The 125889-nt window shown below is 33.5% G+C and overlaps 9 protein-coding genes, 1 long non-coding RNA gene, 1 other non-coding gene and 1 pseudogene across 13 annotated transcripts; 9 read left to right on the forward strand and 3 right to left on the reverse strand.

Moving 5' to 3' along the window:
• The first annotated feature begins 762 nt into the window (after positions 1–762).
• LOC21403517 (xyloglucan endotransglucosylase/hydrolase protein 31) lies at positions 763–3293 on the forward strand. The gene is made up of 4 exons (XM_024175703.1): positions 763–1103; positions 1323–1423; positions 1574–1791; positions 2616–3293. Exons 1-4 carry the CDS (start codon positions 902–904, stop codon positions 2974–2976), a joined length of 882 nt encoding a protein of 293 aa, XP_024031471.1. The 5' UTR covers positions 763–901; the 3' UTR covers positions 2977–3293.
• Positions 3294–10528: 7235 nt separating this feature from the next.
• On the forward strand, positions 10529–10615 carry TRNAY-GUA. Its single transcript is given in 2 exon segments — positions 10529–10565; positions 10580–10615. It is a non-coding gene; the product is annotated as a tRNA-Tyr (tRNA).
• Positions 10616–13426: 2811 nt separating this feature from the next.
• LOC21403519 (probable glucuronoxylan glucuronosyltransferase IRX7) lies at positions 13427–16001 on the reverse strand. The gene is made up of 4 exons (XM_010113535.2): positions 15283–16001; positions 14813–15183; positions 14469–14719; positions 13427–14351 (listed from the first exon to the last, which is right to left on the reverse strand). Exons 1-4 carry the CDS (start codon positions 15608–15610, stop codon positions 13886–13888), a joined length of 1416 nt encoding a protein of 471 aa, XP_010111837.1. The 5' UTR covers positions 15611–16001; the 3' UTR covers positions 13427–13885.
• A 9089-nt stretch (positions 16002–25090) lies between these two features.
• On the forward strand, positions 25091–42259 carry LOC112094542. The gene is made up of 3 exons (XR_002903590.1): positions 25091–25625; positions 26203–26275; positions 41660–42259. It is a non-coding gene; the product is annotated as an uncharacterized LOC112094542 (long non-coding RNA).
• Positions 42260–50695: 8436 nt separating this feature from the next.
• LOC21403521 (protein NUCLEAR FUSION DEFECTIVE 4) lies at positions 50696–52616 on the forward strand. Its single transcript, XM_010113537.2, has one exon. It carries the CDS (start codon positions 50848–50850, stop codon positions 52567–52569), a length of 1722 nt encoding a protein of 573 aa, XP_010111839.1. The 5' UTR covers positions 50696–50847; the 3' UTR covers positions 52570–52616.
• Positions 52617–54598: 1982 nt separating this feature from the next.
• Positions 54599–57023, forward strand: LOC21403522 (protein disulfide isomerase-like 1-6). Of its 2 annotated transcripts, none has more exons than XM_024175710.1 (6): positions 54599–54935; positions 55023–55274; positions 55728–55849; positions 56349–56429; positions 56519–56608; positions 56709–57023. In XM_024175710.1, the coding sequence occupies exons 3-6, from the start codon at positions 55802–55804 to the stop codon at positions 56889–56891; spliced, it is 402 nt and encodes a 133-aa protein (XP_024031478.1). In that variant the 5' UTR covers positions 54599–54935; positions 55023–55274; positions 55728–55801; the 3' UTR covers positions 56892–57023. The 2 variants fall into 2 exon arrangements, with proteins under 2 accessions (XP_024031478.1, XP_024031479.1); XM_024175711.1 differs by having other exon boundaries at positions 55145–55274.
• A 5138-nt stretch (positions 57024–62161) lies between these two features.
• Positions 62162–67230, forward strand: LOC21403523. Its single transcript, XM_024175686.1, has 13 exons — positions 62162–62175; positions 62587–62784; positions 63032–63203; positions 63288–63350; positions 63484–63586; positions 63795–63899; positions 63989–64065; positions 64166–64265; positions 64584–64656; positions 65172–65363; positions 65850–65970; positions 66562–66783; positions 66869–67230. The coding sequence occupies exons 1-13, from the start codon at positions 62162–62164 to the stop codon at positions 66923–66925; spliced, it is 1497 nt and encodes a 498-aa protein (XP_024031454.1). The 3' UTR covers positions 66926–67230.
• Positions 67231–68591: 1361 nt separating this feature from the next.
• LOC21403524 (SHUGOSHIN 1) lies at positions 68592–71173 on the forward strand. The gene is made up of 9 exons (XM_024175709.1): positions 68592–69094; positions 69185–69222; positions 69419–69527; positions 69623–69646; positions 69751–69819; positions 70213–70251; positions 70342–70426; positions 70610–70667; positions 70760–71173. Exons 1-9 carry the CDS (start codon positions 68948–68950, stop codon positions 71028–71030), a joined length of 840 nt encoding a protein of 279 aa, XP_024031477.1. The 5' UTR covers positions 68592–68947; the 3' UTR covers positions 71031–71173.
• A 13436-nt stretch (positions 71174–84609) lies between these two features.
• Positions 84610–85904, forward strand: LOC21403525 (probable basic-leucine zipper transcription factor R). Its single transcript, XM_010113541.2, has 2 exons — positions 84610–84749; positions 84891–85904. Exons 1-2 carry the CDS (start codon positions 84690–84692, stop codon positions 85650–85652), a joined length of 822 nt encoding a protein of 273 aa, XP_010111843.1. The 5' UTR covers positions 84610–84689; the 3' UTR covers positions 85653–85904.
• A 4311-nt stretch (positions 85905–90215) lies between these two features.
• LOC21403526 (DNA ligase 1) lies at positions 90216–98366 on the reverse strand. 2 transcript variants are annotated; one of them, XM_010113542.2, is made up of 17 exons: positions 97395–98366; positions 96865–96981; positions 96134–96235; positions 95941–96057; positions 95478–95708; positions 95310–95404; positions 94967–95054; positions 93755–93886; positions 93304–93416; positions 92883–92984; positions 92727–92788; positions 92475–92546; positions 92304–92377; positions 92136–92192; positions 91421–91498; positions 91197–91274; positions 90216–90554 (listed from the first exon to the last, which is right to left on the reverse strand). In XM_010113542.2, the coding sequence occupies exons 1-17, from the start codon at positions 98172–98174 to the stop codon at positions 90486–90488; spliced, it is 2367 nt and encodes a 788-aa protein (XP_010111844.2). In that variant the 5' UTR covers positions 98175–98366; the 3' UTR covers positions 90216–90485. The 2 variants fall into 2 exon arrangements, with proteins under 2 accessions (XP_010111844.2, XP_024031443.1); XM_024175675.1 differs by lacking the exon at positions 93755–93886.
• Positions 98367–108755: 10389 nt separating this feature from the next.
• On the forward strand, positions 108756–112355 carry LOC21403527 (protein UPSTREAM OF FLC). The gene is made up of 6 exons (XM_010113543.2): positions 108756–109428; positions 109546–109615; positions 109748–109863; positions 109975–110857; positions 111550–111846; positions 111951–112355. The coding sequence occupies exons 1-6, from the start codon at positions 109239–109241 to the stop codon at positions 112021–112023; spliced, it is 1629 nt and encodes a 542-aa protein (XP_010111845.2). The 5' UTR covers positions 108756–109238; the 3' UTR covers positions 112024–112355.
• Positions 112356–118657: 6302 nt separating this feature from the next.
• Positions 118658–121490, reverse strand: LOC21403528 (annotated as a pseudogene).
• Between the last annotated feature and the right edge of the window lie 4399 nt (positions 121491–125889).

Genomic DNA, 125889 nt, shown 5'->3' on the forward strand with positions numbered 1-125889 from the left:
ACTATTCTCTGAAACAAATCTCTTAGAGGACGTATCAGTGTCAACAAATATATTTTAGACTTCAAGCTAACTACGCCCTTAGCTACCACATTAAATGAAAGAAGAACTCACCATAACATGAAACAAATAATCATGCCTAAAATTACATAACTATTTTGCGGAATCACGTCCAAATAAAGCATGATACAACTTACATGTTAATCTCTCCACTTCACTTCTCCAAAAATAGACGAGTTAATTCCCCCACGTTTCTCCCTCTTATACCAAAGCTTTAAAGATTCATCTTCTAATTGGAAAGCACAACTGATTATTGGACCCAAAAAATGTATACGTAAATCGTCAAATAATGGCCTTTAACCATTTTGGTGACATGGATCATGCAGGTGGTGCACAACTCAACACGCCATGAAGGAAACTATGGGAAAGATACCCCCTTAACGTCTCAATTGATCCAAAATCTTCGTTCACCTTTGCTTTTCCAACCGAACAAAACTCATAACTAACAAAAATTTTAATTTTTTAATATGTTTTTGGTGATTTTTTATTTTCTTTCTCATCTACACAAGCTTTCTCAAATTGGGTTTGAAACCGAAAATGCAAAACCCAAAAACTCGAGCCAAAATTTCCTCCACATTATCCGTGATGGGTTAAACTTTTGTCTCCTTGTATAACTCCCCTATGCCTTTCAACCAACTTCTCACCTTACTTGTGCTGTGGGTCCAATGACCTTCTCTATTTATATCCAACCATTGTAGCCATTTCTCTTCAGTCACAAAAGAGAAGGGGGAAAAAAATATATATATATATCCTAATACAATTCTCTGTTTCTCCCCTGCATTGAAGCAGAGTAACTCTGTTTTCTTGAACCAAACAACGCCCTCCAAATCCACTTTTTATCTTCATGGCTCGTCTTATTTCACTACTCTTATTCTTTCTCATGATTTTTTCAACAAGTGCACAGGGTCCTCCACCATCTCCCGGGTACAACCCGAGCTCGGAAGTAAACTCCATTGGCTTTGATCAGGGCTTTAGGAACCTCTGGGGTTCTAAGCATCAAAGTGTTGACCAAGGCCAATTGACCATCTGGCTTGATAATAGCTCAGGTCTCCTCAGTTCATCATCTTACATGTCACTTTAACTTCTTTTTTTTTTTCCTCCCCTTTTCGCGGCCAAAAAAAATGAATAAACTTGCCGGGTTTTGAGCTCTCGATCTTTTCTATATACTGATTTTTCAACATCAAAAAACACTTTCAGTGGAGTGTTTATTGCACTAATTATTATAATTCATATTTCTTATGAACTGCATTATTTTTACTAAACAGGAAGCGGGTTCAAGTCACAGAAACCGTATCGTTCCGGATACTTTGGTACTGCTGTAAAACTTCAACCCGGTTACACTGCAGGAGTTATCACTTCTTTCTATGTAAGGGTTTCATGAGTTTATACGTCGTTTTCAACACTACTTTTTTTCTCTTTCAATTATTAAAGTTTTTTAACCTATAGTTTATTAAAGTTTTAACCTATGGTTTTTTCTTTTTTCACTTGTTGGTATAATATATATGGGAATTGACAGCTTTCTAACAACGAAGACCATCCTGGGAACCACGATGAGATTGATATTGAGTTTCTAGGGACAACCCCAGACAAGCCATATACTTTGCAGACCAACGTTTATGTCAGAGGAAGTGGAAGTGTAAACATCATCGGGAGAGAGATGAGGTTTCATCTCTGGTTTGATCCGACCCAAGATTTCCATAACTATGCCATAATATGGAATCCCACTGAAATCATGTGAGTAAATTAGCACTACAACAAGATAACATGTTAGTTTCGGAGTCTTACGTGTGCAACGGTTAAAAACTGCATGTTATGTCTTATTCTAATACGTGTATACTGTCTGATATTTTTTAATGACTCCGCATCTTGAAGAAAATATCTTCTAAAATTTAAAGTTGAATTCTTCTTTTTTAACTCTTTCTAAGGCCACACCTAAATAATTGCCAATCATTATGGTCCCCACATGAAATATATTATTTAGTGTTAATTTCCCTAGTACCCCTAAACTTTAGGGTTATTCTCACTTTATCCTCTAACTTTGAAAACTCTCACTTTATCCACTGAATTTTGAGTTTCTCCCATTTAAGTCATTTTGTAAGAATTTCTATTAAAATTAAAGAATAAAAATATGAGGTAAGTGTGGCCATATGGTTTTTACATGTTTATTTTTAACAAAAAATCAAATAGAAAGACAACGTGAATGCATTACTCTCTTTTATTTTATTTATTTTTAATAGAAATTACAACATAATGGATTAAGTGAAAACAATTCAAAATTAAAAGAGCAAGTGAGAGTTTTTATAGATAAAAAGCACGGTGAGAATAACCCTATAGCTCATGAGGCACTAGTGATAATAATCCTATTATTTAAACATTTGCAAGCTCTTCTACTTTCTATTCTTAAAAAAAATTATCAATTTTAATTTATAGGTTTGAACAAAAATTTAATTTTTTTTAAATATTGTAATAAAAAAGTTTGAGTTGCTTTAAACCCGTGAAACAAGAGGATCTTAGCTCATATTTAGATACTATTATATGAATGAAATATATGTACACAGATTCTTCGTAGATGATGTGCCTGTAAGAAGGTATCTAAGAAAGAGCGATGCCACATTCCCTATGCGACCAATGTGGGTCTACGGGTCGATATGGGATGCATCATCATGGGCCACGGAGGATGGAAAATACAAGGCTGATTACAAATTCCAACCCTTCATCGGTAGATATAAAAATTTCAAGCTGGCCGGGTGCACGTCGGATGAGCCCGCCTCCTGTCACCCACCCTCAGCCTCACCGTCCCAATCCACCGGCCTGAGCCCACAACAGGAGTCGGCCATGGATTGGGTTCAGAGGAACTACTTGGTCTATGACTACTGCCATGACCCCAAGAGAGACCACACACACACACCAGAGTGCTAGGGTATTGGTTTGGTCATGTGGTCTAAAGTCTGTCTTGTTTATTTTTGTAATTTGTAATTTCTTTTTCGAGGGTTAAAAGAAAAAAAAAAGTTCAAGTGTGGAACAATTGGATTTGGAAGGTGGGCCTTGTGATGGGTCCCGCTTGGTAAAAATTGTTGCAAGGTCAGTTGAGCGTCCGAGGCCCCCCCATATCTGATTTTCAAGTCATCAACTTCGGCTTTATGTATTTGTCGTTGTGACCTTGTTTTTGTTTGTTATTGTTGAAAATACCATACCCAATATATTTTGTGATGCCCAAAAGAAAGAAAGATAATAAAAATGGGTTTGATTACTTTTGGCTTTTAATTGGTTTTCATTTTGACTTTATGCAAAGAGTATAAAAATACCTGTGAAGCTTAATTGGGTTTGGATTCTTTTTCCCCCTCTCTAGGAAAGAGGATTTGGATTTATATAAGGACAAATTATTTTTATTCCCTCTAAGAGTTTGAACAAAATGTCCTCTAAATTTTAAAAGTAATAAGTTTTTCTCCTGAACAATTCAGCGTTAGCACGCATCTCTCTTTTCTGCCCCTTCAATTACATTTTGAACGTTAAGTGTCACGTGAAAGTCGTTGAGGCATTTAATTTTTATTATATTCTAAATTGACGATTTTGCCCATATAGATTGGTCAAACTCACCTAATCAGAAACATATTAACCCTCACTCTCTTTCCTCTCCCTTTCTCGTGCACGACCACCAAGCTCCGGCAAGTATTCCGGCGTCCATTTTTGACACCTCCAGGCTCATCGGAAAGCTCTTGTCGAGCCGAGTCTAGATTGGTGTCTTGCGGCTACCAACTCCGCCGGATGAAGGCACACTTTCCAGTCAAAGTTTTGAAAAACCCAAAACTTCCAATGGCTATAACTTTTCCGCCCGACCTCTGATCAGAGTGATTCCGATCTCTATGAACTCAGAGTGATGAGACGAACAAGACCCACCCGAAGTTTGTCGTCGATTCCCGCCGAAAAAGCTTCACTGCAACCGCCCTCCACGGCCGCCACACCTCCTCTCAGAAAATTGCAGTCCCGGCGGTGGTGAAGTGCACCGCCCCCATCATTTCACTCAGAATAGATGAGTCAATCCCGACCAGTGGCTACCACCATCCTCACCGATTTGCAGGAATTCAAAGTCGCCGCCGCCGCTCGCCGTGGAGGAGTTTGGTTCCGTCAATTTTGGCCGCCGTTTCTCATGTCGTTGGTGTCAAAACACTCAAAAGTAAGTGGGTAACAAAAGTCTCAACTCAATTTCTCCGATCTGTTGCTCAAAAACCGAGAACCAAGTCACTAGAAACTGAGAACCAAGTCGCCGAAAACCGAGAACCAAGTTGGGAAATTCGAATGAATTTTGCCATATTTCTAACTCAACACAGTAAATTACTTTTTTGCCCTTAAAATGAGAGTCACGTGTCATCCACGTGGCACTTAACGTTCAAAATTTAACCGAATGGGTAAAAAAGAGGGACTCGTGCTAACGGTGAGTTGTTCAGGAAGAAAATTTATTACTTTTAAAGTTTATGGGGCATTTTGTTCAAACACTTTAGTCTAGAGAGAATAAATGTAATTTGTCATCTATATAACTTACACGTGAACTATATTTATGTCTGTGAACTTGGACCGCAATGTTTTCTGTTCCACCTGTGAAGTATTCACATAATATTCCTTCGTCGATCACAAGACGTCTAACTAGAGGACAAAGTGAACATCAATTGCCATGGCCCAAACGAGCCTCTAAAACATAAGCAACTTCCAAGCCATAATTCTCTTTATAGGAGTTTGATATATCTAGACACTAGTGCCCTACTATTTGAATAAGAATCAAGTGTAGAATACCTTTTTGGCGTAAAACGAAAGTGTAACAAAAAGGTCTACTTCTAAATTCTAATTGATATTTTTCGTACTTCTTTGAGATATGAAAAAAGATCATGGAGTTTCACACAAAATGTCTAAAATTCAGCATATGCTTTCTCGAATTCTTCCTCTTTTAAACCAAGCATGCATGACGCATGCGAGTAAGAGTAAGACAGAAAATTATCTTACAATGTCTAGGTGTTGAAAAAATATCAAATTAATCGTAGTAGAATAAGAGGAAACATGTATGTTGTATTTTCCCTTTCATTGCTATTGTCATCGATGGATATAACAGCTTTTTGTTATTGTTTTTTTTCCAATTCCATAATCTGTTATGGGTTCGTGGAAAATTTTGACGATTCGGTTTCACTGACCGACAACGTCAATTACCATTTTGGGTAGTTATTTCTATCGGTTTTGATTTTTTTGAACGGTATCATTCGGTTGCTTGTCTGTGATCGGTTTATTTGAGCAGCCCTAGCTCTAATCAGGCAATCAACAGTGACATGATTTTGTCCTAAATCAGTAATAACTAATTAAGGGCACGACAAGACTATGTGTAAATATCAATAATCAATGTTGTCAAAATAATTTAAAAATAATAATCTCAAAATAATTAATAACAAGATTGATCAGGAATGAACTCAATTATGACCATGTGAAAATCACCATTGGATACTCAGGGATGTTTGTTTTATATATTCGTCCATGATTCTGAATTATGATTCATAATTTTTTACAATGTTTTCTCTCACAAAAAATACACGTAAAATAAAAATGATTCTAAATCATGATTCTAAATACATAAACCAAACGTCCTCTCAGAAATTGGAACCACCAATGGAAGGTATAATTTGGTCACAAATAAACATATTACATTGATTCATTATCCATCAATGCACGAATAAGCTGTTCGTGATTACTGGTTTGATTTGATCATAAAAACATTTGATTTGATCATAAAAGCATCTTATACGAACTATGTTCTGTGCTTTAGGATATTATAAAAGAATACTAATTATAAAATGTGGAGCATTTATGACAACTGTTCATGAAAATAATTCAGATATAGAAAAATTAGTCGGCTAGGATTATCACGAATATGTCGACGAAAAAGACAATATAAATGAATACAATCAAACAAACAATCAATCATTTATCAAAGGAAAAATTGTTAGGATTAAAACTTTTTATGGCGCTAATAAAAAAGTTTTTAAAAGACAACGTTAGTTTTATTACTTTCTTTCACATCATTCTACATATAACAAGTCACTGCTATAGTTATCATGGTTAATAATAAAATACATTGTTAGGATTGTTGACAATTATTATAATTATTAAAAGAATCGGACTTGACAGAGGAAAAAAAAAAAAGCAGAGCTAATATTATTTTTGAAATACTTTTTTTAGTAATATAGAAAAAAACCCTATTATTTTTAGGCTAATAATGGAATTCGTGGCAAGTAATTAAATCAATAAACAAAATGTCCTGCAACATCATATTGCTTACTCCTAATATAGTATTTGATTGAAAAAAGACATTAGTTACGTAAGGACCTCATACACTAATTCACCTTAGAACGTCAATAGAACAAAGATTACAATTTCATTAGTCAATATGGTGATTATAAGATGCTTACTATATATATATATATACATCTCACAATTATTATTACTTTTTTTTTTGAAATGTGGCATCTCATAATTATAAGCATAACGTCATAACAACTAACAAATCACATCAGATAATACCCTTTTGCAACTAGCAAAGCTTAAAATCTCGCGTTCGATTGAGTAAACGCGTACTAATAATATTGTTTTACGTCTAGCTTCATCATGTCTTCCAAATGGTTCACCAACAGCCCATTTGTTTTCCCTGTGAACACGGATCATTTATTATCAGATAACCATGGACGACGTTTGTTGCTTATTCTCATACCCAAGGAACGTAATAATTTTTTCTGTGTCATTTTTCTTTTTTTTTTTTGTGCCATTTGATGTCACATTAATATGGAAACACACAATACGATAAGGCGATTACGTACTTTATGACTATATGGTCTCTATATTTCAATATATCGTCATATAGTAAAAAGTATACATTATGGCTGTAAATCGGCCGGGTTGGACCGGATTAGCCTAAAAGTTTAAGCTGAACCGATCTTTTGGGGTTGATAAAAGTCTGGGCCGAATTATCTCACCAGGCTCACGTATCCAAATTGATTCGGCTTGCTCGGGTTCGGCTCGGGGTGTCGGGTTAAATTAAAGATTGCTGAAAGTATGTGTTGTCTTCTTCATGTCATTGTCATATAAGCTGGAAACTGACTCATAATCCAAAACCTTCGATGAAAACTCAGCTGACCAATAGCAGAAAATGATCAAAGATTTAACAATGAGAGGTGAAAGAAAAAATGAGGTATGAAGCGAGTTAGGATGACAGGTTGGTATAGTGAGAGATAGGGAGAAGATAAAAAACAAAAGAAAGAGAGAGTGAAAAAGACGAAGGGGCGGTTGTTTTCAGACTAGGGTTTGAAGGTTTTTTTAATTGTATTATTGTTTTAATGGAGAGCATTAGTTGTTGATGCTTGATGACGCGTAATGGAAAATAGGAATCTTAACTTTTGAGGTGGCAAGATTGAATTGACACCTAACTTTTGTAATAATAACATTAGTCCACATGTTAATGTTCCAGTCGTACTCTTCTTTTTTCCTCAAAAAGGACGGATGATGCCTTGAATATATGTGTTTTTAAAGCCAAATGAATATAATATTTCAAAATTTTATTAGAAGAAGTCCTCTTCTGTCTTTGTATTCGGCCGGATTGGGGTCATCGGGATTTAAAAATGTCAAGCCGCTGGCCAAGCAGAGAGCTTCAGGTAAGCATTTTTTAAGGCCGAAAAAATTAAAACTCAACTCAAAACTGACATTTTCAGAGTTTTTCGGGGCGGCTCGACCGGGTTTGTCGGGTATTCGAGGATTTATTACACCCCTAATATACATGTTATCCAATGTGATGAAGGCCTAACTCGCGTGGTTGTGCTTGTACCTAAAAAACTGAGAAGATCTTCTTTTAACCTCTTAACATAAACAAAGGAATATATACATCCAAACGCAAATAAATTAATTCAAAGTTGATATGTACCATACTCTCTTCTCGTAAGATGATATACACTAACTAACAGCCCGCTCAGTGCTACATCATAGACACATTGAAAAGGTAAATAATTGCAACAATATAAAATGACAGCAATGGAATGCCAATCCTCAGGCTTTATTTGTAACATCTCTATTCCTTGGTAATCAAACTCCAAAGATCTATGAACTAGCTCATGTTTGATTAACCATTACTTAGAAAAAGTGAGTCGTCGATTTTGTCACTTTTTTTTGTCACTTTCTGCATTCACTATTTGACATATTGACTCTAATATCTCATTTTTTATTTGAATAATAATATATCATGTTAATAAATTACATTCAAATAGTAAATATAAAAAGTGATAAATAAAATGAAAATAGTAGGAAATATGTCAATATGAAAAGTTTAAGAAAGTATATAGACCAATTTTTAGTTATAGAAATTAATAGGCCATAACTTGTCAAGTTATGATCCATAACCAGATAAATTATGGACAAACTTGTCAAGTTATAGTTCATAATCAGATAAGTTATGGACAAACTTGTCAAGTTATGATTCATAACCAGATAAGTTATGGACAATAACTTGTCAAGTTATGGTTCATAACCAAACAAGTTATGGACGAAAACAGTAATTTGGCCTATTTATTAACTTATGTAAACTATTAGCCTATTAATTTTAATTCATCTCAAGTCTTGACTTATTTCTCTCTTTCTCCCTAAATAAAATGATAGAAAAAGTGACGCTACGATTGGTTTTTATACGGCCCATGTACGCTTCACTTTCTAGGACCAAAGATACATATTGGTTTGTCAGGCTTTCGTTTCTCAATTACCGCTAGTTTTCGCTGTTTGCGCTTACAGGATCTGCTTAAACAAATTAGAGGTCCAACACCAAGATCAACATATTAGGCCCAATCTCCATTTGGGTACGCGTTTAGAAGAGGTCATATAGAATAGAAGCACATTTTTAGCACAATGACCTCTTCTAATTCTTCCCGATTCCGAACTACTAATTTAATCAAAAGATGTTTCTCTATATCGGGAACTTCTTAAAGGTAAGAATATCGTTTTGATATTAGTGGAATGCTTTATCTCAAGCATTTCATGGAATATGAGCGTAGTGAGAAAAAGAATGCATACTAGATTAATTAAGTTCTGATTGTTTTATCCCACCGTCTGATATTGTTTCTTAAGGATACAAAACCACATAATGTGAATTATGTTAAAAATTAGATGCCCTAATTCTACATTATTGAAAGCAATAAAATCACAAAAAGAAGAAATCTATAAAAAAAAAAAAAATGGTGAAAAATAAATTTATAAAAAAAGGTCGATCTACAAAATTATCAAGACACAATTAACTCCACAACTTGACAAATCAGATAAGAAATCTTAGCAAACTAACCGTGAAGGCATGCAAACCAATCTCAACGAAGGGTTATGACGATTAAGCGGGTTCTACTTTTCTTTAAATGCCTCACAATATGACACAGAATATAATCTGTTTAAGATATGAAAGACCTTTTTAAGATTTTGTTCTTAATTTCAAACTAATTAGGATGCTTTATTTTTCTAACCAGTCTCAAGCGAATCTAACCTGATTATTAATGTTGTTAATTATTCCGTTGACACTTTTTATATGTTAAAACGCAAAAGTTGAAAAGGCTAACAATATATATAGGCAGGAAAACCAAAGTTAATTATTAATAGTTCGCTTTTTATTAAGTTGGGGAGGAATCAATATTGTAAGTTTGCTCATATATGCAAATAAACTATAGCCCTTAACGTTTGGGGGAAATAGTTTTGGAAGTAATTTTGTAAAGAATTAACCATTTAGGAAGAATACAGGAATCTAACGACAGTACGCCAGCGTGATAAGTTAGCAAGACTCCAAGATCTATTTTCATTTATAAAAATGTCTTTAGCAAAGCTAAAAGCTGGGTAAAAGTGCCAAAGCAATGGAAGAATAAGTTATTTCTTCTTCGGTTCGCTAATTCGAGTTAAGATATTATGTTGTATACGAGTTTTTTACTATAGTAAAAAAGTTAAATGTGACTGTTTCTAAAAGCTTTTTACTGTAACAAAACTCGAATCAGCGAAAAGAATGAGACCTATTTTTCTTCTTTCTAATATAAAAAATATGGCAAGAGTATAAATTATAAGGAGTTCACGTTGGGAGAGTAATTCAAAAACAGTCTGGTGCTTCTAAATTAAAAGAAATTGGAATTCTCATTTCAAAGAATATATGTGTTGGTTTCTTTCTTCTTTCATTGAGGTGGGGAAATTCAAACTTAAAACGTAAACAATAAAAGATGGGAACGTAGATTTACCAGAAAACTTGTGATTACCACGTCGTATGCTAAAAATGATTTCGAGTTAAAACACACAATAATATATAGAATATCCTCTTCACAAAACGACAATTTACGGAGTACCACAATAGAGCGATAAATTTGTTCAAAGAATAGAGGTCGTCATGCAATTAGTAATAAGGTATTAATATTAATTTTCTGTGAAACTATCGTATCCGACCTTAGCTCAGTTGGTAGAGCGGAGGACTGTAGTTGCTAAGCAGGTAATCCTTAGGTCGCTGGTTCGAATCCGGCAGGTCGGAAAATTTTTTTCACTTATTTTTTATGTTTTCCTTTTAATTTTACATAAGCTCTCTCTCTCCCTCTCCCGTTAAATAGGAACCTACTATCTTATTTCTCTTTTGACATTCTTGTATTCATCTAATTTTATTTGAAAAATGACCATTTCTTGTCATTTGAGAATGACCTGGGCTTTTAGATGCACATAAACTAATTATGTGTATATACGACTTCTAATGGAGTTTTCCTTGCCAAAAAACAAAAAATTGTGAAGGCGGATTTTTCTTTCAAATTCCCTCAACTTATGTATTTTCTGCTTATAGATGGATAAAACAATATTAAAAAAAAAAAAACCAAGAATAGACGTTTTTGGCACACCAGTTTTGACCTACAACAACATTCTCGTCGTGCTAATTCAAGGGGTAAAAACACTCACAAACACATTAGATATTGTTTAGGAGATAATGGGGCATAAAACAAATATTTGACCAGCATAAAAAAAGAAGATTCATCTTGCCTGTAGTCTAAAGAAATTCCATAATTAGGTATTTTACCAAATTCCTATTTACATTCCCTTCTTTCCACGAAATACGACAACTATATCTAGAATAAGATAATTCTTTGTCAAGGTCTAAAAAACTACTCTAGAGGTAGGATAGACAACTTTAAAATGCGATTTTCATTCAATTTTATTAAATCATTACAACTTTAATTTAATCTAAATGATTTTACTTTGATCTCATAACTAAAATCTATTTAATTTGATATAATAATAAGAAACTGTATTTACTTATAAAGTTTGGAAGCTTTTTTGATAGACTAATAAAATGAAATACTGATAATTTTTTTAAATTTGTATTAAACAATGTCTGTTTTATATATATTTTTTAATTTAATGTGATTTTAATTAAATATTATGGTTAAAAATTAATACTATATATAAGATTGTCTGACTAAAAAACTCTCAGTAGACTCTCTTACTGAAGAAACTCTCATAAAATTTTTCTATCTTAGTGCTGAATTCTCTATTGAATAAATATGCAACCTCAAACTTATAGAGAGACGGTGATCATTTCCATTTCCATAACGAAAAATCAAGAATCATTAGGCAAGTAGGCTACTAGCCATCCGCACATGGACAAGCAATATAGCCACGCAAGTCAACAATTCAATTTTCATAATACAATGACATAACTCTAATTATAATTGATTTTTTGTCTTCTTATTTTTGGTCAAGATCTTGATTGGAAACTTCCATCACCTGTGAAACTCCAAATAATGTTTTATCGGAAAAAAAAAAAAGAAAATTAGAGCTTATTACACTGATACTCTTATATTTTACTAAAATAATAGATACCCCTTAATCGAAACTAATCAGATTAACACTTCTCGACTTTTCATCAAAATTATACAGACACTCTCTTTATTAGTTGACCGTGAATTGATTGTCAATTTTAACCATTAGATTTTTTAAAATGTCAAAGATGTCCCTCTATTTATCAGAAAATATTTATAAGTTGTACATAATATTTGAAAGATGTTTTTACTCTTATTTAGCATCAAAAAATGTGTTTATTTAATTTTTACACACTTATAACCATAATTATTACTCCAATAAAAAGATATATATTTTTTATTTTTTTTCCTAAAAATCCTTTATTTTAATAACGTTCTCCATCCACTAAACTAGCATATTAAATTAAAAACCATTTGATACAAAATATTAAATGCATTAATATTTTTTAACATATTTTTACGTTAACTCTTTAAAAATATTACAACAGAAAAATAAAATAAAAAGGAATCAAAGCAAATTTAATGTAGAGATAATTTTGACATTTTTCACTAAAAGTTAACAAAATTTAAATAGATTTATTACTATTATTAGATTCGATCAAGGAGTGTTATTGTAATTTTAAAGTGCGTTTGGTAGATGGACCGAGAATTATGATTATGGATCCTAGTTCAGAATCAGTATTTATTTACAGTGATTCTGAATCAGTGTTTAGTTTGGACGATTCTAAATCATGATTCAAAATCTGATGTGATATTTTAAACTAACTCAAATCATGATTTTAAAACACCCACCTCTTATTTTAAAATCATGATTTAAACCTAAAATTATAATTTATAATTTTAATTCTAATATCATAATTAAAATTACCTTAATTTAAATTTTCATACTAAACAAATCCTTTAAAATAATTCATGATTCTAGTTCTAAAATAATTTCATACCACAATAAAAAAAAAAAACACCAAAAAAAGGATGATCAAGAAATAGTGCTGTTAGTGTGAGCTTAGGACAATTCTCATATCCGTGACCGCTGACACCCTACCACCGACCCCAATTTTATATTTATTTGAAACATACATAAAGCTATGAGCACCTCTCTGACACACCGCGGCTGGCATCTTGCCTCTATTAATACCTGTCTTACTGTCTTGTCCCCTCTCTCTGACATCTTCTATGTCCCACTTCCCCATTCCCCCTAATCTCTTTTCATCCAAAAAGTCTCAGCTTTTCCAAACTGCTAAACTAATCACCCCACACCGTTTAGTTCGTTAAGTGCGAATTTTTTATTTTTATTATAATAAAAAATTAAATATAATTATTTTTTGAAAAAATGTTATTATAACAAAATTTAAGTTTTAAACTAAAACATGTCAATTATAATTCTGCCCCTTTTCCAAAATTGCCTTTTCATTAGAACTATCACAGGGAAAAAAAGAAAAAAAAAAAAAAAAAACTTTATTTTCGTACTAGTCCATTCAACAAGGGATTATTTTGTATGACAAATTTATTAGCCGGTTCAAAAAAAATACATATGTATGTACAATAACGTTGACGGGTTATTATATACTTGTTTATCTTATACACGAACCGGCTATTGTACACTCCGCAGGAACCCATTATTTTCTCCTCTTTTTTTTTTTTTTTTTTTTTCCCAAAGGCCAAAACTGTTCTCCCACACATAGTGCTGTTATGTACCTATGTATGATTATATTCGTCACAAAGACACCGAAAAAGCATCCAACCACAGAATGCCGACTCAGCATAGGGCTCACATGTCAATGCCAAAATCCCGAAACCTCTTTAAATGGCTGCTCCCCCGGTCCCACCAGTCCCCGCTATAAAAATTCTGTCTCTGACGTAGACGAGAAGTCCAAGAAAACCCAGCTGTCCTCCACTACAGTTTGCATGCAAACAAACAAGAAACCCATCCTCGCCGTTCAAAGCACCTCATTGGCTGCAATGTAGAACCCACTAAAGACAACCTACGTGGCGGATACTCATTGGCTGGAAGCCATCGAGCGGCGGTAGGATCGGTCCAGCTTGTTGGCTAGAGCTGAAAGGACCTGCCATGTGGCGTCCCCTTGTTCGATCTGATTGTTAAAAAGTAGGGCCCGCCTAACGGTGGGGTCCATGAGGTTCTTTTGTATGGCAGTGAGATTGGTCGACGCCACGTGTTCCATAATCATTCCCAACTTTCCAACGTCCCTTTCCGCCACCGTTAGGGATATCTCCGCCCACCGCACCGCCTCCGGGAAGGGCAACCGGATGTCGTCCGCGATTATGACCGGCACGCACCCCAAAACCACGGACTCCACCAGCCTCGGGCTCCACGGAGCCCACCCAAGCGGGCACAAACAGAACACTGACCGTACAATCTCTGACTGGTAACCGGCAAACCTATGCCTTTGCAGGTAAAACCTCCCGTCTCCGCCGTATTTCCTCCATATCGCCGTCCTCACCCGCCTAAAGGGGTAGCAAACACAAATACGAAAATAATCAGGGGCTTTTCAGCAAATCATTAATAAAATAAAATAAAAAAGATTTTGATTAAGAATGAGATAAAAATAATGATTTACTTACTTGCTGTAAAACCGGCCACTAACATTCTTCGGGTGGACCTCCATTTTCCCACGGAAGAAGGCAAAAATGTCTCGCCCGCCGTTCGCCGGAGCTCTCTGCAGCGTTGTACGTACGCTCTCCGGCGACACGTACGGCGGTATCACAACATTCTCAACGTCTTGACATGGGTGTTTGCCTTTGACCCCGAACGTCTGCAATATTATTGACTTCTTCAAAAACCCCGGTATTCCATCCGCAATCGCCACGTTCTCCTACAAAAGCAAGGAAAAATAACAGAACAGAAAATTTTAAGAAACGTTAAAAAGCCATGAATGAATTAAATGAAAATCTGTAGTTGTGCGAACCATGGTGTGGAAGCAAGCGCCGAAGTCGTGAGAAGCGACGAAGACGTGGTCGGAGCCGAGGGTGCGGTTCCAGAAAGGGTATTCGGAGGAGATGAGGTTGACGGCGGAGGATAACAGAGAGCGGGCGTGGCCGATGGCGGGGAAGCCATTGACGGTGCTGAAGTTGCAGGAGACGTAGATGGGGACGAAGAATAAGTCGGCCTCGTAAGGGTCAAACGTCCGTACGTCGCTGGTCAACAGGGCTCTGTGTATGGCCACCTCCGACGCGAACAAGTGGTTGCTACACCTCTCGTTGTTGAGCCAGTCCGTGTTGTATTTGGGTGGCAAATCGTATACGTATATCTTCAAGTCTTTTAACGACGACAACAACCCTGTAAACCAGAAAAAAAAGCAAAAAAGAAACGGTCAAAGAAAAAAAGAAGAAAAAAAGAAGAAAAAAATTAAGCAGGAAAGGAAGAAACTTGTATGACCTTGTTGATCGTGGGTTTGTTGGAGAATATGGGATTGAGAATCGGAGCCGGTGAATTCAATGAGTGCGCGAGAAGAGGCGGAAACGACACGCGTTTTGGAAAGAAAGGTGGGATTTTTGTTGTCGTTGGTGTTGGTGTTTGTGGTGGTGGTGATGAGATAGGGGCTGAAGAAGTAAAGAGTCAAAGAAAGCCAAAGAAGCCATTTGTAGTATCTGAAAAAGCAAGACTTTTCATGGGGTCTTCCATGCTTGTGCTGCAAAAGCTTCATCCTCACATAGAAACCCCTGTTCTTTTGGGTCCTTTTTATCTGCTGCTGTGGCGGCTCCATTACAACCGTCTCTTCATCTCATTTAAACCCAACAAAGATTGAATCTTTATCCAACAATACTAGGGAGAAATTAAAGATAAAATAAATTTTTCTGGTTTTGAAGTATTACAGTAGTTGAGGAAGGCCTTTCGGTTTTTGGTAAGGGAAGAAGTGGAAACGAAGGAACAGTGATTGGATTATGAGATATGTGCGGTGTTTGTTGGCGTTTCGTTTTTGCAACAAAATATTGAAAAAAAAAACTCTAATACAAGAAAAATGAATGAAGATCAGCAATTTGGAGTTGGACCAATATTTTGTTTAATTAAATATATCTGACCATCTTGGCAAACGGGTATGGTTAAGTTTTGGTTCATTTACGGTGGAATATAGAATTTAAAAAGAAGAAGAAGAAAAAAAAAAAGAATATAATTTTTCAAATTGAAGTACAGTTTGGAGAGAGAGAGGAGAGAGATGGATTTTCAGGGTGTCACGTGATGATGGAGCAGTATGGACCGCGGCTAAGGTCTCGGTTCCTATGCTTCTCTTGATCCTTGTTGGCGTCTTTTGAGAATTTCTGACCAAATTAGATGACGAAATTACCCTTACTGATTTGGTCCATGTGAGTCATTTTGGAAGTCCATTTCCGTAAAATGGCTGTACTTAATCTCGTAATTTCCGATAAGCTGGTTGTTAAAACACCTTTTCCAAGATTGTCTCATCTCTTTGTTGCGACATTTGTATAGCAAAGCAGTGAAAGACAGCTGCGGATTCAGCGGATGATATTGACCGTAGATTTTGTTTGATGCACGGTCCAGATCTTTCAAATGTAGAGGTTGGCTTTAAATACTCATATTTGATTTTGATGGAGATGGAAAATTGGTGATTCCATTTACATGTTCACTGGAATTTAACAAAGTGGGGATAAGATATTAAATTCTGAAAAGTCGAACAACATAGCACATGACATGACCATAGAGTAAAAAGGAAAAAAAAATTAGAAAATAATTGTACAATGTACACTCATAAAGGCCCTTTTAATGCACGTCAATAATGCTGAGTAAAGTTTTTTGGTGAATAATGTGAATAGTTACAAATCCTAGGAAAAAAGCAAGAGACCGCAAGTGTGCAAAGATTTCTTCAATTTTATTTCAAGTGGTTTTGTCTTAGTAATGGCTTTGTTGAAAAAATCAACTCTCTCTATTATCATCTGAATTATCTTCATCAAATTAATAGTTTCAATATTATATGAGCCAATAAGTGACACATGTTTAGTTCTCGATATCATCTAAGTCATAAATTTGAGTTCGTCCACCTCTAGAATCACATGCCAAACAATATAAATAGTAATAATAATAATAATAAGCTTTATACATCGATCCTAGTCTACATTTCAAAACATTAACAGCTTGTAGGCCTCATTCATTTTGTCGATTCGAGTTTAGAATTCGAATTTTGCTACAGTAAAAAGTTCTCATAAACAGTCACATCTAACTTTTTTGCCACAGTAAAAAGCTCTCACACAAAATCACATCTCAACTCGAATCAGCGAAGTGAACGGACGTGAGTTTAACTTGAGTTGAACTTATAACTTGAGTTTATGTTTGGTTGTATACATTTGAGTTATGGTTTGAGATACGAATCTTTTTGAGTTTGTGTTTGAGTGAGTCAAAACTTGAATTTGTATTTATATAGTATTTTAATAAAAACTCAATGCTGATGAAAAATTTTAATAGGGTATATGGGTCGGGTTTTATTCGTCTTTTCGTTGTCAACGCATAGAAAAAAAAACATCTCAGTCAGAATTAAAACGAAAAAATTATAGCATTTTTAAGAATAGAAAAAATATTGTTCATTAATTTGAGTTCGAGTTTCTGAACTCGAGTTGAAGAGAAAACTTGAACTCTAGTTTTAGTTCTAAACTCGAGTTTGAACTCGAATTTAAACTCGAATTTAAACTTAAAAGAACATGAACTCGAATAAAGTTGTAACTCGAGTTATCTTTTTTGAGTTTTTCATTCAAAAGAACGAGCCCTAAATTTCGTCAAAATTACATAAAAATGCAAAATTAGCAGAATTTGATGTAAAATTCTCAAAAAAAATAAAAATTGATCCTGAACATATCTTGATTTTTTTTTAATCACACAAAATTAGTTTGTATTGAACTATTTGAATGATTTTAGGATTCAGTAAAAATAGCTTGCTTAATATAGAGATGGCACCAAAAGGATAAAGCTAAATTAGTCGCCCATTAATGGCCAAGCATGTAATGTAATCCAAAAGTGAGCAAATCTGATATCGTTGCGATTATAATCACAAACAAAAAATGTAAAAATGAAAAAGGTAAGTCCGATTATAATATCGCACCAAGTGGTAATTGATAGAGCTATGCAGACCATACAAATATTCCCCCCTAGCCACGACTAGAAAACTGATAATGAGAGAGAGAGAGAGAGAGAGAGAGAATACCTTGGCAATTGACCGTGTAGACTTATAAAGTCTCGTACACGGCAAGATTTTGTTTGGTTTTGTGTAGCATCAAACAGGGTAATGATAACAAACGGATTAGAATTTTCTTTCTGCTTTCGGTTTTAATTATCTATGTTTGGTAGTTACACTAAGGAAGCTAAAATATAATAATAAAACACAACTTGATTTGTTCATTAACCATTAATTTTTATATTTACGATGTGAAAACACTAATCACACTCACCCACTATCAAAATGAATTAAAATCTTTATCCAAGCTATATAATAATAATATACAACTAAATGCTTACTCATCCAAACAGTGTTACAATCCTGTTTAGTAATAGTTAGTTTTTGTCCTTTCAAAAAAAAAAAAGTTTTTGTTATTTCTTTTGGAGTGATTAGGTCGAAAACCTAACTTACTTAAACATTTTTGCATTGGACGATTAATTGTTATTAATATTAGTTATACAAAAAGGTAGGGTCAAAACTCAAAAGAGCTAGTGAGTGGTCCATATCTAAATGCAGGATAGTAAAATTAAAGAGATATTTAGTTCATGAATTAAAATCACGTGATTATAATTATTTTTAATTTACGTGTATTTTTTATAAAAAAAATACTGTAATAAATTATAATTTAAATCATAATTTGAATTCTCAAATTAAATATCTCCTGAAAGTCAATTGTGGGGTCGAGTATTTGCACCAAATAAGACGTCATTAGAAGAATATTAATGTGGACGATGTAATCCAATAAGCATTTTATTTATGATTATATCATTTGATTTTTTTGGTTACTTGTGTGGGCAGCTAACCAGCCAACTATGGTATAATCGAGTCTCTTTTTCACGCGTCTCTATCATTCAACATTTCTGCGTCATTAGAACATACGTGTGGTTTGAGCATTGGGTCTGCTCGGTGGAGTTTAGCAAATAATTATTAAAAAAACAAAAAAAAGGTGAAAATTACACTTTCCTATTAATATAAGATTTTTTTTTCTTTGTTTGTTTTTTTCTTTCTACAATCATATTTATTATTAATTAGGTTTGGGTGAGTGATTATCTGTTTTTCTACCTTTATTAACGAAGCAAGGGCTGGCTGAAATATATCTAACAAGTGGAGCATATTTAATTAGCAAAAATTAGTATTTTTTAACACATGATTATATTTTAAGATTTAGAGTTTCAATTTTTTTAAACAAATTATTACTATATTTTGACTATATGGTTAATCCTTTCGGGTGTCTTGTTTACAATATGAAGTTGATACATTGCTATCAACTGTGCCGTAGTGGATATTTCTGGACAAAACTAGGCAAGTAATGACGTAAATGTTACTAAATTACACACAGGACAAAAATTATTTTGTAAGAAGTTCTATAAGCGACTATATGTTTTAATTTCTCTTATAACTTGTTTGATCTGATATATATATATATATATTTTTGTGTGTGAAGGGATTTGATCTGATATTATAAATTATACACGAATCACAACTCAACCATTTTATTAAAAAATCTAAAAATTTTAAAAATCACGTTGAGATTTTTTTTTTAATAAAAAAAGAGAACTATTTTTTTCCCCTAGAAAAAAAAAAAAAACAGAGCGAGCTTGGGCAGAGTCTTTCCCATCAAAGATCTCTATGCAATGATTCTCTTTTGGTCATGATCATTTCCAACTTTTCAATTGAGAGGCAAGCTTTCCTAATGGTTAGGGTGCTGTCCCTGAGGTGGATACTTGAAATTGAATCTGAACTTAAGCCAAAAGGTGAATTCAATAATTTTTGTGGCCCACACTTTACTTTTCAAACACTTCATTATAATTTAGATTTATCTCAAAAATAATTTTTGAAATTTACCTCGCATCATATATTTGTAGTTCCTGATACTTGGAAGCATTTTAAGCTGAAATCAATTTATCTTAGTGTGGTAACATTGTCCTTTTTGTTACACATGTATTACTATCTACACGGAATAAATCATGTGCTACTAATGTGACTTTTCAATGACTAAAATAGACATTTTTATGACATTAAGAGCGGGATTAACTAGTTGAAGAAAGGGTTTTGTATGATGTTTATATTTTGTTCTTGGTATATTTCGTCTGACTTTTTCTCTTATGATATGTTATAATGTTTGATAGGTCTTAAAAAGCATTTGCAATCCACTTCGACAATTCAACCAGCTTTACACACACGACTTCTATGTTGTTTTCCTCATTTTTTAAGAAATAATGGCCGTGTTTAGAATTGATTTCATTTTTATTTTTCACATTTTTTGAGAAATAAAAAATAAAAACGTTTTTAAAACTGCGTTTAGTGCAATAAAGACAAAAAAAAGAAATGAAAATGATTTGTTGGTTTAGTATAAAATAAGAGAGAAATGAAAAACGTCTTTAAGTCGTTTTTCATTTTTTGTTTTCGTTTCTTCTCTCTCGAGTAGAGAGAAATAGATAGAGATATTAATGAGTTTTTTTATACCGAAAACAATCTCTTGATAAAATTACCAAACGTATTTTCAAAACTAATTTGTGTATAAGATTGAAAACGTTTTCATTTTTATAAAAAAAACAAAATCATTTTGGAACGAGTTCCAAATCCGTCCAATCAGTTAACAAAAAGACTAATTTTATCAACACCAAGATAAATAAGGGTGTCAATTTTTATGTAATTTAGGCTTTGTGGATCATAGTGGGATTTAGTGTAAAATTAGACATTTATTTGCTCTTATAGTTTTTCTTGATTTTATAGATTGATCTCTCACAATACGCTGTGAGATTTTGGTTGGACAAAGTCAGTTATAGTTTGATCATGGGTTAAATAATGAAACTATGCTTGAAGTTGGATTTGGGTATGATTACTGCATGGGTCGCCTATCTGGTCATAATTATGCACTAATGATACTTTTATCTGCAAGATATTTGAATAGATGAAAAGTCCTTTGCATTTATCCATAGCTACAATTAAAAGTAACAAACTCATTCAAGTTTTGGTGTGTTACTCCAATCCATTTTAATTTAACTGTGGTTCAGGTTGTTTTATGAATTTAAGATCTTAAACGTTTTCTTTATGAGAATAAAAAAAAAAATTTAAACGTTAACATATGAAGAAGATGAGATTAGTAATTTCTTTAATGACATTTTGTTTTATGATATAAGAAAATATCATATATCGATAAGGCACAATTTTAAATTGCTTAATCATGTCATATAAAATTAAAAAAGTATTACAATTCATACAAAAAAAAAGTATTACAGTTTAACAAAACTCGATAAAAATATGATAATTTTAAAAATATTCTCCCTTTTTTTCTTTCATATCATATTACATAATTTTCACGATCATTTTCTCTCTTACCAAACACATATTTAAGGTCGAATTTGATGATCGGTGAAATAAAAGGGAAGGAGCAAAATGTCCATCTCCAAAAGTTGTTACAAGACGAGAATGAGACCCATCTGCCCATACTGTCCCATCTCCCTCCCAAACAACAAATATCCTTCAAAATGATTAGGAAAAGGGCTTTTTCACAAATGTGACCATCTTTTTGTATGGCTTTGACACATAAAGGGGCATGGGTCATTAATGGAGTGAGGGTACCAATAATATATTGTGGTTTTGGGATACCTCACTCGTTATACGTTACTCAGAAAGACACAAACCGCCACAAATGATTGATACAAAGATTAGAGAAAAGTTGTTGCCTGGTCTTCTTTCACACTTTGGACTGTATTGCATTCTTCCTCGCCAATGAAACTTCTTCAATACTTTCAATAGAGATATGTACCGTTTATAATTGTTTCTTAACAGGTTAGATTTTATACATTTTTTTTTCTTTCATTTTCTGTTGAATTAATAGGGTAAACAAAAAATTTTATTGTTGTAATAATAGTCTTTAATCGTAAATTTCTATCAAATTTTATTAAAATTATAGGTCTTGTTCATTTCACCGATTCAAATTTTGCTACAGTAAAAAGTTCTCATAAACATTCATATCTAACTTTTTTACTACAGTAAAAGGCTCCCACATAAAATCACATTTCAACTCGAATTAGTGAACTAAACGGGCCGGTAATATCCTTTTGCATTTGACGAGTCCTTATATAATCTTATAATCCAAAACTTCCCAATACCAACGAGTACCTTTTTGTTGAAATTTGAATCAACTGTATTTAGTATCATGAAATTTGTGTGTATTATTGTGTTGCAAACCTAGTGTAGAAACGAAGTAAGGAATAGAGGTGGTTGCATCTGGTTAGTGTTACAAGCGCATTGTGACAACGATCGTAGCTTACCTTTAAAGACAAGCGAAAAGAGATAAACACACCAAAATCAAATTTAGGATGAATAATTACTTTATGAGAAACAATTTATTTGTTGAATTATTACTTTATTTAATGTAACAAGATCACGTGTTTCTAACATTAATTTCATTAATGCATTAAAAAACATTAATTTCATTAATGCATTAAAAAACATTAATTTCATTAATTTTGATTAAATTTAATTATATATTTGATCCTGATATTATTTTCACGTGATATGGAGACTAAAGTAGAGAATAATATAAAGTATGCTTTTAGAGACCCCAACATTTATTGCCGTTTGTCCTATGCTTTTATGTCAACATGCATTATGCATATTTTCTTATTTGAGATAAAATCATTTTGATACAATATATTATTAGTATTATGTGTTTTTAATAATATTAAATAGGTACCTCAAGTTTCAAAAAACATTTTTAAGTATCCTAAGGTCATTTTTTAAGACAAAAAATGTCTAAAGTGCTATTATATTAAATGAATCAAAATTTAATTTTTAAAAATATTTTTAAAACATTTTTTGACGGATAAAAATATATTTTTAAGATAAATATTTATTGGCCCAGACAAGGTTCGATAACAGGTTGCGTCGCTAGGTCGGGCAACGAGGATGGGGGAGTGGATGAACAGGGGCGGTAAGCAAGAGCCATGGCGGGTGGTGGGGTTGTTTCCTCAATCCCAGATTTTGATTTTTAGCAAACCAGATCTTATTATTATTATTTTTTAAGGACAAATCTGATGTTAGTTTAAATGCTCAAAATAATATTTATCTTAAAAAAATATTTTTACTACTCAAAAAATGTTTTAAAACTATTTTTAAAATTTTTTTAAGTTAAAATTTAACTAATTTAATAGAAGAGTAATCTAGACATTTTATGTCTCAAAAAAACGACTTTAGAGTATTAAAAAGATATTTTTTTTTAAACTTGAAGGTACCTATTTAATATTATTAAAGATACATGTTACTAAATGTATATTTTGTTATAATACAGAGTATCAAAATAATTTTATTTATTCTTATTTTCTTCCTACATAATTCACAAAGCAGGGTGACCCATTCATTTGCTTTTCCAACGAAAAAGGCAATGGATTAATAAAGTAAGAAGTTGTTTGGTTGGAGGATTTGTGTCCTGATTTGAATCATGGTTCATGATTCGCTACAGTGTTTTCTCTCACAAAAAATACACGTAAATCAAAAATAATTTTAATCTCATGATTCTAATCCATAAACCAAACGTCTCCTAAATGTGACCAATAGTTATGACCCTATTATAGTTATTCCTTGGTGCTATCGCCACCTACACTAGAACCACAAGTTCAAACCTGATTTTATTTTGGGTTTGAATCCAATCATCTTAAGCCAAACGTAGACAGCTTTAAGACCAGCAACTGAGTGGTGCTAGCTTCAATTCTAATCCAAAATTTTGCTGATTAACACATACGTATCGAACTGTCACTTTTGCATTGACAGATGCACATAATAATCTGTTAAATACCTGCTAATAAAAGAATAATTCACGCTTCAAGTTAATTAGTACATTAAAATTAAGATTAAGAATGGTGAGCCCATTTGATTGGATGATTCGTTATCTGATTCGAATCATAGTTCATAGTTCGCTATAATATTTTCTCTAAAAAAAACACACGTAAATTGAAAATAGTTTTAATCTATGAACCAAATGGGCTATAACATTACTTAATTAAAAAAAGAAGTATGGAACAGATAGGTCCGTTTGCAATGTTTATATGGATTACATTGATTATTCATTTGCCACATAAGCATTGAACAATCCGGATCATATTCAGCCATCAAAATTGTAGTCACAGAGCATCCACACTTTATTTCTATATTAACATTGTTGTGGGATATGTGCCCTGCCGAGAGGTCATACTCATGCCCCAAAAGAAGACTTTGAACTGGAAAGGTTGAGACATTTTTGGGGCCACTGGTCCTACAAGGTAGAAATACGAGCTGTATAAGCACATGCAAGTCAGAGAAGGCATATGCTGAATTATTGGCGAAAGGTTCCAAAACAAAACGCCCATTTGACATTAGAAACAAAGTTTGAGCCTTGTTCCCGTGTTTTCTTGTATACACGTGACAGGGTACGGATTGGGTTGGAATTTCACTACAACTCATCATATTTCGCTATATTTTAGCTTATTTTTTATTTTTTTTTTCCTGTGCAAGTTATAAAAAATGAGAATTTCTTTAATAGGTCAGTCTTACTGATAGTGTTAGTTTCTGACCGTTAACTCAGGTTAAATCACATCAGATTAAAAAAAACAGAACATGTAATTTTTAATACAGATCTAACAGTTGAAAATAAAGAACCACTGATAATTTATTTTATATGATCTTACTAGTAAAGTTCCATACAAAAATTTACAGATAATTTACACACGCATGCATCCATTATTTATTGTACTGTATTTTTTCCAATTGTGGCGGACTATGAATTTGAATTTGAACGGGGTTGAAGCGTCTCATAGAACCCAACTTTAAGAGGGCAAGCTTGCTCATGCAGACCCAAACGGCCCAATTATTGAGAGACTTACAGATAGATTCTCTCTCTCTTGAGTTATCTTCTGGGCTGTTTGTTTCATTAACTCAGCCCAGTTCAGCCCATTCCAAACATCCCCCTTTTTTGACCGTTGTTGTGTCTATCACTCACAGTTGAGATTCTTCCTTCTTCCTCCATAAATCCCCCTCAACGCTCCCTCTTCTTGAAAGCTTCACCCAAATCGAAAAACCCTAGACCTAATGGCTCGGCTCAACGCTTCCTCTGATTCAAATTGACCCCAAATTAAAAACCCTAGCGTGAAGAGATCAGAGTTCGCTGCCATCAATTGTCCGATTCTTGCTTCTTTTTTACCGTAGCGTCCATCACTGCAACAGTAGAGATTCTCGCCTTTGGTCTCCATAAATCCCCCCCTTAACGCTCTTGTTTTTGCAAGCCTTTCCTTATGTGTCTTGAGTTTCTCTTGTGTGGGAAATTTTGTTCTCTGTTTTTTGGTCTTTAGGCTATTTTCACCTCTTTGATATTTGAACTTTTTTCCCACGGCTGCAAAGCGTCCTCGACTTGCCCAAATTTTGCGTCGTTGTAGTGGTCCAGTCCAATCGTCGAGTTCGGTTCAAGAGCACAAATATTTGTCGTTGCCGCCGCGGTGATCTCAGGTCGGTAAATGCAACTCAGTCAGGTTGTCTTCTCAAAGAATCCACCTGCTCATCGACGGGCTCGAACACAACGGTAAGCTTCTATTACCCCATTACTTTTGACATATGATATGTGGTTGTATTCTTGGATGAATGGTGGTTGTGAATGTGGATGCGTGGCTGTCGTTTTCGAATACTGGGTGACCGTCTTAGTTGTCATTTTAGATTTCCTCCGTGTGTGCATGCTGTCGTTTTTGAGTAAGCCTCTGTTTGCATGTTGTCGTTTTTGGAATACTAATTTTTGTTCTTGAGTAACGGACTTTTGGACCCTCTTATTTTGTAGTTGTTGTCGTCGTTTGCTTAATAATCTTTCTCCATGTACTGATATGTTGTTGCCTTGTTGGTTGTATTTTATTTTTTTATTTTTTTGATAGACGTTAAGCTAATCTATAACTGATACTACAATTTGATCTGAGTATCGGGCTTTGGCTGTGATGAAACAAAAAAAAAAAAAGCCGAAAGACACATTTGTTGTCGTGTTATACTTGTTATGTGGTACTTTATGTTTGCCGATTTACTCCCTGATGTATAGCACATGCTAATATTTTTTGATATGTTGGTTTTTGCTCTCGTTTTTTACCCCCTCTAATGATTGCTTGCTGTCGTTTTAGAATCTCTTAGCATCGAATTAGAGCCTGGGAAGTGACCATGTCGTGTTCGAAGGTGATATCTAGATTCTTGCAGGTTAATCTTATCTTTGATGCTTGGCTTTTGTTTCTGTTTTGTCTTTTTTTTTTCTTGGATAGTTTGTGTTTTTCTTTTATTTGTTTATTTGTTTATTTTGTTTTTTGTTTTGTTTTGGACACACACAACCAAGCAAAGCAAGCCAAGCAGCAGGAAGAACCTAATTACATAAATAAAACCAGACACGTCCCAGCCTTTCATGCAAACAGATAAAAATTAGATGAAAATACCAGAAAACGCTGAACAGAAACAACAGAAGGAGACAAAACACGACAACAAATTAACGTGCGAATCCGACAAGGAAGATTGTCGGTTCATATTTTGCAGGAAAAAATTGAACCCCTAGTCTCTTCTTTGGCTTTGCGCTTAATTTACGTAAATGTGGTGTTTTCATATAAGTTACAAAACACCACGTTATGGCTTTGATTTAAAGGCTTTTAGCCACTCCAAAAAATGAAACAGATATTTCAAACAAATATCTTTCTCTTTAGTAGAATTTGGCATAGATTTAGCGACTTAAAACAACAAATTGTACCTCATATCAACATTAGTTGTTGTCTTGTACTAGGTGCCTCAACTAGTAAAAAGAATGTATAGTTAAATAAGTGGTTAAATAAGTGAGTAACGAATGTTTCGAAATGTAATTGATTAACTTTTTTTAATAATCACAACCGATCACCAATATATCTTTGTTGATATGCTTTTATAATAATCATAACAAATCACAACTATATCTTTCAAGGGTTTGATGAAGTGGTTTTTTTCTTAGTTAACATAACATAAGGGCTAGTCAACCCAATGTGTTAAATTCAAAACTGACCATATATGTGATATTTTAAAACCCAAACCCATTTTAACTCGCCCTACGAACAAGTCATCTTGTGTAGAGGTGTCAATTGGGCTGGGCTGTCCATGGACGGCCCGGCCTAGCCGCTACAGTGCGGGGTTCGGTACGGCCCGGCCTTGTACTGTTAGGGGTTGGGTCGGCCTGACACGTCTACTGGGTTAGGGCTGGGCCTCATTTTTTTGGCCCGCGGCCCAGGCACATGATGGGCCCAACGGTCGAAAATGGCTAGTTCGAGACCCGGCCCGTGATGTGCCCAACGGTTAAATCCGACCCTCATGCTCCAAAACCTTTATAAAAGCCTTATCTCTCTCACAACATTTTCAACTCTTCTACATCACTCTCAACTCCTTTCACTCTCATATTCTCTCTCTGATTCTTCGCTTTTTCTCTCGATTCTTAATTTTCTCTTATTTTTTTCATTTACAAATTTCAATCAAATTGAAGACATCTCAAAAAAAAGTACTCTACTCATTATTTTTATATAATATTTTATTATTTAATGTTTATTTTACATTGTTTATTGTTTGTAAATATTTTTGTTAACATTAATTTTTATTATTTTTTATAAAAAATGGCGGAATCAAATTTTCTTGTTTTTCTTGATTTTGGAGATCAACCATTTTATGAGGATGAAATTTTGATGTACAATTCCAACCCAACTGATGTGGATAATGTTCCGATTGATAATTAATCGGTGCACAACGAGGATATAGGAGAACGTGCAAGGAGAGAAATACCACACACAACTCCTACATGACAACATTACACAGAGGAGCTACGATCAAATTCAAAAACATGTCTACCATTGTAAAAAATACTATTTCAACATATAAGGTGGGGGTGCAGGCCATCCCAATAGACATTGGAAAGCATGTCTACCATTATACCAAGATAGTGTGGACTCCCGCCAACAAACACTTTCACTCACAAATTAAGGTTTATAAAATTTTTCATATGCACAACGTGCTGGTAAGCCACTAGCTAAATTTTTAGCTAGTGTCGGATTACCATTGTTTTTTGCAGATGAAGCATTTTAAGAATTTATTCAGACTGCATTTTGTCTACAATTTAAAAGAGTTAATAGAAACACAACTAGAGTTGATTGCATGAATATTTTTTATGCAATGAGAGAATCACTTGTTGATAATTTTAAGTCTTTTAATGCTATAGTCTCTTGCACATCTGATCTTTGGGAGAGTTGTAATAAAACTGGTTATTTAGGCTTCACGGTTCATTATGTTGACGGAGATTGGGTTTTTTTGCAAAAGCGAATTATTGGTTTTCGTTTATGTTCTTTTTCACATAATGCAAATGCTATTTTTTCTTCTATTATGAAAATTTTTAATTTTTATGGCATTGAAGATAAACTTTTAACCATTACTTTTGATAATGTATTAGCAAACAGAATTACTATTAACATGTTTAAAGTAAATTTGAAATCACCTTTTGGTAGAGAATTTTTCATCAACATTATGCATGTCATATTATAAACTTAGTAGTCCAAGATGGTATTAAAATTATATCCCATAATCTAACTAAAATTAGAAAGGTGTTATCCTTTCATCTCTATTTTGGGACTCGGCTTCTAGAAATAGTCATATGAGGTCAAAAAAGTTTCCAACAGATGTTAGATGATTATCTTTCATAATCATGGGTATGAAAAATGAAAGAAGTGGCCTCATCTAGAAGTTTCCAACAGATGTTAGATGATTATCTTTCATAATCACTTACGAAATTTTAATCGAGACGCATCTCAAATCTTATGGTTTTATCTCGATGCCTTTGATTGCGCTATATGTGATGCGCACATTATGGGATCGCAACTTATGGTTTGCGTTCAAATGTTGATGGTTATTATATCGACAATCTTATGGTTTGCACTATTATGGTTTATGTCATATGCCTATGGTTCTATGAAAGTGTAACCACATTAAGACCTTACGTGCTTGCGACTTGCACCATACTCTTAATGGTTTTCGGCCACGACAAATAGTTTAAGTCCCGTGGGGCAAACAGACGCCATCAAATGGCTTTCTTTGTCTAGACGACTTATAGCTTATCAAGTAGGCACACACGGCTTACGACAACACCTTTTGGTTATTATTACGGATGTTTGGGAATTCTTAATGGCTTGGTGGCCCTATATAAAAAAAAGAAGAATATCCCATTCTATTGGAACATGAAAGGGTAAAGCTCTAAAGAGATGCTCAACACTCGACAAGATCGCGAGAGAAAAGGAAGAAAGATGAAGGGAATAATCTGGTTTGTCACTTCCTCTTGAGGGGATGGGTTGTTTAGAGGAACAACCCTTCCAACTCTCTCTCAATTCCAAGACTGCAACGGATTTTTGAACGGTTCATTCCTATGAGACTAATAACAAACCATACTCAGGAAGGATAGGAGACAGATTACCTCAGTGGCTAGTACCTCCTTTCTGGGAGGAGTGACGATAGGGGAAACGATCGTCTTCCTTACTTTGGGGCTGCAGCAATCCATACTAGGCTAAATACCCTTTGAAATTCTGTGATTATGCGTAATTAAAAAAAAAGTGAAGGGGAAGAGATATGAGAAAAGGAATTACTTGGATATTGGAGGACTCTTCTCCAAGAGAGGAGCTGGCGGGGGTGGCCACTCCTTCATTGCCCACTTGATCTTGGGGATGCTTTAAAAAAGAGGGGAACAGGAAAGGAAGACAAAAGAAACATCTTTTTTTTAAAGCCGAGTAGAAGATCCTGAACGTTAAATTTTTTTTTGAAGCGACAAAAGGACAGCCCAAAACGGAGTGTACTTGGTCGCTTTGCGCATACATGGCCGGGGTAGAAATTGATTTATTAACAGCCCACTTCATGCACAAAAAAAAGAAAAAATAGAGACGATGGAAATGTGTGTATATAACGTACTTAGGAGGCCGCCTTGTTGTTTTGAGGGACGAGCCCGTCAAGAACGGTGGCATTGTCATTTTCTTCAGAATCGCAGCCACCTCCCTTAAGGCCGCCTCTTGAGGTGTCAATGGCCGCTGAGAGGCAGACTTTTACGGATCGACTTCGAAGCCTCAGTCGAAAGTCTTTGTAAGGATCCTTGGGTGGCGTTGAACAAGCTCTCTTCGATCCTGCAGGAGAAAGCGCATCTGCAAGCTTTCGCTTACCCCAACCAGCAGCATGATCGATAATGACAGAGATCCTGCCGGACGTGGGGGCGCTAGTTGACTTTCTAGTGTTGACCGTAGGAACTTCTCCCACAGCAATGGGTCCCTGCCAAAAGAAAAGCAAGGTAGAGCAACCAAATATGCATGTGTTCACTATATACAAAAAAAGAAAGAGAAAAGAGGCTCGCAAGAATTATGACAAACATCGAAAATACAAGACAAAAATGTAAATAAAAAGGTAGAAACGTGGGCAAGACATACCATCGCAGCTGCACCCGTGCAAGAAAGAACCTAACCGGAGGAGGAAGCATCGGTGTCATTCTGTCCACGCGCGTCGTTCGTTGTTCTGGAGCCTGCATCTTGGGCCTTAGCCCTCGAAGTAATGCGGGAGCTCTTACGGCTCAGCGGCATGATCACAACAGTGGGCCTCTTCGTGGGGGGGCCAGACCGAACCTTCGTTGACCATGAAAAAGGAGGTACAATAGGAGGCTTCCACACGCTCTCTTGCACCAGGGAGGAAACTCGCCTACTAGTTGTCCTATTCTTATCAACAATGACCCAGTAAGGAGCATTGTTCCTTATCTCGTATGTCCTAACACATGAATGAGTATAAGGTATGAGCCGCTCAGGCATGACGTCCAATCTCGAAGGAGGATGCTCTAGGTGCCGAGGACCACTGTCAGCTGCGGTAAGGAGTTGGTACACGACATGAAGCCAATATTCAGAGAAAGATATGGTGCTGGTGGCGAGATATCACGCTCTCGACATGACAAGATTACCTTCCCCTAATTAGAGTTGTCAAATGGGCCGGGGCCGTCCATGGACGGCTCGGCCCAGCACATAACTGTGCCAGATTCAGCGCGGCCTGATACGGTTCTGTTACGGGCCCTCCCGACTTGGCACATTTGATGGGCTAGGACTGGGCCATGGCTTCTCAGCCGGCGGCCCAAGCCCGTGAAGGCCCGCGGCCTGGCCTAAGGCCAATTCGGCCCAAGCCTGGATTCGACCCGGCCCAGGCTCGCGAAACGGCCCACCAAAAAGCCTTCTAGCCTGTTCGGATTGTGACCATTAGGCCTGCGAAGGGCCCAACGTTCACAATCCGAAAAAACCCTAAAAATCTCCTATAAATACCCATTAATCTCACACAACAATTCATTTTCAACTTCTCATCTCACTCTCATTTTATTTCTCATATTGTGTCTTTGATTTTGATTCTAAATTTTTTTCTCGCGATCACTCATTTTCTTGTTCTTCATTTACAAAGTTTAAGTTCAATCAATTTTTAAAAAAATGACCGCATCAAACTTCCATAATTTCACAGCTCTTCTTGAGGTTGGTGATGAACCATTTTTCGAATTTGAAATAACGCGTCCTAACCTCACCCCTACTAAACTGAAAAATGCCCCGGTTGATATTGCTTATGTGCACAATGAGAAAGTTGGAGAATGCAGCACAGGAAGTAGACCGTGAACTTCTCCTGCATGACAGCATTTTATAGAACTTCTCCTGCATGACAGCATTTTATAGAGGAGTCTCGACCAAATCTAAAAGCATGTGAAATTAAAATTCGTGCGGTATGTAAGTATTGTAAAAAATACTTTTTTAATGAAAATGGTGGGGGTACTGGTCATCTGGATAGACATTGGAAAGCATGTCTACTGTTGCACCAAGGTGGGAGTGTGGATTCCGGCCAACAAACACTATTACTCATATCACAAGGGTTGTAAACTTTTACATACGATGCACAACGTGCTCGTGAGGCACTAGTTAAATTTCTAGCTAGTGCCGAATTACCTCTTTCTTTTGCAGATGATGTGTCGTTCTAAGAATTCATACTGACGGTCTTCTGCTCGTAACTTAAACAAGTAAGTAGAAACACAACTCGTTCTGATTGCATGAAAGTATTTTATTCAAAGAGACAATCTCTAATTGATAATTTTAAGACTTTTAATGCTATTGTATCTTGTACTTCTGATCTATGAGGGATGCAATAAAACTTGATATTTATGCATTATGGCGCATTATGTTGATGATGAATGTGTTTTACAAAAGAGAATAATAAGTTTTTGTTTATATCCATATCCTTATAACGCATCAGTTATTTTTGGTACAATAATGAAAATTTTTGAGTTTTATGAGATGAAAGATAAAGTTTTAACTATTATTTTTAATAATGCGTTAATTAACACGGCTGCACTTAATATGTTTAAATGTAGTTTGACACCATCATTTGGTGGGAAAATTTTTCATCAATGGTGTGCGTGTCACATAATCAATTTAGTAGTTCAGGCAGGAATTGAATATATTTTAACTAATCTAACAAATATTAGAGAATTTCTATCCTTCATATTTAGTTTTAGAGCTCGGCTCTAAGAATTCAAACAATATTACAGGAACAGTCAGATGCGCCCTAAAAAGCTCTTAATTGACGTGAGACATAGATGAAATTCCACCTATGTAATGTTGAAGGTTGCACCCTCGTATTTGCAGCTCATCACAATGTATGTAAACTGTAAGAACGATCAACTTTTAATTTTCGATACAGATTGACAAATTGGTGAGTATTTTTTTAAATTTCTAAAAATTTTCTACAATGCTACTGAATTACTTTCTGAAGTTTAATATTATACTGCACATTTAGTTTTACATTAACTATTTAATATTTCATAAATATTTTCTTATTATAGAGATATTAAACTTTTTAAAAATATAATTAAACTAATGGAAACTAAATTTAAAAGTTATTGGTCAAATTGTCTTATGTTATATGTATTAGCAACCATTTTAGATCCTAGGTGCGGAGTAGATGAGACTTAATCTTTGATGATTGCTACATCAGAAAATTTAGGTATTAATATGCAACTAACTATTACTAACGCTAGGAAAATGTTAGAAAATGTATTTGGTTTGTATGAAGCAAAATACAACACATGTAAAAAATAACGAGGAATTTTGACGTCAAAATACATCACATGTCAAAAAGTTATTTCACCCCGAACTGGTAATTGACGTCGAAGTTCCCTGTTCTTTTTAACATGTGTTGTATTTTACTTCATACAAACAAAATAACTTTTCTAACATTTTCCTAGCGTCAGTAATAGTTAGTTGCATATTAATACATAAATTTTCTGCTGTAGCAGTTATCAAAGATTCAGTCCTATCTACTCCACACCTAAAATCTAAAATGGTTGTTAATGCATATAACATAAGACAACTTGACCAATAACTTTTAAATTTAGTTTCCATTAACTTAACTATGTTTTCAAAAGAGTTCAGTATCCCTATAATAAGAAAATGTTTCCGAAATATTAAATAGTTAATGTAAAACTAAATGTGCAGTAGGATAATAAACTGTGGAAAGTAATTCAGTAGCATTGTAGAAAATTTTTAGAAATTTGAAAAAAATACTCACCAATCTGTCAATCTGTATCGAAAATTAAAAGTTGATGGTTGTTACTGTTTACATACGTTGTGATGAGTTGTGAATACGGGAGTGCCGCCTTCAACATTAAATAGGTGTAATTCCACATATATCTCACGTCAGTTCGAAACTTTCTTGTGTGCATCTAACTGTTCCTGCAATATTGTTTGAATTCTTGGAGCTGAGCTCCAGAACTAGATATGAATGATAAAGATTCACTAATATTTGTTAGATTAGCTGAAATATATTCAATTCCTACCTGAACTACTAAATTGATTATGTGACACGCACACCGTTGATGAAAAATTATCCTCCCCAAATGCTGGTTTCAAACTACGTTTAAACATGTTAATTGCAACTGTGTTAGCTGATGCATTATCAAAAGTAATAGTTAAAATTTTATTTTCTATCCTATAAAATCTAAAAATTTCCATTATTGTACAAAAAATTACCGATGTATTATGAGGATATGGACATAAATGAAAACCTATTATTCTCTTTTGTAAAACTCATTCATCATCAATATAATGCGTCGTGACGCATAAATATTCAGTTTTATTGCACACATCCCATATATTAGAATTACAAGATACAATAGCATTAAAAGTCTTAAAATTATCAACTAGAGATTGTCTCATTGCATAAAATACTTTCATGCAATCAGATCGAGTTGTGTTTCTACTTACCCATTTAAATTGCATGCAGAAGGAAGAGTATGAATTCTTCGAACAACCCATAATCTGTAAAAGAAAGGGGTAATTCGACACTAGTTAGAAATTTAGCTAGTGCCTCACGAGCACGTTGTGCATCGTATGTAAAATTTTGTAACCCTTGCGATGTGAGTGATAGTGTTTGTTGGCGGGAGTCCATACTCCCACCTTGGTGCAACGCTAGACATGGTTTTCAATGTCTATTTAGATGACCAGTACCCCCACCATTTTTATTAAAAAAATATTTTTTTACAATACTTACATACCGCATGAATTTCTATTTTACCTGTTTTTAGATTTGGTCGGGACTCTTTTGTAAAATACTGTCATGCAGGAGAAGTTCGCGGTCTTTTTCTCTTGTTGCATTCTCCAACTTCTTCGTTGTGCACTGAAATCAGGGAAGTTTGATGCGACTATTTTTTGAAAATTGATTGAACTTAAACTTTGTAAATGAAAGAACAAGAAAATGAGTGATCGCGAGAAAAAAAAACTTAAAATCAAAATAAAAAAGACAAGATAAAGGATAGAATGAGAGTGAGATGAGAAGTTGAGAGTGAGTTATTGTGTGAGATTTAACGTTGGATTACGGGGAATTTTGTGGATTTTTTTTTTCAGATTGTGACCGTTGGGCCTTTCGCGCCAACAAACGGGCTGGAGGGCTTTTTGGTGGGGCGTTTCGCGGGCCTAAGCTGGGCCGAATAAGGACCGAATCCGGGATTGGGCCGAACTGGGCTTAGGCCGGGCCGTGGGCCTTCATGGGCTAGGGTCTGGCTTGGTTTGCGGCCTGAGAAGCCGCGGCCCAGCCCTAGCCCATCGAACGTGTCAGGCCGGGAAAACCCGTAACAGTACCGTATCGGGCCGTGCCGAATCTGGCACTGTTACGGGCTGGGCCGTGCCGTCAATGCAGTCTCATTAGGGGAAGGCAATTTAGTCATGCCGAGAGCGCGATTGTGACGACCTTAACCTTTGATCATCATCTTATGCTCATACTTAATATTACTTAACCTATACTACTTATTAGTTATAACCTCTTAAAAATTCATGCCAATTTTTTTTTCATTTTTACGTCTAAATGCTGTAGCATTTAGCTAGCATTCTTTTTTCAGCCATTCGTAAAATGCTGTATGCTAGCATTCTGTTTTCAGCAATTCGTAAAATGTTGTAGCATTTAGCCAATATTCTTTTACATTAATCATACCTTATGACTAGAGGTTGCTATGCATAGTCTCACTGTCTCGTAAACTCAACTTTCATTACATAAGTCATCTATATTAATAAAATACTTACTTTTTACACAAAATACATGATGCATCCACAACTCACTTGCAGGTATAGTGAAGAAATGAAAGGGAAAATTTGAAATCTCACCTTGCAGAGTGAAGAACAAGCTTCGGTGATGCTGTTCATCGATAATTCTGTCGATTTCCGCTTAAATCTCGTTTTTCTTCACTTTGGAATTTTTTCTCCTCTCTTTCTCTCTTGGCTGATGCTCTCTGTTCTTATCCATGAGAAATGACCATTTCTCACGTAATATACCTTTAATGAACCGACCAATACATAAAGTAAAAGTTCAAAAATGTAATTTTGACTTTTTTAAGGACCTTTTTATAAAATTTCACAAAATATCTCAAAAATATCTTTCATTTTCTTCTCCTCCAAGTTTGGCCGGTCACTTTAGATGCCACATGGCTCAATCTCAGCCCTTCATCAAGTTTTTTACTTTTAATCTCTACAATTGATCATTTAATAATTATCTTATTTTGGTTCAGTTTAATTCATATCCGGTCCGTGTTTTTCGGACAGATGGTCAACTTAGTCAACCTGACCATTCTTGACTAACTTTTCAAGGGCGTCTTTTTGGTCGACTCTTGGTCAACAAATTTTGACTTGGTCAACTCAAATTAGTCGAAACCTCAATTTTCTCGGTTCGGCCTTCCGAACCCCTTTTTCGTTCTAATTGTTTCTAAAACCCTATAATTGAAGTCTTTCAATTCGTTTTCATTTCTTAAACTTATTATTTATGTGTTTACCCACTTGTGGGCTCAACACAACATTCCACACTTCTTTCTTAAATACAGTCTGAAAACATGTAACTGCATCGTAGTTCAGAGATTTCTGAACTTTAACTTATAACTTGCTATTCCATACTTATTTCAACAAATACTTATCATAAAAGTATTTATATTAATGATACAAAGGATTCTAGATAATATTATCCTATACAATAATTCTGATAAATTTCTCGGTCATGACAATCACCCCTCTTTAAATATTTGTCCTAAAAAATCATAACAAATGAGGGTACTTCATTCTCATCTCATCTTCACGTTCCCATGTTGCTTCTTCCACTTTTTGATTCCTCTACAGTATCTTTACAACTAGAATACTTCGATTCCGAAGACGTTTATCTTCTCGTACAAGTATTTGCACCGGTTGTTCCTCATAAGTCATGTCCTCGTGAATCTGAATCGGTTCATGTTCTATAACATGGGATGGATCGTGTATATACTTCTTTAACATCGAGACGTGGAATACATCATGTACCGCAGTTAATTCTGGCGGTAAAGCTAATCGATAGGCTACTTCCTTATTCGTTTGATAATTTAGAAATGTCCTATATACCTTGGGCTCAATTTGTCTTTCTTGCCAAAACGCATAACACCTTTCATGGGTGCGATCTTTAAGAAGACTGAATCCTCTTCACTAAACTCTAAGGGTTTTCTACGCTTATTAGCATAACTTTTTTGACGATCCTGTGTTGTCTTCATTCTTTAATGGAGTTTCTGGATAGATTCAACCACCTCCTGAATGAATTCTATCTTATGCAATTGCTTCTCCCTGGTTTCATACCAATGAATGGGAGATCTGCACTTTTTTCCATACAAAGCTTCATATGGTGGCATACCGATTGAAGCTTGATAACTATTATTATACGAGAATTCAATCAATGATAGTTTCTTATTCCATGCTCCTTTAAAATTCATCACACATGCTCTAAGCATATCTTCTAAAGTTTGGATGGTACATTCCGATTGTCCATCAGTCTGAGGATGAAAAGTTGTGCTAAATCTTAATTCTGAGCCTATGGCTTCTTGTACACTCTGTCAAAACATTGAGGTAAAGCGGCTATCTCGATCTGAGACAATGGATAAAGGTATTCTATGCAGTCTAACTATGTTGGTGACGTAGAACTCTGCTAACTTTTTTTATGGTATATGTCACTTTTATGGGTACAAAATGGGCAGATTTAGTCAATCTATCAACAATTATCCATATTGCATCATAACATTCACTTGTTTTGAGTAGTCCCACCACAAAATCTATGGTTATATGTTCCCATTTTCATTCTGAAACATCTAAAGGTTGTAGCTCTCCAGCTTGACGTTTGTGCTCTGCTTTAATCTTTTGACATGTTAAACAACGACTAACATAGTCCACGATGTCATTTTTCATGTATCTCCACCAAAAGTATTATTTTAGATCTTGATACATCTTAGTCGTTCCTGGACGTATCGAATAAGGGGTATTATGAGCTTAAAAAAGAATGACTCTTAAGATTTTCAGCTTTTGGAACACAAATTTTTCCTCGAAATGTGAGTATTCCCTTATCAGAGACTTTGAATTCTGTCTCTTTTCCTTTTTCAGCTTCTTTCCAATACTCTTCAAGAGTAGAATCTTGACGTTAAGCTGCTACCATCTTGTCAAAAATAGATGGTTGTATCCGCAGACTGGCTAATTTGCCCGTAATTAGCTCCAATCCTAATGAATGAATATCATTTTGTAAGGGTGTTGAAAATCTATCCAATGACATATGACTTAATTCAGTAGTCTTACGACTTAAAGCATCAGGTACCCTATTGGCTTTGCCAGAGTGATAAAGGATTTCACAATCATAATTCTTTACTAACTCTAACCATCTGTGTTGCCTCATATTAAGTTTTTTCTGAGTGAAGAAATACTTGAGGCTTTTATGATCAGTGAAAATCTGACATTGTGCATCATATAAATAATGCATCCATATCTTTAAAGCAAAAACTACTGCTGCTAATTCAAGATTATAAGTAGGATAATTTCTCTCATGAGTTTTCAATTGTCTAGACGCAGACGCAATTACCTTTCAATTTTGCATCAGTACCGCTCTCATCCCTAGTTTGGAAGCATCACTGTATACGTCAAAGTTTTCTCCGTCCTTTGGGATAGTAATGATTGGTGTAGTAGTTAGCTTTCGTTTCAATTCTTGAAAACTTTCCTCACACTTCTCAGTCCATTCATACTTATTTTCTTTTCGCGTGAGGGTAGTGAGTGGTGCAACTAGTTTTGTAAAACTCTCTACAAATCTCCTGTAATATCCGGCCAAACTTAAGAAACTACGAATCTCTGTTACGTTTCTCGATGCGGCCCAATTACTAACTGCTTCAATCTTTGTTGGATCCACCGAGATTTTGACTTTCAAGACTACATGTCCCAAGAAATGAACTTCATTGAGCCAAAATTCGCACTTGGAGAATTTAGCATATAGCTGATGTCTTTTCAGCGTTTGAAGAGTAATTCTCTAGTGCTCTTCATGTTCCTTATAATTCTTTGAATAAATTAGTATGTCGTAGATAAAAACGATAAAAAATTTATCCAAGTATTCCTTGAAAACACGATTCATCAAATCTATAAAAGCTGTTGGGACATTAGTTAGTCCAAACGGCATTACAAGAAACTCGTAGTGTCTATAACGCGTTCTGAAAGCCGTCTTTGGTATATCTTGTTCCTTAATCCTTAATTGGTGGTATTCAGATCGAAAATCAATCTTTGAGAATATTGCTGTCCCTTTGAGTTAGTCGAATAAGTCATCGATCATGGGCAGAGGATATTTATTCTTTATCGTGACCTTATTGAGTTCACGATAGTCAATACACATCCTTAATGTGCCATCTTTCTTCTTTACAAACAATACAGGGGCTCCCCAAGGCGAATAACTTGGTCGGATAAATCCGTTGTCCATTAATTCTTGCAGTTGCATTTTTAACTCCTTAAGTTCTGCTGGAGCCATTCTATAAGGAGCCTTAGAAATCGGTGCGTTCCTGGTAAAAGTTCGATTTCAAACGAAATCTTACGTTCTGGTGGCAATTATGGTAATTCTTCGGCACATCTTTTGGTTGCCACTTATCAGTTTTAGTCGTGTCCATAATATGTACTAAATATCCTTCGCAACCACTAGTAAGTAATTTCCTTGCTTCCATTGCGTTAATTACTCATCTGGGGGTACACTTAGAGCGATCAACGTACTCAAAAGTTTCTTACCCATCAGGTCAGAAAATCACCTTCCCATTACGACAATCGATAGTAGATCGGGATTATTGTATAAGATAGTATTCTCTAGAATCTTTTGTATTATTTATATAAATATTTTTATAATAAATATTTGTTGATATAAGTATGGAATAGCAAGCTATAAGCTAAAGTTTAGAAATTTCTGAACTACGATGCAGTTACCGGTTTTCAGACTGTATTTAAGAAAGAAGTATGGAATGTTGTGTTAAGCCCACAAGTGGGTAAACACATGAATAATAAGTTTAAGAAATGAAAAAGAATTGAAAGACATCAATTCTAGGGTTTTAGAAACAATCACAATGAAAAACGGGTTTGGAAGGCCGAACCGAGAAAATTGGGGTTTCAACTGATTTGAGTTGACCGAGTCAAAATTTGTTGATCAAGAGTCTACCAAAAAGTCACCCTCGAAAAGTTAGTCAAGAATGGTCAAGGTTGACTAAGTTGACCATCTGTCTGAAAAACGCATATAAAACGCGTACTGGATAGGAATTAAACTGAACCAAAATAGGATAATTATTAAATGATCAATGGTTGAGATTAAAAGTGAAAAATTAGATGAAGGGCTGAGATTGAGCCATGTGGCATCTAAGGTGGCCGGCCAAACTTGGAGGAGAGGAAAATGAAAGATATTTTTGGGATATTTTGTCAAATTTTGCAAAAAGGTCATTGGAAAAGTCAAAATTACATTTTTGGACTTTTGCTTTATGTATTGGTCGGTTCATTAAAGGTATATTACGTGAGAAATAGTCATTTCTCATGGATAAGAACATAGAGCATCAGCCAAGAGAGAAAGAGAGGAAAAAAAATTTCAAAGTGAAGAAAAACGAGATGTAAGCGAAAATTGACGGAATTATCGAGGAACAGCATCACCAAAGCTTGTTCTTCACTCTCTAAGGTGAGATTTCAAATTTTCCCTCTCATTTCTTCACTATGGCTGCAAGTGGGTTGTGGATGCATCACGTGTTTTGTGTAAAAAATAAATAGTATTTTATGAATATAGATGACTTATGTAACGAAAGTTGAGTTTAGGAGACAGTGAGGCTATGCATAACAACCTCTAGTCACAAGGTATGATTGCTAGTTAAATGCCACAACATTTTACGAATGGCTGAAAAGAGAATGCTAGCTAAATGCTACAACATTTTACGAATGGTTGAAAACAGAATGCTAGCTAAATGCTACAACATTTAGACGTAAGAATGAAAAAAAAAATTAGCCTGAATTTTTAAGAGGTTGTAACTAGTAAGTAGTAGAGGTTAAGTAATATTAACTATGATGATCAAAGGTTAGGGTCGTCACAGCGATATCTCGCCACCTGCACCACATCCTTCTCTGAATATTGGCTTCATGTCGTGTACCGACTCTTTGCTGCAGCTGATAGTGGTTCTCGGCCCCTGGAACGTCCTTCTCTGAGATTGGACGCTATGCCTGAGCGGCTCAGACTCTATACTAATTCATGTGTTAGAACATATGCGATAAGTAACGATGCTCCTTACTGGGTTATTGTTGATGGGAAGAGGGCACACCCGATGGAAGAGTGTGCGGAAGCTCGCTGTTGTGCCTCCTTTTTCATGGTCAACGAAGGTTCGGTCGGGGCTCACCACGAGGAGGCCCATGTTGTGGTCTTGCCGCCGAGTCGTAAGAGCTCCCGCATTGCTTCGACGACTAAGGGCGAAGATATAGGCTCCATAATAACATACGACGCGCTTGGGCAGAATGGCACCGATGCTTCCTCCTTCGGTCGGGTTCTTTATTGCACGGGTGCAGTTGCGAAGGTATGTCTCGCCTGTGTTTCTACCTTTTTTTTTTTTTTTTCATTTTTACCTTGTCATTTTGATGTTTGCCATAATTTTCACAAGTCTCTTTTCTTTGTTTTCTTTTGTATATATATGTGAACACGAGCATATTTGGTTGCTCTGTTTTTCTTTTCTTTTGGCAGGGACCCATTGCTTTGGGAGAAGCTCCTGCGGTCGACACTGGAAAGTCAACTAGCGCCCCCTTGTTCGGCCGGATCTTTGTCATTATCGATCATGCTGCTGGTTGAGGTAAACAGAAGCCTGCGAATGCGCTTTCTCCTGCGGGATCAAAGAGCGCTTGTTCAACACCACCCAAGGGTCCTCAAAAAAGACTTTCGACTGAGGCTCTGAAGCCAATCCGTAAAAATCTCCGCCTCGCAGCAGCCATTGACACCTCAAGAAGCGGCTTTAAGGTTGGTGGCTGCGATTCTAAAAAAAATGATAGCGATGCCATCGTTCCTGACGGGCTCGTCCCTCAAAACAACATGGCGGCCTCCTCGGTACATGTATAGACTCACATTTCCATCGATTTGGTCGAGTGTTGGGCATCCCTTTAGGGCTCTACCCTTCCATGTTCTAGTGGAATGAAATCTTCTTTTTTCTTTTTTTTCGTATAGTGGGCCACCAAGCCGTTGAGAATTTCCAAACATCCGTGAGAATTTTTAAACATCCGTAATAATAACCATAGGGTGTTGCCGTAGGCCGTGTGTATCTATTTGATAGGCCATAAGCCGTCCATTTTCCCCACAGGGCTTAAACTATTTGTTGTGGCCGAAAACCATTAAGTTTATAATAATATGACATGCACAGCGTTGATGAAAAAATCTCCACCAAAATGTGGTTTCAAATATGCTTTGAACATGTTGATAACAGTTGTGTTTGTTGATGTATTATCAAAAGTAATAGTTAAAATTTTATCTTCGATGCCATAAACCTTAAAAATTTCCATAATAGTAAAAAAAATAGCATTTGCATTATGTGGAAAAGGACATAAACGAAAACTAATAATTCACTTTTACAAAACCTAATCCCCGTCAACATAATGACTCATGACGCATAAATATCCAGTTTTACTACAACCCTCCCAAAGATCAGATGTGCAAGAGACTGTAGCATTAAAAGACTTAAAATTATTAACAAGTGATTCTCTTATTACATAAAAAATTTTCATGCAATCAGCTCTAGTTGTGTTTCTATTAATCGTTTTAAATTGTGAACAAAATGCAGTCTGAATAAATTCTTCAAATGCTTCATCATCTGTAAAAAAAAACAATAATAATTCGACACTAGCTAAAAATTTAGCTAGTGCCTCACGAGCACGTTGTGCATCATATGAAAAATTATGTAAACCTTGATTTGTGAGTAGTGGTGGAACTTCGGGCGGTGGGCCTGCCCGAAGTTCAAAAATTTTCGGGCTCGGTAGGCAGGCACCATTCGCCGCCCGCCCACCCTAATTTTGAGCTTGGGCTCGGGCAGCCTGAGAAAAACTTCCCGGCAGCCCGCCGCCAGTGGGGGAACTGTGATCGTCGGCCGCCGTTTTTTTTTTTTTTGAATTTTCCACCGTAACTCGAAGCCCGACCCGTTGTCTGAATTTTGCCCGAAAACCCAAAAAAACGGCTTGTTATTTAAAGTTTTGCCCGACCTGACGCGATTTGAACGTACTTTTTGACCGTTAGCCTGAATTTTGCCCGAATTTTGAATGCAACAGCTACATTTCACGAAGTTACTTTAAAGTTTAGTGGAACATATTACCCAACGTCACCATTAGCGTTAGGAGAACTTTTAAGAATTGCTATTTTATTTAGTGAGTTTAGGACACACGAGGTTTTAGGAGTTTCTGTCGCTTCTATGGAAATGAAGTTTAAAAAATATTGGGCTAAATTACCAGTGTTGTATGGTTTCAGTGTTATTTTTTATCCTAGATTAAAATTAGAAGGTTTAGAAAGTGGATTAGAAAACTTTGGTGACTTTTTAGATATCGACTGTTCTGACTAATTTTCTATTATAAAGGGAAAAATATTATCTCTCTATAGCTCTTATCAAAGTAGGTTTAGAAACTCAACTCGTGTAGAACAACCGCAACAACGAGACGACAATCCGCATTCATTCTTGAATATTTTCGGGTTAAAGAAGAAGACGATGACGACGACTGAAGGTTAAGAAGAATCTAGGAGTGGATCTTCATCAAGAGGTGACGACAACAACGGCGGCTTCAACGAGTTAATGGCGTACATGAGTGAGGGCTTAGTAATCGACAATAGTGAAATGTTTGATTTGGTTCAGTGGTCGAGGGCACGCGTATTAACTTGGCCGATCCTAACTCGACTGGCGATGGATACTTTTTCGATCCCAGTCTCCATTGTTTCAACCGAACAAGCCTTCAGTACAACCGGCCGAATACTTGAAGAATGTAGAAACGCATTGCAACAAGACATTGTTAAAGATTTGGTGTGCATTAAGGATTGGGATCGTTCCGACCAACGCTTACACGATACAAGTTCACTGGCAAGTCACGAATGGATCGATGAATTTGATAGATTAACTTTTAGTTTTGAAGATGATCCTTCAGCTTCAAATTAAATTCTATTATTGTAATTTGTAAATATTTATTTACTTTGTACAGTCTTATTGTAATCTTGTATAGACTTTGTAAGTTCGTCAAATTTGTAATTCGTCTCAGACTGATTGCACTCTTTTTTCCTTACCAAGTTTTTATCACAATTGGATTTTTCTTGGTAAGGTTTTTAACGAGGCAATCATGAATTACAAATTTAAAAATTAATAAATAAATAATTTTTTTATATAGTTCGTGTTCATTTCAAATTTCAAAATTACAATCTCCCTTATAATTTTTACAATAAATAACTTAAAAATCATTTATATACATACCATATACAATTAATAAACAAAATTATATAATATATATATATATAATAGTATATGAATATATAAAACCATGGTCTTCCTCAGGTCGGGACAGGCAGCCTGAAAATTCAGGCTCGGGCGGGCCCAATCATCGGGTAAAAATGTAGAATTTTCAGTGGTCGCGGGCAGGCGTCCAAAGTTTCAGCACTATTTGTGAGTGACAGTATTTGTTGCGGGATTTCACACTTCCACTTTGGTGTAATGGTAGACATGCTTTCCAATGTCTACCGAGATAGCCTATACCCCCACCTTTTATGTTGGAAAAGTGTTATTTGCAATATTTACAAACCGCACTCATTTCAATTTCACTTGTTTTTGGATTTGGTCGTAGCTCCTCTGTGTAATGTTGCCATGCAGGAGCTGTGCGCAGTATTTTTTTCCCTTGCACGTTCTCCTATATCGTCGTTATGCACCGATTGGTTATCAACCGGAACATTATCCGCATCAGTGGGGTTGGAGTTGTGCATCAAAATTTCATCCTTAAAATGATTGATCTCCAAAGTCAGAAAATTTTGATTCCGCCATTTTCTGTAAAAAAAACAAAAATTAATGTTAACAAAAATATTTATAAATAATAAACCATGTAAATAAACATTAAATAATAAAATATTATACAAAAATAATGAGTAGAGTACCCTTTTTTTGGGTTGTCTTCAATTTAATTGAAATTTGTAAATGAAAGAGATAAGAGAAAGTTAGGAATCAAGAGAGAAAGCTAAGACTCCGAGAGAGAATATGAGAGATAGAGTTATGAGAGTGAGAGGAGTTGAGAGTTGAGAGTGATGTAGAAGAGTTGAGAATGTTGTGAGAGAGATAGGGCTTTTATAAGGGTTTTGGAGCATGAGGGTCGGATTTTACTGTTGGGCACGTCACGGGTTGGGCCTCGGACTAGCCGTTTTCGACCGTTGGGTCCGTCACGTGCCTGGGCCGTGTCTAGGCCTTCAAATGGGCCAGGACCGTGCCTGAGCCGCGGACTAAGAAAATGAGGCCCAGTCCTAACCCGGTAGACATGTCGGGCCGTACCAAACCCTGCACAGCAGTGGGCTGGGCCCAACCCAATTGACACCTCTAGGGCCATTGCATGAACTCTTTTCGTGGGCTGGTTTTGAACTCCTGATATATCATCGGCCATTTTGCGTGCTCATGAATCATGATAGATAATCTTAAGAAAAATTGAACACAAATTGTTTATAGTTTATACAACCCCACTTTCAAAATCGTCTAATTTTTCGTAATATTATAGTTATGTATATTTTTCAAAAGATCAATTGTACTTCTGGTATCGATTTATCATTTCAATACATTAGGATATGTGATCATTCTTTTAAAGTTGTAATTTTGTGATAATGATCACATTTGCATATTGTACACAAGCATTACCAACATTTTCAAATTTTTATTTTTATTATCGCAATGTTGTGATCTTAAATATGTACGTACTCATTGATTGTTATTGTTTATGGTGGTAAACATTATCATAAACTTGCAATCTTCATAATAATAACCATACATGTACCTATATTTTGCACAAACATTAAAGTGCTTTTCAAATTTTGAATCTTATTTCATTATCATAAAGCTGGATCTTTATGCTCCTGTTTTTAACAGTAGCGCTGTCATTATATGTAAATAAGCTAATTTTTTCCACGTGAGTAGTATATTTGAATGGGAACTCTCTAAAAATGATGTTATTCTATCTAACTCATCAACACCTTTATGTCATTAAGTTAATTAGAAGGGAATTGTACCCAGTTAAGTAGCTTGCAAGATTTTTCCATTTATGGGATCACTTTAAAAGCAACATTATCCGCTGAATAAAAGAACAAAGAAAATATTAGACACATAAAATAATCTTTACTATTCATGATTAAATATAGCAAAAAAAAATCAAAATCTTTTATAAGTAACACAAATTACAATACTATGCGATCACGTAATTATGATAGTTTTAAAACACTCGAGGGAAAACTTCTTGTTTCAAACAGTAACTCTTTCTTTTTCTTTTTTTTTTTGGTAACAATGCATTTTGATAACAACAAGAAGAACAAAACCATCAGAATACAGGAGGCAGCAAAAGGGCAAAGGCCGAAAGACAGCAGACAACAGACTAACAAAGAGCAGAGAAGTGAAAAGGGAAAGCAGAAAATACCAACCCAGGGCCCAGACCAACTAGCATCAAATAAAGCCCAATGAGACAAGTATGAGCAGTAGATGACCTTCGAACCCAAACAAAACAGAAAGCCCAAACAAAACAGAAAGGCCCGGAAAACTCTCGAGGCCCGTCACCCGTGCGACTGTACACACTCATTTCGGAATCGGGTGGAGAGAGAGAGAGAGGAAGAATGTACACACTTTTGTAGAACCATGTAGATATACAACACGAAATGTTGTTCGTAAATCATTATAGCGCCATGTGTAAATGTTACGTGAACCTCTTTTGAGAGAGGAAAATCATGACACGAAATGATTGGAAAGTGATTGGGAATAAAAAATCTAATTCACATTTATTTTGTTAAAAAGTATCATCGAGTCCTTTGAGTTTTGTTCAATGTTATTAAAGCGAGAACGACAATAGTAATATCTTTTTAGTAAGAGAAATTTTTCTTTGAAATGATTAGTAAGAGAATTTTGTGGCAGGCATAAAAGAAAATGCTCCATTGATATTATGACAATTTAAAATTGTAAGGTTCTACAAAGAAAAAAGTGAAATGTTCAGAAAGGATGGTTTAAGTTTACAAATTCTATTTGTTCTTTACATGCATTCAAACATTCCGAAACATATACTTTCCTAATATATTTGAATCCAATCGTATTAACCTTATCATGTCCAAAAGTAGTATCACTCGTCTTTGTTATTTTTTTTTTCTTAAAAACAATATTATTGATATCATTTCGTCTCCGTCAACTCATCTTTATTATTATTTTTTTCTCAAAAAAAAAAAATTATTAGTGTCATCTCGTCCCTATCAACTCATCTTTGTTAGTACTTTTTAAGAGCTTGTATGCCCACTAAGGCATCTTCTCCGGACCTGCTCCCATTATTTCTCATGTGACTGCACCACTTTTAATAAGAATTATATACCCGACCATGGCACATATATATTTAGGGTTCTAAAGCACGTCTTTCAACCTTGGCGGGCGGCACATAACGCAATATTTGTCTGCTCGTGCTCATAGTGCTACACAATTTCAACTGGCTTTTCCATTTCAAGCTAGGAAATATTTCCAATAGTATATTTGGTGGACCAGTTTGGTAGATTTTGATCATAAACGGAAAATCATAACCATAAATATATGAACGCGGAGAGCCTTTTGGGGGCCTTTAAGTGAAGAATGACAATGCAAATGATCATTGCAATATGGTGGTGGTAATGATTAAGCCTCCTTATATGCTGTTGTAGCAGAAAACTCCTTCGGTGGAAACTGCTTTCCAAGAGCTCCAAACGTGGGTGTGGACCGACACGAATGGCTATTGATTATCCCATGTCCTGAACCGTTGGATATTGAGATCGTTTTGGACCCTACTTCGATTCAACGGTTTTTTCTCGATTTGGGATACCATGATGGAGACGAGAGAGATTCCTATACTGATATGGATCGAATTGCGGTATGTAGCATTAGCAGTGAATACGATGTGTCCAAAAATAAGTCATAGTAAGCTGCTGTCTACTTGGTTTGAGTTTCGTCAAAAGTTGGTTAATTTTTCTATCATAGAAATATCCTATAGATAATCATAAGAATGCTTTCTAACCAAAATATATAGTTATATACATCCTATATAACATCTTTTATTTGCTAATTAATTCTACATTGGTTAGTTGAAAGTAAGAGTTTTTTTGGTCGACACTTTTTAAGTCAAGGTGATGAATACTATAAGAACTTTCCTTAATTTTTTTTTTCTGTTTTTTTTTTTTTTTTACTAATTTGATATGTATTTTCGCGTTTCTTAATTCAATATTTGGTGGTATAATTGATCGGCTTCATGCCATAGGAAGACTTGCTATTATCGAGGTGCAAGTGGGAGCACGATATGTGTTGTTTATATCTCTGTTGCAAAGAGTCCCTCTAACTACTGATAATGTTCTTTATCTGTTCTCTCTCTCTGTCGAAAGTTCTCAATTTTTCTGTACTTAATTGCTGAAGATTGACTCCAGGGAATCATATATAAACAGATTTTGATGGTATCAACACATGGATAGACACAAATACATGACTCTAATTAGGCCCACTTCCACAGTCGAATCAACACTATATTAATACTAAATTGAAAGGCATATAACTTAAACTCCGTTTATTTCATCGATTCGAGTTTAGAATTCGAATCTTGTTACAACAAAAAGCTCTAAAAAATAGTCACATTTAACTTTTTTACTACAATAAAAAAACTCTCATATAAAGTCATATCTTAACTCAAGTTAAAAACTCGAATCAACGAACTAAACGGCCTTAAAAAAACTCCATTTTAAACTGGCCCATTTGATTGCAAATTTCACGGTTCCAATTATGATTTTGTGGGCAAAAGGGGTCCATTCCTCTTATATCTCTCTGCATTACATAATGTGGAATGCCCACTGCCAAGGAGCCAGCCGTTAGTATTCTGCTTGGACAAGTTAATTAACAAATGAACCATGTGTTTTAGAAACGAATTTCTTTCTTCCCTTGACTTCAATAGCAAAAAGACAAAAGATGTTGAGTAGAAAGAAATTAGTCTTTGGACTCACTGAAATAGAACCTTAAAAAAAGAAAAGAAGAAAAATCGAACCTTAGAAATTACCAAGTAGCAATGGGATTAATGTATCTCAATCACGTGCGTCTGTCTTTTGCCGAAGCTTAGGACTCGTTTATTTCATAACTTAACTCATATTACTACAATATTTTCTTTTATATAAATTTAAATTTAACTTTTTTTATATAATACTTTTCTCTCACATATACAGTTCAAGTCATGACATGAGTTATGCAAATGAATACACTCTAAAACAATCATCACATATTTCTGTATTTGACCTTTGGAGAAAGAGAGAAAAATAAGTTTAGGAATATATATGGTAGATTATTTGTTCATTTTGAGTCCTTATTAAAACAAACCATGTGCTTGCAAAATGGTTACAACTTGCACACTCGCTCATGTATAAATTTGACAGCTAGATTTTAATAACGTTTGTTCAATTTTTAACATCAATAAGATGCAGCCCTAAGGTCTGTTTATTTATCCAAAAAAAAAAAAAAAGTTATCTTTCTTAGTTTTTACTTGACGGTTTGAGTTGTTCGAGATTTTTATGGAATCATAACAGAAAACGCGGTAAAAAAATTAGTACACACGTAACTAATGCTTATTAAAGTGACGTGTTTAAGATTTTAGTAACTTATTAAATTTAGATTAAAAAAAAAAGGGATAGACAGTTGATAACTCAGGGCAGAAGATTTTTATCCACACAACAAAGAATAGGATAGGAGGAAGTAATATTTGATTTGATATGATCGATTTATATCAGCTTGTTTCTATAAATAGATAAAATTTATGTTCGTTTGATATGAGGATGGTGTAGATACCAATTACCAACCTGGTTGGTTGATTCTGTTCTGATCTCCTCCTCATTTTTACCACATTTATCGAGGAAGTTGCAGCCTGTTAACACCATCTTATCCGTATTCATACAACTTCACCCACTCTTTGTAGTTTTGCCATTGTTGACTGCTACGGAAAACTAATAACACAGCTGACTAGCATAATTGAACAACTGTCATATGCATACATATATCTATATATACAAAAAAATCCCAAAAGAAGGATTTCTAGGAGATTTTTATGTTAGAGTTTGAAAAACAAATTATGGATTGATCTTTATTTTTAAGCATGATTATATTTTTCTGTTTCAATCTAACGCTACCGGTACAGAAAGACCAATCTTTTAATATAACACAATTTATCCAATTATATATAGGCTAAATCTTCAATCCAGTATTAAATTAGAGCGAAATTTATATATATTTTATTTAAAATATGTATATATATTTTTTAAAATGTGTATATTTATGCTTAATACATATATTATATATTTTATCATAAAAAAATATATACATTTTAAATGAAAATATATACATTTTAAAAATAAATATACATACTTTAAAAATATATACAAATGACGCTCAAGTATGTAATCGGAGACCATTCCTCTATATATAGATAAATAAAACAATAGAAACACAGTAAAAGCAGCGGAGCAGCTAAAATTGCTTTCCATAAACGAGATTACTTCCGACTTTTTTCACAGGGTGGATAACAAAAATCCTAAAAAAAACATCCTATTTATCAGCTCATCTCCCATCATCTCTCCTCAACCCAAACAATACCCTCCAAAACCTCTCTCTCTTCTCCTTTCTCCTCCACCCAAAACCAATTCCAATGGCGGAGCTCCTCCGCTTCGCCGTACACGTCATCAAAGGCCGGTGGTTCAGCGTCTTCGCCTCCTTCCTCATCATGTTCGGCGCCGGCGCGACTTACCTCTTCGGCGTCTACTCAAAGCAGATAAAATCCTCCCTCGGCTACGACCAAAAGACCCTCAACCTCATCGGCTTCTTCAAGGACCTCGGCGCCAACGTCGGCGTCCTCTCCGGCCTCATCGCCGAGGTCACCCCCACCTGGTTCGTCCTCCTCATCGGCTCCGCCATGAACTTCGCCGGCTACTTCATGATCTGGCTCGCCGTCACCGGCAAGATCGCCAAGCCCAAGGTCTGGCAAATGTGCCTCTACATCTGCATCGGTGCCAACTCCCAGAACTTCGCCAACACCGGCGCTCTCGTCACCTGCGTCAAGAACTTTCCCGAGAGCCGCGGCGTCGTTCTCGGCCTCCTCAAGGGCTTCGTCGGCCTCAGCGGCGCCGTCATGACGCAGCTCTACTTGGCCATTTACGGCGACGATTCCAAGTCTCTGATTCTCCTCATCGCCTGGCTCCCGGCGGCTTTATCTGTCGTTTTCGTCTACACCATTCGGACGATGAAGCCCGATCATCCGAGCAAGCAAAAGAACGAGCTTAAAGTCTTTTACCATTTCCTCTACGTTTCGATTTTTCTGGCCTTGTTTCTCATGGTCATGAACATAGTCCAGAAAAAGGTCGTCTTCTCTCGCGCGGCTTACGCCGGGTGTGCCACTGTCGTGTGTGTTCTGATCTTCGTCCCTCTTCTCATCGCCATTAAAGAAGAGCTTGTCATATGGAACAATCTAAACAATCAGCACTCTGTGGAAGACCCTCCTAGTCATGAAGTTACGCAAAAACAGGAGGAGATTGTCACAAAGAAAGTGGATATTGATGATCAAAAAGAGAAGCAAAAGTCATGTTTTTTGACCGCTTTCGACCCGCCTCCAAGAGGAGAGGACTACACCATTTTACAAGCTTTACTGAGCTTAGACATGATGATTCTCTTCCTCGCAACTCTCTGCGGTCTCGGATCGAGCCTGACCGCAGTCGACAATCTGGGCCAAATCGGCGAGTCTCTGGGATACCCGGCGAGAACTGTGAGCTCATTTGTTTCCCTAGTCAGCATATGGAACTACTTCGGGAGAGTCTTTTCCGGGTTCGTCTCGGAAGGTCTTATGGTCAAGTGGAAAGTCCCTCGTCCTCTGATGATGACTTTCGTTCTTCTTCTGTCCTGCGCTGGTCACCTTCTGATTGCCTTTCCAATACCAGGTTCTGTCTACATAGCTTCTGTTATTATCGGATTCTCTTTTGGTGCACAATTGCCTTTGCTCTTCGCAATCATTTCCGAGCTTTTCGGGCTAAAGTACTACTCAACGTTGTTCAATTGCGGCCAACTGGCGAGTCCTTTAGGCTCTTACATACTAAACGTCAGGGTCGCTGGTATGCTTTATGACAGAGAGGCGTTGAAGGAGTTGGCGCAGAAAGGGTTGGATAGGAAATCTGTGAAGGAGCTTATTTGTATTGGGAAAAACTGTTATAGGGTCTCGTTTACGATTTTGGCTTGTGTCACCTTCTTTGGAGCTCTCGTGTCGCTTATTTTGGTGGTGAGAACGAGGGAGTTTTACAGAGGTGATATATACAAGAAGTTCAGAGAAGAGAGGGAAGCTGAGGAGAAGGATTTGGCTTTATCTTCTCCTAATGGGAGGTAGATTAATTAGTCGCTCAATTATAGTGAGAATTCAATTAGATTAGAAGAAAGAAAAAATATTATTATTGCTGATTATTGGTACTTTAAAGTGCATATCATATTGTTTTTCATGGTTCATATGATTGCTGCTTTGAGAAATGGTCCTGAGCTTAGCTCTGTTTTGGGTATGAAGATAAAGAAGGAACCCAAAAAGAAAAAACAAAAACAAAGAGTGCGTTTGGTTTCGTTTTCAAATCGTTTTTTACGGAAGAAAAAATGAAATTGAAAATAAAATTACGTTTGTTTAAGAACTATTTTAAAAATAAAAATATGAGAATGATTTTCATAAAAAATTTTAAAAAATAATTAAAAGTTATTTTTATTTATACTTATCAATAATATTATAATATATTAATTAATAATTATAATTAAATATAATTTTACTCTTTTATTATATTTAAAATCATCTTTTAAAAAATTAATTAAACGTAATTTTAAAATTATTTTTAAAATAATTCTTAAAATAATTTTATTTTTACTTTTTATTAAAAATAAAATTATTTTAAAATTAATTCTAAACGGATCTAAAACTTCAAAAGACTATTTCCAAGTGCTAGTTATAGCACAAATGCCAAAAGAGAAAAAAACTTGGGACTTGAGAACTTTTTTCTATCTGTATTTTTTTCTCAAAACGTTTTCAATTGCAGCAAAGCACTTTTTTTTTTTTTTTTAAGGAAAATTGCATAAAGTATTCATGATTCTGTCGATTCTCCAACGCGACCTATTTCCACATTCGATAAACGCTATGCTTGGCTACTGCTAGTTGGGAATCACGGGTTGGTACTTTTGTGATCTTGTGAACTGAATATTGTATTAACAGGAAAAAAAAAAAAGAACTGAATATTGAATATAATTACGTCAGTGTCTTGAATTGTAATTTTGTTTCTTTACGAAAACAAAAGAGAAAAGAATAGAAAATGAATATTCTCATTCATCAGAAAATAATGTTACACAACATCAGCTTTATATACAAATTACTTGTTACACAACCTCAGCTTTATATACAAATTAAGTAACAAGATTGTTGAGTAAGTCTTACAAACTAACTAGCTAACTGAGTAAGTTTAACAAACTAATAAATTTGCTGAGTAAGTTTAACAAAACTAATCTAACAAACTAACTCTAAGGCGTCATTCATTTCACCGATTCGAATTTTTAATTTTAGATTTCTACAGTAAAAAATTTTTAAAAAATGTCACATCTAACTTTTTTTGTTACAGTAAAAAACTTTTAAAAAATATCACATCTCAACTCGAATTGAAAATTTAAATTCACAAAGTGAATGAGACCTTAAAATTTTCGGGAGTAATATTTTATAATTACACGTAACGTTTTAATGTCTCAATCCTCTTTCCTTATATACGCATGAGCACCAGGCGGCATCTCTTGTCCAGTTGTACCTACCAAAATAGATTATGCTCCTTTTGTTTGATAGATTCGAATTACTCTGTTTTTTTATAAAATTTAAATTAGTATTTTTTTATAAAATATAAATTTTTATCTAAATTTATTTTTTATTTAAACTTATAAACGGCGTGTTTTTTCTTTTGTCCGTTAGCTATTCACCTGCCCATTATTTTTTTTTCAGCTTTGGATAAAGTTAGGTTGCTCAGTCAAGGCCTTTTTTCTTTTCTCCGAACAGATAAGTACCTAACGTACTGATTAATGAGATTTAAGAAAAAATTAGCGGCTTCCAGAGGACATTCAATAGTTTTTATGAAGGAAAAATAGAGATCTTTATGGCTGGCTAGAAAAAAGAATCACATTGTTCTTAATTCGAACAGTATTAAGTACTAATTCAAAATATATTTCATGGAATTTTTTGCACAAGAACCAGCAAGATATGCTCTCACTGGAAATGATGATTTTGTTAGTGAAGACGTAAGCAAGAGACCAAGGCTTAGTTTGGTAGGAATTTTAGGAGCTTAAAATAGATTATCTAGCCAGTAAAGCTCTTTTTTGTGTTTAGTAAAAGCATAAAAAAGTGCTTCTAAAAGAATTTTTGGAGAATTTGAAGCTAAAATCAGAAGCAGCCTTGGGGCTGCTTCTGATTCTAGATTGCCCGGGAATCTAAAAAACATCTTTAATGAAATTTTCGTTATTACGATTTTACCCTTGCTGAATGAAACAATTCCAGACCCAAAAAAATTTTGCTCTTCGCGGTCCTGTTCCTCTACGATCTCCCCCGCCGCTTCAACGTCGAAATGCTCAACCGCTGGAGCTCCGGCCAGATGCCGGTCACCGCCCAAACGTGGCCGCCCTGGCCGAAGAACTCCTGCCTTAAGTTTTGGTCTTTCCTAATCCAGATTTCACTCTCTTCAGGTTCAGGTATTTCCCCAATCTAGGGTTTCATTTCTGCTCCTTTTCTTCTTGGATTTGCTCAATAATGCGCGAATCGATTCATTTCTTGATTAGTCAATCCTTCGTTTGCCGAGTTTCGCATAATCAAGCAGACGATCGGAGCCTCCAAACTGAACTTCCATAGCCTAGCACCTCACGGCGACGCCAATTTTATCGCATGGTGAATTTTGGTTCAGGGAAGAAATAGTGATATGGGCAAGGAAAAAGACTGGTGTGCCTGTGACTAGAATAAACTCTGTGGCCAAGGCAGAAGAAGTTGTCAAGAAGTACCATACATTTGCAATTGGTTTCTTCGAAAAATTCAAGGTTTGTGATAGTTGATTACTTGAGAAATATTGCAAAGATGTTCACTTTGCTGTTACTTTCGTTGGTATTTCAAGTTTCTTTGGTATTGTCAAAAGTGAGCCAGAAAGATACTCGGCATTTGGTGAGTTGCAGAATATCCATATTGCTACAAATTTTTTTTTATTTTTTTTCATATTCAATTACTTTTTTCCTAATAATTTTTAATTTTTCTCATTTATATGTCGTTTATTGTGAGGTGTTGAAGACTTTCATTTGTGGTTCTCTTTGTTGACGTGATAAATATGTATTATTTCGGTCCGGTTACATTGAACAAGTGGAGATTTTGTAAATAACATAAAGAGACATATTTTGAGTTCTTGGACTTGGCCTTGTGCACCATGTCTGGTGTTTCATTGCTACATGAACTATGGCTGTCAGTCAGAGTTTGCTAACCTTATATGTTTGTGATCGCAGAAGGGACCACGTTTGAAAAGGATAAATTGCTGCACTTTTTAGAGTACAACAAGTTTCCATTAGTTACTAAACTGATGGAGATAAATTCTGTCAAAGTTTATTCCAGTCCTGTTAAGCTTCAGGTTGGTGATACTTCCCAATTTATCCACTTCTCTCTTTTAACTTACTATAAACCAACCTTTGTTGTTGTTGTTATTATAATTGTTATTTTTATTATTTTGTAATGGAAGTTGTTATGAAGGTTTTACTTTGTGACCTGAGTTGCTTAACTTGTAAAAGAAAACAAGAAAAATGTTAACTGAAACTAGTCTATCTAAAATGAGCCGACAACTGGCAACTTCTGTAATAACCTCTTTTTCAAAAACATACCCATACCAGAAAAGTTAAGAGTTTAGAGTACTCATATGGGAAATGTTTTCAATGATGCATTTGTTGAACTTTCTTCTTGAGTTCAAGATTGCTTAAGATGAAACTTTCCAGACTTACTGACTTAGTTGTTGATTAGAATTCACATTAGAATCTTTGTTCTACTAGTAGCAACTATTGCAAGCAACAGAATTTTCAATGGGAAAACATGCTTCTAAATACTAAAATTAACAAAAATTTTCCATTGCTGTCCAGGTTATTGTTTTTGCAGAGGAGGATAGCTTCCAAAAACTTCTTGAGCCTCTCCAAGATGTTGCAAGAAAGTTCAAGTCAAAGGTAGTGAATGAGAATAAAAGTTGAAGCTTTCAAACCAATTGGGCAACTTCTTGTGCTATGAATTTTCCTAATTTAATCCATTCATGCAGATATTGTTTATATATATCGACATCTCAGATGAAAACCTTGCAAAGCCCTTTTTAACCTTATATGGGATTGAAGAATCAAAGGACACTGTGGTTAGTCCCTTTGTTACCAAGTACCTGTTTCTCTATGTATGTTTCCTTTGTTCAATGATCCATAAATTGATGATATCCTTTCCTCTCTGCTCTGTAACAGGTGACTGCTTTTGATAAATTGATGTTTATCCATAAATTGTTGTTTCCTTTGTCTCCCTTGCTGGATGTCAAGTCACAATTTGCACTGGCATCTTTCATTTTATTTTTCAAGGAATTGTTTGAACACTATGTGGTGATGGAAAGTTGGGAGGCTTCAGTGAATTATATATGTAGGTCAAGTTAATGTGCCTGTTATTTTTTTTTTCTTTTTTTCCCAAGAAGTTCAATGGCCTGGCATCTCTGCATGGTGGCATTTTGTATTTTTTTTTCTATTGTCATGCTTCAATGAGTTTTTATTGTTGTAATGACTTTTCTACTCTCCTATTATGATGATAGTAAGTTCCTCTATTTCTTAACAAATTTATCATATTTTTTTGGAGATTTTTGAGAACCCCACCAAAATTGATAATTATGGTATTTGGTTGCGTTATCAAAACTGCAACTGTCCCTGCCAAGCTTTGCAAGAAAGAGAGCACAAAACAATTTCACAACTCGAAGACTGCAACTGTCCCTGTCATATTGTCACTAATTTCCTTTTAGTTGTAATTATATTGTGAATGAAGAAATGAAAAAAAAAAAAAAAAAGGGAATTAATTGTCATAAATTTATTGTTAAAAAATTTGAAATCATAGCATTATGTTTTATTAAGTTAAACAAGTATTTTTAAATACAAAAAATAATTATATATATTTAAGTTTCATACCATGTCTATTTTGGTCATTTTACATACCCACAACAATTCAACCTCAAAATTTACCAAACGTTATTACACTGATTTTGGAATCAGCACAGCTATTATAATTATAATTTACCAAATACTCAGTTACTTTTTATAACAACTATTTTTTCTTTCAGCACAATTAAAAGCAATTTTTCTAAATTCATAGCACTACTAAACTAAGCCCAAGACATATGCATCCACGGGGGTTTCTGTGAGTCGTCTCAACTGGGATTAAAAAGTGACATACGGATTGAAAACGACACCGACAAAATAAACGTCAAAAACGTAAAAGACAAAACGATACCATAAAAAAGCTAAACGACAATTGTTTTACAAAACACACAAAAAAGGTATATATGACAACAAGACAACAGTTTAAAAGATAAAAAATAATGACAACAACAACTTACAAATCAGTAAGCGAGACTAAAAGGAGCAAACGACATATGAGTAAACGTAGACAAAAAGACAACAAATAAGAAAACGACGACCGCTTTACAAAAGACGTATAAATATTATACATATACTAAAAGAAATGAAAGGTTTTACTGTTCACACTACAGTGTAATGAACAGTGTCTTTTCTTTTTTACCCCTATATATTTCTTCAAATGATTTTTTATTTCCAATATGTCCTTTTGAATATAAAGTTACTATATTGCTCTTTAGTTCAATTTCATTTGTTTTGATTTATTCTGACCGTTTTGGTCATTTACACTCTGATTGAGTGTTTTAATTTTTTTCTTTTCGTTTGCTGCCTTCTACATCTGTATTTTTTTTCTTCGTTTCTGGAGTAACTTTTCTCTCTTCCATTTGCTTCCTTCTGCAACCTTCTACATCTTTTTTTTTCATTTCCAGACCATATTTTTTTGCTTCTCATCTTCTTTCTTTTTGCGTATATATTTTTGGCTGTTTTATGTTTTATTTTTTTATTTTCCATTGGTTGTATATGCATGGTCGTTTTCTCTTTCCTTATGCTGTTTGTTCTCTTCGTCTTCGGTTTTGTTGATTTTTTTGTTTGGATTTCATGGATTTGGTCATTTGTTTCAGACCTATGTTTTTATCCACTTTATTTTTCCTCTGTTTGGTCCTTTACTTCATATCTATGTTTTTACACGAGAATTTGGCTAAAATAACCAAGTGAAAAAGTAAAATTAGGAAAATGACTTTTTAATTTTAATTTTATTTATTTTATTTGAATAAATTCTTAATTATATAATTAATAGGAATTACAACTCGTTCCAGAGAAAGTTCACTGCCGGAAAAAATTCCGGTCTTACTTTCGGCGTTCTTCAACCACTACTTGAACAAGGACGAATCAATGGGACTCCTGCAAAATCAAATACCAAGATTTCAACTCTTATTGCTCCTGTTTTTTAATGGTAGATCATTAAAGGAAAAAAAAAAAAAAAAAGAGGGATTAACTCGCCGGAATTCTGCGTCGGAGATACCAGGGGCGGTGACGACTTGGACGGGCTGAGAAAGTTGATTCGGGAGCGTAATAGAGTGAGTGAGGGTTGACGAGTTGGTCGACATTTTGCGGCGAAGGGCTCTGGAGGGAGAGTGGAGAGGAAAGCGATTGTCATATTTTAAAAGAAAGTCATTTTGCAAATAAAAATTTTTGAATTGTCATTTTATGAATAAAGCTTTTCTATTAGATTATTTTTACAAAGATCTCTTTTTACACCTTATTATCTTCCTATGTTTGTTCTAGCTTTTCCCATTTTTCCTTTTATGATTTTTGTGGGTATTTTGGGTTTTGTTGTTTTCTTTATGGTTTTTCATTTATTTATTTTTTGGCCGGTATATTTGCAAAAAAAATTTCCCTTTGTTGTTTTTTTCAATAATTTTTAATTTTTTTCCCCTGTTATTTATTTTTTCGTCCCTGTTTTTGTTTACTATATTTTGATTTTTTCATATTTCTTTAAATAGCATTTCTGAATTTGAGCAAATCTCTAATATTTGTCGTGATCTAAATTTATTAATATTTATGTTAATCCTTTACTCTGACACGTGCATTTTTTATCTTTTAGTTTTGTATAATACGTATCTAAAATTTAACTGTCTGTTATTTACTGGTTACGTTTGGTGGTGGTCTTCATGCTATGTGACGGCTGTTATTAATTAATCATTACTTCTATTGCTTTCTGTTTGCAGGAATTTGTACCCGATATTTAGTAAAATATTGGTAACTTTCTGTATATATAATGTATGTTATTCTATTGCTATAATTTTTTACTCTTTTTTTGTCTTCATTTTTCAGCCAATATTATCTATCATGTTCTATTCTCTCTGCTTTCTCACTGTTTAAAGAGCTTAATGATACTAGCCATTTCTTACTAACCTTACCGCTTCCTTTATATTCCTTTGCTCTATTTTTGCTGCTCAGTAATTTTGGTTGCTTTATTTGATCTATCTTTTTACCCGTGGTTCGTTGAATCAGGTATTCAATTTTTTAATTTACTCTGGTTGAAATGTTTTAGAATATTGATTTATAATGTTATGTTCGTTTGTTATATGAAATATTTTATGTTCTAATTTATCTATTTATTTTAATGTATTTTTTATGAATATACATTTTTTATGCGTTAATTGATATAACACTATGTTTTATGTCATTCGTTTATTTCCATATGCATTCATGCTTATGCTAATATTTGTTTATTGTCTCTTTCTACTCTTAATGTTTCTTATTTAAATATTGTATAATGTTATTAGGTCCGCAGAGGTTAGGTTTTTATTATAGTTTTTGCCTTTCTTTAAAAAATATATATTTTTTCATCTTAACAATTTTTAATTTTTTCTGGTTATGATGTTGTTATATCTATTTTGTTGTTAACATGCGCCGGGTAGTTATTATTACAGATTTGGCTATCATTGATGTTACCCTTATTATTCTAGATTTATGGCATCAATTCTTTAATAATATAGTTGCTAACCATGTATGTTGCTAGATCCTTTTTTAATTACTCATGGTATATGTTTTTGACAATGAATGATTATAACCTGAGGCAAATATTTATATACAAGCTTAAATTTTTTCAAATGTTTTCTGATTTTTTTATGTTTTGTACTCAATTTATAGTATAGTATGAAACATCTATTTTTCCTGTATAGAAATTTGATGTATATATGAGATATGTTAGTGTAACTAAGTATATTACATAAATTATTTTATTTCTATACTACATTTTCTTACTTATGGCATAAATTCTTTAATAATTTAGATGGCACCCATGTATATTGCTAGATCTTTTTTCAATTACTCATGGTATATGTTCTTGACAATAAATGATTATAACCTAAATCAAATATTTATATATAATCTTATGTTTTTCCAAATGTTTATTGATTTATTTTTTATCTCTACTCATTTTATAGTGTAATATGAAGCATTTATTTATCTTGTACACATATTTAATATATATATATGATAAGTTAGTACAACTAAGTATGTTGCATAAATTATTATTTTTTTCTTTATTATATTGTTCTATCATTTTTTACCCTGCTTCTTTTTTTTTTGTTGTGCTTTCTTTCGTGTGAGGCATTTATAGGATATGTACCTTTACTAATTGTTTTCCTCATTTTCATTTATAAAAATCGGTTTTGTCTATGACTTTATTTTGCACATTCCCGTTTGTTTTCTCTGCACTTTACTCTTTTTCTTCTCCATTGTACTCTCGGTCATTTATTGCTATTCTAATTTGATTAACTAACATTTGATATTTACATAGTGACGATATCGACTGCGACCTTGATATGAAGTTGGAGCTTCTAACTATGATGAATGCGCTAACTATGGACATGATGCCGGAAATAGACCGGTTTTTAATTTTCTTAACACTTATATTTACAAACATTTTTCTCATTTTTATATTTGCAGTTGAAATAAAGAAAATGTTCAAAAAACACAACAACGTTGTATTTTATTTTATACAATCTGTATATATTATAAATAATAATACTATATATCAGTGTAAATATGTTTGTACAAATTTTATATCTATCATATAATATAATATTATATAATATATGTGTATATATAAATACATTTTAAATATAACTATCATATATAATAGAAGACTGTATTTCGCACACGCGGAATACATGCTTGTAAAAACTAAAATGGCACGTACAACAATTTTTAAAACCGCCGATTCGAACGACATTTGAATTACCAAACAATAACATTCCAAACTAAGCGACAACAGCATCAAATGCGATTTTAAAAAAAAAAACGACACTACAAAGAACACAACTACAAACATTATGAATTGTAAAAAGACAACAAAAGTAGGAACGTTAATAACGTGGGAATGGAACGAAGATAAATGAACAGAAAAAAAAGGACGACAAATATAGGAACAGTGACAATGAAAGCCCCGGAAACGACAGTAAAATAACACAGGACGGCAGAGACAGTAAACCTTTGTACAACAGCGAAGAAAAAAAAAAGAAAAAGAATTGAACGACAGCGAGGGGAAAAACAGCATTTCGCTTTATTTTTTTCACAGCTCAAACTCAAATCCTATTATTATAATATTTACTTTTATAAAAATTTAAATTTAATTTTTTTATTATAATATTTTTTTCCCACGTATACAATTTAAATTCTTAATTTGAGTCATCAAATAACATACCCTTATAAAGTTTCTCTAATAATATTAAAAAAAATAAATTACCTATAATACTTTTCTTTTATCTCCCACATTTATATTAAAAATTATGAAAATGGCTTCCGTGCGGTAGGCACTATTTACCTGACTGATCCGACGGAAAACATTATACAAGATTTATGTTAAATTGTACAACTACCATATGTAAATATACAAGACATATGATGAATTATACAACTTATCATACAACTTATACATCTTTATAATTATACAACTTTCATATGTTAAATTGTATAAGACATATGCTGAATTGCATAACATGTAAATATATAAAATTTATATTTAATTATACGTCTTTACATGTAAATATACATAATTTATACTGAATTATATAACTGTTATTTTAATCTGACAAATAATAAATGCCGGTTTAAAGATTTTGTCTAACAATTATATATTTTATATATTTTTTAAATTTAATATGATTTTAATTAAATTTAATAATAAAAAATTGAGAGGATACAGCACGGATCTCTTTAGATATATAAAAGAGAAAAAGAATTTCCTTGTATTTATTCGGTTTGGCGCCTCTCGTTTCTCACTCAAATGTTCTGAGACAGAGAGAGAGAGAGAGAGAGAGAGAATAGGCGAGAGCACAAAATTAGTGGGCATGGAAGAATCCTTGGATTTCGAGTTTGAAGATCCGATAATTTCTTCCCCTGTTGTCACTAACAAAAGGTTTTAGCTTTTATCTCCATTTCTCCCATTTAGGGTTCTATCTTGTTCCCACTGCCACTTAAATCATCACTAAATTGTCTTCTTTATTATTATTAACCGCCATTACGCCATTGCTATTTTCTCTTTTCCAGTTAGCATTAGATTTTTAACGTTTTCTTTTTATTCTGAAAGAATTGATGGTGTTTAGTCATTGGGGAAAATTAGGGTTTAGTCCGTTGTTTGATGTCTTCAATTTATTGCTGATCAGGAAGAAGGTTATTGGGTTGGATGAACTTTTGGCCGATTTTTATAACGAGAAAATCAAGAATGTGGAGAAGGAGTCTAAGCGGGCAAAGGCTCCAAAAAAGTGCATTTTTGATGAAGAACAGGACGCTAGAGAAGCTTCTTTGTCTAAACTTGTTGATGAGTGTCAAACCCAGGCAGATAACTATTCCTATCAATATCATAATAATGTCTTTTGCTTGTCTTGTTTCATGACTTATAATGTAATTTCCTTTTGGCAGATTATAGAAATGAGTGCTGAAGAAGATAGCTCATTGTGGGGCATTCAGCTTTTCCAAGGCCAGGTTTAGAACGAATGAACCCAAGCTCTGTATTGTGTGTTCTGTAACGCTTATTAACATTCTAATATTTTGGTTGATGCCATTACTGGGATGTTGGGTAGATCCTCATTTTTGCGGAAATTTTGTAAATTTGCAGAAATCCCCACCTCCTCTAGTTACTCCACCGGAAAGTTGTAGCCTTTTGCAGTCTTTCATGAATAATGATCTCAATTCTCTCGTTGAAATTTCTTCTAAAAGTGGTTAGTCATCTTACATTCCTTAGCTGCCCTTATAGCACGATGGAATTGTCTGATTGCATCCCGGTCATTGCTTTGATTGCTCGATATGAAAGGCGCCCTTGGTTGTTCATCACATTCGTTTCTTAGCCAGTCAAAGGCTAGAACTCCTCTATAAAGCATACTCATTTACTGTTTTTACTTTTTTTTCTTTCTTTGGGACTTCTGGCAGGAGACCCTTTCATCGAAGGATTACTAGTGAATGGCTGGCTTTTGAAAGTGGTTCTCACATGTGGTCATGTAGAAGAGTCAATAGCCACATGGACCTTTAATTTGAGTGAGTTAATTCAGTGCACTTTTGTTGTTTTTGGGATAATAGTCTTATGTTTTGTGGACTTGTAGTGTGCTTAACTTTTGTTTTTGCAGTGTTATATTCATCAAAAGAAGGGTTGAGAGCATCTGCATGTCAATTCTGGAGTGCCATTCTCGAGCCTAGGGAAGAGGTATATTGATATTTGTCTTATTGCTATTGACAGAAATTTGAAAGCACCATACGTAAAGGACAGTTAATTGGTCATTTTTCTCAATCTGACTCATCTACAGCCCATCAAAATAGATTGGTTCCCTAACTATTCTGATCTAAGAAAAGCTCTTGAAGTTTATGGATTTCTCTTCTTGCCTGACATGGGAGATTCTAATGCCCGTAAGTTCTCTACAATAGTAAACTCTGTAGCAATAGAGTGCCCCTTTTTATGTGCAAATATATAGTAACATGCATAGAAGTTTCCTTGTATATCATGTATTTGAGGGGTTCCATTCTTATGTGCGTCGGCATGATTGCACCTTCCATGGGTAGAGTGCAGAAGACATTACAAGCAATGTGGTATTTACGTTGGGTAGTGTGTTCTTGAATTTGGATAGTGTTATTTCATTGGTCTAACAGTTAAATACTGTTCTCTCAGTATCAGCTTTGTCCTTTGTCAATCACAATCATCTAATCACTTGTAATTGTGTTTTATAGATTCAAGTTATGGAAGGCCAGCTCAAAATATTAGATTTTGGATCAAATTTGTAACTATTTCTTGTGAAGTGAGGTAAGTGGTACATTCAGGGCTATAGATTTTTAAACATCGGTGTGTTTGGTAGGGTGGAAAAGAGAAAGAAAAGAAAATAGAGGAAGGATTTTGTAGAGGAAAATGGAATTTTAGGTTGTTTGGTGGAGAGGAAATGAGGAAGGAAGGAAAATGAAAATCCATAGGGCCCACCAATTTTTAATCCTTCCAACTTTGGGAAGAAAAGATGAGGAAAAAAGTTTGACAAAAAAATGAGATGTAAAATAACAATTTTAACCTTCACCATTCATCATATTTTTATTTGTATTGGGGTTTTGTTGTAAAATGCCTTAAATTTGACATTTTCTTTTCACTTTTCTTTCTCTTCTACCAAACAACATGAGAGAAAACCATTTTACTTCCTTCACCTAGGTATTCTACTTCTCTTTCCTTCCTCTTTTCTATCCATCCTACCAAACATCGTAGTTACTGCCCTCCATTTTCCATTTGGTGGCATCATGATTTCGTACTATTAACTATAATAGAGTTTTCTACAGGTGCAAGTGGTCTGTGTGTTCAACCTCAGAGGCTGAAGAGTTAACTGGGATCATTATTTCTTTCTTTGTGGATCGCCAGCTTCAAGGCCTGTCGGTGCTTTTATATGAATGCATGGAAGCAGTTATCAGTTACTTTACGGACAAGGAATGGAAAGCCAGCTGTGAGAAAATAGCAAAATCTATTGCACGGAGGTTAATAGTACTATCAATTTATTGTTTTGCTTTACATCAGGATGTAGTTTACTGCATTGGATTTCTAGCTTTAGGAATGGGTAAAATCAAAGTTCTTTTGTGTTGTACCAAGGCCTTTCTAGCACAATGTTGTTCAATTATTTGTTTAATTTTCGTATCTAATTGGTTTGTTGATTTCTTTTTGCATGTTTTATTTTCTTTTCTGATGTAGGAGGAATGGCTATAGGGAATAGTACAAATTTGAGATTGCAGTTTCTCTGAAATTAGTCTATGAACTGCTATATATTTTGTTGTGAATTGCTAGCACTTACTGGCATTATTTAGATCTGATACTGAAATGATAAATTTGGAGCATCTGATGGATTATCTTGATAATGAGCTTCATCGTGTTTTTAATGGATATAATTGTCAAGGCAACAAAAGGGCGTGCTCAAGTGTTTACTTTTCTCCTATGTCGCTGAATGCTGATTATTCCTGTTCATGTAGAGTACCTAAAGACTTGAACTGCACAAGAATAGTGGAGTCCATTTCAGGAGTTGACGATCGCAGTAAGCATCTTAGAAGTGCAGTTGCCTATCAAATTCTTCTTGGTTGCTTTGATTATAAGGTTGCTTTCTGTACGCTTATCTTTTAGCTTTTGTATGTGCCTGTATCGCAAGAAGCATGCTTGTATCTCACTTTTACTTTGTTGTAGAACTGGCTCTTTTTCGATTGTGTGTTAGCTCTTTAAAAAATATGTATAAATAAAGTTGTTCACTTAGGCTTTCATGGAAATAACCCTTTTTCCCATCACATAAATAGTGAAATTTACGGAGCTGGCCAAGAAAATACGATAAGTATGAGTATACCTGTCAAGATCATGAATAAACGGGACAATAATGGTCCTTTTAAAGGTTATCGGAAGCCATTGCAGGACTTGGGATCCTCTCTTCAGGTTGTGAAACATATTGATTTCAAAATTTTGGATTATCTTTTTTCTTTTCTTTTTTTTATTTCCTTTCCATTCATGTGGGGAGAGGTTAACTCTACTTTTGCTTTCTTATTGAGAAAAGCGTTTGCATTACCTTTATGATTACTGTATAAACGAAATTGCAAGGCTTGATTCCCATGCTTATTAAATTATAGTATAAAACATTCATTTACTAGCCAACCCCCAACCTAGTATTACAGGTTTGATGAATTTGACTCTTCTCTGCAGGCTGTTGATGATGAGGTCCTAAGATTGCTCATCGCTATTAATCTGAAAGAGAAAAAGTGCGATATTTTCAAAATGTACATTTACTTGGTTTTGACAGAGAATTGGCTTTTGTCTACTAAACTCTTAGAAGACAAACCAGTCTTGAAAGAAATGTGGCGTCTATATCTGAGAAACTGTTCCTGTCTGATCAGCAGCACAGATTTTAGGTCTTTTGCTTCAAAGGTATCAAAAAGCTCATTTCTCTTCTCCACACACACCTCGCTGATTTTCATGCTAAAGTATATATCTTTTTTTCTTTTTCTTTCAGGTCCGCGACAAGGCTTCCTTTCTTCTACAAGGAGACACCAAAATGCAACATACATAGGGAAAAAAAAAAAAAAAGAAGAATGAAGAAAGTTACAAATAGGATGCATATACTCGTTTGTTTTATTGGAAATATTTAGTATTTGATTTTGTGAATTTCTTTTGTGCCCTCTTAACGAGGGTCCTTCCTCACCGTTAGCGATCTTGTTTAAGGATGCGATAAACATGCCTAATTACTGCAGTTTCATCTATTTGTCTCAGAATTTGCCGTTCCGTTTGAACACCTGCAAACTCTGAAGGTACCTTGGTGCTTAAGGAGACTAACGGCTAGAAATTTGATCAGCAGAGATAATATTTTATTTCCTCTCTCTATGTGCGAGTAGAAAAGTGTCAAGACTGAAAATTTTACCAGAGGTGTATGAGACACATTTGGGTGCAATGACTGAGGCTATATAATTAAGTGACCTGCCATATAGTAGCAGAAAAAAAAAAAAAAAAAGTGACCTGCCATATTTTAGATCTAGTCTTTTGAAACTTAACGAAGAGGTTGCTACTGGGCAATAAGGCCTTGAAAGATCAATTGGCTTCCTGGTTCCGTATCAGAAGTTAGAAGATAATCAATGTGAAATATCATTATATGTTGAAACATTAAGAATAACATTAAAATATGACATTCATATAACAGATAATTATATCCTCATATAACAGAAAAATGAAAAAAAAGATTAAAGAACAAAATATGTGAGAAATTAGAAACAAATATAGCAAAATCATCAACTAAAACAAAAGGACAACACCCGAATATTAAACAAAATAAGCATTTAATGAAATGTATTGGTACAAAGGAAAGTTTCTTACATGAAAAAAAGAAGCACCGAATCTTTTAAAAACAGCGGGTCTTTTATTTTGCTAAAAAAAAAATCCTTAAAACTCTACACCCACTACATCTGCTCCAAAACTAACCCTAAAAATTCTTCTCACGAAAATAATGATCAAATCATAATAAAAATAAAAAGCAAAATAATAAGTAATATCATTCATAAAAAATCATAAAAAATCTTTAAAACAATATTTAATAGAGAAGAAACATGATTAGACATAATGAAAATAAAATTCTAATAAAGAAAACACATAAAACCTAACCAAAAAATATGTTCATAAAGAATAAGTATTTTCACTAAAATAATGATTAGATCATAATAAAAATGAAAAGTAAAACATTAAGTAATATTATTCACGAAAAATCATCAAAAAATAATACAATAAAAAAGAAATATGATCAAACCATAATGAAGGAAAAATTCTAAAAAAGAAACATAAAACCTTACAAACGGAAAGAAAAACTATATTTTCTAAAATAATGATCAGGTCATAATGAAAGAAAATTACAAAACCAATCAGTAAATAAAAATCAGTCGCAACATAATTAAAAAAGATTGAGTCACAACATCTGAAGGTATGATATCATTATCCGCCTCCATTCCGCCAAAAAAAGAATACAAATTCTGTAATGAGATTTCACGTAGCAAATATTTTTTATTTTTGTTTTTAAAAAAGAGTGACTTAAAAAAAAAAAAAGATTTAGAAGAAAGGAGGGAGGTTCGGAAACGGTTAAGATATTTGAAATTAGGCTCGGACTCCGCTTTGGGGAGCCGTTACGCAACCTTTTACCAGCGATATCTGATATCTCCCTTCCTGATTCCTATTTCTCTTTCCCTGGCCTCGCTTTCTTTTTCTTTTCCTTTTCCCTCTTTTCTTTTTCTTTGCTTTCAATCTCTTGAGGTAAATCTTCTAACTTCTGAAACAGAACCAAATTGTAAAAAGAAAAAGGGGAAAAAAAAAACTGTCCTCTGTTTCATTTGAAATTCTCCTACTCGTCGCTCAGAATCTCTTGCTGCCACGTAAACCCAGAAACCCTTTTTACTTTCCTTAAAGATTTCTTCATCCGATCTGATATTTTTTTCGTTTCCATCTCTTTCACATTTCTCGAACACCCCTTCAAATCCTCATTATATGTTCTTGAAGAATTCAACCAGGAAAGGAATCGTAGTGAGCAATTTTGGGAAACACGAAAGGTGAAAGAATGGCAAAGAGAGCGTCTTTTGGGAACGTTGTTCTGAAGAAGCTCTCTGATATCACCAACTTGCAGACCGTAAAGTTCACTAGCCAAGACGAAAAGCCGGTGGGAATTTCCGACTCCGATAAGGGCAAAATTGACCAACTCATCAAGGTATCATCTACTCTTCATTCTTTTTTTTTTCCCCCAAATCTATTACTCAGTTGCTTAAATGGCTGTTTGTGGTTTGAATTTTTGAACCAGGAAAGAATGTCCTGGATGAAGCTCATCGCCGAAAGAAAGTATCCTTTGGTTCTTTTTTCATGCTTCTTGTTTGTTTTCTTTTCTCATGACCGGTAAAGAAAAAACAAAAGTAATTACTGTTAACAAAGTGTTGTTTTAGAAATTTCTGAAGTTATGTTTTCTTTTCTTTTCTTTTTCGAAGCAAACAATCAATCGTTTTTTTTTTTTTTTTGTTCCTTAATCTCATTTGAACAGTAAAATAATTGAACTCAGTGGAGCTGAGTTGCAGAATCTCCGAGTCAGTCTTCAGAAATTGCAGCTTCAGAATTGGAATCTTGCTCAATCGAACAGCCAAATGCTAGCGGTATATCTGCTTTTCCTTGTCATCTTAATTATACTCTCTTTATACTTACTGAATTTTCAATTAAATTTATTTACTCTTTTGAATTACTTCTGCAGGAACTTAATTTGGGAAGAGAAAGGGTAACTTTTAGTTAAACTCAATTATTGTCACTAAAAGATGAAGCTTTTTGAAGTCGCTGTTATTTTGGTATCTAATTTGACCGATTTCTCGTTGCTTATTTCAGATAAAAGCACTACAGCATGAACTTAGGTGCAAGGATGCATTACTAAAAGCCAAGAACTTATGCCAAGAGGTTAGCATTTGTCATTATTCTACCACTCTAATGTATCTAAATTCTATTTTATATTTGAAATTCTGTGAAAAGAAAATTGAGAGAAAACAAAAGAAGCACTAAGAAATGTTAATTATTACCACTAAAAATATGCCTCTTGATATGTTCAACACACGCCGCAACCCTTAAAGAATCTTCTTGTCCATTTATGGAATTTCCGTAGAGCGTGGTGAAAATTTCACTGGAAGTTTGAAAATAAATTCTGAAGAAGTTCTCAGTACAAGAATCAGTGAAAGTATGAACTATGCTAGCGTACTTATCTATTATGGACAACCTCACTTGGAATGCTGACTTGAATGTTTCAATTTTGAACAAAACTTTCTTTCATTCTCACCACGACTATACGTGTTGTAGGGGAAAACAAAAGCAAATTGTCAAAAGACTCTCTCTCAGGTTAGTAATTTAATCCAATCTAATCAATTATAATTCTGCTATGTAGTTGGAGCTAATACATTCACTCTTCATTTGTTTTGATGGATCAAGGAAGGAGAGGAGGCGGCTTCGAATGTAGCTGGTCAAGACGAGAAGCCACATCATCGCAACAGAAGGCGCGCCGCAAGAAGTCAATGTAATTTTTTGGAGACCTTAAAAATTTCCAATTATAGGCTATATGTCTTATTAGTTGACAAGTTCAATAGTCTCTCTAATGATACTCGAATTCCGATGTTAAGATTTACGGCTCATATCGGAGTGGTATAATGAGTCTTACAAGATTGCAAATGTGAACTCATGAGCTTCTTGTGAATTACAGCTATGGGGCCTTCCACTACAAGCCAAAAACATGATGATAAAGAGGTTGAAAACAAAAGGTTGTTAACGTTACTATCCACCTGTAAAACTATCCACTTGCTACTTGTATTGTAACTTCAAAGATAATGTCTTAACAAGCTGTGATATTCAGGCGCTGTGTGAGGAGGCAATCCGTGCAGTTGAAATCCCATGAGAGGAAACCGACAGAAAACTTGTTTGAAATTGAGGATGCAAAGTTTGACAGTCCAAAACAAACTGGGAAAGAAAATAGAGAAGAAAGCTGCATCCCAAACAGTGAAGCAGGCGTAACAACACGAAGATCTTCACTTGGAAGACCAATGCGCAAGGCGGTTGTGAAGGTTCAATCCTACAAGGAAGTCCCTCTCAAATTCAAAATGCGGAGAGTGCCAGAGAGAATGTGAACGGCTGTAAGAAATATTTACCTCTCCATATGGTTCTGTATCAGCATTCAACTGTAACAAAAGTTATTGTTATCAAGCTGTTGCTGTGTTTTATGTTTTTATGCATTATGTACTTTATGGAAATTGAAATGGAAGGAAATTCTTTGGTGGATTTGTTAAATAGGTTCGAAATATGGTGGTTTGAACTTTTATAGTTTGAACTAAAAAGTTTAAAATATGTGGTTTGAACTTTTGGTTTAAAACATTGAAAACATGGAGGTAAACTACGAATTCTTAAAGGTTTTGTTTGGTTCGCAGATTCAAATTAAACCAGTATATTCTAAACTTTTTTGAACTTTTGGTAAATAGGTTCGAAATATGATGGTTTAAAGTTTTATAGTTTGAACTAGAAAGTTTAAAACATGTGGTTTGAACTTTTGGTTCAAAACATTGAAAATATGGAGGTAAACTACGAATTCTTAAAGGTTTTTGTTTAGTTCGCGGGTTTAAATCAAGCCATTATATTCTAAACTTTTTTAGTTTAAAATAATTGTTCTTTTCATAACTCAAATTATATTGCTGCAGTATTTTCTCTCTTAAAAATTCAAAATTAATTTTTTCACTACAGTGTTTTCCTCTCACATATATAACTCAAGTTCTCAACTTGAGTTATGAAAAGAACAAGAAGTTTCAAAAGTGTGGTTTAAGCACTCTGTTGCAGCAAAAAGCCGATTCTGATCGCATTCACCAAGAGAGTCTTAGGTCCCGTTCATTTCACCGATTCGAGTTTTGCTACAGTAAAAAACTCTCAGAAACAGTCACATCTAACTTTTTTATTACAGTAAAAAATTCTCACATAAAGTCACATCTTAACTCAAATCAGCGAACTAAACGGACCCTACTCACCTGAACTCTGCGGTGAGTTCAGCCACCACCTCCGGGCCTGAGCTCTACTTGAGCATAGTCAATTAGTTTCGTTACTTTGCTTAGCTTCCAGCGTTGCAAAGGGATAACCTTTCACTATCTAAACGCCCTAGAAGGAGGGGAGGGGGGGCTACTATTGAGGTCGTTGTCTCCTCAAGGGACAGTCGATGGGAAAGAATCCATGTTCAAGTATTATTACCGAGTGCATGTTGCTTTCTTACAGGTGTTCCCTAAAGAGGAATTTTAGGAGCTTGAAGGTTCTCCTCCCAACTCTATGAATTTGCCTTAGCTGCTCTTAACCCAGCTCTCACCACTCATCTCAAAGCCCCTGGCAGCATCTTCAAGTGCTTGATGACTCGGCATATCTAAGTCACATAGCACCTACTGAGTAATGGTAAATTCAAATCTTTCTTAGGGGTTGAGTTTAGAAATCTTTTGTTTTTTTATAATTTAAATGTCACGTTAATAGTTCAAATCAATTTTTACTTTTTTTTTTCAACCAAATACTGATTTGAACCTAACATATGGTTCAAATCAGGCAAACTCCACATATCAAATCATTGGTTTAAACCAAACCTCAAAAAGCTTTTTAAGTGTTGGTTGAAAACAAAATTTTATTCAAAACAATTGAATCTATTTACAATAGAAGTCAAATTTGCCAAACGCAACATAAAAGATAGGCATGGTTTTATTTTTATTTTTTTAAGAAAAGGGTTAAGAGAAAAGAGGCACAACTTTTATGAATTATGAGCTTTTATGGATTTTACCAAAATAAATAATTATATGAAGCGTCTATAACTATATTTTGAGAATCATGTTTTAAAAACTTTTGATCTTTTCATAATATTAGGATTTTTTCTAGTTTTTAAAAATTAACAGTTCATAGTTCTTGTTTTGTTCTTTTTATATATTCTGATAATGATCATTATGATAAAGTTGCAAGCTTTATGAAAATATGTATATTTTATCATTTTTACACCAAGATTAGAACCTTTTAAAATTTTAACCCTATTGTATTATTAAAAAGTTGCAAATTATAGAACTTTTGTTGTTCGATTTCATTGATTATGATGGTGAAAATTCCTATAAAACAAATTTTTATGATAATAACTATATTTGTATAACATATTGCGACCTTTTTAGATTTCTAATTGTTCTATTATCATAAAGTTACGATCTCTATGTACTGAGATTAGAGCTAGTAATGTCATCATGCATAATAATGTGATGAAATTGTAAACGGTTTTAAAATAGACATTTGCGGTGATTAACCCTATGCAAAAAATAAAATAAAAAAAGACGACGGTTTTAAAATAGACATTTATAATGATTAAAAAATAATAATAATAAAAAAAAAAACGCCATTGTAGGAAGTCTAGCCGGCCCATTTCTCTTTAGCTTTTGCCCCTCTTTAAAGTTGTGAGGGAGCCCATTTGTTTGATTCTTAATTGAACGGAAGCCCGTTTAGCTTCTCATTGATCTTTCTTCTTCTTCTACTACTCGTTTTTTACAAAGTGACTCGTTGAGTTGACTGAATTTTAAGTGGGCTAAACTGATAGGTTACCAAATGATTCAAAGCAAAACTTGAAGACATAAAATATAGAGGCAATGGAAGGGGATAGGAAAAATAAAAGCAAAAACTTGCTTTCAAACATTTCGGGTAACATGAAGGTAGAAAGACCTACATATATATAATGCATATAAGAGGAAAACCATAAAACAATTATTAATTGTATTTTTTTTTTTAAAAGTAAACATGTCCAGAATTCACATCTTTGTAATCGAACTTTTAGTAGAAAGTGATACTACATCTATTGACTAAACCTCTGAATGTGTTTGTTGCTGATAATTTGTTTCAGCCAGCCAGAAGAGGAAGAGTTTGTTTGTGCTTCATCATGGGAAGCACAGTACAGTATTAGTACTAGTACAATTTTGAAGAGCCACGATAATCTTTAGTCTCGTTAAGTTTGTTGATTTAAACTTTTAATTTGAGCTGAAATATGATTTTATATAAGAGTTTTTTATTGTAACATAAAAGTTTAATGTGATTTTTATTGAGCGCTTTTAACTGTGATAAAATTAAAATCTTGAATCAGTAAAATAAACGATAATTTTTATGTTACTTAAGAGACACTTTAATAATGATCACAAACTATTCCCTACATTCATAGTCAAAACTTAAAAACTTTTTCGTTTCGGGGAGGAAAGTCAAAATTTAAACTTGTGTCATGGATTTATACATTATTATATAAAACATCATTTTCCCATACAGACATATCACAATCAACTAACACATTAACAAAATGAGCACCCATGTGAGCTCAACATAATAGGCTACCAGGACAACAAAATCTCCCATGGTCTCAATCCCACCAAAATCCATCACACAGAGCCGTGACGTGGCATTAAACCGTGTGGGGCCCGCCATTCCATTTTACCCTTTTTATTATTGATGATGTTACAACAAAAAATACTCATATAATTCATATATATATATATATATATTTCAAAGGAATGATACATATCACATCCCAATGGCCTCAATCAATCATAACCCTGCAAACCAAACGGCCCCTGCAATTCATATTCATCTCTGTAATCGGACAATCCGATCTTGCAATCAGATTTCACCTGCACTTTTCTATTTTTTCTATATAAAAATATTAAAAAGCAAAAAAAAGAAAAAAGGAAAAAAAAAAAAAAAAGAGCAGAGAAAAAGAAAGCTAGATCACCACTGCTCACTAGCCAGTCTCGTGAGCTCTCTGGGGATCATTGAGATGGGCTCCACAAATCCCAATGCACAAACCAAAGATCTTTTTTCATCAGAACAAAGAGATCTGATTGGGCCACTTGGCGAATATTAATTAACCATAACCACATTATTATTTTGAAAATATAACTACAATTATCTGAGTGACGCTCACATGCAAGGGCTGGGTATAAGGACAAATAGGCCGTCATATTGTTAGATTTCGAGACCTTAAAACCGCGTGAGATCACGGACTTTTCAGATTTTTGTTGGATTTTTTTTTTCTTTTTTAAAAGGAACGGAAAGGAATTGAAAGTAACTAAAAAGGGAAATATTATACACATTTGATTAATCCTATGGTTTCACTCCTGGAATTGCAGGTTAAATTACATTTCGATCATTCACTTTTAAACGTCTTAGAACGAATTCTTAATATATCAAATTGTTTAAAATCTAAACATTAAAAACACGAGCACACAACAATTTGAGATGTTAAAACACCAACTGAATCAAAAATTAATTCCTATATTAACTTTAAAGTGAGTTTTGAGAGTTTTAACTAAAATCCACTCGAGGTTTTTTTTTTTCTTCTTCAGAGCTTTTGTGCTTCATTCATAAGTTCATAATAGTAGCACATTAGGACGTTAAAAAACATATAAAACAGAACCCCTATTAATCCGTATATTGTTATCATGTTCTTTTTTTCATCGAGATTTTAACAGTTGACCGATAATTTAAGGGTGGAAATGAGATTAACCTAAAGTTTTACATACTCATTTTGAGCATTACACATGTAATTTATTGAGTAAAATAGTAAAAGGATAACATGAAACGCATAATGTTATTTGTACTGTATAGCTATATATATATTAGCTAGAAAATGTTTCTTTGTGCAACTTGTGCTGATCGAACAATATTTATCGCAACTGATATTGCATTGAAAAAGTTGCCATACACGATTACAATACTCGGTGAATATTAGGTAACTTTTTTATCCAATCAAACCATACAAAAGCGTATACCTTGTAAAAAATGTAATGATCTAATAAAAGTTAAATGTTAATTTCTGGAAAAAAAATAAATTAATTGTAAAAATGATCATTGATTGCTATCGGTTATTTAGTAAGAATGTAGGATGATAAGGTTAATTAATTATTTTTCTCAACATTCTTTTACTTTTATATCATTCCTTTTCTATTGAAAAAAAAAAAAGAAAAGAAAAAAGAGAATCATTATTGGTTAGCATTTGATTCAGGTGGGAAATATCTGCATTTTACTTTCAAGTCATGTGGGTTATCAGTTCATCAAGTTGTAGTCGATGTAGATTTTCAGGTTTTAGCCCCAAGAAAAGTAAAAATAAGAAATAAAAATAAAAAATAAATCGGTATGATAGGAAAAATGGCACCGAATATAATATAGACTTGGTTGGAGCTTTAACTTTTTATGGTATAACGACCGCTTGGGATTCCAAAAGATCTCAAAAATAAACATGATATGATTAATGGAATTGACGACCCACCTAAAGACTAAAAAGAAGGGTATCTATTGACCCGATTTCTTTTTTTACGAGCTTAAAATTCTTTTAGTTCTAGATTTCTTAGTGAGAGTGGAGCCCACGCGGTTAAACAAAAGTTGGCATCCATGATTTTCCAGGGTTCCACCCGACAGGTATTAGCCGTTACGACCCCACTCTTGGTGACTTAAGAGACCTGCCTTGATCAATTACTTTGTGTTTGAGTGATCCAATTCAAACTGAATCTAGGTATATTCCAATCCGGTTACCTCTATGATTTATATATGTATATATATATATATATATATATATATAAGAAATATGAAATATTGATTTTGATTTTAATTGAGATATATTATTTTTTTCTTTTGCACATATGTCATGTTTAAAAATTAACTAGATACTGAAAATTAGAAAGCTACAATCATAATTAGTGCCGGAAAACATATTGATAAGTAAGTGACTGATCAAACTTAAGTCACCATCTTATCCAATACCTTGTGAGTTAACAACATCTAATGAGATGGTGAAAGAATGTGTTACCTCAAGATTTAATCACCACACGCATATTCATCAACATAACGTATACTATATATATAGTGGCGTAAGCAAATAATTTTAGTTAAAACTTCAAATCAAGATATAACGTTGTCTTCAAATTAAGATATAACATTGTCCCGTGTGAAATTAGACCTAAAGTGTACATCATGAGTCGACTTTCCTGATAAATTATTAACTTGGAAAATCTCTGAAAATTACACGTAGCCCTGGTTTGCATGTCCAAAAAATAAAAAATAAATAAAAACTAAATAAGAGTACTAACTAAGATTACTGCATATGCAATATTCATAGCTAATAAAACCTATCTGCAAAGCATGAGAGGTTATAAACAGGAGGCACGGGCATATATATAGATACATACATACATACACACGTAAGTAAAAACATAAATCTATGTGGCAATGGCATAAACAAAAAGCCATAACTATGTACAAAACTGCAGTAGTTTTTCTCATAGTAAGGAAAATAATTTAAGCATTGTTCATTTCATGACTCAAGTTATGTCGCTACAGTGTTTTCTTTCATAAAAATTTAAATTCAACTTTTTTATTATAGTATTTTTTTCTCTCATGCACAATTCAAGTCATGACTTAAATTGTGCTGATGAAAATACTCTTAATTGTAAAAAAAAAAAAAAAAAATAAAGTAAAGGAAAGGAAAGGAGTAAGCAATTATTACAAACACAGACGTACATAAATTCCATGTCAATTTTCGTGTGATACAAGGATCATGCTCCAATTAATGCCTTTGGCATGAAAAAGGGATAGTAAAAAAAAAAAAAAAAAAAAAAAAAAAAAAAAAAAAAAAAAAAAAAAAAAAAAAAAAAAGAGCACTATCTTAACTAGAGTTTTTGGCACCCTTTACTTTGCCTTTTGATACTCATTACTCCCTTAACCGTCCCAAAAGAAATTCGTTAGTTCTTTTCAAAAACCTCAATGTTTCTTTACTCATTTTTGCTAACTTTAGAATCACTTTGATTCATATGCCTTGTACTCCAACGATTCTTTACTAACTAGAGTACCCTAATTACTTTTTTTTTTCCCTCTTAATGTTCCTCTGATATCTCATCTGTGGTAGAATATATTACCGCTTTCAAAAGCAAGAAGCTACCAATGTTGGTTTTTGGGGAAAAAAAGTCCAAAACAAGGAAAAAAAAAAAAACCAACTTTGAACAAATGTGTCCAAACACGCGTTCAATTAGTCCTTGAAGTGCTACTTACAAAATATAAAGAGTAAAAACAACGAAAAAGCCATTGATATGGAATTTATTGTTTATAATAAAAACTGATAAAGTAAAGCAAACACTACCTTAAATTTTCTATTTCCAAGTGGGGAATCTTCAAAATTTCTTTTTTGGTTCCGAAATTGCAAGCACACTGCATGCCTTTGTAGGCTTAATATGGGATCAAATTCATGATCAGCCACTAGAAACCACAGAATTGTGATCGCCATATTGACAACCAGATTATAGCCTTTTTTTCTTGCAACTTCAACGCATGTTTGATTGAGAAGCAATTACAAGTAGGATAATGTGGGGTCCAACTGAAAGATTGGGGAAATGGGGTCCACCAAAAAAAAAAAAAAAAGAAATTTACGTCGTCGTTACTGCTCACATCACATACTGATCTATAATCTACATATTTGTCTTGTAGTAAAACAATATATATATATATATATATATTCTTTTATTTATAGTATAACGCATGGTTATGTTGGTAAAAGTAATATCGTAATCATACATCTTGTCTCCTCCTTTTGTCTGTGAGGAACACTTTGCTGAAGATTTCTACATTATGAGGATGGTGCTAAATGGATTTACTTATAAATATTCTATTATACATAGTCGGTTATATTATACTGCAATATTATATTGATTCGTTAGTACAATAATTATATATGTTGATTATTAGTATTATGGTTTAGTCTTATCATTATCATTATTATTTCATAACATGCCTAAGGGACAGAAAAGCAAACCCGAGATGGTACTTGATTTAATTAAGGTCCTTTTTTGTTACTTATTTCTTAACAAAATTGATATCCCATTCCCACGTATTGTTTGTTAACCTGGAGATGAGCAATTCATTGCTACATCGGTCATTATAACCAAAACCTCCATGATTTGGCTGCTTTGATACCAAATTATTAATTTTATTGACAACTTGAGAATATTGATATATTATATTAGTGCGCCTAAATTCTTGTTGAAGCTAGCCAATACATAATGAAAAGAAGTTTTAAAAAGGGACTAAGGTATATATTTGATTAAAAAAGGAAAAAAAAAGCGTTTAATCAAAATTAGGAAAGGAATGGCATATAAATTCCTTCCCTTCATATGTGGTGTGTTTTTTTTTTTCTTTACTTATAATAATTAATTTATCTTCTACTATTGCTATCTTTCCTTCTTATTGTCAGTATTGTTATTATTATGATTTTTTGCTTTTTTTTTTTTTTTTTTGGTGCTAAAAGCAACTATGCCTTTTTTCTTGAGTTATAGAGAAATGGTGGGGAAATGAAGCAAAGAAATCTCCCCCATATATTCTCAAATAGTTGTCTGATGCTTAAACTTACCGCTACCTAGGGCGTTGTACAACTATCATATATACATAACATAATATAATATAATATTAATTACATAGGTTTAATTTTCAGAAAGCTAAAACATAATGCCAAAGATAATTACACCTTTAGATGAGACATAAAGCAGCGGCGCCCCATACATCCTCTTTGAAATTAGGATTTTCGAAAGTTTAAACATGGATTTCCCTTAATTAACCCTGATGATTTATGTCATTCTCACAGATGGTATTTTGATGGCGTCATTTTTTGCACTTTGGTCCCTAAATTGAAAAGCTTTTAGATGTATGCCCTTTCATTATATAAATGGTTCAATAGCAGGACATAAAGCGTACTTTCCAAAAAAATTTCAGAGAACTTGCAAACAAGAAGTTAATAGAAGACATATCAATGGCATTTCTAAAGTTTAATCGTTAATTAATAATAAAAATTACAGATAGAAATGGAAAAACATGTAAATTCTAGGCTACTTACTCAAGAATTTTGGAAAAAAGGAAAAAAAGAAAAAGTTGAAAAGCCCTAACGAAATTCTTTGGAGCTTTCTACTGTAACGATATCTGTGTAGAGTGTGTTTTTAAACGTTAGATGTTCTCAAACTTACCTCAAAAAATATATATATTTATATATATATATATATATTTATATATGTGTAAAAATGACAACTCATTTTGATAATTTAAAATAGAACTCTAACAAATTAGTATTTTTTTCATACTCTAAAAAAAAAATAATATATATATATATGGGTATCTGATAGGCCGTCATCTTAATAAGTTAGTTCTAACTGTTGGATCTGGTTAAAATCAAATCAAATTAAAAAAATATACAGAACAGATAGTTACTTCGACATTCGGTAGTGGAGGAGTTGGCACAGCTATGGAACATTGTTCCATATTGTAGACTGAAATGTGGTAGTCTACATCTTCTCCTTCTGAACCAAAATCTTCTTGATCTGAGTCTGGAATAGCGAAGACCGTATCCATGTCTGGATCTTCCTGTTCAGAAAATAGGAATTTCAGATCAACATCCTCTTCATCCCGATTTGCTGAGCTAGCTTGTAGTTGTTGGATGATTCTGGATATATATATATATATATATATATTTAGGCAAGAAGACTTGTGAAGAAAAACATTTGTTCCCCCTCCTTTATGGACACACGGGAGCTGCACGGTTTTGAACCTTTGACAGGAAACATGTGGTTCTTTGTTCCTTTTAAAATTTTTTTAATAAGGCTTTTAATGTCAACAGACATAGTTAGGGAACAAATTAAGTGCCAATACAATGATACAGTTAGTTCCCAGATTATTACAATATTAAAGATACCAAATTAATTAATAACTCAACTAAGAATGCACAAAATAAAGTTACACACGCGATCATCCTTCATCATAAGAGATTATCGATCATCAAGGAAGACACATGTCCCATCTCAAAAAGTGTGTGTTGAATTTGAAGGTGAGCCTTAGCTAAACAAATAAAAATTCAACAATATACTTACTTTTATATATTGTCATGTGTGCATACATCTATATTTTGATGATTTTGCAATAGACTATAAAAAAGTCTTACACATACTGCATAGTTACGATCTGTTAGATCATATCAAAACCCATAAACATAAAAATTCAATAACTTTTAATAAAAATCCAACGGTTTAAAATTATATACCATCAATACAATAAATTTTTGGACCATACCATAAACTTTTCCTATCTATTTTTAATGGTAAGAGAGTCTCGAAATAGTCAAACAGAAGCCCCCCCCTTCTTTCCTTTAAGGAGGACTTTGTGGTTTAAAAGGGGTGTCACTATCAACTTTCCTTAAGAAAATATATTGGTGGGAAAGTTTGGTTACCAGCTCCTTTTTCTGACCAATTATAGCAGCTTAACTTGACCCCTATCTACATATATGAACACAGATAGGAGAGCTTGGAATTAACAAAATTAACAAAAATTTCTATCTTCTTTTTCTTTTTTTGAAAATTTTATATGTTTATTGGAGTACTTCTAAGTTTTTAGTCTTTGCGCGACACATGAAGTGCACATGCAAACATTCTTCAAGTCAAAGATGAGAACCATGAGATCTTAAGCAATAGCATGATTTCTCATCTTACATATTTACTTTGTCAAACTAGAAATGATGGTTCTTGTAGTTTTCTTTGGAACCATTTTTCTTCTTTGGCTATTGCATGAAATTCTCATGGTCTTCTTATTTTTATCATTTTGCTTTCTCTTTTTTTTTTTTAAAAAAAAGTGGAGGGTAAGGAAACAAAACAGGGTCACTTCATAAGTAAATTGCTAACATAAACATAACCAATCACACACACATAAATTAACCCTTGTCTTATAGCCATTGTTTCTTGCAAATATTAGTAATTAAAACGTTGTTTACACTACCGTCTTTAATAGCTTGTTTGGTATCAGTTCTGTTTTCATTTTTCACGTTTTCTGAGACAAAAAAGCAGAGATTGAGGAGGAGGCAAACGTGTTTAGAGAAAAAAAAAGGTGAAAAAAATAAAAACAAAAACGGTTTTCGATTTAGTGTAAAATGACTTAAAAATTGAAAACGAATTTAAGTCGTTTTTTATTTTTATTTTTGGGTAGATGCCTTTTTTTTTGGGCAAGTGAGTGTGGGTTTAAATGAAGGGAAATAGTAAGAAATAGACCAATATGAAAAGCTTAAGAAAGTATATAGGCCAATTTTTAGTTATAGAAATTAATAGGCCATAACTTGTCAAGTTATGATTTATAACTGGATAAGTTATGGATAAACTTGTCAAGTTATGGTTCATATCCAGACAAGTTATGAACAATTATGGACAATAACTTGTCAAGTTATTGTCCATAACCAGACAAGTTATGGACAAAAACAGTAATCTGGCCTATTTATTAACTTATGTAAACTATTGGCCTATTAATTTTAATTCATCTCAAGTCTTGGCCTATTTCCCTCTTTCTCCCTTAAATGAACTAATGAAATGCTCTTAAAGTTATCACTTGACTGGCTTTCTCTAATATGCTCTATTGACGACTATAGACTTAAAAAAATTAAAATAAAAATTATATAACTAAACGGAATTTCAGTTTTTTATTATACTAAAAATAATCTATTAATAAAACTATTAAATATATTTTTAAATTTAATTTCTATCTGTTCAATTTTATAAAAAAAATAAAATTATTTTAAAATTAATTCCAAACGTAAAAGATAAAATCATCCGTAATTACTTTTGTCTCACAAAGCTCGATAAAAAAAAAAATTAAAAAAAAAAAATAGAGATCATATGCGTAAGATTCAAAAAAGTCAAACTACTTTTAATAGTTTATTTATTTTAGGTAAAAAAATATATATTCCATGCAATAGGATTAAGGCATATGGCGTATAAGCTGCAAAATTTATGAAAGAATGTTGCATGTATGTGCCACGAATTATATTATAAAATGACTTTAATTTGAAAATACCGGTGAAAATGAAAAGGCATCACTTATTGACTGCTGATGCCTAATGGAATGAGAAATTATTCCACAGACAAATGAAAACAAATGAAACATGAGACGGCCGTATAGTATACTAATTGATCAAGATAGTAAATAATAATAATAATAAAAACAAAAGAATATTATTAGACAAACCAAACAAATATTCTCTCAAATTTCTAAGTAGAAAGTTAAAAGAATCTTACCTAATATTAGCTTTAAATTACTTTATAACACACTTTCATCTTAAAACATAAAGTAACCAATCTTATTATTATTATTAAACGAACAAACAGCACCAAGTTTCCAGATTCTTGTGCGTATACCGTTGAGAAGAAATTGTCTACAGGTAAACAATTTTGTTAGTTACGTACTTAAATTATTGTTCCAAGTGGCAAAGCGTTAATGTGCTAATACAACCAATCTAGAGCGCTACAAAAAATTCTTCCAAGTTCTTATACTTACGTATAAACAAATTGGATTAAGAATCAATGTATCCATCATAATCGAAGTAGAAGAATTAATTTTGGAAGATATTAATTATTTGGATTTGAAAAGAGTAGACTCAAACAAGAATACCTTTGAACTTTCTGAAGAAATAAGGCAGCCCACGTGCAAGGGGGGAAATTCGTCAAAATAAGATAAGTTCTGAGGTTTGGAAATCGATTCATCTTTAGATTTACAGCTGACTAATCAAAATAAAAGGAAAATGGGGGTATTGAGAAATTATTTAGTAATACAAGCTTGAGAAGCCAAATTAGAAGGAGTAATTACCACCGCTAACTGACATGGAAAATACTTTTTAAAAAGAAAAATGGAACACGTCTAGAATTGTTTCTCAAAAAATAAAAAAATAAAAAGGCTTAGGAGCACCGTTTAAGCACTAATATAACTAATTAAAAGTATGCTTCAATTGTGAATCCCATATTATGGAACCGGACATCTATTATGCTCGTAGCATTGATTTTTTCAATATGTTTCTAATTTTGGTAACTGAAAGAATTAGGCTACTCTCCATTTTCTAGTTTAGTGGATGGTGCAAATGAAAACACGACTGAGGAGGGATTGGAATGCCATGGTGTATAAAGGCTTCAATTGCTTATATATCATATGATGAGTCATGTTCCCTAGCGGGAAAAATAACCGTTTACTATCATAAAGTTAGGTATGAAACAGAGAAAAAAATATATATATTTATGCCATTCTTCTGAAGAGGCCAAAAAAAAAGTTGGAAAAAAAGAAGAATATGTACACATTTATCCAACTTTCTGTAGCTTTGTACACATGTACGAGAATCAATCCAGACTAATCCTTACTTGTCCATTAGCGTTTTAAGATAAGAGTGAAAGTCTCGAACAAATTTTTGGTTTTATCCCTGTATTTCTTCTCACTTGTCAGACTCAATATCCATAGGAGTAACGTACGCAAGTGGCTAAAATAAATAAATAAATGAATAAAAGAGTACACACTTCTTTGTTACTCCCGCTTTCATCGCTGATAGTTATTAGTTTGTTTGTATGCACAGTAGAGTTTGTAGAGGCCTAAAAGATTACTGACTTACAGTTACTGATCATCGGTAAATATATACAAAGAGAAATACTCATGAGAGAGAGAGAGAGAGAGAGAGAGAGAGTAGGATATTAGGAATTGGCCTTGCTAGGCTTTTGGCCTTTTGTGCTTTAGTCTAACCCCCTAGTGAGGAAAAAAAAAAAAAAAAAAACAGCAGATGGCAATTGGCAAAAGAGAACAGTGACTCTAGGTACTTCTTATAAGAAGTAGAACCACTACTCTAACACCCCACCTCCTCTTCCTCTCCCAAATCTCTCTCTCTCTCTCTCTCTCTCTCTTGTTGAGAAGCGCATTGAAGGCATAAGCAGAACATGGACAACAACCGCAATCCTCTTCTTGGTGTTAGTTGGGCTTACTACTGCCAAGGAAAGGTAACGACTTTTCCTCTCTTTCCACCTTGAAAACAATTGACCAAAGTAAAATGTATAATGGGGTTTTGTTTGTTTGTTTTTTTGTTTCTTTGTTTTTCCTTGTTTTTTTTAGTTGTTAATGGTGTTTTTCTATTTATACAGAGTGTGGAAGATGAGCTGAGGAGTTCACTTTGGTACACAAAGTTAGAGCTTGAACAGACAAAGGTGACAGTTCAGGAGGAGCTAAGGAAGAAAGATGACCAACTAATTCAACTCAAAGATCTGCTCAGCAAAGCAGTGAGAGAAAGAGATGAAGCACAGGAAAAATGCCAAAGACTCCTTTTGGAGAAACTTCTTCTCCAACAACAACAGCAACAACAGCAACAGCAACAACAAACAGCTCCAGTGTCTGGAATTTCTAGCATTGAGGATGAACCCAGAAGAGGGATTGACTCCAACAATGGCTTCTCTTCCTCAGACTGTGAAGAAAGCATTGTTTCCTCACCAGTGATTGACCCAATTCAGCAAACCCAATTGGGCCCACCACCAGCAACAGCCATGGCGGAGCTTGAGCTTGTGTCTGATAAGCCATTGCCTGAGAAAGGAAAGCTTCTACAAGCTGTTATGAAGGCTGGCCCACTTCTTCAAACTTTGCTCTTGGCTGGTCCTCTTCCTCAATGGAGACATCCACCACCACCACTTGAGTCCTTTGAAATCCCACCAGTCACCATTCCTTCACCACCACCGTCACAACAACACCAACAACAACATCAACAAAATTTACAAATTATCCAGCAAGATTCCTTACTAATTAACAACATCAATGGCATAACCAACTGTGGAAGAATCAACAGGAAAAGGGTTCTCTGTGAAGGGTCTGAGTATCCCACAGAAGCCAAGTACCAAAGGATTGTTCTCCACTGACTTTGGGGCTTCTTTTTCTTTTGTTTAATTTTCTATAGGAGGGGTATAATTATAATTTTAATATAACTAAAGAGGTTAGTGAGGAGGATGATTATGATGAAATTTGCACTCTTGGGGTATTTTTGTTGACTGATTTAGCATTTTGTACAGTGGCTTGTCCTGGTAGTGAAAAGAAGTGCCAATTCCAAAAATTAACTCACTGAGGAGTGGAGTAAAAACGAAATTAAGCTTGCTTTGGGCTTTTTTCTGCAAGAGGTTGTTGTGTGGGGGATTTTGTCCCTTTTCTTTATTTTATTTTATTTTATTTTATTTTATTGTTCCTTCACATTTTGAGTTTTTTTTGCTCCATGATGTGAAAGGGGTACTTGATTTTTCCAACATTGTTGTGGGCTGTAAAAAAAAAAAAGATGTAACTTTGTTACTACTAGTTTAGTTAAGATTGTATGAGCGTGTGCTTTGTGTAATGTTAAAAAAGTGACAGAGAGAGACTGATCACTCCAATAGAAGTAAGAAATTTTAGTGTGGGAGTTGTTGGGTTTGGAAGATGGGTGTGGCCAACAACCAGAAGGTTTTTATTTAAGAGGCCTCTGCTTGTCGGGTTTAGTGGATCCCACAAATCAGAATCAGGATTTAGTTACTGGTGTGATGTATGATTAATATGTTTTTCTGGGTCTGTTTTTGAGGGAAGTTTATGACTATTTAAGTCTTTTTGCTAATGTTATGACTATTTAAGTCTAATCTTATGTTTTTTTCTTTTCTCAAAATTATTTGTTTCTCTTACCTCCTATTTGTCCATTATATATATATATATATATATATATTGATGAATCCATTAAAGCCTCTTTTATATTCATCTGCTCCCACTCAAGTTGGTTTATGCTTTGTTTGAGCTTTAAATCTTTATCCCTCTAAGGTGGTACAAATAATGCAAAGGTATCCAACTTGCCAATGGCATTTCATTAGAGGAAAGCAATGCTCAGAGTTGACCAAATTTTTATTACTAAAAGCTTCAAATATGCAAAAGAACTAAAGAAGCTAACAAATGCTCCTAAATTGTCAGTCTTTTCCTTTTTCATAGTTCACACGCTAACTTCAGTAGACGAATTTGGGGTCCGTTCACTTCGTTGATTCGAGTTTGTAATTCGAGTTGAGATGTGATTTTGTGTGAAAGCTTTTTATTATAACAAAAAAGTTAGATGTGATTGTTTCTGAGAGTTTTTTACTGTAACAAAACTCAAATTCTAAACTCGAATCGGCGAAATGAACGGGAGCTTGGTTACCTTTTTGTCCTTCCAACGCCAAAAACCATAGCTTCTTGGATGTGAAATTTGGTTGACATGCTTGCTCAAGTATCCTCCTATTCTCCGCGAAAATCAATCAACATATCAACGGATAGTAGTGCATATTCCAAATCTAGCCTCGCCCCAATATTCGAGTTCCATTACTCTAGAAGACTGTGTTCCAGCACAAGATTTTTCTCACTAAGCGATGGCGGTGACATAGGAGTGAGCAGCGATTGGTTCATGACTCTTTTTCTTATCTGTCCGAGGGTTCGATTCTTTGCATCCGCACTTAGTTTCTTGAAATGGTAAATTTGTGCCTGGACCTCTAAAGATGATTGACGAGAGCGTAGACAGATTTCTTTTTTGTTTCACCTATGGTCCCAATATATTTTCAAAGTGGTGTTGGATAGAAACGTGAGGATACTAACGATTCTAGTTTAATAAGAAAAAAAAAAAAGATTTATTTTTTTCCTATACATCCATGTCTTTGTTTAAGGTAGCCAAACTGCTTGTTCGTTTTTGGTTGCTAGTGCCTAGCGGATAATCCCAATACTTCTTCTATATTTCCTACAAAAAGTAATTCTGTTTATCACTGTAAGTTCCGAGTGTTAATTAAATAACAAAAAAAAATTGAATCAGAACTAAGCAAATATTGAAATATCCCAGAATTTGATGAAAACTTTCACAAGTCAACAGTACAAAATGAATTTTTTTCATACGAATTTCTCTAAATTATTATATGACAGCATGTGACTGAAAAAGGGAAATAAAATTATGGTGGTAAGCGCTATCCATAAAATTTTTTTTCCCCTTAACTAGTACAAACTCACAGGACAAACCAAAGCAAGATAGTCTTACTATGGCTTGGGAGACAGAAAAAAGAAAAAAGAAAAAAAAAATCAACTCCAAGCCTTTTAAGGAAAAAGGAAAAGATTCATGGGTCACGCGTTTTTTTTTTTTTTTTTTTTTTTTTTTATGGCAGAAAAGGTACACGGATAATAGTTGTTATGCCTAGATAATCCCAGACTACTTTTTTCTATTACGCGTTTTTCTTTTTAAAGAAATAAAAAGATATACAGATAAGAGTTAAGAAAATCCCATATAAGTTCAGACTACTTTATAGAACCTGCTAGTAAGGGCCCATAATTTGAGTTTATCACATTCTTATCAGTTGACAGATTGAGGTGCAAACTCTCGGTAAATTTTCAAAAGAAAAATACAAGGAGGAACGCAAGTATAAAAGGTGAAATATGAATAATGAACTCACAGGCACTTTTACATCTAATTCTTTGATTGACTAGACAGCAAAGCAAGAACTCAAACTAACTTGGCCTGTGCCCTGTTTAATAGATCAAATATGAAATACAAAGCAAGACAGAATATTTGGAGGAGCCCAGAGCCAATGTTTGGTAACTTACTGGGTCCACACGGCAGAGCTTAAGAGTGGGAATAATACACAAGCGCGCGCATAGGTTTTTTTGCTACTTTGTCACAACGTATAAAAGTGAGAAGTGTGATTGCAAGTATAGCCTAACAGTAATTTTATTGACGAGTTTGAATCTCTCCATCTTGTCAAAAAAAAAAAAAAAGAGAAAAGCATAACATGACATATATTTAACGTGACATTAATATTAAAAAAGTGTAACACCGAAAAAAAAATTAATTATCCATATTTCAACGCTAGTGTTATGTTTATTATTTATATATGTTATGGTGACTATAACAATGTGCATATATACATACATACACGTACACAGAGTGTAAATTTTTACTATAATTCTCTTGTAACGTATAGAAGTAAGAAGTGTATCATATCATTTATTGACATTAGAAAGGAGTAACAATGAGTTTGGTATAACTAAATTCTTGGTCAATGTCCAATATTATATATATTCTTATCTAGTTGGATTGGATTGCAATTTCATGATCTTGATGACTCGGCCAAAAATTAGGGTTCAATGGATGAAAAGATGGCCTCTAATACACGGGGAAACGTCCTTTCAGCTCTAATATCTATCTCCCTAAGCCCTTATGAGGGCCAAAGACTTTTTCACCAACTAATAAGTGTGTATTACCAATCACATGTCACGGAATGATTCATCTAATTAGGCCGAGTTCCATGACTTGAAAAACGATGGACCCAAAATGTCAGTTTGCAAGGCAAGTTGATCAACAACAAAATTAAAAGTTTGACATGATTTTTAGTTGGAAATGCAACAATTAGACGATGAGTTTGCAGATGCTACAATGCTCTCTGTTGCATGACCATGATCAACCAAACAAATACTATACACACATGGATTTTTGCAGTCTCTCCACATTCAGTGCCGTTTCAAGCTGTCGTATAAAAGAAAAACAAAACACAGTAGACAACATGGGGATTTATTATATATCTTTCCAAGGAAATTATCGACCATTAATTTCAAGATAGCGATCAAATTTCCTTGAGCATTGCATTGTAAACGAGATTGCGCATTTCAACTTGTACCTCAAATGTAGAAGATTTTACGCAATGATCAGGAGAATAGCTAGATAAAAATTTATTGGTTTAACTTCTTTTTCCGTCATTTCATAATATAATGAGGAATATTTGATCTTAAGAGTTAAGAATTTGAACGAGGAACCTTCTACTTTTAATAGATCTTAAGAATTTATTGGTTTTTTTTTTTTTTCTCATTTGAAACGATCATAAATTAAGCTTAGATTTTTATATAGAAGTGGTATGTTGGAAATTGGAATACCAACTCCTTACAAGCGACCTTCCTCAATAATGCCAAAACAGGCTCTGCATTTTTGCATGCCTGGGAGTGCTACACGTCCTTTTCTGATCACTGTAAGCTATAGATAAATGTCCGACCATTCATTTTTCTCTGTTTTTTTTTCTTTTTTTTTTTTGAGAAAAAAAGGTAAAAATAATCTAACGGATACGAAACATGACCTCGAAAATTAATAAAAAAGGAAAATCTAAAAATAATATAACGGGTCTAAAAGCACAGGTATTGTGACGTGGTGTATAAGGATCAGGTGGATTCCACCTTGCAAACAAGTATTAATTAAATAAACAATAAGGTTCTAAAACATTCTAAACTGTTCTATAATACCGTTTTTGGTAATCAAGTCAAACCGCTGCCTGTAGATGCAGATTCCTATCACATTAAAGAGTTCAACGTCTATACCAGAATTTTTCTGTATAACGTTTGCACAAAGACACGATCCAACGATAACGGGCCTTCCCAAAAACCCCAAAAAACAAAAACACAATTATCTCCATTTGTAATAAACAGAATTTTTTTTTATTTTTGCTTAGAATATAACAAAGTTTACCGCCGATAAATATAGCCAATGCAGATGCAGGACCCCAAATTGGACTATTTTGATTGCCTGAAACTTCTACAAAGAGCATCTAAATCTGTTACAAATTTACAGCCTAGCACGTCCAACCACATGAGTGCAGTCTTCATTCAATGTTTGACTGTATCAACATTTCACTTGCGGTCTTTACACGCAGAAATAATCTCCAGATTAGAGTAAAGGAAACGAACTTTGTCACTCAATCATCTTCATTATCATCTTGATTATTTGAATGATTGTGACTTTGAGCAGTGTACATATCAGCCACCTAAAATTCAGATAGAAGTATACAAGACTTGGTCATATTATTATAAGAGGCTATAATTTTCAAACCAAAAATAAGTATGAACACAACATTGAGATCGTCTTTTAATACTCATCTAGTAATTTTAACCCTGTTCTTTCTTAATACTTGATGAAAGACTAAGCTGCAATAACTTCTCTCAAGCCTAATCAAAATAACTTGTTACAAAGTTCTCTTAGGAGATTTTAGACAGATTTATGACATTGTAAAATGGATTCACAATTAGATAGAAACCTTCTAGTAATATTTTGACGGGGTAGAATTTTCACTTCTGTAATCTTTTTCCCAGATTATGTGCAAAATAACTATTTTTCCCATCATAGAATGAAGGACCCGGGATGGAGATGACATTAACAGGAAAGATCACGAGGGGCCAGTGTATCATCTAAAACAAGAGAATTAGCTCCTGTTTGAGATGAACATCAACGGAGACAGGTGTGATTTACTCTTCTTAGTTTTGAGTACAAAAAGGTATATAAAACAATCCGATCATAGAACATGTAACATAGTTTTGGGACGGGTGTAATTTGTTCTTATTAGTTGGGTATGAGAAAGTACATAAAACAATCCAATCATATGAGCATGTAAGATAAGTTGATGTTTCACCTGCTCAGATGATGAAGCTTGCTCTGGAGTCTTGTCCTCTCGGACACGAACAAGGCGCGGGAACCGAAGTGAAATGCCCTTGTTACAAGTATAAAAGAAATTAGAAGAAGAAAGAAAACAAAAAAGTTTGCATTCACAAATGTTTATAGAATGCCAACAACAAAAAAGGGAGAAAAATAAGAACATGCACTGGAAGATAAAAGGAGAGGCTTGGCTTATTAAACCTTATCAGGATCTATGATGCCAGTTGCAGCACGATGAACAGGGCTAATAGTTAAGTCTGCAGCTTTCACCTCCCAAACCTAGAAAAGAGCAACACCATTGAGTTTTATCAAAATCAAAACACGGTTCCAAATTCTATTCGTCCCCTAATTTTATAAGTACAAAAAATCCAACAAGAGAGAGTTAACATTAACAACTAAACTTATGTGGAGCTACATTAGACCCAACATTTAAAAAAAAAAAAAAAAAAAAAAGGAAGACAACAAACAATTCTATTAAAAGAAAGGAAGAAAGCAAACAACAAATACAGGAGGGACGACTGGCTGTCTAACTTGCAACAACAAGAACACTAGAAAGAGAACTTAACCATGTGGTCCCAGTTACAATAAATAGAGTATACATTGACCTAAAATTAATGTATACGAAAACAACTACAATTTAATAGTTATTGCAGATGGTATGCTTGGCAACAAATACAAGCAAAAGTAATAAATTTGTTAAATTTGTACATAGCCTATTCCATCTGCAGTACTAAGAAAAAAAAATATAAACATGAATTGTTTTTAAGCAGGTTATAACTGAAAGACAACCATATTAAACTGTAGACAACACCGTACAGTTTCATTTGCACCGTAGCAATAAAGAATCAGGTTTCAAAAGCACAAGATGAGATGAGGCAAGAATATGAGCACGTGAAAAGGGATGCAAACCAGTTACCTCAGTGGGCTCAAACCATACATCTGGACTAATGGTCTCTGCATAGCGATAATATGACTGCAATTAACAAGAATATTAGCATTAGCAAGTAAAATTTTAGTGAAAGCCATGCGTAGACACATATCTTCTAGTGGCAAAGGCAGAAGGAATGGGAAAAAAAAGTCAGACCTTTGGTTTTGGAATCACTTTAGAACGGAGGCTAGCAGAACGTTCTTCCAGCATTGCTTCAGAAAATCCAGTGCCTATATATCATTTTCTTAAATTTCAGGCAAAATCATCATTAATGGGCAAAATCATTAGACAGCCATTGAGAAGTTGCAGCACATGCTACCCACTCACCAATTTTACAAATGCTCTGAAACTCCTCATTGTTGTTGTCATAACAAGCTAGGAGAAAGGCACCATAGACACCTAACATGACAAAAACATTATATTGGTAAGGTGCAGAATTAAAGTGCGTTACAACAGTGAAATTTGGATATGATTGCGCGTGCATGTGCATGTGTTACACACAAACTTATCTATTCTTTTAAATGTAATATTAACAAAGAATGTGCATGTCTCAATGTATTTAAATATAGTCATTGTTACCTGTGCGTTTTCCTCGACCATGAAAAGCAGCAATAGGTACCAAATCCAGTGAGTCCCCTATGCTGTAGATGACAGAAAATAAGCAAATCCAAGTTCATAATGCTTAAACAGGAGTTGGAGGTAAAGGAATACTTCTGTTGTATCAGTATCACTGACCTATCCAAATAATCCTTCTTCAATTTGAGCCAGTTAAGAGACCGCTTGGAGGGTTCATATGTAGCATCTTTATTCAACGTTTTGATAATAAGACCCTCACAACTACAAACCATTAACCATAGATGAGTTGATAACATAAAGGAGATGAATGGTTCAACTACAAAATAATGCCTTGAAAAATAGAAAAACAACGAATGCAAATAGCCTATGAAAAATAAATGATAATATTGTCTAGGAGAAGTGTCTCATAGAAAATTAATGCGAGAAATCTTTGGTTTTTGCATTATTGAGAAAAAATGCATAACAATTTAGTCAGGTGATCCAAAAAACAACCCAACATATTTACATAAGGTCATGTCTACTGGTGTCATATATTCAAAACATTAAAAAATGAGAAAAATTAAAAACAGGATGTGAATACCTGGCATCAACAGAAGCGTCAAGAAACTTTTGTATTTCCTCGATATCATTTGAAGTTATTGCTGTGGCAAATAAAAAAAATCCAGCCTCTTCCTCAAACGACTCATAGAGACACTGCACAACACAACATTTATAAAATTAAGAATACATTACAATTTTCTAATGTAAGCAAGTAGTATTTTCTTTTAAGACAAACGTTTTTATTATTAGTAGGCAGGCTTATTTGACTGGAGTGTGTGAAACACAACTATAAAAACCACTTTGTGAACAAAGCAAGTTGCCACGTTGCTGGTGCCCCAAAGTAAAGTTCAGAAACCGGCACGAAAAGATGATGAATTTGATCGTTTAACAACTCTTGAAAATCAACAACTATAATTACCAAAAGGTGGAGTACAGCAACAAGATTCACTAAGAGCAAAAGGCCAAAAAGTCAAATAAGAAAAAAAGCCAACCTCTCTACGAACTTTTAGTTCTTCCTGAAGAAGAGGTCGACCATTAAGATACAACATATCAAACCCATATATGCAAACATCAACCTTGATATCACTCATGACCACATTTTTGCGAGCTCGTGTGCTGAGTATCTGCCATAAAATCATTTGTAAAAGACATAATTACCTCCACTCACCAAATTATTTGAGCAAAAGAAAACAAAGACCAGTACCAGCTCAGGTTTGATTCATTTTCCACGTAGGGAAGCATAAAAGTAAATAATACAACCAAACCTTAAATTTACCATATGGAGCCAACGTCGGTCAAGTATAGCTGCCAAGTACCTAAAGGCTAATAGAGGGTCACCACTCCTCTCTCGTCGTACCAAAACAGAGAGAGAGCTCCCCTGTGAGGGAGTGATCGACCGACCCAATCAAAGAGTATATCAACAAGTCTTCAGGGAGTGATTCACGGGTGTGAATCACGAACGAATAGCGTCCCGCCATTCCTTTCCAAGGAATGGAGTAAAGGGACGACCTTCTATCTAAAGGGGAAGGGGAGGGGGTTCGGGGGAGGGGAAGGGTCCCCTCCCTTAGCGTCCCGTCATTCCGAAGGAATGAAGTAAAGGGACGACCTTACCTTCCGCCTCGTCCCGCCATTCCGAAGGAATGGAATAAAAATGGTAGCAATCAATTAGTAATACTCGTCAAGATTAAAAAACAAATGCTATAAATATATATAAGCATTATTCAAGAATACTATCCTGGTTAAATTTTTATGTACTATTGTCCATCATTCTCTTATGCATTCAGTTCTACTTAGGTTTAAGGACACAATTCACACAACAACTACCAATTTGATTAATCCAGATAGAGATCTAACAAAAACAAGTGTAATGTTGCTGACTGAAATATATTCCTATTTTTTCATTCCAAAATCTTTTGTAAAAAATAAAATAAAAATAAAATAAAACGCGTGTGAATGACTCCAGAAAAATGACAGTTGTCATGATTACCAATTTTCTTGTGAATTTGCAATAACTTACTTTTCCCTCATGCGGCATTCAATACTAACAGAAACTATAAGTACTAAAAATGAGTTTAAACCCAATATAAATGATTAATTACCCGACAAGAACTATGTTTGAAAGTGAATAATATGAAACAACAGCACTTCCGCCAAATGTGTATCACAGTTGCTAAAAAATTTGATAGTAGTTAAAGAAATAAAACCTGGAAGGGAAGAATTTTCTGTTTCTCTCTGTCATAAGCGACCAGTTCACAATCCAAGACAAATGAGTTTACAGATGACTTCTTTAACCTGCAAGCCAGTAGCAAATATTAGCGGCAACAAAACTGGGACACGAATTAGTTGCCAGTGATTTTTCCTTTTTAGTAATTACTTAGGTGCTACTTTTACGGATCACATAATGAAGCTTACTATAGAGCTCTAAAAATTTCCTTCTAAAGCAGCTGACTTGTAAATATGAGTACACACACACAGAGATAACAATATTCCGTTAGATAATCAAGTTTTCATTTAGCTACCAAAAAATCATCCCTTACAAAAGTTTACCTTGAAACTACAGCGACGACGTCAGGAAATTTTCCAGTGTTTCGCTCAGCATTTCGACTGTATATCTCAACTGAACCGTCCTCCAAATAATGTATCTGCATGATGAAGAAACTTAAGGCACATGGGATATTCCTGGAATAAAATACCAATTCTACTTGATGGTATCACCTGTGCACGTTCTCCATCGTACTTGTATTCACAGGTGTATTCTGTATCCTGAAACCTTTGTACAATCTCAGACACTCCCTTTGTCGGCTTTGCTAACATAGGTCCAACAGGGACACCTGGAGTAAAATTACATGTTTTTGGAAGATTCCACACACCATCGCTGAGAAGGGCTGGGATTATTTTATCATAAACAGGAAGTACAGAGTACACTTGTTTTACAATCTTTACAGCCTGATAAAAATACAATCACAAAGAACTTAATAAATAGCTGCTGATTGGATAGATTAACAAAGAGTAAGACCTTATATACCAAATTCTGGCATATTATGTATAATTGTAAACATATGAAATATGTTAAAAAACATACAACCGGTATCCACCAATACGTTTAAATCTCTTTGGATCACCAAATATGAGATTCAATACATATAACAATAACTTGACCTAGAGGATATGATGTTACCTCTTCTAATGGAGACTGAACTTTTGGAGGAGGATTTGAATGTTTTTCACTATATACAGCTGCTTGTCCTAATGCAGCCAATAAAGTCTGCTCTGCCAATCCAATTCGCAACTTTGCCTGCAGAACAATTTATTACAATCTTATAATTGGCTAGAGTCAACAATAGAATTCCTGAATAGGAAAAAATTACAACCTGAAGCAATCGGATTAAATATTGAGGTTCACAATCAGTAGCAGCAACAAGAAGTGCCTTGATATGGTTCTTTTTCTTCTCTAGACTATCCTTCCCAGATTCCTGAAATTCAAAAGCAAGGGCAATTAAATTGCACATAAATCAGTTCATTACTATTGTCAAAACTTAAATTCCTCAACAAATTCTCTCTCTTCTCCCACAACTACATGTCGCATGACGGGCCAACAGAAAACAAGCATCTGTGAATCACGTTTCAGCAATAATAGCTTGACTAACTAGCAAAAAATATTTATTCGTCATAAAGATATGCCAAATGCAAAAAAAAATCAAAACTAACATGTAATCCATTAGTCATAAACTAGACATAGAAGAATGACCGTATTGTAACTGATCATGATACATGAGAAATGAATTAAGCTTTGAAAGTGAAATGGATTCATATTGGTGTGAATGTCTAAAACGTACGGATGCTGTGCAGTTTTTCGGATCCTTGTTGTAAATTAGAAACTTGAAAACTCAAGTGAAAACTTACCAGTCGTTTCAAATTATGACCTGAGCAAAAGTGACTGTACCAGACAATAATGCACTACTAAAGCAGAAAATGCAGTTAATTTTCCAGCTTCTTTCCAAGTTCAAATATAAGTAAAATTCAAGGTTCAACAGGAAGTCATCACGCTTAATGTATTTCAAATTGTTGCGTTTAGACCTAAAGAAAGTTATAGAAAGATCACCTTAGCAATGAGACAAAACGTATCAAAAACTTTCGTAACAGTCAATGGATCAGGCTTGCGCATCATGGTCTGGGAAGAGCGGCTTGCTTTTGCAACAAGACCTAAATCTCCCAATACCTACAAGTTCAGATTGCACTTGCTGTTAGCAAGGAAAATACGGAAAGAACGTGAAATAAATAACAGCACAACTCGAATAGCTCCATTCATATCAGTAAATAAATAACAAAAAGTTTGAAACACAGTTGAAGAACATAAGCCAATAAAATAAAATAAAAGATCAGGGCTTGCTTCTTTTTTCTGATAAGTACTGAAGGGCTTCTTAGAAGGTAAAGGTCTAAACCAAGAGGACATATGCTGAACAAAATACACAATACTCAGTAGAACATCAGTCAAACAATACCATCGGCACTTCTCAAGAGTGAGTCTCCACGAAAAGTAAACGTTGAGCTACAAAAGAAAATTTCAACACACTTCACAGTTCATATCATAAAAAAGTCGGCATTGTCAATAAACTACAACACCGGCATTACCTGATACTTATTTTTGACCTGTTTTTCAGTCCCCCCACAAGCTTCTGCAAGCGCCTTTATAATCGAGGCATCCCCGATTCCGAGCTCCAGCCCCTCGTGTGCCGGCGCAATCCGGTTCGCTGAGAGGTAAACCACGGCCGCCAAATCATCAGGCGTGGTGTGCATCACCGTCCGCAAGGTGTTGCACACGATATCAGTGATCACAATCCTCCCCGTCTCGTTCGCAATTAAGTCAAAAGCCAAACAGAGGAACAAGAACGGAACTTTCTCTCCCTCCTTCAAACAATCGATCAATTTCGGATCGAAATCCCCAGCCTTTCTCTTCAATTGAGCGATTTTACTCTTCAACTGCGCTGTCCTCTCTTGCGCGCTCGCCGACACGCAAACTTTCTTTGCAGCCGGCAGCGCCGCCACCTCCTTACACGCAACAGCATTTCCAGCGGCGTCTCCGTTTTCTTGGCCTTTCGCTTCGGTTTCCAAGACGGTCGCCGAATCGGGGTTTTGAGAGGGTTTTGAGTCCGGGGATTTGCGTTTCTTGGGGGAAGAAGAGGGCTGGGCCTTCTTCTTGGCGGCGGCGGCGCGAGCGCCGGACATGAGAGCGTCGAAAGCGGAGGGGCGAGAAGACATAGCGGTCAAATGATGGGGTCTAGGGTTTCTGGAGAGGGTTATGGGGGTAGGAAAGAAGGGTCTGGAGATGAGGATAGAGAAATAGGGGAAATTGAGGCGGGGGAAAGAGATTGGGACTGGGCGTAGGCAATGGCATGAACGAAGCTTGAGCATCAAATGCAGAAAAATGGCGGATTTCAGAGAGAGCGAGAGGGAGGAAGAAGGAAAAGAGTGCGGAGGAAGTGACGGGAAATGGCGGGAAGGGTTTGGTTAACGAATGTGAGGACAAGTTTTCTCCCTTTTTTTTTTTTTTTTTTTTCTTTCTTCTTTTAATAGTTTTCCGTTATTCGGACAAGTTTGTTTTGTCAAGGCAACCAACGGTCGAACTCCAACACAAATACTGAAATACACAATGCAATTTCATTTCATTACCAAAATTCATTTCTTTTTTAAATTCTAAATTTGTTGGTGTGATTATAAGCCCATTCAAATCCGCATATGTCAATTTGTGTACCTTGTTTGGATTAAGATTATGTAAAATATTGTACTACACAATAAATTTGTTAGGGTACGGTTGAAATGTAACAATTTTTTTTAAAATATTTTATAAAAATAGTAGCATTGTTTAATATCGCTTGATCTAATGACACTAAGGCCCCGTTCACTTCGCTGATTCGAATTTAGAATTCGAGTTGAGATGTGACTTTATGTGAGAGCTTTTTACTGTAGTAAAAAAGTTAGATGTGATTGTTTGTGAGAGCTTTTTACCGTAGAAAAACTCAAATTCTAAACTCGAATCAACGAAGTGAATGGGGCCTAAGAGAGTTTGAGTGCCATGGGGTTTGAGAGGGTTGAGGTAGAAATGTTTGTAATAATTTTTTAACGATATTAATTTTTATTATTTATAAGATATCTTAAATTTTTTGTTATATTTCAACACGAGTAATAATTTTCTGCTATATGTTATTTTCGCAAGGTTCATTATCTATATATGTTTTGTCAATTTAAACACGATAAGTGACATGAAAAACAAAATTATTAATTTTAATTGAGTTGTGTCATATATATATATATATATGATAAATTTGACATATGATAAGAAAGCAACCCTTGAATTGCAAACTTCATATAATTTTAGTTCACTTTTAACAAATATTGGTATTGGTAAATGAGAGCAATTTTTAGTTTCAGGATTTCTTCTATTAAGCAATACTCTTATATTAGAAAATTTTTTCAATGTTTAAGTGAAGTTTCTTAAATATCAGCGGATTCCTTTTGTAATTTTTATTTCTTATTTGCACAATGATACATTCTATTTTTTTGTTTGTGCTTATACATACAAGTAATCTTTATTTTTTGATTCCGTGATGACATGTTATTATATGCATTTACCCTTTTTTTTTTTTGGCGGTCAAATTCGGGGTGATCATTTCTTTAAAAAAAAAAAAAAAAAAAAAAAAAAACGACACTTTCTTTTGGGCCGGACTGGTTTAACTCATCGCCACTAATAACTGGGCCGAAGTACGCCGGGTCCTGAACCGTCTTTAGTCTCTACAAAAGCAAGCCAGTTTCTCAAAAACTTCAGCTTAAAAGCTGTACTAATCGCCAACTCAACTGTGCACATTCTAACCGGAAAATGTATTGAAATGGCCAAACATTGTCAGCATTCATATGTTCCTGTCAATCTTCAAAGAAAAATAATGAAAGTACAGAACACAATGCTTATGGACAACACACAGGAAAATTAATGTTGAAATTATGTTGTTGCTGAGATTGCTACTTAGATATCACTTCCAATGAACAAAACGACGATGGCCTGGGGTACTGAATTTCAATTTCGATATGCTCTTGACTACGTGGGAATTAGCAAAGGTGCGGATCTTCACAAGTGATGTCGTGTTTGTTCCCTTATCATAATTCACATTGCATGACATGACAGGTTCATGGTTTATTTCTGTTGTGTTAAGGAATAAGAAGTCAATCAATGCACAAAGTCAGGGATCTCTTCCAATCATCTCGGTCAACTAGCATCAATTCCAATTGATTTGTTTACATTTATGTAGGAGTGTGAATAAGCAATGACAGTATATATACTTTATTCTAAGATCTAAATTGATTTTCGTATGGTGTATATATTTATTCTCTTTCGATGAAAATAGATAAAAAGAATTACTTTCTTTTACATGTTGATCTCCTCTTTTTTTTTTTTTTTGGGAGTACTTAGCAGTTGTGTGATTCGCTAAATGAATTATGGAGAATTGTACAGTGCGAGCATCCAACTAGAGTGACCACTAATATAAAATTTACTATTAAAATCCGTCAATATTTATAAAATGACCGTAACAGTATAGTTTAAGAAATTCTCATAGTCATGTAAATTTCACACCGTAATCAATGACTATTATCAGGTGCCATGGTAAGGGCACTTTGTCATCTTGGTTTTGGAGGCTAATAGAGTCTTATCCGCGTCACTTTAATTTTAATTGCTTTCATACTTTTGTTGGTCTTTCCTTAATTAATTGACTGTTGCTCAATGTTTTAGTGTAATACATATATTTTCTTGCAGATAGGCAGTGGACACGTCTCTTTCGTGCTCTTCAAAGAAATTGGAACAAAAAGTAATAATCTTCAGCCATATATTTGTATTCCTGCCCTTGGGTTTCTCTCACACTCTCTCTCAGTTAGCAATTCTATTAGGGTCCGTCTGGTCACTATCTGTTAGTTGTACAGATTAGCAACAATAATAAAGTCTTTATAAGCTCAGCAGTGCATAAGTTGTCAACTTTGATGCTCACCATCTGCATAGTTAACAATCGGTGTAATGAGGCAATCCAAAATCACTTCAAATATCCACACAAAAAAAATGATAATCATAAATAGTTTTATATCGTCTAAAGCAGTGCACTTCCAATAATTCTTTTGAGTTGATAATTTATTTGAATATTTCAGGTTTTGTTAACCTATCAAGTACAAATGTATTTCCATATGATGATGGAAGTGTGACATGAACTTATCAAGAATAGTTATCGTATATTAATGTTTTTTCCTTTTTTTTTTTTTTTTTTGCTAAACAAATTAAATTACAAATCTAATGGAAACGAACTCTATATTTATAAAAAGATATTGACATTTTTTTTTTCCTTTTTTATTTTGTGAGAGATGGAAAATTGTTCACGTAGACAAGCTTTTAATGAAAAAAGTGTGAAAGTTTCTTTTTCAAGTATGTGAAAAAGAGGTTACTCTGAAATTCTCCACTATGTAAATATTTAAATAAAAGTGGTAATAAAGAGGTCACATATATATGTATATATATATATATATATATTGCTAAGTATAAGCCAATAAATAGCATTTGCAAAGAGCAATGGGGCAACTACTTATCTGGTTTAAGACAAGGAAATAAACAAAGGTGTATTTTCGTGATAGAATATGACTTGTCATTGGAATAAAACATTATCTTTGGTTGGATTTTTGGCCATTTTCTAAATTTTGCACATCTCAGAGGATGACAGTCACAGATGACCATTTCCTGTAACGAGAGCAATGAATCAAAATAATGGCCACTTGATTGGGCGTTCGTACAATTACCTCATCTGGCGGGCACTGCATATATTTTTAGAATTTAATTCTCTACCGTGACAAAATATGCCGCGCTAATAACGTGGGTTTGATTTGATGGTGTCAATCTGTTTGAGGATTATATGACATTTCCCATTCATGCATAAAATTTAGAAAGAACGTTAGCTATTGCAAAAAAAGGGCAAAATGGTAATTTTGAGTTAATTCGAATACTCTGAGTTCGTCTCATTACAAGAACTTTGGACTTTTCAATTAACATAGAACTTATAAACTCTCTTTGGTTCTCACTATCTATTGGGTCTACTTGATCCTAAATTCCGGTGTGCAAAATCCCCGTGTTTATAAGAGAATGTTTGGTTTATGTATTTAGAATTATTATCATTTTATATATATTTTTTGTGAGAAAAAATATTGTAGATAACTATTAATTATGATTAAGAATCAATGACGAATATATGAAACAAACGTCCCATAAGTCATGCTTTTAGATTGGAGTCCAGACCTTGGTGTACAACTTATTGCAACATAAAAATAAAAGAGTTAGTCAATATCATGAATAGTTTACTCTTCCATTTTGATCTCAAACTTTGACGTTTGATTCATGAATTAGAATCATGAGATTAGAACAATTTTCTATTTACGTATATTTTTTGTGAGAGAAAATACTGTAACGAACCATGAACCATGATTTGAATCATGGTACGAATCCCCTTACCAAACACACATCTCTAAAGTTTTACTTTATTTTAGTTTCGGTATTTCTGTTAAATAAGTGTTGAATATTTGATATAATCTATTCAAATTAGGGACTAAAATTCGAAATAATTTAGTCCCTAAACTTTAAGGTCATGTTTGGAATTGATCCTATTTTTATTTTTTACATTTAAAAAATAAATAAAAATATTTTTAAAACGGCGTTTGGCGCAATAAAAATAAAAAACGGAAATGAAAACTATTTTTTAATTTAGTGTAAAATGAGAAATAAATGAAAAACGACGTTTAGTCATTTTTTATTTTTTATTTTCATTTTCTCCTCTCTCGAGCAGAGAGAGAGAGACATTACTGAGTTTTTTATACTAAAAATAATCTATTGATAAAACTACTAAACGCATTTTTAAAAATGATTTCCGTATGAAATTGAAAACGTTTTCATTTTTATTTTCATACAAAAAAATAAAATCATTTTAGAACGAATTCTAAACGCGCTTTAAATATTTTTAATTTTAATTTTTACATTTATAAATTCTGTCAAATATTTAATATTTAACTAATGAAAATATCAAAACTGAAACAAAATGTGACGTTTTAAAAGGCTCCGTTCACTTTGTTAATTCGAGTTTAGAATTCAAGTTTTCCTACAGTAAAAAGCTCTCACAAACAATCACATCTAACTTTTTTACTACAGTAAAAAGCTCTCACATAAAGTCACATCAAAACTCGAATTCTAAACTCGAATAAGCGAAGTGAACGGGGCCAAAATTAATGACTAAAATATAATTGAGAGTAAACTTAAGGAAATATTTGTAGAATTAACTCAAAATAAAAATGTAAACTTTCTCATTACCGTACTAGCGAAAAAAAAAAAAAAAAAAACCTTCTCTTTACTGCTAGCTGCCTGCCTACTCACTTTCCAACAACATTACGAGTTTTAAACTAAGGGCCCGTTTAGTTTACTAATTTGAGTTGAGATGTGACTTTATGTGAGAGTTTTTTACTGTAGTAAAAAAGTTAGATATGATTGTTTGTGATAGCTTTTTACTGTAGAAAAATTTGAATTCTAAACTCGAATCAGTGAAATGAACGGGTCTTAAGGCCCCGTTCACTTCGCGGATTCAAGTTTTCAATTCGAGTTGAGATGTGATATTTTCTGAAAGCTTTTTACTGTAACAAAAAAAATTAAATGTGATATTTTCTAAAAATTTTTTACTGTAAAAATTTAAAACTGAAAATTTAAATCGGTGAAATAAACAGACCTAACTAACCCCCATTATGTTCATTTGTCTATAAGCTTATGGAAATAAACAAAAGTAACTAGTTTTCTCTTTTGACATTCAATTTCAACTTTTTACCTACCCCAGGTTCAGTACACATCAACTTTCTATTCATCCTGTCAGGAAGGCCAGAGCCTCTACAGACCAAGGGGAGAAAAAAAAAAATTAACGATAGGTGTAAATGAAAGCCGTACCTTTGATAAATGGGCCAATTCGAAACATATTTGTTCTTGTTATATGTTGAGGAGGCCTTTGTTATTTGAGTAAGTGGTACATACATGTAACATGATGGGGATATTGGCTCTTTATATGGAGGAGTGCTCTGCCATTATTCTTAAGGCTCATTCATTTCGTTAATTGAAATTTAGAATTTAAATTTTATTTTAGTAAAAAATTTTCATATATAGTTATATTTAACTTTTTTGTTACAGAAAAAAATTCTCACATAAAATTACATCTCAACTCAAATTAAAAACTTGAATCAACGAACTAAACGGGGCCTAAATGAATGAAGAAATTAAAATTTTTAGGCACGGTTTCTTTTATATACTTAAATTTTAAATTATTAATTTTATTATAATATTTTTCTCTCATACAAAATTTAAATTTTAAACGTCATAATTAAATATCATAATTTAAATATACTTTCTACATATGTCCTTAGACAAGTGACAATACAAGAAGTCAATCAATTGCTATGTTCTGATGAATATGGTAAGGAGTTTTTTACACTGGGATATAATGCATGATTTTAAATCGCATTAAAAAATATTCATAATTAAGAATCTAATACAACATTAAAAACGTCTTATAAGTATGGTATTTTTCCATACTTTTTTTAATGATAATATTTATACATTTGCTTTTTTTTCTTAAATGTTATTTGTTAAGTTTAAGACAATGACATAAATGTCAATGTCGACGAGATTGTCGATATTTTGTTTTACGGATAATATTAATGATATTTAGAGAAAAATGGATGCTTGAGAAAATCTTAAAATTGTATAACATGCTAAATAATCAATATTTCTCAATTTGAACTAATTTAATGAAAAAAAATAATATGTTTCTCATCAAAAAATATGAGAATTATATCAAATAGTATAATAAGAAATTATCATAATTATACATGAATTATGATTACAATATAATTTTACATACTCATTACACAAAGTACAATAGTACGGTATATTACATACAATTTTATTATCAAAACACGGACTTCAAGTGTTACCAAAACGAGTTTTTAACATGTTGAAAAGCATTAGATAAATTATGCTTTTGATTTAAACAATACATTTGTTAGGATATTACCCTTGAATAGTTTTGGAAGTAGTGTTAATATGTCATATGTATGTTTTTTAATCTCTTTTCACTGTTAGCTTATAAATTGGAGACTGTTAGTTTATCCAATTTGATGAGTAGCCTTCATGGAGGTGTAGTGAGTAGTCTTTACTTTTTTATTGCTTTTGATTTAAATCACATTGTCTCGTTTATTGAAAAATATAGGAAAATAATATGTGCTAAAATTTTAATTTTTGTGCTTGTTTTTAAACGTTATGTGGATATTTTTAAAAATATCTTAAATATTTACGGATATTGCAAATATTCTTGAATATTATGGATATTTTATGAACACATCAAGAAGAATATATTTCCTCTTTATTATCCATGTCGAAACATCAAAATATGTTTAATGTCGATAATGTTGTAGACATAATCATCTTGGTTTAAATTTCAGAGGATTTTAGATAAGGATTAATATGTGTTTCTTAATAAAATGATTTTAAGGGTAAACAAGCAAATGGACATGGTGGACCTCAATTCCATTTAAGGACCAAAACAACCTGAGCTAACAACATAACCTGTTGAGGCAAAGGAAGAAGAAGAATAATAATATATCTCGGCGAGCTTCGAAACAAAAGTTGCTAGCTGCGCACGGCAGTCTTGTATTATGATAAAAACGTTAATTTCATGCCCTAAACTTTCAGTCTAGTCTTGCCGAAAATAATAATATAACTATAAGTTTGCTACAAAATCTCATGGAGCACTTCTATCATCTGTTTTTAAACTACAGTATTGTTCATTTCACCGCTTCGATTTTAAAATTCAAATTTTGTTAAAATAAAAAGCTCTCAGAAACAGTTATATTTAATTTTTTTACTACAGTAAAAAGTTCTCATATAAAATTATGTCTTCACTCGAATTAAAAACTTGAATCAACGAGCTAAACAAACCCTACATATTTCGTAACAAAAAATAAAAATAGCAAGCAAGCAAAGTTGGTTTTTCTCCCGTGAAAGGAAAAAGAGAAGGAGCCAAAAATGTATCCAAAATGACGCCAGGCATTATGGGAGTCTTCTTAAGTTAGCTCTGTAGCAAGTTTACTTGAAACTTACATCATGATCGAAAATGGAACTACTTAAGCTCCGACTAGAGTCAGCTTTTGGAACCAAACTATGTTTCTTTTCTCATCTTGTGATACTTGATAATTTGCCTTGGAATTTGGCTTGTTTTTTTGAGTAAAAAACTCAAAAAAATGTAACTCGAGTTATAATTTTATTCGAGTTCATGTTCTTTTAAGTTTAAACTCGAGTTCAAACTCGAGTTTATGACTAAAACTCGAGTTCAAATTTCTCCTTCAACTCGAGTTTAGAAACTCGAACTCAAATTCATGAACAGTATTTTTTTTATTCTTCAAAATGCTATAACTTTTTCATTTTAATTTTGATTGAGATGGTTTTTTTTTCTATGCGTTGACAATAAAAAGACGAATAAAACCCGACCCATATACCATATTAAAATTTTTCATCAGCATTGAGTTTTTATTAAAATACTATCTAAATACAAATTCAAGTTTTGACTCATTCAAACACAAACTCAAAAAGATTATTATCTTAAACCATAACTCAAATGTACACAACCAAACACAAACTCAAGTTACAAGTTCAACTCAAGTTATAACTCAAATTTAACTAAAAAATTATACTCAAATTAAATTTTAAAAGAACAAGCCCTAATGACCTGATTTTCTGTTTTAACTTGTGTTGGCGTGAGATATAAACCCCTCTCTCTCTCTCTCATTTGCCTTGGAATTTCTAGTGAGCTGGTATTTCTGTTTTAACTTGTGTTGGCGTGAGATATAAAACTACCTCTCTCTCTCTCTCTCTCTTTTAGTTTTTCAGTTTTTTATTTTATTATTATTTTTTTTTTCTATTAAGGAAATCCAAAAACCACAGACAGCATGTCAACTTTACCAATTTTTCTGCAAGCAGAAAAAAAAAACCCTATGCAGTTGAGTTGATTGTTGCTTCTATAATGTGCTATGTGATATATGTATAATTTCTATTTTAACTTTTTAAAAATTTTAATATTGACGAATATAGTACGGAAAATTGCAACTGATTGTGTATTGATATAAGAAAGAATGATATTAATATTTTTTTTATTCACATTATTTTACGAATTGAAATATTTATATTAAGAATTGCTCCACGCATCAATAATTGAAATAAAAAAAATGCAGATGAGTAGTCTGCTGTGAACAATATTCTCAAACAACGGATTGCTACTTTTTGCAGACCTTTAACTATTTACATATGCAGAAAGAAAACGAGAACAAACAGTAGAAAACTTGGAGTCCGTTTAGTTGGAAGATTTATTCTCTGATTCGAATCATGATTTATAGTTTGTTACAGTGTTTTTTCTCACAAAAAATACACATAAATAAAAAATAATCCTAATCTCATTATTCTAATCTATGAACTAAACGGGCTCTTGAAAACTTTATAATTAATAATTAGCATTAGAAAAGTGCTCGAGCTATGATGTTAAATACCGCTATTAATAAAAAAATAAATTGTATTTGTATATTTCATAATGCAAAGAATCACTTTTTAATTTTTATAATGAATGGTGTTCAACATCATTGATACTTTATAACATTACTCTTAACTTCATTTTTTTTGTAAATTTTCATTCATCAACTTGATTATTAAACTCCAAAGTGGTGATTATTTTATTCTATAATCCAGTCATTGGAAAATAAATACTTAAAAATCTTCACCACAAAAGGGAACATTTATAAATTTTAGAAAAGAAGAACGGCATGAGTTTATGATTTGTGTATTCAACACAAAGGAATAACATACCCCTGTTTAATTTGTTAGTTTGAATTTTGTTAATTTAAATTTTTTATTTTGAGCATAAAAATTCTAATTATGTAGTTTAAATTGTAATTTAAATGTGTAGTTAAAGTTTTAATTTGAATGGAGAATAAAATTTATATTTATATTTAATAAATGTGAAAAATAGAAAAAATAAACGCATATTTACTATTCATAAATAATTTAAACAGTTAGACTTAACTTAATAATCAATCAGCTCATTATTTGTTGCAAAAAGACTATAATGTACTCTCCCAAAACTACCAAATTACAATTCGCCACGTATCATTCCCACCCACTCAATAAATAACAAATTAACCAAAACTAATAAATAAAGAAGGGTATTTGTCACATCTTGTACTTGAATTTTTATGATTTATAAATTAGGCAAAAAATTCTTTAAATTTGATAAATTGCTTCTTAAAATTATTATCTAAACTTTTAAATAAAACAATTAATTAGTCCTCTTTTAGTGCAGTTGAAAATTTTCTTATTAAATTAATAAAACAATGCGAAGTAAAAATAACTTGTTTGGTTCATGAATTAGAATTATTTTCGATTTACGTGTATTTTTTATGAGAGAAAATACTGTAGCGAATCACGAATCATGATTCGAATCAGGGAACGAATCCTTTTACCAAACGGGTGATGATTGAAGCATCTCATGCTACATGTATCGAGGTATATATATTTTACATTGAAATTAAATTAAATCAATAACATATTTTAAAATTATTTAAAGTAAATAGTAATTTATAATGTGAAAATAATTTATATAAATTAAAAATTTAAAGATAAATTTATCAATTATTTATTATAAATTAAAAATTTAAAGATAAATTTATTAATTACGTCAATATAAGTAGTGTAAAAATAATTTATTAGAATTAAAAATTTAAAGCAAATTTATCAATTACGTCAATATAAGTACAAAGAAAAAGAAAATCAATAAAGAAAACAAAAGAAAGGCATAAGAGAGAAAAGAGAGAGGCGGAGGGGAAGAGAGAGAGAGAGGGACCGTGGAATAGTCGAAATGAGCCAAAAAAAAAGGGAAACCGGAAAATAAGGGGAGAGAGAGGGGGAAGCCTGCGATGGGTCGCTGTCTCTGCCAACTTCAGCTATGAAGAAGCTCCTCACCTTCAATTTCTCTGCACCAAACTTACACTTCTTCTCTCCTTCGCATTAAATGCGGGCGTCTTTATATCCATTTCTTCTCCGCCATTTTTCCTCTTCTTCTTCCTTTTCTTCAAGGCTCTCTCTCTCTCTCTACTTTCAAGCTCTTCGCTTTTTTCGTTTCGTCTCTCTCTGCTTCTCTTTACATTCCGGTGAAACAATCAATCTTTCCATCTTTCTCTTTCACATATTTGCAAGTGTTGTTCTGATTCAGTTCGGTCTTGATCCGTCTCCGCCGAGCTATTCCTCGCAGATTCCGAAATTCACGTAGTTTCTCGAACTTAAAGCTCAATTTGAAATCGGAGATCGCAAGTAACTTCCGTACTTTAATGGAGGCGAGGATGAAGAAGTACCGGCAAGTGAGCCCGGAGAGGGCGAAAGTGTGGACGGAGAAGTCGCCCAAGTACCAGCAGAACCGCAAGGTTCCTGTGGTTTACTACCTTTGCCGGAATCGCCAGCTCGAGCACCCTCATTTCATGGAGGTCCCTTTCTCCTCTCCCGACGGTCTCTATCTCAGAGGTGAATCGCAGTTCTAGAGTCTAGAATCTTCTGTTTCATCAAAAGTTCGTTTTTTTTTTCCCCGAATAAACAAAAAAAAAAGTTTGATTTTTGAAGAATTTTATGTGTTCTTCACAGATGTGATTGAGAGACTTAATGTTCTAAGAGGCAGAGGCATGGCTTCCATGTTCGCATGGTCTTCTAAAAGGTGAAAGTTCTTGTCTTCCTTTCTCAGAATATTTTCTGTTCAGACTTCTACTTCTTTTTTCGCTACAGAATCAAGCATGGATTTTTATTTTGTTCTTCTATAATTTTTTTTTTTTTTTTTCAATTAATGCAGGAGCTACAAGAATGGGTTTGTTTGGCATGATCTCTGTGAAGATGATCTAATTCACCCCGCTCATGGTAATGAGTACGTTCTCAAAGGCTCTGAACTCGTTGAAGAGTCTAATTCAGGTATATAATTGTTTGGTTACCAAGAAAATGTAATTCAGTCTACATTATAATCGAATATAGCTAAAGTTTTCGGGGAACCAAATCTGAAAGCCTGATATTTTCTCTTTCCAGATCGATTCAGCCCGGTTGTGAATGTGAAAACTCAGAGCTTGAAACAGTTCCCTGAACCTACCTCTTCCAGAAGCCATGATGATTCCTCGTCCTCATCTAGTCTAAACGGGAAAGAAATAAAGAATTCTCGAGATGACGAGCTCTCTCCTGCGGTTGAGCGTGCAGGCTCTTCCGGCGTATCTCCGGAGTCTAGAGTCGGAAAGAATTCTTCCTGGGCTAATTCTCTGAGCTTAACTGAGTATAAAATTTACAAGACTGATGGTTTAGCTGACGCTTCGACGCAGACAGAGGACAATGTGGGTAGATCAAAAGCCCGAGAAACTTGTACTAGAGGTGTTTCAACGGATGATGGAACATTAATAGAGCCTGACTGTGGTGAGACTTATCAAAACCGGCCTCTGCGGGGAAAGGAGAACTCCGAAATTTGCAGCGATTCAGTTTCCCCTCCTCTATCCACCTCTAGTGCCTCGTCATCTGGTGGGAAGACTGAAACTTTAGAATCCCTGATCAGGGCTGATGCTGGTAAGATCAATAGTTTTAGAATTCTAGAAGAGGAGGATATTCGAATGCCTAACCACGCAAGACTTAAGGCCACAAATGTTTTGATGCAACTTATATCATGTGGTTCGATATCGGTTAAGGATCATAGCTTTGGTCTAATTCCAACCTACAAGCCCAGGTTTTCCCATTCAAAGTTTCCATCCCCGTTATTCTCTACTTCGATGATAATGGGGGAACTTGACTGCCTATCTGAAAATCCAAAGTTAATGGGTTTGAGATTGGAAGATAAAGAATACTTCAGTGGGAGCTTAATTGAGACTAAACTACTTAAAGAAGATGGACATACAACTCTAAAGCGTTCATCGTCCTATAATGCAGACAGGTCAGCTTTATTCCTTGATATTTTATTTTAAGATTCGTTGGATTCTTTTTGTTTGCCTTTCAAACTTTATTGGCACTCCAAATATGAATTAATGACGCTTGTTTGGACGTTGTCGGTAGAGTTGGTGATTAGTAAAAATATTATGCTGTATTAGATGAGACTAAGAAAACACTTGTCCCAATTAATGTTATAGATGCCTATTTTAGAAGCTTCCTGCATGATTAAAATGCGGGATGGTATTACCAGAGTTGAACATGGTGCATCTTTCATAGTAAACATTCTCTCCGTCCGGGCCTTCTGATGGTTTGAACTTGTGTCCCAACTCCCAACAGTTCGGGGTTGGGTCTTCGCAAGTTTCTTTTTGCTTGATGACTACCAAGCGTGTGCTAAAAATGAAGCTTTGATGCATTGCTTACCGAGCCTTGTTTGATGGAAGCAATGACCAGTTTGTTAAAAGCTTGTCAACAGCCAAGTTGAAGTGGTTTAAACAGATTTAAGATAAGAAGTGGCACAGCTCTTAGAAACTTATAGTAAAGGAAAATTTGAAGTTTTCATGATTTACTTGCATATGCTGAAGTTAACTGGCCCCCCTACTACCTTAAATGTCCAAAATTTACGGCTGCAGATCAGTACTAATAATGCACTCTATTCTTGATTATGATTCATATGCTACGTACACGATGACCTTGCAGGACTTGTAAACAGCTGGATCCGATTGAGGACAACGAAGAGTCCACGTCCGGGCGTTCAAAATGCATCCCAAGATCAATCACGGCTTCATTAATGAAGCAACCGCGGAGTGAATCTATGAGATCCCCTGCTTCTGATAGGCCAAGAAACTCCTCTGATGGAGTTGATGGCTCAAGGACCATCACTCCAAGTGTATCGAATGGTGCTAGTAAAAGAATCACGGAGCCTTTCTCAGCTAAAAATGAATCAAAGAGACTAGATTCCTTTAGAGAGGAGAAGGTGATCAAAATTGAAGAAAGTTGAGTATCGACTCCTCACTTTCACATTCATGCTCAAAACTATCTGGGCATTTCCAATTTTTATTGTCCACAATAAATGACATTACATTAATTTTCTCCAACAGGCTTGCTTCAGGAGCTAGGGTTATAATCCAGTCCAAAGCACCTTGCCACACGGCTGCAGTTGGTATCTCATAGAAACCTTTCTGAAGATACCAAGTTACGGGTAAACCATTTAAGACACTCTCTGTGCAACTAGGTTTCCATGTTTGAATTTCAAATGATGGAAAAATTTTGTGGGCGGCGTACGTGTAATGATTTTTTGTAAATCTGGCAACTAAAAAAAGAACATTGCAAATCTCTTATTTGCAAAAGTGGGTTGATGCCTTGATGGGTTAATGTGGTCCTCGTGGTGGACCAATTCCTGGTTCTGAGATAAGGACTTGGCCTTTTGGGTTGGTTTTTCAACGGGGATTGTACTTTTTCTCTAGCTACAGTTAAAAGATCTATCTTTTTTCTTTCCCTCTAAATTTACTTTTTTTCACCTCTGGAAATCTTTTTCTCCACAACAGCTCTTGAAACTGTGAGATAGTTATTGGCTAATAGCCAAAGATTCTTTATTCAAATTTTTTATGTTTGTCTTGTCCCGGAGAAGTTCAGCATTCTCATAGGATTCCCATTGAACCATGTTGTAAATTTAATTGCAGGCTCAGGAGACTTTTTTTATTCCCGCAATTTTGACTCTTGATTCAAAAAGTAGTGTTTTGACTCTCAATTAGCAAAGCAAAAAGCTGCTTTTTTAAAAGGTCAAAGTAACCTCCTCGGTTATTGTATACAAATACAACTCAGTGAGTGGAGATTCAGGTTCCGTTTATTTCGCTGATTCGAGTTTAGAATTTGAGTTTTTCTACAGTAAAAAAGCTCTCACAAACAATTACATCTAATTTTTTTATACAGTAAAAAATTTTCACATAAAGTCACATCTCAACTCGAATTAAAAACTCGAATCAACGAACTAAACGGGTCTTCTATTTATTGCCTGTTTCTTTCTTTGATGAAAACCTTGCTTGTCATATGTATAATATACATATGATATGATACAGAAAAAACAGATGTCCTTCTCGCTTTGCATGTTTTATAAGCCGATGAAAAATTAGCCCCCAATCGCTTTAATTTATCTTTGCTTTGCTTGGTTCTGATTATTTTATAACTTTGTCAAACTAGATCTTCGTTTAATGGGGCATGGCTTGCCAAAAAGTTCTCGTCACGTGTAAGACATCTTTAATGTGGTGCTCGGATTTTAGGCTTTTTGGAAGTTTTATAGAGAGAGAGAGAGAGGGAAGGCGGGGGTTGGTGGGGGGAATAAATTGAGCTGTTTGAAAGCTTTTTTTCCTCTGGAGTAGTGCTACTATTTTTTCTTTCCCCTTTTTTGCTTTTGTTTGGGCAAACTAGTCCTTGAAGGCAGAGAAATTACTTGCTTGCTCATAGTTATTTGCACAAGACCTCTTATTCTATGTATTTTTCTTCTTTTGGTGAATAAAAAAAGAGCACAAGACTTAAGGCTTAATTTAGTATTGTTGTAGATTTTGAAAAAATTATTTTTAGTTGTGCTAAAAGAAAAGGAAGTTAGTACAAAAAATAGTTAGGTGTATGGTAAACTATAATTATAGTAGTTTTGTTGGTTTCAAAATTAATATAATAGCGTTTAATAAATTATGAGGTTGATTTACTCTGAATAGTTAAAAATTACGACTGTATTATATTATTCTGTAATATAATATATATTTAATATAATAAAAAATTATTATTATATAATTATGATATAGAATATAATAATATTATTAAAATAATAACAAAATAATTAAAAATTATGATTATATTATATTTTATTATACTACAATATAATATATACAATTATATTATAATGTATATTTATTATTATATTTAATATAATACAATAAAACTATTATTAAATAACATATTATATAATAATGATATAGAACATAATAATATTATTAAAATGGTTAATATAATTACAATATTATAACACATATTATAATATTACATAAGAAATAATAATATTTCAGTTATAATATAATTAAAAATTACAACTATATTATATTATAATATACAATCATTATTATATTATATTAAACAAATATATTATAATTAATATATTATATAATTATAATACGCCATAATAAATAATAATATTAGAATTATGAGATTATATTAATATTTTATTATATTATTATTAATATACTAAATATAATTATATCAATACAATATAATATATAATATTATTATAAAATAATTATTATAATATCATACTATTAAAATAATTATAATATTTTATTATATGATAAAATAATAATATTAGAGTTATTAATATAATTATGATATTATTTGTTATAATATTACTATTACATTATATTATATTATTGTATTATTATATTATATTATATTATGAGTATGAATTTTAGATTTGAAAGATTGTAAATTTTAAATTTTATTAGGGGTATTATGGGTATTATGAAAGTTTCATTAATTGTACTATAATGATTCCCGCACAATCTAAAAGCTAAAGTTGCTTTTGGGCTGCTTCTGATTTTAGCTGTAGATTCTTCAAAAAGCATTTTTGATGAGATTTGTCAAACACTAAAATCAACTTTTGCTACAAGCAAAAGCTGATTTTGAGAGTGAAAAGTAATACCAAACGCAACCTTAATGTTTGGTTGGAGGAAGAGATGGAGGGATTGAAAGGGGTGGAGGGAGAGAGGTGGATGGAGAGAGCAAATCATGTGTTTAGTTAGAGGAAAGACAGGAAGGAAGGGAGAGATGGAAGGAGAGCGCATCCTCTTAGGCCCACAAAATTGGATTCTTCCATTTATAGGAGTATTCATAAAATTCATCAACTTTTACATGTAAAAGACTATTTTACTTGTAAAAGACTATTTTACTCTCGAAATAAACTATTAATAAATAATTTAAATGAACAATATAATAGTTTTACAAATATCTATCGTCCATTTTTTTTACTCTATTTCTATCATACCAAACAACAAATAACATGAAGAATTACTATAATACTCTTTTTTTTTTCTACTCTCTATCTCTCTAACTTTCTCTATCATTCTAACTAAACGGACCTAGAGTTCACTCAAAGGTAAATAAAGGAGTAGAAGAAAGAGAGTTGAAACAAAGCGAGTACCTATACGTAAAGGTGTTTTGAGCGCCTTATCATTTTTGTGGTCCAACTCCTAAGTCCTACACATGTAATGAATACTGATGGCGATGCGTATCCTTCGTTTGTCTTATCACCTTCAACTTCAAGTTCAAGTCGAGCGGCTTTGCGTTTGGCCATGTCCGTTATGGTCCGTCACTGTCTATTGTTGTCAAACATGTGCACAACTTGGTGCTGGATCTCTATCTTTTGGAGGGACTAGGGAGGATAATTATATAATTTGATTAGCAAAAAGAATAAAATAAAATAAAAGTAATACACGATGCATAAGGCCTCTCTCTCTATTTTTTTTTTCATAAAGAGACTGCACTCTTCTTTTGTGAATGTGATTTAGATTCAAATTGTTTGTTCACCTCCTTTACTTTATTATTCATCACCCACATGCATATGTGGTGTCTTAAAATTTTATATAATTTAAGCATTTGAAACTCTATAAAAAAAATTTTTTTAGGCAAATTCTTTAATATGAGCAGCACACATTTGCTGATTTCCTTCTTATAACTCGTCAGTTTTCTAATCAACATTACATGACGAGTTTGGACACGGTCAAAGTATTTTACTTATTACATTATTTGCCAAATGGACAGGATTCATGGGAATGAGCGGACTTTTCTGCATTCCAAAGAAATTACCATTTTTTTTTTCACTTTCACAGATAAAATAATACAGCCAAAAACCTAACTGTGACCAAGTCAAATCTTTAATTTTTTTAGTTATTAAATATCAAATTGGACCCACTAGGTCGCTTTATTTAGTCAGTATTTGGTATGAGAATTCATACCATAGTTTGAATTATGATTCGTGGTTCGCTACAGTATTTTCTCTCATAAAAAATATACGTAAATTGAGAATAGTTCTGAATTTGTGAACCAAACGTCCACTTAAGACACCCGGTATGTTTGGAAACACTGCTTCCCTATCCTATAGTGCACATCTCCATTATAAAAATACAGACACCAATTGTATGGTATTTCAGCAACTTAAAATATTCTTGTGATCTACAGCAGTATATGTTCTCTTCTGCACACAAAAAAATGTCTATTATATAGACACACAAACGTATATATGCCTCAGCTACACAAATATATTTGTCCCTGCCTTCCAAACTTAACTAACTTCCAGCAAAATTTAGATTGTCGCCTTCTTTTCATCCAACAACTAGCAAGCTAATATGCCTGTCGTGAGTTCTGTCTCTCACATGCTTGTTTGTCAGGGATGAGCGTCGGCCTTTCCAGTGTTTATTTCATTTTTTGGGTGTTTTTTGTTTTACCCTTTGTGTTCTCCTCTTAGCTTCTGTCTTTTATGCATAGTCCTTTCACTCTTCTGATTGTTAATAATAATAATAATAATAATAATTATTATTATTATTATTATTTTCTAGAATGCATTGGTCTTGGCATGTTAGTTAACAAAAGGCACCCTGTTACGACACATCATTGCCTTGGTTGTTTCAAGAAGAGAGAGAGAAGAAAAAGAATGTTTAAGCATGCCTATGCAATTAAATACTTATGCTTTGTTTGGTATGAGGGTTTAAATTATGATAATTCTAGTTTTAATTTTAAAATCAGAATCAAGATTTATGATTTTGAGTTCAAATTATGGTTTAGAAAAAAAATCAGAAGTTTGAACCATCCAAAATCAATAGGGAGGTAGTTTTAGAATCAATAGTGATTCTAGTTTCAAACATCACATGAGGGTTCAAATTTTGAATCAAAACAATCCAAACTAAACACTAATTCTGAGTGAATAAAATCAGAATCACTTTTTACTTTTTGTAAACAAATACTGATTTAAACCAGAATTATGATTCTAAGCTCTGGAACTCTTATACCAAACCTGCTCTTAATTGTTGGCCGTGGTTGAAACTTGTATGCCTATTTACATGCGTGACCTGTTGTCTAAGTATGCAATAAAAGGGATTAAGATAACACTTTATTACTTAATGCTATTTTAATTTAGAAATTGCCTTAAATTTCCTGGCCAGTCGAGCCTGTGTAATTTTTTTTTTTCATGTTCAGTGTAATATTATTCATAAATGTGAATAACACTCAATTTATTTTAATGTAACATTTAATAAATATAGTCTAACACATGTAATATGAGTGTTACACAATTATAAAAAGTTACACATACGAACAAACAATCAGCGGCGGACGGAGGTGAGGCCCATGGGGAGTATATGCCTCCCTGGATTTTTGATATTTGATTTTTAGTATATGTTTTCTCAAAAAAATTGCATATATGCCCCCCTTATCAATAAAAATTTCAAATATATCCTCACAAAATCCAATTACAAATTATTTTATTTCCTATTGTTTCTTTTGATCTTTTCCTATTAAATCTTATACTTTAAATGTACCTAATTGATTTATTCTCTAATTTATTCTTATAAAAACAAATTTTCTTTTGAATTGGTCCCTTCTAAAATATTTTTGGATATAATCTAAGCTATATAAAAAATGACACATTAAAACATTTTTTTCTCAAAATGTGTCCCTAATTAAGATTTTCTTTTTCAAACAATCCTCTCAATTACGACTTTCTCACACGCACATTTTCTCTAATTTGCCCTTGTTGAAGTAATATGTATTTATTCAAATGTGTCCTACATATTAAAGATCTTTTTTCTTTTTCTCTTTTGGCACTCATATCTACTATTTTCTCATAGGTATTATGTACCTCCTAAATAGTTTTTCTTATCTAATTTACTCGCTAAAATCTTTATTGCTCAGGTATGTTCAATAATCTATACATATACAATATTCATCTAAAAATATAAAAAATTGATTTTATTAATATTTTTCACATTTGTAGTTTATGCTCTCTAAATCAAAATCTTAGCTCCGCCACTGTGAACAATATTACACCAGCATACCAAAAAAGTTACAAGTACATGATTGGTTCGGATGTCAGACTAAAAACTTTACCATTTACGCCTCGTTCATTTTGCTGATTCGAGTTTAGAATTCGAGTTGAGATGTGATTTTATGTGAGAGCTTTTTACTGTAGTAAAAAAGTTAGATGTGACTTTTTGTGAGAGCTTTTTACTGTAACAAAACTTGAATTTTAAACTCGATTCAGCGAAACGAACGAGGCCTAATTTATACTTTTAAAAACCTTGATTATATCTCATTACTTTGTTTGAAACTTAAACAATAAGATAGCTTTGACCTAAATGCGTATCTTCATGTCTTGAAGGGATAAGATAACATAGCAAGGCTATGGTACCAAAGAGATATATAGATAATTCTGATCGATGGAAATGTGGTAAAAAACAACAAAACGATATATACTAATCAATATATAAATTGGGCAGTGTTCATTTTAAAGCAAAATATAAAGGCCATATACTAGGTGGATTGTGGGCGTTGTCTCGTTGAATTTATACACAACGATGAAAGAAAGATAATTTACTGGTCCTGATTACTAAACTTAGAAATTTTTGGCTTGAGCTTCATTTTGGAATACAAACTTTACTGAACTTACCTTTAAGAGCATGCGTCTTGACTAATATAGCTATTTAACTAAATGGATATTAATTTAAGAGTAAGATGTAAAAATCTAAACTCATACACTCTAAAAGGATATTTGTCTCTTTTTCCCACCATTTTTCAATAGATTCGATTATTTTCCATTCTATTCTGATTCTTGGTCAGTCTGAAGGATTGTTACCTCCAGCTGCCTTCTTACACTTTTCTTGTTGTCATTACATAGTGGTGCTGTACATATGAGGCCTTTTTACTAACGGTAAAATATTGGTGATTTAGCAATTAGCATACACAGATTTCAGCTACGAAATCTGAAGTCTGCATTTTTTATGACAAGCGATTCCCTTTGGAAATGAAGACGAAGAGTTCGTTGGGTTCACTTGAAAACTGAAGCTTCAACTGATGGTCATCTCACCATTTCAACCACATTTGTGGAGCATGAGGCAGTTGGAGCTCGCTGTGTTTTGTCTAGTTTGAGACACTTGTGCGCCACAATGTGGAACTGGACCGCGCATTTGACCCCGCAATCGTTGCAAAGGATCCACACCTGATTGTGTTTAAAAGAGTCAACAACACTATAACAGATGAATAAGAAATCTAATTAGTGGCTTAAACTTCATGTTTAGTTGCTTACCATCTTGCTTTTATAAATTTCTGGCACTGGAGTGGAAGCAATCTACAATGAACGTTTGCAATGTGTATGAGGACATGAGAAGGTAATTTTGCAAACGAGAATGAACATCTTTGAGAATATTGTACAAGAAATAAGTACCACTTCATCAAGCTTTTACCACAGCTTAGACATGTCACAGACGGACTTCGAGCAAACCGGGCAGGAATACCTACAGTATGGAGCAAATAAAAACTTGATACTTTATTTTACTGGCCAAAGAAGAGTTGTAAAAGAATGTGGCACTTAAAACTTATTTAAGACACAATCTCTAGTTATTAAAAATGATGATATAATAGATATATCTATTTCCCATTAGATGTTCACATGAAACAAGCATAATGTAGAGTTATGCTTCTTGTTCTATAGAAGCTTGAGACATGAAAACACTTGTTGATCTTACCGATGGTGGAGCTCCATCTCTTTTAGGCATTCCAGACCACAAGGTAAGATGCTAATCATTTCGGTAGAATCAAATAGAAACTGCAGACCAAAATTGGAACAATTTATCCAATTTGAAAATCAAACAATTCTCTTCTTCTTTTTAGATAACTTCAGAGAAGAATAGTGTTTACAGTTTAGTTACCTGAAAGCAAACAGGGCAGTTCTGGTGCATTGCCTTTTCCACGCGACGGTGTCCATCTTCCATCAACTTAGAGTAGCAACATCCTAAACCAAGTAATTTAAGGTAAAACTCAGTTAACAAAAAAAAAGGAAACGAAAATAGAAAAATATCTAATAAGGATTTTAGATTTAGATTATATTTCCCTTACCACAATTCTTACAATGGAAGAAATTTTCCTTGCCTCCAGTTCTGTGTAAGAAATCACATAGAAGAATGCTATTAAGAAACTCGAGTTTAGGTATATGGACATGAACAAAGATAGTAACTAAAGATTTAATTGAATAATCATCTGCATATTCCACACTCATTACAATGGTATTGATTCTTCGAAATCTGAAAGACATGAAAATGTTGTGTTTAATTTATGAGCAATATTGGTTTGTTTTAAACCAATATAAACATAAAAAAGGAAAAATACTATAGAAACTTACATCGTCATCGAAAATTTGCATATAGCACAAAAGTACTTTCCCATGCAAACTCCACAACTAATGCAATACTGCTGGACCTGATTAAGTTAAAGAACAAAAATTAGGTAAATATTCACTTGCAATATTACTTCTCAAAAAACAACTTCAAGTTTTTGAAAACTTCAGGTTGATAATTTAAGGAACTTACATCTTGTTCTGTTCCACAGAGGGAGCAGATGACCTGTGAAACAGATTAAATGGCACATTATTAGAGAAGCAACGTATCATTAGAATTAAACATAGTAATTCATATCTCCATGATCTTTAAAAATGAACAAAGATAGTTTTCATCATAAAAGTCAGTACTTTATCCAGGTGATAAACCAATCTTGTTTTGAATTTTATAACAAATTATTTCAACACGTCGAGAGAGTAAAGAAAAAGTTATTTACTTTTCTTCATGTAATTCATCTCTGACTCATGGAAATTCATTAGTAATCACCAAGACCTTATTTAGAAATCGAAATTTTGAGGTATTTTATTCAAGCTCAAGCGTATTTTGAGAAAGAAAGAACTCACTAAGAGAACAACATAAAAATGTTTGTACTCAAAATATGAACAAATAACTGTGAAGAAAAACCTAAATAGAATGCGAACCTTTTCAACTTCATGTCGTGGAAGACCATGTTGACGGAGAGGATCAGTTTCTTGTGAATTCTGATTACAAAAAGTTGAAAGTGGAAACAGATTTTATCAGCTTTGAATATGAAAAAAAATAAATAAATAACTTTACAAACTATTGGGAAAAAGAAAAAAAAAAAAAAAAAAAAAAAAACCTTTAGTACCTTTGCTTCATTATGGCAGTGTCTGCAATAAAAAATCTCGTCACAATAAGGCGCTCTTATCTGGCATCTCCTTCTATAGTGTGAGCACCTAAAACCCCGCAAGAAAATATAAGAAAACAAACCCAAATAAAAAAACCAAAAAGGGAAAAATAAAAATTCAGATAAACCCCATGCCCAAAGCTTAAAACTGAACAGAAAAAACAATTGAAAAGGAGAAAAATCTGACATACCCAAAAGTCCCAGATACATCGATGACATATTTATCTCACCAACTTCACAGAGAATTCTGATCTGATGGCACATAAGAAGAAGAAGAAGAAGAAAAAGAAGAAGACTCAACTTGACTCTTCATTCCAAAAAATCTTGGTTCTGTGTCAGAAAGAATTACAGGGAAAAAGAGAGAGAATATAATAAAGTAGAGATCAAAATCAAAAGAAAAGATATAAAACCAATGGGCAGTGGACCACATATGATACGATGATCGTTAAGATTTTACTGAGCTCGTTCATTTCACTTCATATTAAAGAGAGGTTTGGTTTATTTAGAATTATTTTCATTTTATATATATTTTTTTGTGAGAAAAAATACTGTAATGAATCACGAATTATGATTCAAATTATAACACGAATCCCTCTTCCAAACGTCCCTATTTTAATTTTATTATAATTAATTTTTTTTATAAAAAATCACATTAAAATTTTTTATTATAATAAAAAATTCTCACATAAAATAATATCTTAACTTAAATTAAAAACTCAAATCAATAAATTAAATGATGCCTTAGTTTTTTTTTTCCATAGTTTGGAAAGTCGTGGTTTGTTGAGCTGACTTGGCGACACGTTAGACCTCATTTTAGCCTTTAAAATCTAGTTTTTGCTAGCAATATCTAATATTTGTGTGCAGATATTTAAGTTCTATTTATTTCATCGATTTGAGTTTTCATTTTTAATTTTTTACAGTTAAAAATTCTCAAAAAATGTCACATCTAACTTTTTTACTATAATTAAAAGCTCTAAAAAAATGTCATATCTCAACTTAAATTGAAAACTCGAATCCACAAAACAAACAAAGCCTTACTATATTTGGAAGGTTGCAAATAGCTTTTATTTTTTTTTTCAGCAAAAAGTTGAAGCCCACTTCCACGTCAAGTTTAGGCTCCATCACAATTTCATGAAATTTTGTTCATCATTCGTTTTATTTGATTTATGATTTATGATATACCAATGTTTATAAAAATTATGGCATCGTTCATTTTATTAATTTGAATAATAATTTAAGTTTTTATTACAGTATTTTTTTTTATAAAAATTTAAATTTAATTTTGTATAGCAGTTTCTCTCACATAAATTTATTTTTTATTTAAGTTTTTAATTCAAATGACCAAAACGAGCAAGATCATTTTATTTTTTTATTCTAAGAAAAGAATAATCTTATTATTATTATTTTTAAATGAAATAAACGGCCGGGTTAAGTTTTAAGGGGACGTTTAGTTCATGGATTAAAATTATTTTTAATTTACATATATTTTTTATAAAAAAAATATTGTAATGAATCACAAATTATAATTCAAATCAAGTACAAATCTCCAAACCAAACAACTATTAATTCTAGTGGATGGCGGGAAAACAGCGGCGGTATTAACAAAGCTTTTGGGGACTTTATTGGAATTTAAATTCAGATGCGGAATACCACGCGCGCTAAATTTCGTGGTTGGCTGGTTTTGGGAAAAGCGAAACAGTTCCTTCGGAATTTGAGAAGAGCCTGTGGGCCGGTTGTTGGTTAGCGCGTGGTACTAATTCTGTTGAAGCGTGTATTATGATCTGATTGTATGCTGACTAGGCATGGGTCCCAAAGAATGACCTTTGCCATGCTATTGGGCCTACGCTCACAGTTGGGCAGTTCCGTCGAGGGATCATACTCTTGAGTTGTCGCATCCAAAATTGGTCCTTATGATGCGCCTAACTAATGAAAAAACAGAGAATTTATATCGAGAGTCTCACGGGACGTATGGGACGTTTGATGAATGTATTCATAATTATAATTAAAAATTATTTTTATTTTATATGTATTTTTTATAAGAAAAAATATTATAAAAAATTATTAATCATGATTTATAAATATTTTTTTATTAATGTAATTATTTAATTAAAAAAGTTATAAATTAAAAATAAAAAATAAAAAATTTAATTTGTACACTTTTAAAAACAACAGTAAAAGTTTTTTCTTATATCTATATATATATATTATATATATATGTCATAACTATGAGACACAAGCGGTTGATGATTTTTGATATGAGTGAACACTTTTTTCTTTTCAGGGTATATAGGTGAACATTTGGTTTTGATTTTTTGATTTTGGATTTCTTTTTGAGGATATTTGCCTATATTGGAGTGGTGTCTTATAGCTTTCTTGCGGTGACTAGTATTTTCATGTTTTCGGAGCATTTCCTTTGTTTGGATTCCCAGATGTCAGTGCTCCCCATAATTTGTGTTCTTTGGCCTTGTAGATGTAAAACTCTAGTTTTATTTTTATTTATAAGAGTTTCTCCCGATCAGAAAATAAAACTATTGGTAGTTCTATTTTTCAGTCATTTTTAATCGTTAAATTTATATATTTTTTTAATCTCATTTAATTTGTATCAGATTTAACAGTCAGAAAACAAATTTTACCAGTAGAACAACCTACCAAAGACAACTTCTTTATTTATTTATTTATTTTTTATAACGCTCGCATAGCAATAGCATAATGTATATTATACCAACTACTAAGTATGGTTCTTCTATATTTAAGAAAAGAACAATAAAATTGGATGTTTAAGTTCTTGTATTTATATTTGAAAAAATAACAACAAAAAGGTTCGATTTTTAATTTCTTGTATGTATATTTGAAAAAATAACAAAAAAAAGGTTCGATTTTTAATTTCTTCTATGTATATTTGAAAGTCGGATGTTTAATAAGTTAAAAAAGACACACAAACATGTATAATAGGCGAGTACATACATACTAAATTGCGACGGAACTAATTTTTCAATTTCATTATTTTTCAAGTTCATTATAGCCATTCCTTATAAACTTGAAAATAACTCAATAATTTTACGTGCTAAAACTTAAACCCGAATTCAAACTCGAACAACGAGGATGAATAGCATTTTGTCTCAATAGAATTTCATCGAGCGTACCCAAAATTAATCTAAATACCTGACAAGTAAGCAACTCCAATTATTGAGTTACAAAAATATTTGTATGCTCATTAGTGTCATTAATTAATAAAGCACGTAATGGGTTTTTTTTTTTGTTCGATAAAAAATAAAGCATACACGCAGTAGTGCTTGATTAGTACACGTTTGAACCCGTGGAGAAATGAAATTATGCATTAAAATATATGTCTTACAGTAACTTGAGAACTTCTAATGGGCAAATATTCAGCTTAGTCGTCTCTAAGACTCACAACATATGCGTGTATGGCACATGCATGCACAATTAGATAATCCCATTGACTAATTACATATAACGGCTGTTTATTCTTCAATTAAGATCGAGAATCTCCCAATTTTTAATTTGTGGGAAATTTAATTAATATACCTATCTGTACCCTTTGTTTTTCAATCAAAGAATCCCCAAATTTTTTTTTTTTTTTCCTTTTAAAGAATCTTCAAACTTATAAGCCGTTCTAATCAAACTACTAAATAGAAGTTGACGTCGCGAATGACGCTAAACTACCTTGTAGATACTCTCCACAAGTCAAACTTCCAAAGAATATCCAGTACAGCTTCTCAGTTTGTCTTATCTCACTTATGCTTCGTTATTTATTGGTTCCGTTCATTTTACCGATTCGAGTTTTACTACAGTAAAAAATTTTCAGAAACAATCACATTTAACTTTTTTGTTACAGTAAAAAACTCACATAAAGTCACATCTAAACTCAAATTAAAAACTTAAATCAACGAACTAAACGGGTTCATTTATTTGTTTGAGCTCTTATCACTTTAGCTATGAAGACTTATAATTAGTAGCATTTCTCCTTTAACTAAATGCCTCAATTAATTGGCAATTCAGTTCCGAAATCCGAAAACTTGGCATTTTAGATTTTTTTATGTTGATTTCTTCATATATTTTTTTTACTCACGAGTAAATTAGAAGAATAATCTACATGTGATGATAATTGATAACTTACGTACCTGCATTGAAACACCCATGTATAAAAGTACGTACATACATGATGGTTGTGACAATTTAATGTTTGTAGAGGCTTTCATGTACTGATTAATAAAGAAATTTCTATGGTGTTATCTCTTTTTTGAGAATATCGGTACTGTTTTCTGTTTATCAGTCGTCGGATTTGCATTACTTTTTTAATCCGATTTGACTTTTAATCAGATTTAATACAGACCGACAACTGATAAGCAGGAAATATCGGTGTTCTTCAAAAAGAGGCAAAGAAAGTCCCTAATCTGTGTAACACCCTGAAGAATTAATTGAGATTAATTAAGGTAATTGAGATTATTAGTGTGCCTAATCTGATTTAATTAATTGAGTTTAAATAATTCCAAGGTATTTAAATTATTCACAGTAATTTATTTAATCCAGAAGTGTGTATGGGCGCATTTCTGGACTGTTATATTTTACACATGTCACTTTCTTTTATTTTTCTTTTCTTTTCTTTTCTTTTTCTTTTTCCTTTCTTTTCCTTCCTTTTCTTTTTCTTTCCCGTGCGTCTCTCTCTCTCTCTCTCTCTCTCTCTCTCACACTTCCGTGCTCTCTCTCCCTCTCTCTCCCCCA

The sequence above is a fragment of the Morus notabilis genome, unplaced genomic scaffold, assembly GCF_000414095.1.
Source record: "Morus notabilis unplaced genomic scaffold, ASM41409v2 Scaffold888, whole genome shotgun sequence".
Classification (NCBI taxonomy): Eukaryota; Viridiplantae; Streptophyta; class Magnoliopsida; order Rosales; family Moraceae; genus Morus; species Morus notabilis.

Excerpts from the sequence above, each read along its gene's own strand:
- LOC21403517 (XM_024175703.1), top strand. The coding sequence starts at position 902 with ATGGCTCGTCTTATTTCACTACTCTTATTCTTTCTCATGATTTTTTCA. Across the intron at positions 1,104-1,322 it reads CTGGCTTGATAATAGCTCAG|GAAGCGGGTTCAAGTCACAG; the intron begins GTCTCCTCAGTT and ends TTTACTAAACAG. Across the intron at positions 1,792-2,615 it reads TGGAATCCCACTGAAATCAT|ATTCTTCGTAGATGATGTGC; the intron begins GTGAGTAAATTA and ends ATATGTACACAG.
- LOC21403526 (XM_010113542.2), bottom strand. The coding sequence starts at position 98,174 with ATGCTCAAGCTTCGTTCATGCCATTGCCTACGCCCAGTCCCAATCTCT. Across the intron at positions 93,417-93,754 it reads AACTAAAAGTTCGTAGAGAG|TGTCTCTATGAGTCGTTTGA; the intron begins GTTGGCTTTTTT and ends TGTGTTGTGCAG. Across the intron at positions 91,499-92,135 it reads TATGGTTTGAGCCCACTGAG|GTTTGGGAGGTGAAAGCTGC; the intron begins GTAACTGGTTTG and ends GCTCTTTTCTAG.
- LOC21403527 (XM_010113543.2), top strand. The coding sequence starts at position 109,239 with ATGGAGGCGAGGATGAAGAAGTACCGGCAAGTGAGCCCGGAGAGGGCG. Across the intron at positions 109,429-109,545 it reads CGACGGTCTCTATCTCAGAG|ATGTGATTGAGAGACTTAAT; the intron begins GTGAATCGCAGT and ends TGTTCTTCACAG. Across the intron at positions 110,858-111,549 it reads TCGTCCTATAATGCAGACAG|GACTTGTAAACAGCTGGATC; the intron begins GTCAGCTTTATT and ends ATGACCTTGCAG.
- LOC21403519 (XM_010113535.2), bottom strand. The coding sequence starts at position 15,610 with ATGGAGCCGCCACAGCAGCAGATAAAAAGGACCCAAAAGAACAGGGGT. Across the intron at positions 14,720-14,812 it reads GCGCTTGCTTCCACACCATG|GAGAACGTGGCGATTGCGGA; the intron begins GTTCGCACAACT and ends TTGCTTTTGTAG. Across the intron at positions 14,352-14,468 it reads AGTGGCCGGTTTTACAGCAA|GCGGGTGAGGACGGCGATAT; the intron begins GTAAGTAAATCA and ends CTACCCCTTTAG.
- LOC21403524 (XM_024175709.1), top strand. The coding sequence starts at position 68,948 with ATGGCAAAGAGAGCGTCTTTTGGGAACGTTGTTCTGAAGAAGCTCTCT. Across the intron at positions 69,647-69,750 it reads TTAATTTGGGAAGAGAAAGG|ATAAAAGCACTACAGCATGA; the intron begins GTAACTTTTAGT and ends TGCTTATTTCAG. Across the intron at positions 69,820-70,212 it reads CCAAGAACTTATGCCAAGAG|GGGAAAACAAAAGCAAATTG; the intron begins GTTAGCATTTGT and ends TACGTGTTGTAG.
- LOC21403521 (XM_010113537.2), top strand. The coding sequence starts at position 50,848 with ATGGCGGAGCTCCTCCGCTTCGCCGTACACGTCATCAAAGGCCGGTGG.
- LOC21403522 (XM_024175710.1), top strand. The coding sequence starts at position 55,802 with ATGGAGATAAATTCTGTCAAAGTTTATTCCAGTCCTGTTAAGCTTCAG. Across the intron at positions 56,430-56,518 it reads CAAGAAAGTTCAAGTCAAAG|ATATTGTTTATATATATCGA; the intron begins GTAGTGAATGAG and ends CCATTCATGCAG. Across the intron at positions 56,609-56,708 it reads AAGAATCAAAGGACACTGTG|GTGACTGCTTTTGATAAATT; the intron begins GTTAGTCCCTTT and ends GCTCTGTAACAG.
- LOC21403525 (XM_010113541.2), top strand. The coding sequence starts at position 84,690 with ATGGACAACAACCGCAATCCTCTTCTTGGTGTTAGTTGGGCTTACTAC. Across the intron at positions 84,750-84,890 it reads CTTACTACTGCCAAGGAAAG|AGTGTGGAAGATGAGCTGAG; the intron begins GTAACGACTTTT and ends CTATTTATACAG.
- LOC21403523 (XM_024175686.1), top strand. Across the intron at positions 63,204-63,287 it reads TTGATGAGTGTCAAACCCAG|ATTATAGAAATGAGTGCTGA; the intron begins GCAGATAACTAT and ends TCCTTTTGGCAG. Across the intron at positions 64,657-65,171 it reads ACTATTTCTTGTGAAGTGAG|GTGCAAGTGGTCTGTGTGTT; the intron begins GTAAGTGGTACA and ends AGTTTTCTACAG.